A 144179-nucleotide genomic window follows, 5' to 3' on the forward strand; every position below is an offset into this window, starting at 1 on the left:
GTGGCATGTCTGTTATGGGAGAAACCAGTTGTTCTATAATTGGACTGGAGGCCTATTCTATGGGAGGGGATACATGGTTGGTACTGAAAACCTAATCAAAAGTCTATGGTGGGGGAGGTCATGAACATTATGTGTGTAATGCCTTCTCTTGTCAGGCTAAATGCATATATTATGCTCAACATACTGCCCTACAGCACCTTGTTAAATTTCATACCCATGTATTAATGCTACTTTCACTTTTAATTAAAGAAGCTTCTCTTTTCAGATGGCGGCGACCTCTGGAATGACTCAGAAGGCACCATGGTGCTGAGAAGTGACAGAGGAGTGCTCAGCACTGAAACATCTATGTCACACCTTCTAAGTCTCAGGGTCCATTGTGGAAGAGGTGGTGGAAAGAACAGAAGAGCCAAAGGAAGGGTAGGACTGCTTACAGTGCAATCGTCCAGACAAAAATTGGCCTCAATATCCATGACCTCCCAGTGACAAGCACTACCTTCACAAGGCCCTCATAATAGGAGAAAAAGATGATGACATCGAAATAAAAGAGACTAACAGAGAGAGGGAGGGGATATGATGGAGACTAGATTTGTGAAGGGGAAAGTGGGGGAGAAGAGGGAATTATCACGGTTTATTGTCTGTAAGTATAGAAGCTGTGAACAAGAAAAACAAAAGTAAAAATAGAGTTAGGATCATAGCTCAGTAAACTGCTTGCCTAGCATGTGCAAAAGGCCCTAGGTTCTGGATGGGGGAGGGGATTAACTTAAACAAACTTAATGGAGAAGTTTAAAACACCATCCTACTTCACTGCTCCCCTGAATACAGTGGGCAGCGTGGGTTTCTTAAACTTTCCCGTGGACCGCCTGCACTGAGGCGCTTGGGTCCTTCTGTATCTCCCTTTGAAGAACCGCAGGAGCGGACCGAAGCCGAGGTTTCCCAGGGTAGCTCCGCAGCGCCCTCTGCCGGCGCCCCCCGCGCGGCGCCGCCCCCGCCTCCCCGGGCCTCTGGAGCAGCGAGTGTCTCTGCTTCCCTTTCTGCTCGGCTAATTATCCTTTTAACTCGGGCTGGCGTATTTTTGCCGCGTGATCTGCCGGTTTATTTTTATCCACCTCTCCATAACGGTATCGGGGCCGTTACTCAGGGAGGCTCCGGGCGCTGAGCTGCTCCTCAATTTACAATTGCAATTATGATCTCCGACAGAAACACATGCAGCTGGCGTCAATTTTTAGCAATATTTTGATCATAATAATTAAAAAAGTAACTTATGGCGTGCACGCATTAGATAAATTAATGTTATTCCGAGGCTCTGCTAAAAGGCGTGCGAGGCAGAGTGAAAAAGGAATGGTGCCCTATCTCTCAGGAACCCGGAAATCTGTCTCCAGCCCTGCGCCCTCCCCGGACTCACAAATTAACTTTCACATTGAGTTTAATATCTGCGTGTCCTTCAAGTTGAATGCTGCCTGTCCCCCACCCTTCCCCCGACATACGCTTGAAATGGATGGTTATTAAGGTATTTGAGTATAAACAAGCACATTTTCTTGTCACTGCTCCTGAGCCGGTGTCAGGCAGCTGAAAGGATGAGCTCCTCTCTCAGGAACTTGCTGTACCAGACCCAAATGAGAGCAGGACCTGAGGGCCTGGGGGCTGGGATGAAGGGACATCCCTCCCCCCCGGCACACACAGAGCACACACATGCATATATGCAGACCTGGATCCACCCATTCATTCACACTCCAGCACCACTACACACACACACACACACACACACACACACACACACGCGCGCGCGCGCACACTCTTCTTCATCCGTGTGAAAATTCACACACCTGCACATAACATGTATACAGGTATACAGGCACACAAACAATTCTGATCTCACATAACTCAAAATCACAAACAAACCTACACACAGGAGACCAGGCATGGTAGCAAATGCCTGTAATCCCAGCACCTGAGAGAAGCAGAAAGATCGGGAGTTCAAGGTCAGCCTCATCTACACATTGAGTTCAAGGCCAGCCTAAACTACATGAGACTCTCTCAAAGAAGAAAAGAGCCAGGGGCTGGAGAGATGGCTTAGCGGTTAAGCGCTTGCCTGTGAAGCCTAAGGACCCCGGTTCGAGGCTCGGTTCCCCAGGTCCCACGTTACCCAGATGCACAAGGGCGCGCACGCGTCTGGAGTTCGTTTGCAGAGGCTGGAAGCCCTGGCGCGCCCATTCTCCCTCTCCCTCTCCCTCTATCTGTCTTTCTCTCTGTGTCTGTTGCTCTCAAATAAATAAATTTTTTAAAAAAAATTTAAAAAAAAAAAAGAGCCGGGCGTGGTGGTGCACACCTTTAATCCCAGCACTCAGGAGGCAGAGGTAGGAGGATTGCCACGAGTTCGAGCCCACCCTGAGACTCCTCAGTGAATTCTAGGTCAGCCTGGGCTAGAGTGAGACCCTACCTCAAAAAAACAAAAACAAACAAAAAACAAAACAAATCAAAGAAGAAAAGAAAAACCTAGCCTACACTGTCACACAACGAATTCGCCCATGCCCACTTGCACATATATAGCTATACTCTCTCACACATTCCACCGTCTGCAGGGGCAGGGAACCCACTTGAGAGCAGGCCAGGCTAAAAGTAGCATTAGCATCAGGAGTGTTTCCATTTTTCATCCCCAGAGCTGGATGGATGGCTGTTCCCCACAACCACGCTGTTTGTGTATACACAAACGTCTGCATGTCAGTCCAAAGACTGTGTCCTTTCTGAAATCCACCCAGGCCCCAAGCCTAAGTTCCCTGAACTGCACGTCTCTAATAAGAGAACTTGCATAATGGCTTGGTGTGAAGGGAGAAAAGAGAAGTTTCATTGGTCTCCTTGTCTTTCAGCACTGCCTGATTTTGTCTTTGTTAGTGATGGCTTTTTGTGTATGTTTTTTTTTTTTCTACAATGAGCATCATCATTTTTGGTAGACAGTAAAAATAATTTTAATACCAAAAAGGTGTTTTAATCAAATATTACTGCCCCTGGCCCACCTCATAGGCTGGCAGCCATGTGGCAGCCATTTAGCTGAGTTCACAGGCCTCAAGTTTGGGTTTAAATCCAGCCTTCATCATTCACTGACAATGACCTAAAATGAGCTGAATTTCAGTAGCCTCACCTATCTCATAGTTGTCATCAGGATGAAATGAAATCAGTAGAGCACAGAGCAGGCCAAGTATGAGTGCAGCCTGTCTCATTCACAGATTTTTAAAGATTTGTTTGTTTTTGTTTGTTTGTTTTTTGAGGTAAGGTCTTACTCTAGTCCAGGCTCAAGCCTTGAATTCATGGTGATCCTCCTACTTCTGCCTCCTGTGTGCTGGGATTAAAAGCATGCACCACCATGCTGAGCTCTCAGATATTTTCATTACTGTCATCATCTTGAACCCAGTACTTCCTGGGTTTCTTGTCTGTATTTTCATGTCTGTACCAGCAGCTACGTTCTCTTGTCACTTTGACTTCTTTTCCCTTAATTCACCTGTTTCTACACCTGGGGGTGCTCGATCCCCGAGCCCTATGCTCTGGTCCCTCTACACATAACTCAACATCATTTCTGCCACTCATTGGATGGTTTGGGCAAAAAATGAAATTTTAGTGCTTTGATTTTTTTTTTCTTTCCTTTTCTCTTTCTCTCTTTCTTTCTTCCTTCCTTTATTTCTTTCTAGGATTTCATGTAGCTCAGTCTGGTTTCCAACTCACTATGTAGCCAAGGATGTCCTAGAACGCCTGATCTTCCAACCTCTACCTCCCAAAAGCTGGGATTACAGGCAGGCACTACCACATCTAGCAAAAGATGAGGGGTTTTGTTTTGTTTTGTTTTGTTTTGCTTTGTTTTGCTTTGCTTTGCTTTGCTTTGCTTTGCTTTGCTTTGCTTTGCTTTGCTTTGCTTTGCTTTGCTTTGCTTTGCTTTGCTTTGCTGTGCTGTGCTGTGCTGTGCTTTGCTTTGCTTTGCTTTGTTTTGTTTTGTTTTATTTGAGACCAGGTCACATGTATGCTAAGCAAGATGGCCATAAACTCAATGAGGCTGAAGATAACCTTGAACTTCTGATCATCCTGCCTCCACCTCCTGAGTGCTGGGATTACAAATGGACACCACCAGGTCCAGTTTTATGTGCTGCTTGAGATTAAACCCAAGGCCTCATGAATGCTAAGCAAACATTCTACTAACTGAGCTACATCCCCAAACCCGAAAGATGAGTGTTTTGGTCATGTGCCTATAGGCTAAAATAAAGATGATCGTGCCTACCCTCCCATCTCTAAGTGAGGCTGGTTCTGAGAAAGTACTTTGAGGCTACAAAGCAAGACAAACATGTGTGTTATCACAGGAGGCTTTTTCTCACCACTGCATGTTACTAGTTTTGGGAGCCTCAGAGCTCCTCGGGGCTCTAGAAGGGGATAGGTTGGAGGTTCAGAGTTCAGACACTCAACAAGTATTTCCCAAGCCAGTGGCTCACAAGCTCTTATCTTCCAGCTGGCAAAGAAGTGGCAGGTGTAGACACATAGAAGAGTAAGTTAAGAAAAATTTATTTTAGGAAAATAAAGCAGGAAGTAACATAGAAAAGCCTCCAATATCCCCAGACCTGTTTTTCCATAAGCAACCGAGACCCGCCTGGGAAGGAGTTCCCCTTTCCTAGATAGTAAATCTGATCCTGACATTGTGGCTGGTTAAGCTCAGCCCCAGAACTTGGCGTCATGACTGGTCTCTTCTAGAACCAGCCCCTAGCCCAGCCCAGTCAGCCCTCACTCTGGCCTACCCAAGCCTGAAGGTGAACCCCGCCACCATCAGGTTGTAAGTAGACCCTCAGCAGGGGGACAAGCTCTCTTTGCTCACTCCTGAACTTCCAGGTTCTGGGCTGAGACAAGGGGAGACCGCCACCCCTATTTCCACATGGGCTCTCTACCCCCCCCCCCTTGCCCTCTGCATGGCAGGAGCTCTCCACACTTTCTTCTCTTTCCTTCTCTTAATCTAATAAAGTGTCTCTAAACCTTAGAAAGAAAGAAAGAGGGAAAGAAAGAAAGAAAGAAAGAAAGAAAGAAAGAAAGAAAGAAAGAAAGAAAGAAAGAAAGAAAGAAAGGAAGGAAGGAAGGAAGGAAGGAGGGAAGAAAGAAGAAAGGAAGGAAGGAAGGAAGGAAGGAAGGAAGGAAGGAAGGAAGGAAGGAAGGAAGGAAGGAAGAGAGAGAGAGAGAAAGGGAGGGAGGGAGAGAGGGAAGGAGGTGAAAAGAGAAGGGAAGGCCCCCAAACTGGGAGTGGTCCCAGGTGAGCTGTCCACATAGTGATTAGAATCAGGTCTTCTTATAACCTTGGAGATGTAAATTAGGCATCCTGTTGTAATGGTTGTAATGAGCTTGGTCGGCTAAATCTAAATGTATCAGTGAGAGCCAGGCGTGGTGGCACACGCCTTTAATCCCAGCACTGGGGAGGCAGAAGTAGGAAGATCGCTGTGAGTTTGAGGCCACCCTGAGACTCCATAGTGAATTCCAGGTCAGCCTGGGCCAGAGTGAGACCCTACCTCAAAAACTTAAATAAATAAAAGCATCCGCGGGACCTTGGTTGGTGGGGTGGGGGGGAGGACATCATGGACTCAGGGCCTGGAAAACTTAAAAAGAAAGAACCAGGCAGCTGTTCGTGGTCACCATCTTGGGGCAGGCTGGAGTTGCCCGCTAGCTTCTCCAGGGCATCTACGTTCTTCAGGGCCCACGTCCCTGACTACCTACCTACAAAGTGGACGAGCTTGCTCCTCATCTCTGTCATGCAGGCTTCTGGTCTTTAGAATTGTAATCTTGCCTCTCCCCCAACCCCTAGTCCTGACACTTCTGAAATACCCTGGTGCCTCACCGGGTCTCCATCCTCCTTTCCCCAGGAGTCTCTTCCACCCCAGACTCTCTTCACCCCTTTCCTGCAGTCACCAGCGTGTTCTTTGTCTACAACCTTGAAACCTTCTTTCATCCTTGTCTTCCTTCCATCCGCACTGCCAGCACCCAGTGCAACACCGAATTTTTTCAGTGACTGGCCGTCACCCAGGCGCTCCAGCCCCCAGCATTTTAGCAATGCTCTACGGGCACATGGCTTAGAGTTACGCCAGTCTACTTCGATCTGATGTTCCAAACAGAACAGAAATCTAGACCTCTCTGCCTGGCTTCCAGCCTCCTGAACAAACTGATCCATCTTCCCTGTGTGAGGGCTGGGGAGGTGGTGGCTCAGCAGTTAAAGGTCTTTGCTTGCAAAGCCTCCTGACCCAGGTTTGATTTCCCAGTACCCACATAAAGCCAGATGGACAAAATGGCCCATGCACCAGGAGTTCATCTGCAGCAGCAAGAGTCCCTGGTGTGTCCATTCCCTCTCTCTCCTTGCAAATAAACAAAGTAACTAATTAATTTAAAAAATATATTTTAAAAAGAGACATCTTCCTTGTGTCAGCAAAATTCAGTTGCCCACTTGCCAGTCAGAGCAAAGAGCATGCTAAACACCTACATGAGCTCTTGCCCCAGCCTTTTTGGGCCACCCACCTCCCCCAAAGTCTGTGCTGAAAGCTTATCTAATCTCTGCTGGGGGAACCCCTGCTCCTGGCAGCGCCAGCTTGCAGAGATCCTTCTCGGCTGAAGTCAGTCAGTCTGCATTTATTTCTTTTCTCTAAGACCCCATTATGAAAATTGCAGATATACAAATCCATATAATAATGTAACAAAAGGTATGTGCCCGACTTTTGTGCTGTTTTGCTTTTCCGATTTTAGCAATGCTCTATGGACACAGGGCTTAGAGTGATGGCAGTCTATTTCATCCGACATTACAAACAGAACAAGGGCAATCCCAGCTTTCCGCCCCCACACCAGGCAGAGGCTCAGCTCCCTAGAGGCCACACCTGCCAACGCTTCTAGCTGATTCTTTGATATTCATTTCCATGTCTCTTGAAAATGTGCTTATATTGCTACTTTGTTATTTTTCCAGTGTTTGGCTTTATCTATTGACTTTCCACTGTGTAGAATGAAAGCCTGGCTCTTCTCACCTCTTGCCTTCACACACACACACACACACACACACACACACACACACACGCACGCACACCCAAGAATAATCACCTTCACTAAACTGAAGGTGTAGAGGAGGGTGTGCGTGTGTGTGTGTGTGTGTGTGTGTGTGTGTGTGCTGGTTCATGGCAGGGAGGGGTGATTGCATGTAAATGTGTGCATATGCATGTGGAGGCCAGCTTTTTACATGGCTACTGGGTATCCAACTCAGATGACCTCAGGGCCTCATACTTGTGTGGCAAGCGCTATTGCCCACTAGCCATCTTCCCAGCCCTGTCTACCTTATTTTCCTATTTTATTTATTTTGTTTGTTTGTGTGTGCCTAGGCGTGTAATGGGTGTGTGGTGCATACACGTGCATGGGCCCGTGCAGCACACATGGGGGCTGCCAGCCAGCGGTGGCAGGAGTGAAACAGTGTGTTCCATTGCGTAGCTCTTCCTCCTGGTCTTGCTTTTGAGCCTGAGTCTCTTTTTACTGTTTCTGGAGCTTGTAGAGCTCTGTCAATGTTGGGTCTCTGCTCCCCAGCAGGACTGGGGTTACACACACGTGGCCATGCCCAGCTATTTTACCTGCGTTCTGGAGATTTGAACTTGGGCAGTCTCGGACCCCTCAGGCCCACATACTGACCACAGAAAGTGCACCTAACCACTGAACCATCTGTCCAGCTCCCCTACCCGGTATGTTTTGAGATAGGATCTCTCGCTGAACTTGGTGCTTGCTAGTCTAGCTAGCTAGCAAGCTCCAGGGATCCTGCTGGCTCCACCTCCCCAATGCTGGGGTTACAGGCGGGCCCCCACCTCCCTGGCTTTTATACGAATGCTGGGAATCCAAATGAGGTCCTTCCACTAGATTGACAAGCGCTTTACTGAAGGTCTTCCAGTCCTCAAGATGATTTTTGTTATTTCAGTGTTTACTGATTAGCATTATAAAAAAATTCCTTTTCAATGTCTGGTCCTTTGTAAAGTGACTGCTTCTCCCTCACCCACCCCTCTTCCTCTGGAAGTTGCAGATCCTTCTGTGATCCAGGTGGCTGGAATTTCAAAAAATAAGAGACAGGAAGAAAAAGATAGAAAAAGACAAATTTGGGGATTAGATATTCTTTGGAAACTCTTATTAAGTGAGAGGCATCGTTGAGGGAAAGCATAGTAGGCTGTTTAGAGAGCCTCTATCACCTGTGCCTTGAAGTCTTTCTACTTGAGCTGATCGTCTCCAGAGAAAGCCTCTCTAGTCCCTAGCCTGGCCACCAGCACTTTGGGCAGAGGGAGTAGAGACCTCCTCCACAGCCTATATGCATAAGTTCATTTGGAAGGAGCCCAGATCCCAAAAGCAGATGCAGAAAGAAATATCATCTGCATTTCCCTTATCTGATTAAAGTATAGCTTTACTCAAATCAACTGCTCCATCCCACCCCAGACTCCAAGGAGGTCGACTGACCTTGGGCACTGGGATCTTCCAAGAACACTATATTAAAAAACCGGAGAACAACTCTATCCTTTGAAGCCATAACCTGCTCTTTGTTGGCTTGGTGCATCAGCGTTCAGTGAGTTCCTCACTGCGAAGTGGTCCTGTCTGGCTGCCTCATGTCCTTGAACTTGCAGGGCCCACCGCCACTGCACAGATCCACATTGACAGAGAAAAGGGTTTCTTTCCAAGAGTTTTTCACTCCACCCTTCTCGGCAAGCCTAACGTCTTCCACCTGGCTCCCAGTGCAGAGAGCTTCAGGCATGCCACCTCCAAAAACAAACCACAGGAACGGGACCCAGAGGCACAGGCCTGGAATTCCATCTACACAGGAGGCAGAGATGGAGGGTCACAAGTTCAAGGTCTGCCTTGCTACAGAGTGAGTTCAAAGGCAGCCTGGGTAATTCAACGAGACTCTGCCTCAAAATAAAAAAAAAATACAAAAGGGGCTACGGATATAGCTTAGCGGTTGGATGCCTGATTGGCACGTATGAGGTCCTGGGTTCAATTCCCAGTGCCACAGAAAGAAACAAGTCAACAAGAACCAACCTCAGGGCTGGAGAGATGGCTTAGCTGTGGTGGCGCTTGCCTGTGAAGGCTAAGAACTCATGTTCGAATTTCTAGGTCCCACATAGTCAGACGCCCAGTGACACAAAATCGCCTGTGCACCTTGTGCGCACAAGGGGGTGAAGGTCTGGAGTTCATCTGCAGTGACTGAAAGCCCTGGCACATCCTTTTTTTTTTTCTCTCTCTCTCCCTCTCTGCCTCTTTCTTTCTTTCTCTCTCTCTTAAAATAAATTTTATAAAATATTTTTTTAGGGCTGGAGAGATGGCTTAGCGATTAAGCGCTTGCCTGTGAAGCCTAAGGACCCCGGTTCGAGGCTCGGTTCCCCAGGTCCCACGTTAGCCAGATGCACAAGGGGGCGCACGCGTCTGGAGCTCGTTTGCAGAGGCTGGAAGCCCTGGCGCGCCCATTTTCTCTCTCTCCCTCTATCTGTCTTTCTCTCTGTGTCTGTCACTCTCAAATAAATAAATAAAAATTTTTTTAAAAAAAAAATATTTTTTTAAAGAAAGAATCAACCTCAGTCTTCTGCCCTCGGGGGTAGGAGACAGCCACCAATACCGATTTGGGGAAGGGAGCAAGCTTCTTGAATATCAGCCATGTATTCTTGTCGTAGCATGCCCTGCTTCTAGCAAGACATGGTGTCATCAATGCCTGGACTCTGGAGGGATTTAGGGGCGAGACGTGTATTTTTGGGTTTCTACCTTTTCAGTGTAGGCTTCAGTCTCCCCTAGTCTGCTAAATCCACTCACGCGTTGCTTCTACTTTCCAGGTGTTGGTATTGTTTCCCCTCCCCCCACCCCACCTTCCCAATTTTGTGAGCTTCTGACTTGGAAAACAAGAAGGAAATCCCTTTACAGTCACATTAGGATTTTATTGTTTTGTTTTGCTTTGTGATAGACTCTTACTATGTATCCCTGGCTGGCCTCCAATTTATGGCAATCCTCCTGCCTCCCTGTTGCCGAGATTATAGACACCAAGGTAGGATTTCCAAGAATACAAGATTTAGACTGTAACGATGACTCCATCAGGAAAGTGTTTGTCACACAAGCACTTCCCCAGCACCCACATAAAAGCCAGGTATGGTGTATGCACCTGTAATCTCAGCACTGGGGAGGCAGAGACAAGAGGATTCCTTGGGCTTGCTGTCCACCCAGTTTAGTCAACGAGCTCCAGGTTCAAAGAGAGACTCTGTCTCAAAAAGAAAAGAAGAGAAGAAAAAGAGGGCTGGAGAGATTTCTCAGTGGTTGAAGGCACTTGCTTACAAAGCCTAAGGGCCTAAGTTTGATTCCCCAGTAACCATGTAAAGCCAGATACAAAAAGTGGAGTTAATTTGCAGTAGCAGGAGGTCTTATTGCACTTATTTTCTCTCTTTCCTTGCAAATAAATAAAACGATTTTTTTAAAAAGGGGGGTGCTGGAGAGATGGTTCAGCAGTTAAGGCATTTGCCTACAATACCTAGTGACCCAGGTTCAATTCACCAATACCTATGTAAAGCCAGTGGTGCATGTACCTGGAGTTAGTTTGCAGTGTCTACAGGCCCTATCTCTCTCTCTCTCTCTTTTTGCAAACTTTATAATAAAATATTATAAAAACAGGGCTGGAGACATGACTTAGTGGTTAAGGCACTTGCCTGCCAACCTCAATCGACCCCAGTTCAATTCCCCAGTACACACATAAGCCAGATGCACAGGTGGCACATGTGTCTGGAGTTCATTTGCAATGGCTGAAGTCCCTGGTGCACCCATTTTCTATCTCTCTATCTGCCTTTTTCTCTCCCCTACTCTCTCTCTCAAATAGTAAATTAATAAAGTATTTTAACTTTTTTTTAACAAAAGCATGGGCTGGAGAGATGGCTTAGCAGTTAAGACACTTGCCTGAAAAGCCTGAAGACCCAGGTTTGATTCCCTAGGAGCCATGTAAGCCAGATGAATAAGGTGGTGCATGTGTCTGGAATTCATTTGCAGTGGCTGGAGACCCTGGCGCACCCATTCTCTCTATATATCTGCCTTTCTCTCTCAATAAATAAATAAATAAAATACTTTCTAAAAAAAAAATAAAAATATGTTATAAAAGATAAAAAGAGAGATAAAAAAAAAAAAAGGAAAAGGGGCTGGAAAGATGGCTCCACAATTCAGCGCACTTCCTGTTCACGCATGAGGGTTTGAGGAAGCCTAAGAAACCACTTGAGTTCAATCCCCAAAACCTACATAAGCAGTGGGGTGTGGCCAAGAACAACTGTAACCACAGTCAAATGGGGAGAAGAGACTGGCAAAGCCCAGGAGCTCACAATAAAAAGGCAAGCTCCAAGGTCAGTCATGGACTCTGGCCCAGGTAAGAACAGACAGAAGAGCAATGGGCAGGGGTCACATGATGGGCACATACATGTGCACGCACATACACAGAGCACACACACAGGTGGAGAGCAACTGAGGAAGGCACCCAATGTCAACCTCTGACCTCCACCCACATGCACACACACACAAATATGCACACTCACATGTTCACACACTTAAGAACAGACACATGTGCGTCCACATACAACGAAGTACAAGATTGTGTGTGTGTTCAACCACCATATTGCCTCACAATCTCCATGTGCATGTCATCTTGGAATAACATCCCTTCACTTTTCTCTTCCATCGGTTTCCAAGAGAGTGTAAAATAATGGGTAAGCTCAACTTTCCACCATCGTATCTGGAATTGGTTTCGTTTGTGCTTTATTGAATTTTCTTCTAAAGATTAATATCTGTCTCTCCACTATCTGTAACTGTGAGCTGCTTAAAAAGAGATTTCAGGGCTGAAGAGTTGGCTTAGCAGTTAAGACACTTGCCTGCAACACCAAAGGACCCAGGTTCGATTCCCCAGGACCTATGTAAGCCAGATGCATAAGGTGGCACATGCGTCTGGAGTTTGTTTGCAGAGGCTGAAGGCCTTGGTGTGCCCATTCTCTCTCTCCCTACCTCTTTCTCTCTCTCTCTGAAATAAATAAATGTTTAAAAAAGAATTAAGGGTTAAAAAAGAGATTTCATTTATTCATTTATTTTTGCCTCAAAAGCCAGTGCAGGGCTGGAGAGATGGCTTAGTGGTTAAGCACTTGCTTGTGAAGCCTAAGGACCCAGGTTCAAGGCTCGGTTCCCCAGGTCCCACGTTAGCCAGATGCACAAGGGGGCGCACACGTCTGGAGTTCATTTGCAGAGGCTGGAAGCCCTGGCGTGCCCATTCCCTCTCTCTCCCTCTGTCTTTCTCTCTGTGTCTGTCGCTCTCAAATAAATAAATTAATTAAAAAAAAAAAAAAGCCAGTGCAATGCCTGACTGAGTAAAGTAGAAGCACCTTCATGCTGTTTAATCTAACTTCCAATCTCTAGCCTCAACATTTTGGGTGCTCAACAAAAAAAAATATTTACCAAATATTTATTAAGGATCTACTCTTGGCCAGGCAATGCCCAGGCCCCAGGCAGGCAGCACAGATCCAAGGGACTGAGTCACTGCTCACACGCTCACCCAGGACTTGCACTCGGCCCTGTGAGGAGTTCAGTGTCCCCAGGCAGCAGAAACATGGTTTCAGGGTGCTGTCACTTAGGGGTCCTGACCCCCCTGCAGAGCCTCCTCCTATGGGACAGACCTCCAGTTAACTAAAGATTCCATGTGATCTTGCCTTCCTCATTCTTTCTTCAGCCACCACTCTCCTTCCTTCCAGCAGCCCCTCCTCCCACAGTGCAGTTGCCAAACACTCATCCCACCCCCCCATTCCCTTCCCTTCTTCTCTCCATCAAGGCAAGTCTAGACCCTCTCTGTGAGTAGGAGAGTGTGATAAAATAAAAACGTATCTTTTAAATTTTCATCCCTGGTTCCTGGCACAGAGCTTCTAACTGCTTGGAATTTTCTGGATGATGGGAGTATCGTTCGTTGTTCAGAATGAGCCCCTTCCAACTACACAGGACCTTGTGTTAATGAGGTGAATCAGAGTGGACTCCCTAGAGGGCTCCTAAGGGGAGCTGGACTAGCCCTCAAGAAAACAAGGCAACAGATTTCGGGGTTGGAACTTTCTCTCTCACTTCCAGGAAAGGTATATGGGCTGGAGACTGGGTTCAGTCACGTGGCCAATGATTTCATCATTCATGCCCACACAACGAAACCTTTGAACAATGAGGCCTGAGCAGATGCATGGTTGGTGCACATACTGATACTAACATGAGATTGCCGGAGGTGGGACAGGCACCCTGACTCACAGGAACAGAAGCTCCTGAACTGGACAGTCATCCCAACCTGGCCTACGTCATCTGGCTGTTCATTCAAATCCTTGATAAAATGGTGATCACAGGTATCATGCTGCCAGTTAGTTCCATGGGCTGCTCCAGTGAATGGTCATCCCTGAGGCTGAGATGGAGGAGGTGCAGGAACTCCTGGCCAGGAGCAGTAAGTGCAGGTGCTTAGATGCTCCCAGGAGTTGGATCAGGCATCTGACGGGGGCAGTCCCGTAAGATCAGGCTGCTTTCCCTGTGGAGGCTGGGCTACCTCCAGGTAGTGGGTGTCAGAATCCAGCTGAGTTCAAGGACACACAGCTGGTATCAGTGGACTGGTGCTAGGAGATGGAAAGTGAGCCTGCTGAGATGCCCAGTGCCCCATGTCTCTCCCTCCCAGCCCAAGTGAAAAGGGCTCCATTTCTATTGCTCAATGGGATCATGTGCAAGTCAGTGCTCTCCACCACTGTAAAACAAACCTGAGGTAGCCAATTTGCACAGAGAAAAGGTTTAGTTCAGCTCATGCCCTGTCGCTCTGGGGTGTGTGGCAAAGGCAGCATGCCATGGCAGAGCACGGGACAGAGCCAGTCACTTAAGTCAAGGAAAGGGCTCAAAAGAGAGGGGAAGAGGAAGGTGTCAGGGTCAGTCCCACGATGTCCTTCAAGGGCAAGCCTCCACTAATCTAAGACTTCCCACTAAGCCACCTTGTAAAGGTACCGTCATGTCCCAGTAGCACCAAGCTGGGACCATGTCTTTAACATGGGGACTTCAGTGGATGCATTACATTCCAATTCTAGCAGGTAGGATTGCATTCGGAGGAGAGCAGCCTGCTGTCAATGCATACAAAACATATGGTCTATATCGCCTATGTGGGGGCTCAGAGAATGACACCCCTAAGGATGTTCCTTTGGCAGGCTGATAACTTTACATGACATGCACTTAGTGACTTTAAAAAGTCTTATTTGGGCTGGAGAGATGGCTTAGCGGTTAAGCACTTGCCTGTGAAGCCTAAGGACCCCGGTTCAAGGCTCGGTTCCCCAGGTCCCACGTTAGCCAGATGCACAAGGGGGCGCACGCGTCTGGAGTTCATTTGCAGAGGCTGGAAGCCCTGGCGCGCCCATTCTCTCTCTCTCCCTCTATCTGTCTTTCTCTCTGTATCTGTTTCTCTCAATTAATAAATTAAAAAAAAAGTCTTATTTATGTATGAAAGAGAAAATGGGCATGCCAGGGCCTTTTACCACTGTAAACAAAGTCCTGATAGATACATGAACCACTACATACATGAACAACTATCTTATATAGATACTGGGGAATCGAACCTGGGCTGTTAGGCTTTGCAAGCAAGCACTTTTAACTGCTGAGCCATGTCTCCAGCCCCAACACTTGGGGACTTATTTTCCTCTAAAAGCTGGATCTTCCAGAAGGAATTCCCTTGACAAGAGTCCCTTCTCCAGGTACCTTAGCATCTCGAGGAGATTGACCCATGTCACAGCAAAGATACCACGAGTTTTTTTTTTCTCACTGTTGTGATCACATACCTGTTAAGAAGCACCAGAAAAAACAAAGGGCTTATTTTGGTGAGGAAGGCATGAAACAGGATGGTGAGTGGCTGGCCACACTGTGTCCTTCTATAGTCAGGAAGTAGAAAGGGGACAGGAAGTGGGGCTGGGCTATCCAACCTCAAAGTCAGCCCCCAGAGAGACCCCCACCTCCTAAAATGTCCACAACCTTCCAAAACAGTGCCACCAGCTGGGACCGAGTTTTCAAATTTATGAGCCTATGGGGGAACATTTCATATTCAAACCACAACAGAGATCAAAGAAACCTTCTCAAGAGAAACTGGCTCAGCCTAGCAGCTGCTGTCCTGGGGCCACTATCAGAGAGTCTATCTGTGCAGGACAATCTTTGGTCACCAGGTTTTCTTCCCTGCGCCCTCCTAGGACTCATTCTCCCCTTCCCCCAGCAGCCTCGGACCCCTGTTTCTTCCCACAGCTCAGGATAGTTATATACCCTTCAGCCATCTGGCCTCTCTTTGCGTCTTCTACTTACGCTTATGCATTTCATTAGAATGAAATGCAGGCTTATTTCCTGTTAATCTCTCCACTATCAGTTTATTCCAGAGACTCAAATTATGAAAACATTAGATGGGAAGCTTCAAATTTCCCCACACTTATCTCCTTGTTTGAAGGGAAGACAACCTGATTGTTTCAATTGGATGGAAAGCCTTCAGAATTGTCTCGGGTCCAGTAAAATTTGCAGCTTGGGTATGGGCACCCAGGGGTGCTCCATGTCCACCCGTATAGATAAACCTGATGTGGACTGCCCTTTGTAGAGGTCTCCAGTCTCCTTCCTTTCTTCAGGCTCCTCTGCAAGCATCATGGGCACTCAGATGCCCTCGCCTGGTGTGGGAGCTAGAAGCCCTGTCCCACGGGGCGGCCTCCTGGTGGCTGGGAGCCAGGGACAGCATCACACTCAGTCTGTGTAGCTGGTTGTCTTGCTGTCATTTGGCCTTTACTGGGGAATCTGCACCTGCACAGGTAGGAGGTGGTTCGATGAGTGATGTGTCCTCCGAGGTAAAGCGGCCTGCCAGGTGCCCCGTTTCCTGTGGATAAGAGTAGAAATAGCAATAATATCCCACACCTGACATCACTCTGCCACAGCCCGTCCTTTCTGATACCAAGCTCGGGGAATCCTCCCCATGTGATGTTTATTTCACCATCACCCCTGTTTCACAGATGGGAAAACTGCAGCTAGACAAAAACAGGCAAACAGCCCAGCATCCCAGCACTCAGGGGCCAGAGGTGGGAGGATCGCCGTGAGTTGGAGGCCAACCCAGAGGCTACATAGGGAATTCCAGGTCAGCCTGGGCCAGAGTGAGACCCTACCTAGAAAAAGCAAAACAAACAAACAAAAACCCAGGCAAACAGCTACCAAGTGAATAGAACATTATAGATATATATACACATACATACACACACATCTCCTGTTCTTCTGTGTATATATGTTTGTTTTGAGACATAGTCTCATTCTATTGCCCACCTGCCTTGGAACTCACAAGGTAGTCCAAACTGGCTTTGAACTCAGGGTCCTCCTACATCAGCCTTCTAAATTCTAGAATTACAGGCATGCACCACCACACCTGGTCTTGACTACAGGTCTTTTGGGCTTTCTGCTCCATCATTCCTTTGTTGTTGTTTTGAAACATGATCTCATGTAGCCCAGGCTGGCCTCCAACTTACTGTGTAATGGAAGCTGGCCTTGACCTAATTCTTCCACCTCCCCTTCCCAAGGGCTGGGATTATAGTGTGTGCCACCACACCTAGCTGTCTGTCCCACCATTCTACAGACACATTGTGGGTGGGAAATGAGACATCCCTGCGTACTCCTATACTGGGGTTGGTTACAGCTGGTGGTTTGGGGAAAATTACTGGATCTGAGGGCTCTCACTGACTAAATGGATAAAGGCCCAGATGGATTCAAAACACAATGGCACTAGTGAGAGGTGGTGCGAAGTAGGAGGGAGGCCAAGCTGGAGGAAGTATCTCTTTTTCTCTGCTTCCTGTGTGCCATGAGATCAATAGACTTTGCCACATCCCCACCATGGGCAGATTGGTGGAGCCAAGAACTGTGAACGAAAACCTCTGAAACTGTGAGGAAAGTAGACCGTTCCTCCTTGAGGTTGTTCTGTCAATCATTTTGCCAAGGCAATGAAAGTCTGACTAACACAATGACCCACTTGAGGAGAATGGGGTCTTCAGTGGGTGGACAGAGAGCAGGTCACTGTCCTTCTGCACTTCTAAATCTCCCTCTAAGCCTTCCCTCCTTTGTCCTGGACTACAACCTGCAGACCCATTCATGAGGCCCTGGCAAGCACACTCAAGTTAAGGTGTGGCATGACATAGGAGAGCCAGAGGCTATGGGTGCGGGTTAACTACAACCTCAAGGAACTATAGCATTAGGCCCAGCAGGGCAGCTGCTGATACTGGCTGCAGCTAATCTTTACATCCATCATCCCTCCTCAAGCCTCTGCCTCCAAAGTTCACTCTCTAAACTCATCCAAACCAAGGAAGGCTGTGTGGAGGACAATTCGGATGAGGCAGAGAGCCAGGAGGGAACTCAGTGATCTGGAGGAGGGTGGCCCTCGGGCGAGAATCTTGGGCCTCACTCCTGAATCTTCACATGTGAGGCCAGCATCAACGTGAGGTGGCAGACATACTGAGGAAGGTCCCATAGAGACTTGGCATTGCCAGAGTCTCCACAGGACCTCTCATGATGAACATTTCTTTTCTAGTACTGCCTTCAGGGGATGACTCTGACATCCCAAGTGCTCCAGGTCTGTGGATTTCTGTGTCTTAGTTACCTTCTGGTTGCTGCGACAAAATACCTGACAAAAATCAGTTTAAAGAAGAAGGCTGGGCTGGAGAGATGACGTAGTGGTTCATGCACTTGCCTGCGAAGCTTAAGGACCCAGGTTCAATTCCCTAGGACCCACAAAGTCAGATGCACATGGTGGCACATGCATCTGGAGTTCATTTGCAGTGGCTAGAGGGCCCTGGCATGCCCTTCTCTCTTTCTCTACCTGCCTTTTTCTCTCTCACTCAAATAATTAAATAGTTTTTTTAATGAAGAGTTTATTTCAGCTTGCAGTTTGAAGTCACAGGCCACCATGGTGGGGAAGGTGCTGCAGCGGACACTTGAGGCAGCTGGTCTTATTCACCCCACAGTGAGAAGCAGAGTGATGCGTGCTGGCGTTCAGCCAGCTCTCTCTTTTATACAGTCCAGGGACCCAGCTCATGGAATGGTGCTGCAAACAGTTATGGTGGGTCTCCCCACCTCAGTTAACCTCATCCAGACAACTCCTCACAAGAGACTCCAAAGGCTCAGTTCCTGGGTGATTCTAGGTCCTGCCAAGTCAAAAATCAATATAAACCATCACATCATATCACTAGGAACTAAACCCTAATTGGGCATAAAAAGTCACAGTGCAGTGTGGTGGCACATGCCTGTAACACCACATTTGGGAGATGGAAGCAGGAAGATCAGGACTTCAAGGTCATCCTTGGCAACATAGTTATTTCAGCGCCGGTTTTTGCTACAAAAGACCCTATCTTAACAACAAAGATCACCTAAATCAAAATGCCTTTAGATAAGATGACCCAGAAACTTAACACTTCACATAAGAAGTCCCCAGATACCAGGCACAGTGGTGCACGCCTATAATCCCAGCACTTGGGAGGCAGAGGTAGGAGAATCACGAGATCGAGGCCACCCTGAGACTACATAGTGAATTCCAGGTCAGCCTGGGCTGGAGTGAAACCCTACCTCAACCCGCTCTCCCCCCGTGAAAAAAAAGTCCCCAGAAACCTTTGTGCAGGGCTAGAGATGGAACCCAGGGCCTCCAGCATGCTAGGCAGCAAGCATTCTCCCACTGAGCTACAGCCCCCCCACACCCCCCCCCCCAGGCTCTGACCTCCTAATGCAGCTAATAATGACTCGCAGAGATGCTGAAACAAGGTGACTCGCAGAGGGTGTGAGGAGGTTAAGCCCCTGCAGAGGCCACAGAAAAGGCATTCCACAGGAGGAGCTAGGAGTACTGAAGGAAGGCTGTGTCCCCACATACTTTGGTGAAAGCATTTGCTTCCGCAGGCAGTTCCACTCTCTTCTTGAGATGTGTCCAGGATCACTGGTGATGACCTCTGGATCCACACACTTCTCTAAGATCGTGGTATCAGCAGGGGAGTTGAGACAGTGTCTCATTCAACAGCCAAGCTGACCCTGAACTCATGGCGATCCACCTGCCTCAGCCTCCCAAGTGCTGGGATTATAGGCAAGTACTACCACGCCTGGCAACCTCATTTTTGAAGCCAATGGATTATGTATATGATGCTAGATAGAGATGGAAACTAGGCAATGGGCTCTCACAAGCTTGGTCAGTGCCAAGCTCCACCACCAGACTGTCAAAGGAATATGCTTAAGTGGGCAGGTGGCTTCTTCCAGCTTCCCTCCAGTTTCCTTGGTCTAGAGTCATTGCAATGTTCTGTTCCCTGTGTGACCACAGCAGGACATTTATCCACTGCTCCACGGAAGGAGGCTGGATTTGGTGGGAGAGCAGTCAGCGTCATTTCAGTGGGAACCAAACAGTACATATTGTGTGTGGGAAGGGTTGTTTATTTGTTTTGTTTTTGTGAGACAGGGACTCATCTCATAATAGCCCCAGGTTGGCCTCAAATTCAATGTTGAGGATGACTTTGAACTCCTGATCCTTCTACCTCTACCTCTCTAGGATTTCAGCCCCAGCATATCCTCAGATTTTGGTTTTTCTTTTGTTTTTGTTTGTTTTTTTTCAGTGCTCCTCTGGTGTAAACCAGAGGCTCACCTTTGGGGCACCCCTCTCTTGATGGATGCAGGTCCACACTATGGGTCCACTGAAGGTCATTTGCCCATATTCATGTTGACAGCACCCTCCCTTTCCTTTGTCAAGAACTCTGAGAGGACCAGGCAACCTCAGAAAGACTGCTCTCAGCATGACAGGCAGGTGCTCTGGGAGGCTGATGCCTCCCTGCTGCTGTTCCCACATGCTCAGGAAGATCAGGAACGCTGGCGTCAGGGAAGATGGATGCTTCCAGAAGCAGGTGTCAGGAGCCTCTCTGCTCCAGCCCTGTGGGAGTGCTAAACCCCAGATGCAGTCCGGGGCAGCTCTCCAGTGTCGCTTCATTCCCAATAGCTGAGTGGGTTTCGAGTGGAGCCACAGCCCTCCACAGTCTATGAAAGTGTGTCTCCTGATCCTCCCTAGTCCCTGGGGTCTAAATGTCCCCCTCTATGTTCTTGAGAGGCTTCCGAAGCTAGAACAGCCGGGCTGGGTGGAACTGCCCTTGTACTGCAGCTGAACTTGTGTGGTCAGAGGGCTTGCCCAAAGCACATCAATAATAGAGTCAATTCGGAGCCCTGGTCTCACCCTCCTAGGCTTCCTTCCATACTGTGCCAGAGCAGGCTGGCTCTTGACTGGTTCTGGAAGGTTGTGCCATTCCTCGGGACGGGAGTTCTGGACTGGAGCTCTAGATGGGCCTGGGGACGGGGTAGGGGGGTGGGGGGGAGGGGGCGCTGGCTCGGGGCCCTCCTGCCTCGGCCTGCAGGCTGGGCCAGCTCTGGGCCCTGCTGTGCCCTGGCAGCTGTCTGGGAAGGTGATTACCATGTTTGCAGCTCCTTTCCTTGTTTGGGAGGATCTGGAGGCAGGTAAGGCTGCAGGGAGAGCGGGAATGACAGGTTGTGATCTGCCTGCTTTCCGTACTGTGCTGGGCTAGGAGCGTCTCGGAGCTGGAGCCTGCGGCAGGCTGCGCTCCGCCTCCCCCGGCGCTCCAAGGACTAGCGGCCTCCAACTCGCGCGCGTGCGAGTGAGCGCGCGCGCGCGCGCGCGCACACACACACACACACACACACACACACACACACAGCTTCCACTCCGCAGGACCCCACAGGAGCCAGACCCCACAGGAGCCAGACCCCAGCCAGGGTCTCCCGATCCTCCCTGGGAGACACCACACCATCGTTTGTTCCCACCCTGACGTCTGACTCAATGAACACTCCTCCTCCTTCGCCCGATGGAGCTCAGGGTAGCCCTGCGGGTCCCTTCCCGCGCAATCGGGGGAGCCCACCTACAAATCAGTCACCTCGGGATTTTTCTCCGCGCCTGACCGGCAAAGAGCGAGGCACAGGGCTTTCTCTCCAACAGGATGCTAAGTGGGAGCCGAGGAGGCGGCTGTGAGGGGTGTTCTAAAGAGAGGACCAAATTAAACATCAAATCTGCCATGTCCGGTGTCATTCAACACGACGCCTTCTCCCGAGCTCCCCGCTGGGGAAGCGCGCGCGCGCGCGGACGTGGAGATGCGCTCTGCAGGGGCGCTGTTCAGCCGTGTCCTCCGCCACGCAGGACGTGGGTCCTCGCCCCACTGTCACTCAAAGAGCCAGAGCTCATTCTCCGCATCCCACCGCATCCAGACCCATCCTCACCTAGATAAGCCTTCGCCTCCTGGACCAGAAGAGAGGGATTGGAGAAGGGAGAAGCAGCCTGGGCAGAATTTTCCTTGAAACCCTGGGTGGTGGCACACAGGCCTGTAATCTCGACTACTTGGGAGGCTGAGGCAGGAAGAGAACAAATCCAAGGCAATCAAATGACCGTCACAAAATAAAGAGCAAAACAAAAGGGGGCTGAGGTTATAGTTCAGTGGTAGAGTGCTTACCTGACATATGCAAGACCCTAAATTCAATCCCCAGGATTGCAAAAAGACGAGAGAACGAGAAAAGAAAAAAAACAGAGGGGTCGGGGAGATACTGCAATAGGTAAACTTCTTACCTTGTACACATGAGGACCTGAGTTTGAACCCCCAAAACCCATATTGAGGGGTAAAAACAAGACATGGTGGCTTGCTAACCAACTTATCTTGACGACTTGGTGAATTCTAAGCCAAAGTTAGAATGCCTCAAATAATTAATCAATAAGTAAATGATGGACAGTGCCCAAGGAGTTCACACACACACACACACACACACACACACACACACACACCATACACATTTAATCCTGGGCTCCTCCTTCAGGATGATAACAAGGTTTTCCTGACTTTTGGACTCCACATGTCTCATGCTGGCTTCTAGTTAGTCCAAACTATAACACTTATTTTCTCTGTGAACCAGAAAATAGCAAGACATGCCACCCCAGGATAGGACACAGAAGACTAGAATATCCCTCCCCCAAACATGCCTCTTCAGCATAAGGATTATTTTGAGCTGATTATTTTGAGCACCAGCAGACACAAGGGAAGCTCTGAAACTGAGGAGATGTTGTGTTGCCCTTTTGTAAGGAGCATTTGCATCTATGAAGGAAATACCCACGTGTGTGTCTCTGTGTGTAGTAGAAAGAGAAAGGAAGGCTTAGTCACTAGACATGCTTATCGGTGGAGGAGGCTGTCCTTGTATACCACGATTGTCCTGGACACCTCATCATTACTGCCCTCCCCCAAGCCCTTCCTTCTTTGCTGGCTGAAGATGGGATTTTAGTCTACATTCTAAGTCATCATCTTTCCCTTGTACCCACTATAACTTGGATTTTTTTTTTTTGGTTTATTTTTATTTATTTATTTGAGAGCGACAGAGAAAGAGAGAGGGAGAATGGGCCCGCCAAGGCCTCCAGCCACTGCAAAAGAACTCCAGACATGTACACCCCTTGTGCATCTAGCTAAGGTGGGTCCTGGGGGATGGAGCCTCGAACAGGGGTCCTTAGGCTTCACAGGCAAGGGCGTAACTGTTAAGCCATCTCTCCAGCCCCTATAACTTTGAAATTTAATGTACTCTAACATGCTGAATGTGTTAAAGGCTTGACCTCCAGCATGGCAGTGTTGGGAGGTGGTGGAATCTTTGAGAGGTGGGGCTTAGTGGGAGGTTTTAGGTTTTTAGGAGCATACCCGTGCGGTGCACTGTGGGAGTCCTACCGTTTCCTTTTCTCCTTTTAGCTGCCTGGCACTGGCATGCTTGGCTCCACCCTGCCCCTCTACACAGGCCAAGAGCAACATGGCCAACCAATCATGAACTGGAACCTCCAAAACAAAACTTGTTTCTTTATAAATTGACTATCTCAAGTGTTTTGTTATAGGATGGAAAGCTGATTAACATCATGTCGATCTGTGTTGTCGCAGGGGTCCAGAGCCAATGAGCCCAGGACAACTAGGAAGGAATGACTATTCTTCCTCCTGTGCAAAATCTACAGCACGAAGCAGCCTTTCTTCCTCGGTTTCCTGTTTCTAATCAGGCAGGGAGCGGGGGAACTGACACCTGAGGGTCCTTCCAGCTTCCTGGTCTGGGACATCAGGGAAACCACGGGGACGGGGGCACCAGGACAACCCCAATTGCAAATGTAGGAGGAGAAAGAAATTCGGCTTCTACCCTCTGAAGATTTGACATTTGAATCTATGAAAATGAATGGGCAGCCAGGTGTGTGCTCACACTTGCAATTCCAGCCCTGGGGAGGTAAAAGCAGCAGGAGGACCAGGAGGAGCTCAAGGTCATTAGCTATGGTGAGGTGAGGTCAGCCTGGGTTACATGAGATCCTATACAAAATAAACTAAATAAAAGAAAACGAAGGAAGGCAGGCAGGAAAAGAAAGGACCAGTGGACACAATCAACACAGAGAATGCATACAGGAGAGCAGTAACCCCGTGAAATTTTAAAGCTTATACGCCCTCTTCACAGGAGTGAGGGAGGGAAGGGGAATAGACAATTCAGAAGGAGGGAAACTAAGTTTTCAGGAAGATGAACATGTCTGCAGAACAAGCGACAGCTTGTGAAAAGTCCATCTGGGCTCTGGGTATAGTATCAACTCTATGCTTCCTACCTATGTGGGCATCCTTCTGGGGCTCAGAAGGTGGAACCCCAAAGATTGGTGCTTTAACATGCTAAGAAGCCTCAGAACCTACGTCGGAATCCAGCTGCCCTTGTCATTCCTGCCCTGTCCTGTTTGTCCTTTCCCAATCCAAGGATCAGCTTTCCTGTAAGGTGGCCTTATCTGCCTAAAGTCCTGACTAGCCAAAGAGAAACAAAGACTTATGGTCCCACATTGAGCTTCCATTAAGTCTCTTGGTTGGGGGGGGGGGCGGGCTGGAAAGATGGCTTAGTGGTTAAGGTGTTTGCCTGTGAGTCCTAAGGAGCCAGGTTCGATTCCCCAGTACCCACATAAACCAGCTGTACAATGTGGCACATGCACCTAGAGTTTGTTTGCAGTGGCTAGAGAGCCTGGTGTGTCCATTCTCTCTCTCTCTCTCTCTCTCTCTCTCTCTCTCTCTCTCTCTCTCTCTCTCTCTCTCTGATGCATTAATACTTTTTGGTGAATTTATGTTGTCTTGATTTTTGGTGTTTCTTGTGTTATAATGTATATATTTTTTGCATCTTGGATTAAGTTAATGCTTGGATTTTCTAGTTAGCTGGGCATTATTAGATGTATCAGTCGATCTGATGTTATACATCTTCAGGGTAGGAGCTTAAGGTGTTAAGTGTGGCTCTTAAGACTCTCAGAGTATCTACAAAGGTGCTCCTAGGGGTTGAGTTTCCCTGCTATGGGAGTATTCAAGTAGGCTGAGTGGAACAAAATACAGATAGATTCTAAAATTTAACTAAACAATGTACACATTCAATGAAAAATAGCACAGAGTATTTATGCAAGAGTAGGTATTATAACAACTAGCTCCTCTATCATCAAGGAGGTTAAGATTTCTGGTCTGTTGAGGGTTCCAAGTCAGCTTGCAACCAAGTGAGACCCTTCCCTAACGTATAACAGAAGAGGAAACAAAGCCACTAGAAATCAAGAAGCAACAAATAACAAGCCAAAAATTTAGCTTATTTAAGAATGGCAAATCAGACTTAACATAATTTATCCTGATGTGGAAGGTGCAATTAGCACTTCCGGTTCAGGGCTATATACCAGGTTTATTAGGTGGGTACTGACCTGGTGTAATACCAGTTACCTTTTGGGATGATTTTGGTCTCAGTTATGCTGCTCCTGCTTGGGTCCCTCTTTGGTGCCCTGTGGGTTCAAGTAGGCTGGCTGAGTCGCTGGACCGCTGTTCTGTTTTCTGGAGCTGGGCACTGACTTTTCCTACAGCTCAAGCTGAGCCTGGCAGCCGTGGCCCCATGGACCTGGCACGGCTGCTGGAGCCACCACGGCTGGCCTGTGTGAGCTCTAGATGCTCTGGATCTTTCCTACTTCTCTGCTGCCATTTAAATTTCTAATACACCTTACTTTTTAAGCAAAAGTGTGTATTTTAGTTTTTGTTTTTGGTTTTTGTTTTTTTTTTTTTGCTTTTTCTCCCCTAGGCTGCTTTGATGTGGTTCCTATGCCACCATCTTAACCAGAAGTCTCTCTCTCTCAAAATAAATAAATAAAAATGTTTTGAATCTCTTAAGTTTTGAAACAAAATCTCACTGCGTAGCCCAGGATGGCCTCCAACTCATGGCAATCCTCCTACCTGAGCCTCAGAGTGCTGGGCTTATAAGTGTGAGCCACTATGTTGGACCCCACTAAATTTATATCACTGGAAGAAAGAGGAAAGTCTGTCAACAAAACTGGACAGAGGGATGGAGAGATGGCTTAGAGGTTAAGGCACTTGCCTGCAAAGCCAAAGGACCCAGGTTTCCCCAGGACTCACGTAAGCCAGATGCACAAGATGGCACATGCATCTGGAGTTCATTTGCAGTGGCTGGAGGCCCTGGTGTACCCATTCTCTCTCTCTATCTGCCTCTTTCACTCTCTCTCTCTTTCTCTCAAATAAATAAAAAAAACTTTTAAATAAATATCTTTTTTTAAACTGGACAGATTGTTTGGTTTGTTTCTTTGTTCATCTAGCTCCCTATCTGCTCTATCCCTTTATTTTGAGACAGATCTCATGTGGCCCAGGCTGTGTTTGAACTCACAATGCAGTCGCAAATGATCTTGAATTCCTGATCATCCTGCTTCCACTTACCAAGTGCTAGCAATACAAAGTATGCATGACTATTGCCAGATAAAACTGGACAGACTTTGTCACCTGCTCATATTGCCTTCTATTTTGGTCCCATAGAGAATCATCTACAAACCACCATCCGTTCTGTGGGCCAAACTTTGCCTCAGCTCATTGCATGTTCTCCAAGCCCATTAGATTCCCTTAAGTCATTTGACTGTCAATACTGCTCATATTTTCTTTTTTTTCTGCCCCTGTAGAAAGGGAGGGCATAAGCCAGACATGAGGGTACATGCCTGTAAGTCCAGCTACACAGGAGGCTAAAAGTGAGGGTCACAAGTTCAAGGCTAGCCTAGGCAACTTAATGAGACCATAATCTCAAAGTGAAAGCTAAGCATGGTAGTTCACTTCGACAATCTCAGCACTAAGGTAGGAGTATCACTATGAGTTCAAGGCCAGCCTGGGGCTTCAGAGAGACCCTGCCTTATAAATAGGGGGCTGGAGAAATGGCTTAGCCACTAAGGCAATTGCCTGCAAAGCCTAAGGACCCAGGTTTGATCCTCCAGGTCCCATGGTAGCCAGATGCACATATGGCGCATGCATCTGGAGTTCATTTGCAGTGGCTAGAAACCCTGGTGCTCCCATTCTTCTCTCTCCCTCCTTCTCTCTCTCTCTCTCTCTCTCTCTCTCTCTCTCTCTCTCTCTTTCTCTCTCCCTCTGTCGCTAATAAATAAATAAATAAAATGATAAATAGGCACCAGAGATGTAGCTCAGTGGTACAGAACTTGCCTAGTATATACAAGGCCCTGAGTTCAACCATGATCACTGTGAAGAATAAAAAAGGAAAAAGAAAAAACAAGGAAGGGAGGGGAAAAGAAGGAAGATGGGAAGATGTCACAGAGCTCTCTGTAGGAATGACTACCTCTCACCCCGGGCTGAACCTTTAGCACTGTCCGGCAGCAGAAGTGGCCAGGGAGAGAAGGAGCTTAATAAATGTATGCCTTTTCTCCTATTTAATCTGTCCTTGTCCATTTATTCCATCAAACCTTCAGAGGGCAGAAAGGAGATTTCCCATCACTGCTGTACATTCATCTTCTCTGGCTGAGACATTGGCAAGGCATTTTCATCAAGTGAGGATTGCAGGATTCAGCAGTTAGGCAGCTAGGGGAACTTTGCAGAAAACCTGTCTCTGCACTTCCTTCTTTCCAAGCCTTTCAGTTTGAAGTAATCAGTGCAGCAAATCTCCATGCTTCCCCCTTTAACCAAAGCTGTTCTCTCTCTTGTTGGCAAATCTGCTTTATTCTACAGATGGCAGAGAAAACAGAGGAGCACCAAGAGCCACCAATAAGACAAGAACACAGCTGTCTGCCCACCACAAGACTTGCCACCCTTACCACATCCGCCAGGACCCAGAATGAATTGTAGAGGAAGCGGTGACATGAATACTTCTCTTACTGCTCGCCTGACAACCAGTTCTAGGCAATGGTGACAATCAAACCTAAATAAAGCAGAAATCCAGAGGCAACAGAGAACTCAACACTAAATAAAACTGCCAGCAGACCTGCCACGACTGGGGGAACATTGGAGAAGAGGGGATGGAAAGATTGTAAGAGCCACAGAGTGGGTCAGAATATCCTGAGGAATGTCCCCCCGCCCCAAATGCCCCACAAGGACTGACTGAGGCCCTCATGACCACACAGTGAATACCATAACCCCACTGAAGAGGGCCCCTAGGGTAATGGGAGCAGGGGTGAAGGGATAAAAGATCATTTATAAAATTAGAGCTGGAGAGATGGCTTAACAATTAAAGCACTTGCCTGCAAAGCCTAAGGACCCATGTGCAAATCTTCAGTTCCCACTTAAGCCAGATGCACAAGGTGGTACATACATCTGGAGTTAGTTTGCAGTGGCTAAAGGCCCTGGCACTCTCATTCTCTCTTTCTGTCTCTCTCTTCCCTCAAATAAACAATGAACTATTTTTAAAAAGACATCGCAGCTCTGACATTTTCCCTTCTTACCTCCTGGTCCACTCAGACATAAGCAAGCGGTCTCCTACTTCTGCTACCCGGGTCGGGAGCCGCTACAGTTACCGCTGCCTTCCCCACATGATGGACTGCACCCTCACACCCTGGGCCAAAATAAATCTTCCCTCCCTTAAATTGTTTCTTGTCAGGTAGTTAGTTACAAAAATGAGAAAAGTAACTCGTATAGATCTGAAAGAGGTGCAAAGACACTTAAAGCTGCTAGTGGGAAATCAGTCTCAATGACAATGCACCGAGTTTCCTACTCCAGAACCAGACGATCTCCTGCAATGTCACAGAGCCATCTGTAGAAATGAATGCCTTTTGTCCTAGGCTTGGCCCTCATTATCCACCCCCAGTGTCACCAGCCCCTTCCAGTGACAGCAGTGACCAGTCACTGGGCAACCGCAGCTGAATCTGTGCTTGCAGGCAGGTTCCCAAAGAAACAATGTACAGGCCCACATGGATGGGGAGGTGTGACCCTTATACAGAAGGAGAGGTGTGACCCTTGCTAATTCTTTGTTTGCTTTGTCTGCTGCCTTTTATATATCAACCTCAAATGCAATTATCTTTATAGCTGGCAGAGTAAATCACCAGTATGTGTCAAAGGGACTTGCGCCTGTGTTTTATTACATAATATATTAGCTCTACAGTTTTAAGAGGCCATTACTTGACTAATCACACGAACAAACAGTGATGCTGGTGGGAGCTGGGGCCAAGATACCCACAGCCAGATCCTTCAGAAAAGTTCTGAATGAGGCCTGAGGAGATCATCTTGTTCACCACCCTGCCTCGGCAAAGCGCACTCAAGGCGGATGGGGCTCTGCACTTGGTGAGGGCCTTCAAACCAGGGGAAGCCAAAGCTGGGCAGGGATACACAGGTGAACCAGTGAGTCCTCTCCTGCCTATCGACCCAACAGAAATGTGTGCCACAGCCACGGAAGTAAACACTCAGCAATACTGATCATGGGGTTTAGAAGATGGCTCGGGGTAAAGTGCTTGCCATGCAAGTTTAAGGACCTGAAAGTTTCCTTTCTTTTCTTTGGTGTGTGGGGGGTGTTTTGAGGTAGGGTCTCACTCTAACCCAGGCTGACCTGGAATTCACTATGGAGTCTCAGGGTGGCCTCAAACTCATGGCGGTCCTTCTACCTCTGCCTCCCTAGTGCTGGGATTAAAGGCGTGCGCCACCACTCCTGGCTAGGACCTGAGATTTTTGTTTGTTTTGTTTTGTTCTGTCGTATTGAGGCAGGGGCTCACCCTAGCCCAGAATAACCTAGAGCTCACTCTGTAGACCAGGCTGGCCTCAATTTCACAGTGACCCATCCACATCAGTCTCCCAAATGGTGGGATTAAAGACATGAGCCCACCCCCATGTAGGAACTAAATTCTTATTCCCAGCATTCACATAAAAGCCAGGCAGAGTGGCATGCACCTGTAATGCTGGCTCTGGAAGGGAGCCTACTAGCTCCAGGTTCAATGAGAGACCCTATCTCAAAAAATAAGATGGGGACTGGAGAGATGGCTCAGCAATTAAGGCATTTGCCTGTAAAGCCTAAGGACCTGGGTTTGATTCCCCAGTACCCATGTAAGCCTGATGCACAAGGTGGCACATGCATCTGGAGATTATTTGTAGTGGCAAGAGGCTCTGAAGCACCCATTCTTTCTCTCCTTCACACACTCTCTCTCTTTCTCTCTCTCTCTCAAACAAATAAAAATAAACAAGTGTACTTTCTAAAACAGTACAATTGAAGAAGACTGCCAACATCAACCTGTGGCTTTCACACATGCGTGTCACACATGCACACACATAAGAAGAATGTTCTAGTAGCTTATTCCTAACAGTCATCCACAACAGAGTGGAGGGAATAGTGATAGATTATTATTTTATATATAGTTGTGTTTTTCTTGATAGAATGTGACTATGTAGCCCAGGCTGGCCTCAAATTCACAGCTACCCAAATGGTGACAGGCGTGAGCTGCCACACTCAGCTTAACTATGGGATGTTGTACTACCAGCAATGAAAATGAGTGAATTATTGGCAAAGGATGAATGATTGAGACATAGCGAGCCTGAGAGACCTGGCATCCTCCCCACGCTTTGGGTCACAGCAGCTGTTCCACTAGATTAGGTCACCACATTCGCCCACTGATGTGGTTCTCCCAGAGCTCCAGGAATGTCTTCCTCCTCCAGATCCAGATGCAGATGTGAATTTCTCAGGGTGACTTCTCTCCATCTTCCCCCTTCCCCTCAGCACCTCCATCAACAAACGCACCTCGTTGCTGCACCTGACACCAGTGTGGGTTTCGACCCTTTCTTCTCAAGGCTGCGGGTTCACTGAACAAAGGCAGCCCAGTGTGATATAAACAGCCAAGGTTCTACAGCAAAACCCACTTGGCTTCGAATTCCAGCACTCCCTCTTGCATTATGTCACCTTGAACACGTCACTTCAACTCACATCTGCAAAGCACAAAGAATCAGAAACACCCCCCCACCACCACCACCACCTTGCCATGCCATTGTGGGAAGTGATGAGAGACTTGAACATCTAACCTGGTACCTAACTTGTTCTTCCATGTATCAGTCATGCCATCAGTCAACAAGCCTTCACCAAACGCCTACACTGTGCCAGGCGCCAGCGAGGAGCCCACACGCATCTGTATGGTCTGTAGTGTGCACCTGCGCCCGGGGTTTTGTCTGTTCTGCACCTGACAGCCCAGCATTCTGATCTTCTTTTTGGCACCTGTTCCTCCTTCCCCTGCCCCGCAAGTGTTCAGCTATGGTGGACTCTCACCCCCACCTCCTAGCTCTGGATATTCCTTCTCTTGGTCACAGTGCTCTGGGACAGGCTCATGTGTGGTTTGGTTCCACGACAGTTGCCCTGGGATATCTGTGAAACTATGAAACAAGAGCTGCTCTTTTTCCATGTGGCCAAACAGAGCCCTGGACAGGCCGAGAAGTGTCTTCTCCTAAAAGACAATAAATAGCATGGAGAGATGAATAGGAAATGAATATTGACGCTTTTTTTAAAGAAGTTAAGATCTTTAAAAATTATTATGTCATTATTTTTTTTTTTTGAGGGTCTCACTCTAGCTCAGGGTGACCTGGAATTCACTAATGTAATCTCAGGGTGGCCTCGAACTCATGGCAGTCCTCTTACCTCGTCCTCCCAAGTGCTGGGATTAAAGGCATGTGCCACCACGCCCAGCTAAAAACTATTTTTATGTGTGTGTAGGAATGGTGTGTGCATGTTTGCGTGTGTGAGTGTGGCATGCACTAGGCCACAGTGCATATGTGGAGGCTCAAAGACAATGTCTAGAGTCAGGCCTCGACTTTCAGCTTGTTTCGGGGGCAGGGTCCCTTGTTGCTCATGGCTTCATACGCCCGGATGCTGACCCTTGCCCTCCTGGGGGCTCTCCCATTCCCATCTTACCATAGGAGGCCTGAGGTTAGAAACACTTGCTACTCTGCTCAGCTTCGTGTGACTTGGCGATCAAAACTCAGGTAAGTTCTCACCCTTGCACAGCATAGCAGACAGCTTCAGGTTCGCTGAGATGAACTTGCAGCCCAGGCACAGTTATGGAGGAAGGGGTATTTATGGGAGTTTACAGACCCATGGGAAGTTCCACAGTGGCAGAAGAAGCTGGCCTGCCTTCACAGCTCCAAGCAGAGAGAGAAGCCCCAAGCCCCAAAGCCACACAGCATACTTCAGAAAGTCCAGGCACTATGCATCTCTTTGGATTGGAATTTACCACCACACCTTAGGCCTGGACCCTAAGATCTACCCAGCGACACCTCTTCCAACCGGGTGGCTACAGATCCAAACTACAAACTAATAACACACTGAATATATTAGGGTCCATCTATTGAAACTACCACACCCAGCAAGCACTTTTCCCAGTGAGCTAGCTATCTCTCCAGCCCAGGAAGTAATTCTTTCTTTTCATTTTTAAACTTATATTCATACATGTATATAATAAATTATGATCATATTAACCCATCATTGCCTTTTTATTCCCCATTCTACATCCACTAAACTTCTTTTCAACTAGTGCCCCTCCAGAAAGCAATTGTTTTTTTACAATATATATATATTTTTTATTTCCACAAAAAGACAGAGAGAATGGATGCACTAAGGCCTCTTGCCCATACAAACTTAGTGCATCTGGCTTTACATGGTACTGGGGAATCAAACCCAGGCCAGAAGGCTTTATAAGCAAATGCCTTTAACTGCTGAGCTATCTCCTCAACCCCAGGACACAAATTTTTTGTTTAGTTTTGTTTTGTTTTTTTGTTTTTACTTATTTATTTTTTATATGTTTGTTTTTGGTTTTTCAAGGTAGGGTCTCACTCTGGCCCAGGCTGACCTGGAATTCACTATGTAGTCTCAGGGTGGCCTCGAACTCATGGCGATCCTCCTACCTCTGCCTCCAGAGTGCTGGGATTAATTAAAGGCATACGCCACCACACCCTGCTTTGTTTTTGTTTTTTGAGGTACAGTCTCACTCTAGCTCAAGATGACCTGGAATTCACTATGTAGTCTCAGGGTGGCCTCGAACTCACAGCCATCCTCCTACCTCTGCCTCCCAAGTGCTGGGATTAAAGGCGCCACCATGCCTGGCTCGGTTTGTTTGTGTTTTGAGGTAGGTTTGAGGTAGGCTACCTGGAATTCATTCTGTAGATTCAGGGTGGCCTCAAACTCATAGTGATCCTCCTACCTCTCCCTCCCAAGTGCTGGGATTAAATAGGAAGCAATTTTTTAAAAAAATATTTTATTTTTATTTATTTATTTAAAAGAGAGATACAGAAATAGGCAGAGAGAGAGAAATAATGGGTGCACCAGGGCCTCTAGCCACTGCAGACAAACTCCAGATGCTTATGCCCCCTTGTACATATGGCTTACGTGGGTCCTGGGGAATCGAACCTGGGTCCTTTGGCTTTGCTGGCAAGTGCCTTAAGTGCTAAGCCATCCCTCCAGCCCAATTTTTTTTTAATTTTTAATTTATTTATTTGAGAGCAACAGACACAGAGAGAAAGACAGATACAGGGAGAGAGAGAATGGGCACGCCAGGGCTTCCAGCCTCTGCAAACGAACTCCAGATGCGTGCGCCCCCTCGTGCATCTGGCTAACGTGGGACCTGGGGAACCAAGCCTTGAACCGGGGTCCTTAGGCTTCACAGGCAAGCGCTTAACCACTAGGCCATCTCTCCAGCCCTCCAGCCCAATTTTTTTTAATTTTTTATTTATTTATTTGAGAGCGACAGACACAGAGAGAAAGACAGAGGGAGAGAGAGAGAATGGGTGTGCCAGGGCCTCTGCAAACGAACTCCAGACGCGTGCGCCCCCTTGTGCATCTGGCTAACATGGGACCTGGGGAACCGAGCCTCGAACCAGGGTCCTTAGGCTTCACAGGCAAGCACTTAACCACTAAGCCATCTCTCCAGCCCCCAATTTTTAATAGCTGTATTTAAGGTCAGGTTAAGGACTGGGTTGGGTTGCTGATACTTGCAAATAAGATGATTCTGATCATCTATCTTTGAAGTGACTAACACTCAGTGACACTCACAGTGTGCAAGAACTGTGCCAACTGCTTTCAAGGCATTACCTCATTTAATGTCCCTCCTGATCTTGTGAGGTAGGTGTAGTAGGTTGATACAAGGTAAGTGTAATGGGGTGAGAAAATACTCTCTAAAAATTCACGTCCACCCAGAAGCTCCTAGTGCCACCTTATTTGGACTTAGGATTCACAGATGTAAATAGTTAAAATAGGCTCACACAGGATTAGCATGAACTCCACCCAATGACTGATGTCTTTGTCAGAAGAAGAGGAGAGAAAAGGCCAAGAATGGTGGCGCACGCCTTTAATCCCAGCACTTGGAAAGCAGAGGGAGGAGGATTGCCATGAGTTCCAGGCCACCCAGAGACTACATAGTGAATTCCAGGTCAGCCTGAGCTAGAGACCCTACCTTGGGGGAGGGAGGAAGGGAGAGATGGACGCAGAGAAGCACAGTGGGTCATGAGTCACGTAAAGATGGGGGCAGAGGGCTGGAGAGATGGCTTAGCGGTTAAGCGCTTGCCTGTGAAGCCTAAGGACCCCGGTTCGAGGCTCAGTTCCCCAGGTCCCACGTTAGCCAGATGCGCAAGGGGGCACACGCGTCTGGAGTTCGTTTGCAGAGGCTGGAAGCCCTGGCGCGCCCATTCTCTCTCTCTCCCTGTATCTGTCTTTCTCTCTGTGTCTGTCGCTCTCAAATAAATAAATAAATAAATATTAAAAAAAAAAAGATGGGGGCAGAGACTGGAACAATGCAGCGACAGTGCTATTCCTCCTCTTCCCCTCCTTCCTCTCGCTCCTCCCCCTCCTACCTCCTTTTATTCTTCTTCAAGACAGGGTTTCATGTAGCCCAAGCCAATCTCCTATTCACTATGTGGTCAGGGATGATCTTGAACTTCTGACGCCCCTGCCTCTACTTCCCCAGTGCTGGGATTGCAGGTGTGCACTACCACACTCCATTTATGCAGGGCTGGGAAACAAGCCTAGGACTTGGTGCATGCTAGGCAAGCTCTCTACCAACTGAGCTAAATCCTCAACCCTTTTATTTTGCGTTCCTGACTCGAGAGCTGTGAAAGGATGCATTTCTGGGTTGTGAGTTTTGAGACACGGCCTCTGAAATCAAGGCTGGCCTTGAACTCTCTATCTAGCCAAGGATAACTTTGAACTCCATCTGCCTCTATCTCCTGAGTCTGGGATCACAGGCCTTTACCACAGCACCCAGTTTATGATGTGCTGGGAATTGAACCTAGGACCTCGTGCATGCTAGGCAAGCAATCTACAAAGTGAGCTACAATCCCAGCCTGTTTCGGTTTGTGGCGATTTGCTATAGCAACTCTAGGGAGCAAATGAAAGCAGTACTAAGAAATAGGATCTTTAAAGAGGAGAAAACTTCGCTTTCTCTCTCAAATAAACAAACAAAACACAATATTTATAAAAACAAAACTTTTAAAAAATGGGCTGGAGAGATAGCTTAGCAGTTAAGACACTTGCCTGCAAAGACACAGAACCCAGGTTCGATTCCACAGGATCCATTTAAGCCAGATGTACAAGGTAGCACACATGCCTGGAGTTTATTTGCAGGACTAGAGGCCCTGACATGACCATTCTCTCTCTCTTTCTCTCTCTCTCAACCCCCTTCTTTCTTTCTCTCTCTCTCAAATAAATAAATAAATAAATATTTTTTTGGAAAAAAAAGAGGAGAGGGTTAGAGAGATGGCTTACTAGGTGCTTGCCTGCGAAGTCTGAAGACCCATGTTCAACTCTCCAGATCCCACATAAGCCAGAGGCAGAAAGGTGAGGCAAACGCAAGGTCACACATGCCAGCTGGGTGGCGCAAGGTTTGGAATTCAATTTCAGTGGCTGAGGCCCTGGTCCGCCAATATTTTTCTCTCTCTCCCTTTAAAAAAAAAAAAAAAAAAGAGGAGAAAACACTGCCTAAAGAAAAAGACTAATTTGACCAAGATCTTGTACCTGATTTAACACTACGTCAACTCCAAAGCAGCCTTTCTTAGTCATTAAACATGGACAAGGCCTAGTTTCTTTCATACAGGATTGTATTTTACTGTCTTTTACATCCCTAGTATCTGTGACCTTAAAGGTGCAGAGTAACCATTTGACGGAGGGCAGAGGGTAAGCAACACACCTCCTTTCTCTTCCAAGGGTTACATTTCATCTGGGAGATCAGATATGCCACCCCCAAACATGAAAGCAGCTATGAAGAAACAGACATGGGGGTCCTCTCTGCTCTCCCATTGGCTGCCTAGAAGGACATGCATGGACATACAGGCAAAAGTGTTCTGCCCCACCTCTCACAACAAGAACATCGGTTAACGACTGCAGGAGGCTTCAAGCCCTTGCCAGAGCAATCTACATGACCGAGCCTTCCTCTGCCAGTTGTTGGATTTCCCTCAAGTTACCACCCTAAAGACTCAAAAGACTCCTTTGTCCTTTGTCGAACTAGGGGTGTAGAACATTTGCCTAGCATGGCCAAGGCTTTGGGTTCCACCCTAGCGCTGAGGAGAAAAACCTCTTTTGTCTTGTCACTCCTCTAAAATTGGATGGTTCTTCATAGAAAAATGTTATATGTAAGCCTGTAATTCAAAGCCATTCGTTCGCTGAATATCTCCTACATATAGATGCAACATCCTAATAAACTTCTGTTTGGTTTTCTTTTGTTAATCTGTCCCAGGGATCTGCTCCAACTAAGTACCTAAAGGAGGGGCTGGGAATTAGCTTAATTGGTGGAGTGCTTGCCTAGAAGGCATGAAGCCTTGGGTTTGGCTCACCCGCATAAATTGGCAATGGTGGCACATTCTTGTAATTCCGGCACTTGGGAGGTGGAGGCCAAAGGATCTGACTTAAGATCATCCTCAGCTACACAGACAGTTCGAAGCTACATGGGTGACATTTGACCCTGTCTCACAGAAATACAGAAGGAAGGAAAGGGCCGGAGGGATGACTTAGTGGTTAAGGCATTTGTCTGCAAAGCCAAAGGACCCAGGTTCGATTCCCCAGGACCCACGTTAGCCAGATGCACAAGGGGGCACGTGAGTCTGGAGTTCGTATGCAGTGGCTGGAGGCCCTGGCACACCAATTCTCTTTCTCTCTTTCTTTCTTTCTCTCTCTCTCTCTCCCTCTTTCTCTGTTAAATAAAAAGAAAATATTCTTTAAAAAAGAAGGAAGGAAGGAAGGTAGGAAGCAAACCTAAAGCAAATTACAAATGCTCTTAGCTCTCTGACTGCAGACAGGAAAGAGGATGCTCAGCCCCAGGTGAGAAACTTGGCAATAAGCCTCAGAGGAAGGAGAGCACTAGGGATGAGCCGGAAGAGACTTTGAAGGCATGAACTGGCTCAGGATGGAAGGGGGAGGACGGTTCAAGTGAACGAATTACAGAAGGCCAGGAGTGGAAGAAAGACTTTGAAGATACATTCATGCAGTGCTCAGACCACAGAGGTACGAAATGTGCTGAAGGGGATGGGGAGGGCAAGATCATGGAAGCTGTTGGGGTTCAGGCAGTAACCTGGACTTGAAACGGTAGCTGGTTCCTACAGTAGGCTTCCGGCAAACACAGCCCTCACCTTTAGCCCTGTACTGCTAGAAACTTGATGGAGAACACCTCATCTCTGAGCCCGTTTCCTAACTGCCTGCAGCTCAACGGAGACCCTCCTGCCTGGTGCTGGCTGTGGGCCAAGGGTCCGCATGGGCTACTTCCAACTTGCTGCTTACAAACACCCGATCAGAAGCAGCTTGCGGAAGCAAAGGGGTTTGATTCAGCCTACAGTTTCAAGGAGAGGTTTCCACATGGTGGAGAAGGCATGGCAGGAAGCCTGCGTCATTACAGCACACGTTGACCCAGTTCTCACACATCAAGCCGGTCCCCAGGGACACACTTCCTCCAGCGAGGCTCCACCTCCTCTGAGGATTGCGCATTCAACCAGGTGAGCCTGCTGGGGCGTATTTTCAAACCATCATGGTCCCCCCGGATCCCATAGGCCTCACGGCCAGCTCAAAATGTAAAATGCATTCAGTCCAACTTCAACAGTCCCTCACATTGTCCCCACACTGTTCAAAAGTCCAAAAATCTCAAAGCAGTCTCTTTACCGTGAGCCTGTGAAATAAAACCACAAGTTACACACCTCCAGCATATAGAGTAAAACTTACCATTCCAAAAGGATTCTTCTTGTTACCAAAGCATCTGACAGCTGACCCTGACTAATGCAAAGTATGAGCTGCTTTTTATTTTATTTATTTATTTTTATTATTATTATTATTTTTTTTTTTTTTTTTTTTTTTGGTTTTTCGAGGTAGGGTCTCACTCTAGCCCAGGCTGACCTGGAATTGACTCTGTATTCTCAGGGTGGCCTTGAACTACAGCGATCCTCTTACCTCTGCCTCCCGAGTGCTGGGATGAAAGGCATGCACCACCACGCCTGGCTTCATGAGCTACATTGTTCAAAGGAAACTAATGGGGCTGGAGAGATGGGTTAGCGGTTAAGGCACTTGCCTGCAAAGCCTAAGAAATCATGTTCGGATCTCCAGGTCCCACATAAGCCAGATGCACAGTGACCCAAGCACACAATGTCACCCATGGGCACAAGGGGAGGTATGTGTCTGCAGTTTGTCTGCAGTGGCTAAAGGCCTTGGCACACCCGTTCTGTCTTTATCTCTCATAAATTAAAAATAAATAAATAAAACTGGGGTTGGAGAGATAGCCTGGCGGTTAAAGCATTTGCCTGCAAAGCCAAAGAATCCTGATTCGATTTTCCAGGACCCACGTTAGCCAGATGCACAAGGGGAGCATGCATCTGGAGTTCATTCTCAGGGACTGGAGGCCCCGGAGTGCCCATTCTCTCTCCCTTCCCCCCGTCTCTCAAATAGATAAATAAATTTAAAAAAAAATTAAAGGAAACTGAGGTGACTCATATGGTTAGAGGGAGAAGGGGGCAGATAGAGCTATACAGAGTAACGTGTGAGGTGGGGGAAGATAGAGTCCATGAAGACATGATAACAGTTTGTAGGTTTTCTCTCTCTCTTTCTGAGAGAGAGGCCAGACCAGGACTGGAGTCGGGATGAGGAACTGGGAAAGCACTGACTTTGGGTTTGTGGAGCTGGTGAAAAAAATCCCAAAGGAGACTCAGGGAGCAGTGGGGAGTGTAGAGCAGCCAGCAGTCAAGCACTCTGCCCTTCCTCTCTGGGCTGCCCAAGGGGCCAGCCATGGGCCTGGGGTCTCCTAGGCTGTCACGTCTTCTAATTCCAGTATCAGGCTATCTAAATGGGATTCTACGCAAGCCCGCTGGGCCGAGAAGTCTACAGAGAGACCGGCTCCTGACACTTGAAGCCACGGAAAAACAGCATCAGGTCTGTCTGCATCTATCTAAGACCGCTAGTGCCCAGATGACCCCTCCCACACAACTGCAGCCCCCAAAGTCAGAGACAGCCTGCACTGTAAGGGAGAGAGGAGGGACAGGTGAGTGATGTCTTCTTTTTTTTTTTTTTTTTAGGGTGCTAGGGGGATAGCTCAGTCAGTGAAGTACTTACTGTACAAGCATCAGAACCTGATTTTTTTTTTTTTTTTTGGTATATATATATTTTTTTTCTAGGTAGGGTCTCACTCTAGCCAAGGCTGACCTGGAATTCACTATATAGTCTCAGGTGGCCTTGAACTCATGGTGATCCCTCCTATCTCTACCTCCTGAGTGCTGGGATTAAAGGCATGCACCACCATACCCAGCTCAGAACCTGAATTTGATTCCAAGAAGCCATATTAAAAAAAAAATAGTCAGGGTGGAGAGATGGCTTAGTGGTTGCCTGCAAAGCCAACGGATCCCCTTTTGACTCTCCAAGACCCACATAAGCCAGATGCACAAGGGGCACATGCATCTGGAGCTCATTTGCAGTGATTGGAGGCTCTGGCATGCCCATTCTCTCTCTTTCTCTTTCCCTCTCTCTCTCCCTCTTTCTCTCTCTCAAATAAATAAATAAAATGTTATATTAAAAAATAAAGATAAGGGCTGGAGAGATGGCTTAGCGGTTAAGCGCTTGCCTGTGAAGCCTAAGGACCCCGGTTCGAGGCTCGGTTCCCCAGGTCCCACGTTAGCCAGATGCACAAGGGGGCGCATGCGTCTGGAGTTCATTTGCAGAGGCTGGAAGCCCTGGCACACCCATTCTCTCTCTCTCCCTCTATCTTTCTTTCTGTGTCTGTCACTCTCAAATAAATTAAAAAAAATAAAAATGACATTAGTATTTAAAAAAATAAAGATAAAATAAAAATTTTTTAAGTCAGGTACAATGTCTCTCACTTGTAATCTCAGTGTTGAGAAGGCAGAGACAGGCAGATCCTGGGGCTTAATGACCAAACCAGTCTAGCCTAAGTGTTGGGCTCCAGGCCAATGAGATTCTGTCCAAAAAAAGCAAAGATAAACAGCGCCTGAGGAATGACATCTGAGGTTGTCCTTAGGCCTCCATATGCATGCGCAGCCCCACACACATGCATACATGTGCGTGTGCATACACACACACACACACACAGCCCCTCTGCTTTAGGAGCAGGTCCTGCCCGCATAACCCTGGGGCTGTCCAAGATCCTCTCCATCACCATGTCTCTTCTTCCACCGCCTGAAGCCTTCCTCATAACACCCAGGCACTGCATTTCTTTTAAGAAAGATTTTTAATTTCTTTCTTTATTTATTTGAAAGAGAGAGGGGAGGCAGAGAGAAAAAGAGAGAAAGAGATGACAGATAGATAGATAGACAGATAGATAGATAGACAGACAGACAGACAGACAGACAGACAGACATGCCAGCATCTCAGGTCCTCTGCAAACGAACTCTAGACCCATGCTCCGCCTTGTGCATCTGGCTTATGTGGGTACTGGGGAATCGAACCTGGGTCCTTAGGCTTTGTAGGCAAGCGCCTTAACAGCTAACCCATCTCTCCAGCCCCCAGGCACTATAGTTCTTACCCTCGTTGAGGCAAGATGGGACCTTAGAGCAAGTTCTAGACAAAGTGCTATAAGCAGATTGGACTTGATGGCTGGAGCTGGAGCTGGAGCCAGAGCAGGCATCTTGGGCCATGAGGCCTAAGAAGCTGAGAGAGTAAACAGAAGCACACAGAATTATCACTCTTCCAGAACCCTAGAGCTGACCTACCAGCCCTGGGATTCCCAACTCTGAACTTCTCTGACATAATCTGCTCCTCTCTGGAGTGAACTCTGCAGTGAAGGCTGTTGGTGACAGCCAGGCAAAATCTCTAACGCTGTGGCTCTACTGGTGGCCCAGGAGTAGCTCGATGCAGGGTCCACTGCCATCTCCAAGGGACAGTCACTCGGGTGATTTGAATGAACGCCCCCAGTTGATTCAGGAGTTTATTAAAAGCTTGTAATTTGGATCTCCAGCCACCTGGCTGGAGGAGACGTCACTATGGGAGGGTCCTGGGGTTTAGCCCTGAGGTGTGGGGTGGACTTGGAATGCCAGTCTAGGGCTTGAGTTTTGCCTGGAGTTCCTGGTGTGCTTGTGTGGGTTCCTAGATTCTTGCTCTGGGGGGCCGTGGTTCCCCCGAAGGCATCCAGGCAACCGTGGGTGGGTGAGTGCATGACAAGAGAAAAACACTCCAGGGAGAAAGTTGAACAGCTCTCGCCATTTATCGTCAGTGAAATAGGTTTATAAGCATCTGAGGGTGGGGGAAGGGTTCTAAGGGGATTGGACATACCAAGTTCATTTATGATGCCTAATTAGCATATGGGGACATTCATTCTAGCACACAGGCAATGGCAGGGAAGGGTCAGGTGATCTAGGGTCTCAGGGCGATGGGCTGTGTGAAGGCTGATAAGAAGATTCCTAGGCAACTGGCCAAAAAGGTCACAGGGAAAATAGGCAGAGCCTAAGTTCAGGTGTGCCGGGCTTGGAGAGGGAGTGGACTCTTGTAGCCTGGGGGTCCTTAGCTGTGCCTGGAAGCTCAGGCCCCTCTCCTGAAGGCTCCATCCTGTGCCTGGCAGTGCCCAACGTGCTTGCTTGCTTTATGGTGGTAGTTTTCCTCCCTGCTTGATTCTGTGAAAGCAAGCCAGCTTCTCTGTCATTACAGAACTTCCCCTGGATCTGTAAGCTTCAAATAAATCCCTTCTTCCTCCCATACACTGCGTCTGCTCTGAAGGTTCATCCCGACAACCTAAAGCTGTCTGCCACAGTTACACTCACAGGAAAAGCATCTGTTGGCACTTCGGATTGGGAGAAATAATAGATTTTTTTTTTAATTTTTTTGTTTATTTATTTGAGAGCAACAGACAGAGAGAGAGAGAAAGAATGGGCACGCCAGGGTCTCCAGCCTCTGCAAACGAACTCCAGACGCGGGCGCCCCCTTGTGCATCTGGCTAACGTGGGTCCTAGAGAATCGAGCCTCGAACCGGGGTCCTTAGGCTTCACAGGCAAGCGCTTAATCGCTAAGCCATCTCTCCAGCCCTTTTTTTTTTTTTTTAATTTTTGAAATAATAGATTTTTAATAGGCCATGGGAAGATGGTCAAAATGATAATGCAGAAGTGACCAAGATCACCCTGGGGTCATAAACTAAAACACTATCATGTTAACTCATCCAAATGAAAAATGACTTAGCCAAGCCTGGTGGCACAAGTCTAAACTGCTGGCTACTCCAGAAGCTGAAGGCAGAAGGAACACAAGTTCAAGGCAAATCTAGAATAGCCAGGTGTGGTGGTGCACGCCTTTAATCCCAACACTCGGGAGGCAGAGGTAAGAGGATCGCCATGTGTTCGAGGTCACTCTGAGACTACATAGTGAATTTCAGGTCAGCCTGGGCTAGAGTGAGATCCTACCTCAAAACACATACACACACACACACACACACACACACACACACACACACACACACAAATCTAGAGTAATTCAGGGCCAATCTGGCTAACATAATGAGATGCTGTCTCAAGATACAAAGAAAAAGGGTGTCCATGATGCAGCCTCTGCCACACTGAGTGCCCGCACTCTGGGCACCGCTGTCGCAGGCCTCCTCGCTCAGCACACGCCTTGCTGCTTTGACAGCCACAATATGGACCCAGGCCAACTGCAGGCCCTTGGGCTGTTCTAAGTGCACACAGGGCCACAGGGGCCCAGCCTCCTGCCTTGTGCCTAGCTAGGACACACAGAACATCAGAGGAGACAAAGCTTCTGGTCAATTCCTGACAGATGACATTAAGGAAGAAAGGAATGTTCAGAAGCATGGGTTCCTTCCCAAGATGTCTGGACGCTGGAAGCCAACAGGACCAAAGTGAACTCCACGCAGATTCTCTGGACTGGGCCTAATGGACTTCCCTGATGACCCAGCGGATAACACTTCCACAGGAGAACTAGTGGAGCTCAGACCAGGAATACCTTTCTTGAGGACCTAAAAGTCTTGTCAGCATCCGGGAGAGCATCTAGAGATGCTGAAGGCCTCCGTTTTACTGCAAGCTTTACCCAGCAAGCAATACCCTGATGCATGACAGAGTCTCTGAAATGGCTATCTTAGTGCTGTGGCAGAAATAGCAATTTAAATCATTGCTGTTGCATTCCCATTTACTACTTATTTAGGCTTTTTTTCTGTACAGAACTATTATTTCTGCATTTTGGTATAACTTAATCAATAGTAAAATTGTCTTATCGCTTCAGAAAGAAGGGAGCAGGCTGGGCATGGTGGCGCACGCCTTTAATCCCAGCACTCAGGAGGCAGAGGTAGGAAGATCGCCATGAGTTCGAGGCCACCCTGAGACTACATAGTGAATTCCAGGTCAGCCTGGGCTAGAGTGAGACCCTCAAAAACCCCCCAAAATCAAATAAATAAAGCATAATATAAATAAATAACACAATAAAATATGCAAACTAATCCCCCTGGGCTGAAGAGATGGTGCAGCAGTTATAAAACACTTCCTGGGGGCTTGGGAGGTGGCCCAGCAGTTAAAGGTGCTTGCTTGCAAAGCCTGACATCCCAGGTTCTATTCCCCAGCATCCATGTAAAGCCAGACAAAAAAGTAGTGCTTATCAGTTGCTTATCTGGTGTTTGTTGGTTATGGCAAGAGACCCTGTTGCAAATAAATAAATTTTAAAAAATATTTTATTTTTTTTTATTTATTTAAGAGAGAGAGACTGAGAATGGGCATGCAGGGCATCCAGCCACTGCAGAGAAACTCCAAACAAATGTACCATCTTGTGCATCTGGCTTACATGGGTCATTGGGAATAGAACCTGGGTTCTTTGGCTTTGCAGGCAAGCACCTTAACCACTAAACTATCCCTCTAGCCCCTAAAATACTTTTTAGTAATTTTTTTAAATTTTATTTATTTATTTGACAGAGAAAGGGGAGAGAGAGAGAGAGAATTGGCACACCAGGGCCTCTAGCCACTGCAAGCAAACTCCAAACATGTGCACCCCCTTGTGCATCTGGCTAACATGGATCCTGGGGAATTGAACCTGGGTCCTTTGGCTTTGCAGGCAAACACCTTAACCGCTAAGCCATCCCTCCAACCCGCTTAAAATATTTTAAAAGTGCACTTCCTGTGCAAGGGGAAAAGGCAGAGGAGACCACTGGAGTTTTATCTGCAGGCCCTAGATAAACAGCCAGGTGTGGCCTCAGGTTTCTGCAACTCCAGTGGCATGGACAGCAGAGAGCCAAGAGTTGCCAAAGCTCATGAAAGAAGGCAAGCTCCAGGACAGCAAGAGACCCAAATAAGAATGGGCAGAAGAGTGATGGAGCAGAGAGCTGGCATTATTCCCCAACCACTGACAGTGAGGGCACCCACTGCAGGTGAGCACGTGAGGTATCACATGGGCATATACACATGTATGTATCTCTCTCTCTCTCACACACACACACACACACACTAGCAGAAAAAAATAGGAGGCACAGGAGAGAGGGAGGGAGGGAAGAAAACAGAAGAAGGTCTGGGGATATAGCTCAATGTTAGAGTGCTTGCCTAGCATCCATGAGTCCCAGCTACAATCTCTGATACTGAACACAAACATTTTTGTTTTGTTTTTCATAATTATTTTTATTTATGTATGTATTTGTCAGAGAAAGAGGTAGAGACAGAGATAGAGAATGGATGCACAAGGGCCTCCAGCCACTGCAAACAAACTCCAGACACGTGCATCCCCTTGTGCATCTGGCTAACATGGGTCCTGGGGAATCAAACCTGGGTCCTTTGGCTTTGCAGGCAAGTGCCTTAACCGCTCAGCAATCCCTCCAGCCCTGCTTTTTTTTTTTTTTTTTTTTATCTTAGTGGCCAAAAGTGCCTAAATCAGTCAAGATAGGGTAGACTTGCTGCAGAAAGAAAGAGGCTACAGTTTTAGTGGCATGAAGCAACAAGAAGTACTTCTTGCCCCCACGACCTATTACTCTCTTTTTTTTAGAAATAATTTACTTATTTATGGACTTATGAGGGAATGAGAATGGTAATGGGCACTTCAGGGCCCCCAACCACTGCAAATGAACTCCAGCCGCATGTGCCACCTTCTGGTTTTCGGTGGGTTCTGGGGAGTCCAGCCTGTATCCTCGGGCTTCACAGGCAAGTATAGTAACTGCTGAGCCATCTCTCCAGCCCACAACCTACTCCTCTCCTGCAGACCAGCTGAGAACGAGGGTCCATGCCACCCACACTGTCTCCTCCACGCTTCGCTCTCAGGTTGAAGGTACAAGAGGAGGACATGAGGTACGAGCATGGCAGGCTTCAGCCCAGGGTGACACGTGTGCTTCCCACACTCACCTTAACTGACCAGAGCAAGCTGCACTGCCACCCCTGGCTCAACAAGGCAGAAGGCACAACGCCTTCCCAAGGAGGGAAACTGAATGCTCGTGAACAGTAACACACAAGCAAAAAGGCTCAGCTCATCGGGGAAAACTTGAGACAATGACACTCCTATTAGACCAAGGACTAATTCCTCTAATAAATAAAAAGTACTCATAAATCGATACAGAGTGAGTTTCAGATCACCCTGGGCTACAGAGAAGCCCAGCTTCAAAAACACACACAACACGAAAGAATTCATGACTCATCAGGAGCATGATGCCAGGAAATAACACAGTCGAAAGATATGAGCAGGGCTGGGGACGTAGCTGGGTGTTAGAACGCTTGACTGATGTGCACAAGCACCAAGGCTCATTCCCCAACACCACCAAAGGAGAAAAGTCATGTAACTATCTTGCGCTGGACATAGGTAGCCCATGTCTTTAATCCCAGTACTTGGGACATGGAGGCAGAAGGCTTAGGAGGTCAAAGCTAACCTTAGCTACATAGCTAATTTGAGGCCAGCCTGGGCTACATAAGACACTCTCAAGAAACAAAAATATATATGTGAACAGAGATTTACAGAAAGAGAAACTAAAGATGCCTTAGCTCCCTCATAATGAGAATATTGCACATTCAAATTACATTGAGATACTATTTTTCACCCACAGAATTGGTGAGAGCATATTGAAGCAGGCATGTCTGTACACGGCCACTGGCCTCTAAATTGGCATAACTCTATGGAAGGCAATTAGCATTATGTGTCAAGATTTAAAGTTCAGGAGTTGGGGAGATGGCTCGGTGGATAAAGTGATTGGCATGCAGATGTACATCCTGGAGTCGGAGCCCATGCAAAAGCCAGATGCAGTGGAGGACATCTGTAATCCCAGGGCACCTACCGTGAGAAGGGAGGTGGAGGCAGGAAGATGTCCCAGCAACTCACAGGTCAGCTATATTAGCAAATGTTGGGGTGAACAGTGACAAGAACGAGAGACCCTGCAAAAACACAGTGGAAGGCAAGGACTTTGCACACACACCACGGCGTGTGCACTCACACATACTCATGCATGTGTCCACACACACACACTCCAAAAACAAAAGAGAAAATAAAGATATTTAAAATTTAAAACCAGGTGTGGTAGCCCCCATCCGTGATCCCAGCACTTGGGAGGTAAAGGCAGGAGCTTCAGGAGTTCAAGGTCATCCTCAGCTACATAACCAATTTGAGATCAGCCTGGACAACATGAGCTTCTGACTCCAAAATAAAAGAGTAGATTTAAATCCAAGTACGTTTCTAAAAATATTTAGTTGTTTATTATTTATTTATTTATTTTCAAGAAGAGAGAGAGGAGAGGGGAAAGAGAGAGACAAAATAGGCATGCCAGGGCTTTTTGCCACTGCAAGTGAACTCCAGGTGCATGTGCCATCTTTGTACATCTGCTTTTATGTAGGAACTAGAGAATTGGACCTGGGCTATCAGGCTTTGCAGGCAAGTATCTCTTAGCTGCTGAGCCATCGCTCCAGCCCCAAATTCAAACACATTTTTTAAAATTTATTTGAGAGAGAGAAAGAGGCAGAGAGAGAGAGAGAGAGAGAGAGAGAGAGAGGGAGAGCGGAGGAGCGGGATGGGTGCTCCAGAGCCCTTCAGCCACTGCAAATGAACTCCAGACATAGGTGCCACCTTGTGCATCAGGCTTACATGGGTCCTGGGAAATCGCCCTGTGGTTTTGCAAGCAAGCACCTTAACTGCTAAGCCATCCCTCCAGCCCTCAAATACATTTACAAATATTTTTATTTATGTATTTGTAAGCAGAGAGAGAGAGACAGAGAGAATGGGCACATGTCAGGGCCTCTAGCCACTATAAATAAACTCCAAATGCATATAGCATTCTCTGCATCTGGCTTTATGTAGGTACTGGGGAATCAAACCTGTGCCATTAGACTTTGCAAATAAGTGCTCACCCACTAAGCCATGTCTCCAACCCTCGAATACTTTTTGTAGAAGAAAAAAAATTTCATTTTCCAGGCATGGCGGCACACATCTTTAATTCTAGCACTCGGGAGGCAGAAGTAGGAGGATCGCCTTCAGCCCTCTCAAATACTTTTTAATAAGGTTCTCTACTTGTAGAAATGTATCTTATGAGGAATATTTTATAATGCGCTTCTGCTTCTAGAAATGTGTCTTACTCGTGTGGGAAGTGGTATTTGTTCAAGGTTTTCTCTTGCATTATTGTTTGTAATAACAAGGGATTAGAAACCATTTAATGCCTTTTAATTGAGGACTGTTTAAATTATTGAAATCATTTCCCTCTTTTCTTGAGATTACTACACAGATATGAAAGGAATGCAAAGGGCTTTTGTAATCAGATGCAGCAATCTGCAAGACTTAATGGTAAATGAAAGAAGGGAGGTAGTGTGGAGTGTGCATTGTATATCACCAACTGTGTAAAAAGAGAGGCACCTTCACTACTGTGTACACTTGCTAGAAACATCTCTCAGAAATACATTGAAGTGGGAAATATTGGTTGCCCCTGAGGAGAGAACAAAGATTTTCTCTTTTGTACCTTTTTAATTATGGGTCAGGGGAGGAAGGGTTGGAAAAGGCAGGTCAATGGAGCTGGAGCTGGAGAGGATCAAGTGCTGTGTTCCAATGCGCAGCAGGGTGGCTGTGCCCAACAATAATGACAGCCATGCAGTGTGCATTTCCAAAGAGCTGGGAGAGTGGCTGTGAATGCTTCACCGAAAAGAGAATGGTAAGAGATATGCTAATTACCCTGATTCGCTATTTCCTCCGTGTATATAAGAATGGAAACATCACATTGTACCCCTTCAATATGCATGATCGTTATGTGACAATTAAAAATGAATAAAAAAATTGTGAGACAGTATGGGGAATATCTTGTCTAATCTAACAACAAAATTAAATAGTAAAAGAGGATAAAAATGATTCCGCCATGCCATTTCTAGGTATATAGCAAAAATAAACAAATCTGAGATAGGTAAAATCCCAGCATTTGAGAGGCTGAGACAGGAGAATTGCTGTGAGTTCAAGGTTGACCTGAGCTATATGATGGGTTCTAGACTAACCTGTCTCAAAAACAAACAACCAATGCATGTACACAAATCTTGTCTAGAAATATTCAAAATAGCATTACTTGTGCTTAAATTTGAAAAGAACCAGAAACATCCATCAACTGACTGATGGCTAAATAAAATGGAATATATATTATATATAATAATTACTCAGCCATCAGTCAGAGTGTTATGACATGCTACAACCCAGATGAACCTTGAAAATATGATGCTAGGGCTGGAGAGATGGCTTGGCAGTTAAGCGCTTGCCTGTGAAGCCTAAGGACCCCGGTTCAAGGCTCAGTTCCCCAGGTCCCACGTTAGCCAGATGCACAAGGGGGCGCACGCGTCTGGAGTTCGTTTGCAGAGGCTGGAAGCCCTGGCACGCCCATTCTCTCTCTCTTCCTCTATCTGTCTTTCTCTCTGTGTCTGTCGCTCTCAAATAAATAAACAAGATTTTTTTTAAAAAATTTAAAAAATATATATATGATGCTAAGCAAGAGAAACCAGACACAAAGGCACTTATTGCATAGACTTCATTTAAGTGAAGGGTCTAAAATAAGAGAGTCCACAGCAATAGTAAGTAGATACATGATTGGCTGCCTACTCAGCTTGGGTTAAGGGGTAAATGGGGGAAGGAGGGGTCTACTAATGGGTATCAGGTTCCTTTGGGGGCAATTAAAATGTTCTAAAATTGATGGTAGAAATTGTTGCATATCTCTTATGAAACTAAAAAAAAAAAAAAAAACACTGAAACACACACCTAAAATGGGAATCCTATGGTGAGATATCTCAATAAAGCTGCTCTTTGAAAAGAGGAAAGCAGAAGAAATGGCCCAGATGTGTGTGTATGTGTGTGTAAATTACAGATCCGATCTATCCATCCATCCATCTCTCTACCTATCTACCTAGGTGTGTGTTCATGCCTAGATATATAACAGGAAGAACAAAAGAAAATCACCCCCACAGTGATTACAGTTGACCCCGCTGAGAAGGACCTCAGTGAAATGGGGGTAAAGGAGAAGGAACATAAGAGTGTGACCCACACAGAATATGACCAAGTTGCAAAATATTCATATTTTAAAGTTCTCAATTAAAGAAAAGTTTAAAAAAAAAAGAGAGAATACATCTGAACCAGGCATAATCCCAGCAATTGGGAGGTTGAGTCAAAAGGATTGCTGTAAAATACTATGAGCTCCCATGACCTAGCATCTCAGCAGATGGCCATTGACTTCATTCTGTTGGGAGAGTTCTTGAGTTCATTCATAAGGTTTAAAGTCAGGGCAGCTCTACCAGCCTAGGTATCCCCAGATACAGGCCTCTCCCCCAGGGAGTGTGTTTTGGATCCTAGGGAGTATCAGTGGTAGGAGCAGGTGGGAAGAATGAGACAGGGAAAGAGAGATGCCAGCCCAAGCTTTCCAAACTGAGCTGAGCTCCACCGTGGGCTGCTGAGGGGACCACTGAAAAGCCATGCAAAATGCACCTGGGGCAAGGAAGCAGAGTTGAGGCTGCACTGCTCAGGTTTGCTCCTCTTTGGGCTGAAGCTAGCCTGCCTGGGATTCTTTGTCCAAGGAGGGCCACCCTCAGAAATTGGCTTCTGTGGGCTGGAGGAATGGCCTAGCAGTTAAGGCACTTGCCTGTAAATACTAAGGACCCAGGTCTGATTCTCCAGGTCCCACGGAAGCCAGGTACACATGGTGGAACATGCATCTAGAGCTCGTTTGCAGTGGCTAGAGGCCCTGGAGTTCCCATTCTCTCTCTCTCCCTCTCTGTCTCTTATAAATAAATAAAAATCAAATCTTTAAAAACAAAAAATTGGCTTCTGTGATGTGATCTGGGTAGTCAATTTGACAAGATTGAGAGTCACCATGAAAACAAATCTCAGGGCATGTCGGTGAGGGATTCTCTAGAGTAGGTTATCCAAGGTGAGAAGACCCACTCCAAGTGTGTGGCACCAGCCTATGGACTGAGCACTCTAGACTGTGTAAGAAGGAGGAAGTGAGGCAAACACCGCATTGGTCACTCTCTGCCTCCTGACTGCTGACACAGTGTGACCAGCTCTGTTTCATGCTCCCGCCACCATGTCTTCCCCACCACGATGGACTGTAACCCAGAACTGTAAGCCAAATAAACTTTTCCTTAAGATACTTCTTGTCCCATATGTGGTCACAGTAACGAGTAAAGTAACTAATGCAACTGTCTAAGTCATTTCCTAGGAGAGGAGGGAACCACCAATTTGATTACAGTATTCCATCTGTTATGATAGAATTTGGAGCCACCGCCACCCCCCCACCCCTCACTCCCCACCCCCACACACAGGCATGTATTTTGGATGCTTAGTCTCCAGTTTGTAGCATTGTTTTAAAGGTTACAAAGCCTTTAGGACGTGGAAATAGGTCAGTGGCGGCGGGCATTTGAAGGTTATACCACCCCTAGATCTGGCTCAGCTTTCTCTGCTTCCTGATGCACCATGATGTGAGGACATGCCACACACTCCCACTGCCACTGACAGAGTCACTCTCCACACCAGCCCTACATGGTGAACTGAAATCCCTCTGAACCCGTGAACCAAAATGAACTTTTCCTCCTTTACAGGTGTTGTGTCAGGTGCTTTGGTCACAACAATGTAGGTGAGACAAAGATGCCATGCCTCCTAACAGACTCACCACAGCGCTCACGGCTTTCCTGCCAAGAGCATCTTTTCCAGGTTCACTGCCTTCCGTGAAGTCTCATTTCATCCTTCTGACCGCCTGATGATAGTTGCTTATATCTTCATCCCACTTACCGATGAGGAAACTGTCTCAAGCGATGAAAAACTTGCTTGTGCTAACATAGCAGTGGAGGTGTTTATAAACGACCCTATGTAAGACAGGGCTGCATAATGTACAAGCTCTCCTTCACCCCGATTCCGTGGGATAACTAATCACAGTGACTATCAGGTGTGAGCATAACCCTATAATGACAATGAGAACCTGAGAGGACTAATGGCCACACAGCTACCCAGCCAGGTGGTGACAGTCAGTGACAGAACTCAAGCCTCGTCTGACTTTGGAGTGTGCTTCTTGTTAAAAATTATTATGATTAACCTGTAGTAATTGTATGGTAATGAGAGTCAGTGTGATATTTTTATACATGCATACAGAAGGCTGATCAAATCCATCTTTCCATTTTCTACCCTCCCAAACTTCCATCTTTCTCACTCTCTAGACTGTGGGAGTATTCAGTATGTGTCTTTCTGTGTTTGGCTTATTTTATTTAGCATAATGTCCTCTACCTATTTTTTTTTGTTTGTTTTTGTTTTTGCAAAGGACAGGATTTCAGCCTTCTTCACAGCAGATTAAGACTCCATGGTGTGTGTTATATAGCTAGATGGTTGGTAGGTAGATAGATAGATAGATAGATAGATAGATAGATAGATATCATTTTATTTATCCACTCATTTGTTGACGGACATCTAAGTCACCTTAGCCATTGTGAATAGTGCTGTAGCAAACATAGCTGCTCAAAACCTCTTTGGCATGCTGAATTCATTTACTTTGGATATATACCCAGAAGCGGGAGGGCTGGGTCACATGATAAAGCTATTTTTAGGGTATTTTTTTAGATGTATGGTTCTTGTTTCATTAGCTTTCCTGACACCACCTTTGTCGCTAGACTTTGTTTGTTGCTAGAGTTAGCTCCTGCCATGAGTTGAATTGAGACCTCCCAAAAGATATGCCCACGTTCTAGCCTCTGGTACTTGAACACAACCTTGTTTGGAAATAGATTTGAGATGAAAGACACAGAAAGAGAAAGGAGACAGGGAAGGAGGTAGAAAGGGGGAAGGAGAAAGGGGAAGAGGGAATAGCTCATTCCTTGAAACGTCAGTGGGATCATAGTCCTGTGGACACTTTGATTTCTTTTCTTTATTTTTATTTTGGTTTATTTTTATTTATTTATTTGAGAGATGCAGACAGAGAGAGAAAGAGGCAGATAGAGAGAGAGAGAATGGGCACACCAGGGCCTCCAGCCACTGCAAACAAACTCCAGACACGTGCACCCCTTTGTGCATCTGGCTAACATGGGTCCTAGGGAATCGAGCCTCGAACCGGGGTCCTTAGGCTTCACAGACAAGCGCTTAACCACTAAGCCATCTCTCCAGCCCAACACTTTGATTTCTGATTCTGGACTCTGGAAGTGTGAAAGGATTTCTTTCAAGGACCCATTGTGTGGTGGTTGGCCACATCAGCCCTAAGTTACTGGTAAGGCCAGCCCCTTGATGAAGAACTCCCCGGAGAGAGAGTTCTGCTGTGAACATGGCAAGACCCAGAGGGTACAAATATTCAGAACCTCACCCCTCAGCACTGGTTCACTGATCCTGGCATTCTGGCAGGTACTGGAAAACATGCGGTCCCCAGTACCTAGATTATTCAAAGATTTTGACAAGAAGGCAAGTTAAGTAATGACACTGGTAAGTAACTTACAACAAGGAGGAAGGGGTTATGGTCAAAAGGTAAGTTTGCCTGAATGTTTTTCCAGATAAGAAAAGAGCATGAGGAGCTAGAGAGGTGGCTCAGCGGTTCAAAGCCTGACTTACAAAACCTCATGATCTGAGTTCGATTCCCCAGTACCCAGAAGCACAAAGTGGCACATGCCCATCTAAGATCATTTGCAGGGGCAGGAGGCTCTGGTGTGCCCATTTTCTCATTTTCTCTGTCTCTCTCACTCAAAAAAGAAACAAATGACACCTGGATATGGTGACGCAGGCCTTTAATCCAAGCACTCTGGAGGCAGAAGCAGGAGTTTGAGGCCAGCCAGGGACTACAAAGTGTGTTCCAGGCCAGCCTGGGCTAGAGTGAGACCCTACCTCGAAAAAAAAAAAAAAACCCCAAATAATAATAATACAAATATTTTTTTTAAAAAAAGAAAGGAACATCAAAGGAAAGCTGTGGTGCCCAGAGATACCCCTAACAGAGCTACCCCCTTTGGGGAACTCATCTTCACCCCATTGTAGGAGGAGGTTCCCCAGGTGGGGAAATCTAGCATGGTGTGTGTGGCCTGGGGCTGCTAGAACTTTCCCAGCGCACCTTGGCTCTGAGGCCCTGAGGGGATGGAGGCTGATGGTATTCCAGGCCCAGAGCCTGGGCTCTGCAGACCCTTCAGCTTCTCCAGTCTGCCCTCCTCATTGGCCTGGGGATGCCTAAGGTAGCAGCAGAATGTTCCCCATCATACTTGACCCTGACCCCTCCCCAGCTCCAAGGAGGAAACAGGAAGCAAGGGGCTTAGGCCAGAAGAAAGTATCCATCCCTGGAGAAGGCAAAGTCCTCTAGATTAGAGGAAGCAACAGAAACCCCTACCACAGCACAAGATCCCCACTTTTCAGCAACAGGGATCCGCCCGAGCCTTTGCTTCCTCTGAACCCCAACTCCTGCAGGCCTGCAGAATGGAAAGCATTCAGAAACGGGGCTGCCCTCCAGAGATAATCAGTGTTGACTTTTGGAGAGTGGACGCTGCCGGGTGTTTTATTGGTGTTAATTTGATGCATGCAGGGTAACATAGCTCCCTAAATGATTTTCTGGACTGGAGCACGTGATGGAAGGAGGGGGGTCTCCTCCCCGCTTCCCACCCTGCACTCAGCATAGAATTGGATGAAATCACTGACAAAGACAGAACTGAATTTTCAGCCCCTTGTCTCTGGGCCTGGGTGGTTGTGGGAATAGGACAAAGTGGAGTGTCATGTCCCCTCTGCTCTGCTTCTTTGACACTTCTTCCTGAGAATCATGTGTGCAAATTCTCTGACACCCTTCTCCAGCCTCCCCACCCCAATCACCACCACCCGGGTTCTAGAGGAAGCCTCTCAGAAGCCGGAGTGTGTTTTCATGTATCTAGCTCAAACGCAAGGGGAGAGCTGGGTGCTGGCTGGGACAGGGTGGGAAGGGGGGATAGCAGCACTCTGGGAGGTCAGGCAGCCCTTGGTGGCCTAGACTTCCGAGTTGTGCTACTTGTAGTTTGGGATCTTCCCTTGTCATTGACTTCCCGTCCCGCTCCCCTCTTGTTAAGACAGTGCCCTCTCCTCCCTTTGCTTAATACTTGGTGCCACCCTCATCTCAGCTACACTCCCTCCCTCTTGGAGTCACCATGTCCAAAGGCTTTGCCATGGACCACAAGCTACATCTCTCCTCTGACCATCTTCCTCCCTCCCTTCCTCCTGGATCCTCAGGGAGGACCATGCCAAGACTGCCCGGAGTTGGTCAAACTCCAGCCTCGACAACAAAGCTTTGAGCACGTGTGTGTCCGTGAGTGTGGTCAGCCAGAGCTGTGCGCATGTGTGCGATACATACTTCCACTCGTGTTTGCATCTCCGTTTTCGGAGCTGCTGGACTCTGGATCCCACAGATGGATTCTGGAACCCAGTGTTGCAGTCTGGTTCGCCTTGCTGGTAGAAATCACCCAACCAAGAGCAGCTTCTGGGAAAAAGAGGTTTGTTTTGGCTTACAGGCTCGAGGGGAAGCTCCACGATGGCAGGGGAAAACGATGGCATGAGCAGAGGGTGGACATCACCCCCTGGCCAACAGAAGGTGGACCACAGCAACAGAAGGGTGTGCCAAACACTGGCATGGGGAAACTGGCTATAAAGCCCATAAGCCCACCCCAACAATACACTCCCTCCAGGAGGCATTAATTCCCAAATCTCCATCAGCTGAGGAGCTAGCATTCACAACACCTAAGTTTATGGGGGACACCTGAATCAAACCACCACACCCAGTCATGCTGGACTGCACCCCAGTCTGTGACGTGTCTCCAGTGACACTGGAAAAGAAACACTATCAACTGGCTACAAACTGGAGCTTTACATACAGGATCTGATTTGATGCTCAAACAACACAGCAGAAAGCGAAGCAGCAGGAAGCAACTGGCCAGCCTGGGACTTGCCTCAGGTCTGTGTGAGCCCGCAGCTCATGGTCGCCCTCTCTTGTCTCAAAGGGAGCAGGCGGAGCCACATAGCACACATCAGTTTCTTCCCCTTCACACCATAGCAAACCAAGGGACTTAGAAAAAACAAAAAAAACAGACTTTTTTATTTTTTTATGAGAGAGCAAGAGAGAGAACTGACATGCCAGAGCCTCAGCCACTGCAATTGAACTCCAGATGCAAGCACCACCTCGTGTACCTGAACATGTACGCCCGAGTCACTTTGTGCATCTGGCTTACGCGGCTCTAGGGAGTTGAACCTGGGTCCTTAGCCTTCGCAGACAAGTGCCTTAACCACTAAGCTACATTCCCAGCCAAAAATGCATATGTTTCAGTGGATAATTTCAGGAAGTGGTCTCATGAACCCCCATGTGCCCATCACCCAGCTTCAAAAACTATCAACATGTTAACAATCTTGTTTCATCTCTTCTCTTCCACACACTTTTTTCTTCCCGAAGATTTTAAAGCAAGCCTCAGACATCATCTCATTCCACCTGTAAACACTTCATGATGCATCTCTGACAGATGAGGACATCTTTTCCTTTAACCTAATTACAATGCCATTACCACACCTAACAAAATGAGTAATGGCTCCTTGATGTTAGGAAATGCTCAGAGCATGTTCAGATTTCTCCAGTTACCTCAACAATGGCTTCTTTTTCTTTTTGAGACAGGGTCTCTTTTAGCTCAGGCTGGCCTAGAACTTCAATATGTATCCCAGGATGACCTTGAACTCCTGCTCTCCTACCTCCACCTCCTGAGGGCTGGGATTATAAGCATATATGTTATTATGCCTCATTTACGCAGTACTGAAGATTGAAGCCAGGAGGGCTCTATGCAGGCTAGACAAACACACTAACAATTGAGCTACATCCCCAGCCCTCAGTAATGCTATTTCTACAGTTGGTTTGTCCAAATCAAGATCCCAACAAGGTCTTCCCTTACATTTGGTTGTTGTCTCCCAAATCTTTAAAACTCCCTTGCCCCATCCTGCTTCCTCCTGCTCCCCTCACCTTCACAAACTGGTCACTTGCCCCATGGAATGAGCCACATTCTGATTGCTGGATCACATCCCCACGATATTCCTTAACATTGCCTCTAATTCCCCTCCAGATCTTTCCAAAAGCACAAAGCGGATCACTTCACTTCTTTGCTTAAAACCCTTTCCCTACATTCCTGTTGTCCTCACACCCCGCACACTTGTCCTGGCCTACCCTGTATGATCTGTCGCCTGATCCCCTCTCGAAGCCCCCTCCACACACACTTTCTGTCCCCTCACTCCAGTCCCATGGCCTCCTTTTTGTATGTTGGAATATTCAGGACTTTCTGCCTCAAGGCCAGTCAGACCAACATGGCTATTTCTGCCAGACACTGTCTCCTGTCCTGCTTGGCCACCAGCTCTTCCTTTATCCTTGGGTCTCATCTCAGTGACTCTTTCCCACAGAAAGGCCCACTGGGGCAGCCTATCCAAGTAGCTCTCCTCCCCCGTCCCAGCATCTTTCTGGTATCCACTTCACATCTCAAGATGAATGATTATTTTCACCTGCTCGTTTTTCTGATCCCTAACAGCCCCCTCTCTCCTCCCTACCAGAAAGGTAAACTTTGGAAGGACAAAATTGTGCCTTTCTGGTGTCTCTGAGGCTTAAATCAGAGCTCAAAGCATAGCAGAGACTCAAGGTGTTTTTGTTTTTGTTTTTTAATAGAGATTGTGTGTGTGTGATAGAGAGAGGGGGAGAGACTTGGCATGTCAGGACCTCAGCTACTGAAGTCAAACTCCAGACACTGGCACCACCTAGTGGGCATGTGCAACCTAGCACCTTAACTGCTAAACCAGCTCTGCAGCCCTCAAGTATTTCTTGATTAATGAATTAATGGAAGGGAGTGAGGAGATATACCTTCCAACAAGATCACAATGTGGCCTAGGAGGTAGGAAAACACAACACAAGACTTTTCCATCCATCAATATCTATTAAGCATTGACCAGTGCCCTCTACACTTTGGAGCATGGAGGGGGATATCAGGGGTATAAAGGCAATAAGTTAAAGGATTAATTGACTGGTTCTCTGTGATGCAGAGCCGGGCTGATGGCCTGGGGTGAGGGATGACTAACTGGCCTCAAGCTCTCCTGGAAGGTTTCATGGAGGAGAGATTCTGGGCTGAGCCTCCATTTGCAAACACCCTTCACCTTTCTCAGGTGTCCATGGGATGCTAGGTGGTGAGACTCCATTGGCCCAGGCCCACAGCAGTGAGGAGGTGATGGAAGTGGGAATAGTGGGTGTAACTAATCCCCAACCTTCTGGAAGAGAGAGCAGATACCAGAAGGAAGACCGTGGAAGGAAGGTGGGGACAGCACCTCGACAAGGACTAGGGGACAGAGGAAGCAGAAGCCCGGGAGTGAATGTCCTGAGATCCCTCATCTCACTGTGGCCCTGGGTGGCAAAGTCTCCATTAGATCTGTCATGCCAGAGATGGCCCCTGGGCACCTGGCTCAGGTCAGTGCCTAAGGGAGAGGCAAGGAAGCTCCTTGGCCCCAGCCTTGTCCTGCAGCCCTGAGTGACCTCCCTCTAGTGTGATCCTCTGGAAGCTTCCCACCCACACCCTCAAGCTCCCCTGCTTTAAGGCTTCTGTTCTCTTTCATTCAGACAAAGGACTTTGCTTAGCCCTTTATGGTCCACTCAGATGAGCCTCTCATCTTTTCACTCGAGCTGTCTGTTTTTACTGTTTTGATCTCTACTGTTTCATTAAGTAATCCTTTAGCTTTTAAGAAAATGTGGGATTTTATTTATTTTACTTCCTTGTTGTGATCCTTTGCTTTTAAGGGCAAGTTTGCAAAGGGAAGGCCAGCAGGTGGCTCCTGGGCTACTGAGCCTGGTCTGCACCTCCTGGGAGAGAATATAAACCAGAGAGACCCAAATGTGATCTTCCAGGGAAAAACAAAAACAAAACAAAACAAAAAAAAACCCTTCTGTTCTCATTAAAAATGACCCCTACCAACCATGTGGACACTCACCACAAATGGCTCTCACAAAGAAGATAAGATTAGTCCTCATGGCCCACAGGACTTCCCAGAGTAGGGCTTTTTAGCTCATTTGTGGGAGGTTAAGTGACATCTTCATGAAGCTGTTTTGACATTGGACACCTGATAGGGCATCATGTGCTCTTAAAGCAACCATTAAACCCTTTGTGTGCTTTCACTGCCAAGTTGCCTGCAAAACGGACTCTTCACCCCAACCCCAAGTCACAGCCCTAGTTGGAAGCAAGAATCTAGATGAAAAAAAAAAAAAAAAAAACAATTCTGGATGATAAGAAACCAGCCTAGAACATTTTGACATAGCTGCGTCTAAGCATCTCCCGTGTCGGACTCAGTGATTGAAACGCTCTTCCATTCTAGAGCATTTTTTTGTTTATTTAATTTATTTATTTGAGAGTGACAGACAGAGAGAGAAAGAAGCAAAGAGAGAGAGAGAATTGGCGCACCAGGGCCTCCAGCCACTGTAAACAAACTCCAGAGTCGTGCGCCCCCTTGTGCTTCTGGCTAACGTGAGTCCTGGGGAATGGAGCCTTGAACCAGGATCCTTAGGCTTCACAGGCAAGCGCTTAACCGCTAAGCCATCTCTCCAGCCCTGCTCTTCCATTCTAATGTTTGGGGCGTGGTTATTGACCGTATGGACAGCCTTTAAAGCATAGGATTTTGTTTTTGCATGCGTGAGTGCGTGTATGTGTGCGCGTAGTGCACATTTGTGTGCGTGTTCCCTTGCACATGGATGCATGGGTGTGTGTCTATGTAGGGCAGAGGCTGGCAGTCTTCCTCTATTGTGCTCTACCCTGTTTTGAGACAGTGTCTCCCAAGGAACCTGGAGTTCACCCATTGAGCTAGACGTTCTAACCAGGCAGCCCCAGGATCCTCCTCACTCCGCATCCCCAGTACTGAGGTGAACAGACATGCATCGCCACAACCAATATTTTACGTGGGTCCTGAGGATCCAAACTCAGGTTCTTATGTTTGTGCATCAAGCGCTTTTCCTACTGAGCTTCTCCCTAACCCCAAAGAGCATAGAATCTGTGGTCTTGAACTTTACGTAAACGGCTCCATACTATTCAGTCCAATCCGTCTCTTACAGTTCTTTTTCTTCTTTTAAAAGAAAATATTTTGTTTTTATTTATTTGAGAGAGAGAGAGAGAGAGAGAATGGGCACACCACATTCTTATTTTAAGTGTGTTAGAGATTGAGCAAGTGGGCTGGAGAGATGGCTTAGCGGTTAAGCACTTGCCTATGCAGCCTAAGGACCCGGGTTCATAGCCTGATTCCCCAGGACCCACATTAGCCAGATGCACAAGGGGGCACACACATCTGGAGTTCTATTGCAATGACTGGAAGCCCTGGTGCACCCATTCTCTCTCTCTCTCTTTCTCTTTCTCTCTCTCTCTCTCTCTCTCTCTCTCTCTCTCTCTCTCTCTCTGCCTCTTTCTCTCTCTGTCTGTTGCTCTCAAATAAATAAATAAAAATGAACAATAAAATAAAATAAAATAAATTGAGCAAGTCTTCCTATAATTATTAGCTCTTCAAATGTCTACTATGAATGGCCTCTTTCAATCATCGTTGCTTCCTACTGGGTTTTGTGGTTTTAGATTTACATGTTTTTAAAATATCTACTGTGTATTAACCTTTGTCCCTTTAAAGCTTAAAAATGGCCTGTTCCCTCTCTTTCCTGCTAGCTTTGTGCATTCAGTGTTTGTTTTCTTTCAACAGCAATCTATAAGATTGATGGGACAAAATCTGTTTATTTTGTACCTTATGGTTTGTGGGGTTTTTTGTAAAGAAAAAAAAAATCTTTTCAAAGAAATTCTACTCTGAGGCTCAGAGTTATTTTGAATACATTTTCCTTTATTTACATTTATATTTTTCTTTTTCACACTTAGGTCTTTACCTGTTTTGTGTGTGTGTGTGTGTGTGTGTTTTTTTTTTTTTTTTTTTTGAGGCAAGTTCAACAGACTGGCCTTTTTTTTTTTTTTTTTAATTTGAGAGCGACAGACAGACAAAGAGGCAGAGAGAGAGAGAGAGAGAGAATGCTTGCGCCAGGGCCTTCAGCCACTGCAAATGAACTCCAGATGCTTGCGCCCCCTTGTGCATCTGGCTAATGTGGGTCCTGGGGAAACAAGCCTTGAACAGGCGTCCTTAGGCTTCACAGGCAAGCGCTTAACCGCTAAGCCATCTCTCCAGCCCCAGACTGGCCTTTTTTAATGGGAAAGAGAGAAAGAATTGGCACTCCAGGGCCTCCAACCACTAATGGAACTCTAGATATGTGCACCATCTTGTGAGCATGTGCAATCTTGCACTCTTGTGCCACCCTGTGAGTCTGGCTTATGTGGGATCTGGAGAGTTGAACATGGGTACTTAGGCTTTGCAGGCAAGTTCCTTAGCTGCTAATCTCTCCAGCCCTTAATTTTTTTTTTAATGGAATGTTGTATTTGAATTCAACTTAATTTATTTCCAAAGGAATGGACTACTTTTCCAGAGATCCTTCTCTAAGTAATTCCTCCATCCCTCTGACTTGTAATGCATCCTCTCTCATCTGCTGAGGTCCTGTGTGGTTTTGTTTATTTAGACTTTTTTTGGTGATATTTGCTTATTCACTCATGTCTACATCTGTTTCTGGTGTGTTCCTTTAGCCTGTCTTTCTCTTCCTATGACAGCAATACTTGGCTTTGTTCTTTTGCTGTTGTCATCATTTAGCTCATCAACAGTGTAAATGTTGCTTTTTCCCTTCTTTTAAATTGGACTAGCTGTATGTGGGTCTCACTTCTAGGTACAGTTTGAAAACAATTGAGTTGCCTAAAATTAGCTGGAGTGAAATTGAATGTAGAAATTAATTTCGGGTTAATAGACATCTTTCGAAGATGGTCTCGGGCCTCCTATTTAGGTTAATCCCCAGGACTTACGTGGTTCTGTCACTATAAGGCAAGTTTGCTTTCTTTCCTCCTCAGAACTGACAGGGGCCCACAAATAAGGCACGTTAGGGAAAAATGGAAAGGCAGATTATTTTAATCACAAATGCTGAAGGCTGCTGTCTTCCCATCCCAAGTTCCCTTTCATCACACCTCCCTGGAGTGACCATAGGAAGTTGGGATCCAGCAAAGAGGAATTTGAGCTTGCGACATGTCTGAGTGGGTCTATATGATTTATGCGGTGGAGTAGTCAGCTCCATGATTCTGGGATGAACAACCAAACCAGACACAGTTAAGAGAAGGAAGAGGTTTATTTCAAGCTTACAGATCCAGGGACACTCCACCAATGGCAGAAGAAGCTGCTTCCATACAACCAATCAGAGAGCAACAACCAAACAACCAGCAAAGACTAAAAGCAGAGCTGGAGAGAGAGCTCAGAAAGGGGCTTGCCTGCAAGCCAAATGAGCACGTTCATTTCCTGAGTACTCGTATAAGCCAGATGCACACGGGGCATACATCTGGAGTGTGTTTGCAATGGCTGGAGGCACTGGTGCATCCATTTTCTCTCTCTCTCTCCAAATAATAAGATTTTTTAAATAAACAGCAAGCACAAACCAGCAGCAAGCAGTCCCCCCCAGCTCAAACCTTTCTGCATACCTTTGTGCTAGAAATTAGATCCACCCCCAAACACACCTTTGGGCTTGGCCCCCAGGATTTCCCCCCTGCCTCCCCTGCCCTGGGACACCTCCAGCAGCCAGGCAGCTGGAGATCCAAGTTACAAGTTGAATTTTACACCTGAGTCTATGAGGGTGTACATTCACACTACAACATGGGGCCTCCAATCACTCCCACGTATAGTTAAGTCATTGACAGGAATCTCAGTGTCTGCATGACTTCTAGGAAGTCCTAGAATGCTTTCTTTTAAAAAAAAATATGTGTTTATTTATTTATTTATTTATTGGAGAGAGAGAGGGAGGGAGAGAGAGAGAGGACAGCTAGAGTGAATAGGTGCATCAGGACCTCTACCCACTACAAACTCCAGATGCATATGCCACCTTGTGCATCTGGCTTACATGGGTTCTGGAGACTCAACCTGGGCTCTTAGGTTTCACAGGCAAGCACCTTAACCACTAAGCCATCTCTTCCAGCCCCCTAAAACTCCTTCTGTCTTTCCTGAACTAGACATCAGGAAACAAAGGAAGGTAAATGGGGAATTAGTTAGGGCTGGGGAGATGGCGGCATCAGCAGGTGAAGGGTTTGCCATGCCACTGTGAGGACATGAGTCAGGCATCTAGGCCTCACATAAATGTCCAGCAAATGTGATGGCCTGCTTGTAATCCCAGCATTTGGGAGGCAGAGACAGAAGATTGGTGGAGAAAGCTGGAAAGCAAGGCTAGTTGAATCAATTAATTCTGAGTTCCAGCGAGAGACCCTGTCTCACCACTTCTTAGCCTTTTGACTAAGATGAAGTGTGAGAAGCTATGTCTCAGTAAATAAGGTGGAGAGTGATCCAGGAAGATACCTGATATCAACCTCCACCATCTACCTGCCTGCACACACATGCATGTGAACCTGTACGTACATTCGTGTTTGCACACATGTAAACATGTTTATATGCACATGTACACATGCAGAAAGCTACTTTTCTGTTTGTCACATTCATTAGGCACCCATCCAAAAGCAACTAATAGGAGGAAAGTTTTCATTTGAGATAAATTAGTGATGGATGAACCCTAAGCTTTGAAAAGGGGAAACAATACATCCACGGCTACATTGCAGACTTGAACGAATGGCCTGTTCTCTCCTACCCACATTAACATGTGTGTTTACATGGGTGTCTTAGTTTAAGGTTGTCATAACACCATATCACAGGCTGGAGACTTTAAACAACAGAAATCTATTTTCTCACATGTATTAGTTACTTTTCTTAGCCACCGTGGCCAAAATACCTGTTAGAAATAACTTAAAGGAGCGAGAGAGATGGCCTAGCAGTTAAGGCACTTGTCTGCAAAACCTAAGGACTTATGTTTGACTCTCCCAGTCCCACATAAGCCAGACACACAATGCGATGCAAGCATGCAATGTCACACAGGAGCACAAGATGGCACATGCATCTGGAGTTTGGTTGCAGTGGCCATAAGCTCTGGCATGCCAATTCTCTCTCTCTTTCTCTCTCTCATTAAAATAAAACAAGAAATACAAAAAAAACTTAAAGGAGGAAAGATTTGGAATCACAGTTTTATTTTTTATTTTTTTTATTTTTTTTGTTTATTTTATTTATTTGAGAGCAACAGACAGAGAGAGAAAGAGAGAATGGGTGCACCAGGGCCTCCAGCCACTGCAAATGAACTCCAGACGTGTGCACCCGGTTAACATGGGTCCTAGGGAATCGAGCCTCCAACCGGGGTCCTTAGGTGTCACAGGCAAGCACTTAACTGCTAAGCCATCTCTCCAGCGCAGGCTCACAGTTTTAGAGTGTTCAGGTGATTGCCTGTCCTGTGGGCTTGGGCAGAACATCAGGGCACTGGGAGCCTATAGAGGAGGGTACTTCTTCACAGGACAGCAGGCAGGAAGCAGAGAAAGCAAATACAGGAAGGGCCAGAGCAAACTATAACTCCACAAACACACCTTCCAGTGACTTACTCCTTGAGCTGGGTCCCATCTCTTACTTTTCCCTACCTTCTGATAATGCTGTCATGTTATGAATCTATCAAGGGCTTAATCCATTGATTAGGTCAGAGTCCTCGGGAGCTAATCATCTCTGGAAGTGCTGCCACAGAAATATCCACATGCCTCAGGGGGTTTCTTAATCCAGTCAAATTGCCAATCAAAATCCGCCATCACATCATGGTCCAGAGGCTAGCAGTCTAGGGAAAGGTCTCCTCCTGGTGGGGTCAGGTGCGGACTGTCTGCGTGGTTCACAGACAGCTACCTCCTTGCTGCACATTCATATGACCTTTCCATGCACATGTGCACAGAGAGAGAGAGACTGGGAGAGGAGTGTAAGCCCACTGGGGTCTCTTCTCAGAAAAGCACTAATCCTGTTAGTTGAGCCCCAGCCTCATGACTTCCCAGGACCCTATACCTCCCAAGAGTCTATTTCCAAATACCACCATGGTGCAGATTGGAGCTTCAACATGACAGCTTTTGGGAGGGAGGCAAATATTCATTCTAAAGCCCAGGGCATTCATGTACAGGTGTGTGTGTGTGTGTGTGTGTGTGTGTGTGTGTGTTTGTGTACACGTCATGCCTTCCTGCCCGCTTGACAGTGCGAAGCCACACACCAAGGGAGCCATTTCCTTCAGCCTTGCCCTCCGCAGACTATTTCCTGGAAGCCCCATCCTTCCTCAGGCTCTGCCGTTCTTTCTTCTTCCCAGTCCTCTGCCCACCCTTGCCCAGCTTGCCACTCCAGTAGAGATCCTCCTCTGTCCTTGCTGCTGAAAGAGCTGTGTGGGCACCATGTGGCCAGCTGGCCCACCATGGTTGGCTCACTTGCCTCTGTGTGCTGAGCCTCTGGCCCCTGCGCCTCCCTGTCTCACCTTCTTCCACAGGAAGAACAGTTAGTCCGCCTTGGCTCTGACCTGCAGCTCTCCCAGGATCATCTTCTCTTTTCTGTCTAAATGAAACCAGATGAGCACTCATCTCCTGTTAGCCTGGATGCCATCTCACTGATACTAGAGAGAACAAGGTTCGTTCCCCTGTGCCTACAGGTCACGTTTGGGGAACCCTCGTTTTTCTCTTCCCTCCCCTGTCTTAATAGAGCCATAACCCGCGGGCCCGCAGTGAGAGAGGAATGCGGGCTGCTGCGTTGCTGTCAATTCTCCGTGGGGCTTATCTGCACCTTTCACACCATGTTCACTTGTCAAAAGAGCCAGGGGCTGTCTGTGACAACCAGGTTAAATAAACGCTGCCTCCTTCCACTCCCCCCAATTCCCTGTCCTGTTGCTGAGGACAGCAAGTGTCTCCCCAGCTTCCACGGATGCTGGCGTATTGTCACCTGTCCTTATTTGATTAGTGTCTCACTCAAAATGCCTGAGGCCATCTCGGCACAGAAAGAGAGCAGGAGAGAGGATCTGTCCCACCTTTACTGTCTGACAGCTGGTCCCTGGAAAAGAGGGGAGACAGGATTACAGGAAGCTCTGGACTGGGGGATAAGGAACAGGGCGAGACCAGGAAGGCAAAGAGGTGAGCCGGAGAAGCCAGGGACCAAAGGGTCCCCAACCCGGGGTCCTGGCTCCTGGCACCATGTCCAGGGTATCTAAGTATTTGTCTTCCGTCTATAGCAGTGACCTCTCCAAGTGCAGTACAGGAGGACGGAGGGGCTTCATGATGTCCCTTGGTAAGGAGAACGCTGACATCCAGGGCCTCAGTGCTTCTGCTGGTGTGGCTGGAGTATATGCTGGATTGCCACCCGCTGAGGGGCTCCTGAGGCTTTATGAGTGCAGATGCAGCACACCCGGTCAAGAGCCGTCATATGCATAGAGGACCCCAGGAAGAATTGCGGCTCTTTTCATGACCACCCATCTCCATGGCTCAAAAAACAGCTCAAAACTTACCACCTTCTTGGCAGAAAGAATGTAAGAGCCAAAGGAAGGGTAGGACTCCTTACAACATGTTCCTCCAGATACAAAATGGCCTGGATATCCATGACCTCACCATGCCTGACACTACCTACACAAGACCATCATAAGAGGAGGAAAAGATCATGACATCAAAATAAAAGTGAGACTGATTGAAATGGGGAGGGCATATGATGGAGAATGGAATTTCAAAGGGGAAGGTGGGGGGAGGGAAGGTATTACCATGGGATATTTTTTATAATCATGGAAAATGTTAATAAAAATTGAGGGCAAAAAAACTTACCACCTTCTTACACGGGCCGTGGGCGGCATACAATTGCCTCATTGAATATTCTCAGCAGTTTGATGACACACTTATTTTCATTGTCCAGATAAGGAAGCTGAGGAGCTAGGGAGATCACTGATCTGGCAAAGCGCTTGAACTCAGGTAGACACGTTCAGTGTGGTGGCCCAGTGCCTATAATCCCACCACTGAGGGGACAGAGACATAGGGATCTCTGGATCTTGCTGGCCAGCCAGCGTAGCCTAATTGGTGAGCTTCAGGACAGAGATCCTGTATCCAAAAAGAAGTGGACAGTGTTCCTAAGGATGACACCAAAGGTCATCCTTCACCCGAGGCCTCCACACATGTGCACACACTTTTAAAAAGAAAAAGGTCATGGGCTGAAAAGATGGCTTAATAGTTAACACATTTGCCTGGACCTAGATTCGATTCCCCAGTACCTACATAAGCCAGATGCATAAGGTGGCGCTTGCATTTGGAATTTGTTTGCAGTGGCTGGAGGCCCTGGCTCACCCATTTTCTCTCTGTCTCTCTCTCTCACTCTGTCTCATAAATAAGTAAATAACTAAATAATTTTTTTAAAGATCTTACAGATGAAAAAGGAGGAACACTGAAAGACAAATGACTTTCTGAAGGTGGTGTAACCAGCAAGTAGTAGAGCCCAGACTCTAAGCCACATTTTCTTATCACTCCAATACCACCTCCTTGCCTGGAGGAATAGCCAGTGTTTTGTTGCCCGGGTTAAACTTGCAAAGTATATCAAAAATAAAGCCACTGGGGCGGGGGGCTGTGCATGTAGCTAGCGGCAGGGCACTTGCCTGGCATGTACAAGTCCTGGGTCCCAGCCCCAGCGCCACAAGAAGAAAAGCAAAAACCACCACATTCGTAATGAAAAGGTAGATCTGGCCATGAACGGGTGTCTTTGCATCTGTTTACACTGGTAAGTGGTGGCGAGCTGTGCCAGCTGATGTTAGACATGGTCCCTGGTGAGCGATAGCGACAGCACGCACAGTCGCACGTACTCCCACAGTAGACTGACACGCGCACCCATATGCCAGAGCATGTCTGCGTTACCTTGCACACCCCTCCCCCCCCTGCATCCCCGGGGAATCCATTCAGATCTACTCAGCAGAGCAGGAGGAGAGGAGAAGCCACATCCGCACCACATTTCCCTTCTCACGAAAACAAAGTTTCACCCAGTGCTCCTGGGGCAGCGTCCAGACATGATCCCAGGAAAACACATCTTCCTCATGCCCAGAGCTCAGCACCGCCCCTCCCATGCCTGGGAGTGGCCAGAAGGGGCTGGGAACAGGCGCTGGGCCTGGCAGAGATACTTGGTAGAAAGGCTTAATTACGATTCTCAAAGCAGTGTTGTGGAGATGGTTTAAAGCCACCTAATTAGTGTAGGAACATATAGCCATAATTATCCAGAAATACGGCCTAATTAACCTGCAGAAAAACCAGGCCCACTGCTCAGGAATTCTGGGGACATTAGTAGTCTCTTCATATACCCAGTCTACTCTGGAGCGCAGCTTTGTGGGGGACATGAGGCTGGAGACAGAGGGAAAGAGAAAGATTGTGCTCAAAGAGGATGTAAGTGAACGCTCCAAGAAAGGGAAGCCAGAGTGACGCTTACTGAGCAGGTATCAGAAGCCAAACAGTGACACGCTCCACTTCTTTTTGTCTTTTAATGTTTTATTTATATATTATATTTGTTTGAGAGAGAGAGAGAGAAAGGAATGACATATATATATATATATATATATATATATATATATATATATATATATATGTATGTATATATATATTAGGGAGCAGGCAGAGAGAATGGGCTCACCAGAGCCTCCAGCCACTGCAGAGGAAATCCAGACACATGCGTCACCTTGTGCATCTGGCTTAAGGTGGGCCCTGGGAAATCGAACCTGGGCCCTTTGGCTTTGCAGGTAAGTGCTTTAACCACTAAGCCATCTCCCCAGCCCTGCACTCTATTTCTTTTTTTTTTTTAATTTAATAAAACTGTTTTAATTTTAAAGATTTTAATTTGCTTGTTTGGGGGGGATGGGGGGAGAGGGGGTCATGCCAGCGTCTCCTGTTGCTGCAAACAGATGCTGTCCACTTTGAATCTGGCTTTACATGGGCCTGTGCTCTATTTATTTTTTTTTAATTTTTTTTATTTTTTTTGGTTTTTCGAGGTAGGGTCTCACTCTAGCCCAGGCTGACCTTGGAACTCACTATGGAGTCTCAGGGTGGCCTGGAACTCATGGCAATCCTACCTCTGCCTCCTGAGTGCTGGGATTAAAGGCGTGCGTGCGCCACCACGCCCGGCTCTCTATTTCTTATCGAAGCCTTGGAATAAGCTTAGGAGATTGATAGTAACGTTCAGAGAGGTTTGTCAACCAGCCCAATCAGGCCCCTCCAAAGGCCATGCTCTTGTCACTCCACATTACCTTTGGTAGGTTTCGCAGGCTAAGGGGACAGACTTAATAGAGAAGAGTCTCTTTCAACTACAAGGAGACAGGTTTTTTCTTTTCTTTTCTTTTCTTTTTTATAACACTGGGGTCATTCAGGCTTCCAGAGCAGGCTCCAGCTGAATGTCTCACGCAGAAATTCTCCATCACATAGGCTGCAGTGTGAATGATGTCCTCGAGGGGGCGCAGTGCTCTGCCTGCACAACCCTTCACAAATCGCCAAGTCTCTTTCCCCTAGCCCTGGTTCTGAGCCCAGATTGTGGCCCAAAGCCAGAGAAGCCTCATCTGGGAAGCCACGTGAAGCAAGTTTTGTGTCCGGTCCTCCTCCTTTGGGGGCGACTCCCGCCCGGGGACATTCAGGTGCTAGGACGAGAGTTCGAAGCCCTCCAGGGGGCGCCCGCGAGCCAGCCGTGCGCTTCCGCCTCTCTGGCCAGCAGGTCCAGGAATATTCCAACAACGTCCTCATTCTTCGCTGATCAAAGGAACCGGGATTGAACCTGCTGTAATCATCCGTCGGGGAGTTTGCTTAAAATTCCCCTAATTACGGGAGAGCAGAAAATTGCTATGCCTCAGACTGAATAGAGAAATCGAAAGCGCCCTGCTCCCAGCTGCCTGGAGGAGCCGAGCCAGTCTGGGAACAGAGCAGCGAGGGGCCGGTGAGGATGGCAGCCAGGGGAGGGAGAGGGAGGCTCTGGGCCCGTGCCAGGAGTGGGAGAGGGAAGGAAAGGAGCTACTGCCATGGAGGTGCGGGGTGGGCTCAGTGGGCACCCACCTTCCCTGCAGGAAGGGAATAGGATCGAGGAGAGTGAGCACCCTACGTGGCAGAGGCCATATTTCTGAAAGACTGGCCCTGGCCCATGCCTCGGGCTTAGTGAAGGGTGCTGGCTCTACTGGCCTGTCTGCCAGGAGGAGGGGGGTGGACAAGAGCTGGTGGAGAAAGTCGGGGAGCAGCATGGCAGGGCAGGCTTGTGATGGGCACACCCACCTGGGCTTAGGCCCTGTTCCTGGCATTGGAAGGGTCTAGAGGGAAGAGGAGGCAGGATGCTGGGAGGTCTTCATCTGTGCGGGAAAGTGGGTGAGCTTTGCAGCAAGGGTGACATTCAAAGACCCCATGTATAGTGATGCCCTGTACACACTGTGGGCCTGAACTAGGGGAAGGTGTCACGGTGCACTGAACTGGGTAGAGTTAGAAGGGAGCTTGCTGAGCATAGCGGAAGAACCCAGGAGGAAGGGAGGGAACCCAGGAGGGAACCGTCCCAGCAGAGCCTGATTTTGCATGACCCATTGTCTAAGCAAGGCCCAGAGAGGTGAAACGACTTTTCCAAAGTCACACAGTTCATCAGTGGCGGTACTGGGGCACAGACTGGTTTTATATTCTTCTTTGCTGAGGTTAGAGGTTATGGAGACAGGGGAGCTGACCAGACATGAAAAACTAAGAGGAGGGCCTGGAGAGATGGCTTAGCGGTGAAGTGCTTGCCCATGAGGCCTAAGGACCCCGGTTCAAGGCTCGATTCCCCGGTACCCATGTAAGCCAGATGCACAAAGTGGCGCATGCATCTGGAGTTCGTTTGCAGTGGCTGGAGGCCCTGGCACGCCCATTCTCTCTCTCTGCCTCTTTCTTTCTTGGTCTGTCGCTCTCAAGTAAATACATAAAAATAAACAAAAAAATTTAAAAGAAAAAAGCTAAGAGGAAAGTCAAAGACACAGGCTGAAGTATTCTTCTGATTGCTAATCAACTTCCTGACAAATCGATACCAATACTGACTATAAAGACCAGCAGTGTTCTGAAAGGTCTTCCCTGCTCTGCTCACAAACTCCCTGGGCCCTCCAATGCCCACCCACATGCCCTACAGAGGAGAAGTGGACATGGTGCACCCCAATTCCCCAACCCCTGTCTCTCAAACTATTTCTCAGTTGCTCATGCGAGTCCCTGGTGGTTCCCAGCCTGGTTCTTTTGGGATCCAGCTGTACTATTGTGTTTTTCTTAGTCATTCTGTTGAGACTCCGGGCTGGCAAGTAAGAGAAACCCAATCCAAATAGCACTTAAACAATAAAGGCAATTTACTTAAAGGACACAGGAATGTCTCATGGCACCCAAGGGCAGAAGGGTGGCCTAGGCACTGGGAGGGTTGATATTCAGAAAAGCTACCAAGCAAAGCTTCCAGCTTGTCACAGGTCCCTTCTGCCACTCTGCACACATCAGCCTTGTTTCATTCTCTGGACAATATCAAGGCTCCAGATGAGTGTGTGAGCACAAAGGACTTCAAGACGGGGCTGGGGGCTGGAGAGCTGGCTAATGGATGAAGCTCGCAAGCTGGAGTATCCGAGTTTGATCCCCAGAGGGAAGTCATGGCAGGCTTCTGCAATCCCAGCATGCATCAGCAAGACTAGAGGCAGAGACAGGAGCATTTCCCGGAAACTCATGGCGCAGCAAAGAACAGCAGAGTGAGAATCCAGAGCAAGAACTCCTGCCTCAAATGAGGTGGACGGTGAGGACAACCCGCGAGTTGTCCTCTAACTGCCAGGCCCACGCACACACATGCTCACACACACACAAACAAAAAACAGGAGATCTTTTGTTGTTGTTGTTTTTATTTTTATTTATTTATTTGAAAGCAACAGACAGAGAGAAAGAGGCAGATAAATAGAGAATGGGCGCGCCAGGCCTCCAGCCTCTGCAAACGAACTCCAGACACATGCACCACCTTGTGCAACTGGCTTACGTGGGTCCTGGGGAATTGAGCCTCAAACCGGAGTCCTTAGGCTTCACAAGCAAGCATTTAACTGCTAAGCCATCTCTCCAGCCCCCAATAAATCATTTTTTAAAATTTTATTATGTTTTTGAGGTAGGGTCTCACTCTGGCCCAGGATGACTTGAAATTCACTATGTAGTCTCAAGGTGGCCTTGAACGCATGGTGATCCTCCTACCTATGCCTCCCGAATGCTAGGATTAAAGGCGTGTGCCACCACACCTGGCCCAATAACTCATTTTTTTTAATATTGTATTATTCATTTGCCTAAGAAAGAATGAGACCGGTGCACCAGAACCTCTTGCTACTGCAGGCATGTGCCACTTTGTGCATCTGGCTTTTTACATAGGTATTAGGGAATCAAACCCAAGCTTGTAGGCTTTGCAGGCAAGCACTTTTAACCTCTGAGCCATCTCCCCAACCCAATTAATTAAAAAAAAAAATTGCATGCAGAGACTGTCCTTAGGCCAAACCAACACGCCTACACTGGGAATCTTCTCAACCAGCGTAGCTCAACTCCGTGGAATCTGATCGCTCTGGACAGGGGGGTGGCTCATACTGGCCACCTGATTATCATAGGCCTGTGTGAGCAGGACAGATAACGGGCCAGGAGGCAAAATCCCAGCAACAGTGGTGAAGATACAACCAGGTGAGGGTTTGCTGTGTGCCAGGCACCACAGCACAAGTGGCCAGCAGTGACCAAATCATCCCTTCACCTAGAAAGCCAGACCAGAGGGGCTGAGGCTCCCTCCCAACTGTAGCCCTTGCAGAGCTGAGCTGGGCAGCAACATGCAGGTCTGAGAAAGGCTAGTCTTGGCCCAGGACGTATAGGGGAGGCAGGCCAGCCTCCTGGCTCCAGGGTGATTATGCCAGGCTGGGAAACCTGTACTTTAGGAACTTGACTATTTGCATGCTGTTTGTATTTTCTGTAATTACTTCCCTTTTGTTCTCAGTATTTATGGAAGCCCTTTGTGAAAATGCCAACGGATCCCAGCAGGGCTGAGAGGAACCAACAAAGCGCTTTGTGTCTCCCCCTGGACTCGAGGTAGAAGACCCAAGCCTTGACGCCCAGGGCTTGAGGAGGCCAGGAGGGCTGGGGAGACAACCCCCCAGGGCCTGTCTTTGACCTGGCTCCCCTCTCCCTCCTGGCTCTGGGCTCCCTTAGACAGTCTGTTGCTCTGAACCTGGCTGGCCCATTTCTGAGGCTCTATTGTAGGGACAGTCCAAGCCTCCCACTGACCCAGGCTGAGTTGCAACTCCAAAGGAAACTGTATGCCCTCAGGTTCTGAAGACTGGAATGGAAGAGGGTCTGGTCAGATCGTCACAGGGACTGACCAGGCAGGGGCACTACCCTAGGACCAGGGCATGGGAATGCCTGGGCCAGTTTTTCCCTCAGCCCTGGTCTCTCTTCAAGTTTTTTTTCAGCTTTGCACTACCTTAAAAACACAGCCTCAGAAACAAGCCAGCAGGGACTTTGGCTTCCCAAGGGTTCAGGGCATTACTGTGCAGAGAATGGAGTGCCTAGAAGATTCTGTCCCCAAGATGAGAGGTACCTTGGAGGTTTGGGGGAGGGAGGGATGTGAGTTCAAAGTGATAGAAAGGATCTGGGCTGGAGAGACGGCTTAGCGGTTAAGCGCTTGCCTGTGAAGCCTAAGGTTCGGTTCCCCAGGTCCCACGTTAGCCAGATGCACAAGGGGGTGCACGCGTCTGGAGTTCGTTTGCAGAGGCTGGAAGCCCTGGCGCGCCCATTCTCTCTCTCTCCCTCTATCTGTCTTTCTCTCTGTGTCTGTTGCTCTCAAATAAATAAATAAATAAATAATTTAAAAAAAAAAAAGAAAGAAAGGATCTGTACTAGACTCCCAGTCTTTCTGATTAAGTTATTTGTAAGCCACCTTCATATCCCTGAAGGTCTTGCCCTATCCCCTACTGTGGCCATTCCTAGCCAGATGGAGTTGCCCTGGGTGGCTGAGCAGCTCCAAGGAGGAACGAGGTGTCTGCAGACAGAACCAGCAATGACATGGGACATTAGGTGCTGATGGCTTTGTGGAGCAAGAGAATCGCAATTAAGAACATGATAGGCCCCCTCAGGGGGGCTGTCAGACAAGGATCAGGAACGAGGGTCAGCAAGCAGGGGGCTTGTACACAGCTGGAGGATGGAGTTGGCAGGGGAGCCAGGACGGGTGGGCTGCATGCCTGTACCCATGAGCCTCCTCTCAGCAAGTCTGTCCATAGCCACAGAGTCACTGCTGTCACCCAAGTGGAACACACCCCACTCCCAGTGTAGTGGTCACCTGCCTCACAATGGGGTGTGCGAACTGGGAGTTGGAAGTTAAGTGACTTGGCTCAGCCCCTAAGGCAATGGAGATGAAACTCAGGCCCAGAAGCATCCTCTTAAAGACTCAGGGCTGCCGACTGTGGCACCCTTTTCCCAGATGAGCTCTTTGCATACCAAGAGAACCAGGTCAGCACCACCCAGCCTGGACTGATGGAAGCCCTGGAGGATCCAAAGCACACCCCAATGCCCCACCAGCCATCTGGAGGACACCACTCTACCCTACCCTGGTGTGGGGAAGGCGGGACATGTGAGGCCTTCCCAGAGCAAGGGGCAGACTCAAGAAGGTGGGAGGGAGTCCCAGGGGTGCATGCGTCACCACGGCACCCAGGTCCAAGCACCTCATCTTGCTCAAACCTCCCACCGTGGGAACTCCTCCAGTCCAGCTCTGCTTTGGGCTTTGTCTTTGTCATTAAGAAACATATCCCCGGTGCTCACTTCGGCAGCACGTATACTTGACCAAGTAGGCTTTATCCCAGAGATCCAGGGATGGTTCAATATACGCAAATCTATAAACGTAATACATTATATAAATGGGATGAAGGACAAAAATCACATGATTATCTCATTAGACACAGAGAAAGCATTTGACAAAATCCAACATCCCTTCATGATAAAAGTCCTACAGAGACTGGGAATAAAAGGAACATATCTCAATATAATAAAAGCTATTTATGACAAGCCTACAGCCAACATATTACTAAATGGGGAAAAAAATGGAAGCTTTTCCACTAAAATCAGGAACAAGACAAGGGTGTCCCTGTCCCCACTTTTATTTAATATAGTACTGGAAGTCTTAGCCATAGCAATAAGGCAAGAGACACACATAAAAGGGATACAAATTGGAAAGGAAGAGATTATTTGCAGATGACATGATTCTATACATAAAGGACCCTAAAGACTCTATTAGCAAACTGTTAGAGCTGATCAAAACCTACAGCCATGTAGCAGGATACAAAATAAATACACAGAAATCAGTAGCCTTCATATATGCTAACAACAAACACACAGAGGATGAAATCAGAGAATCACTCCCATTCACAATTGCATAAAAAAAAAAAATAAAGTACCTGGGAATAAACCTAACCAAGGAAGTAAAGAATCTCTACAATGAGAACTTTAAAACACTCAAGCGAGAAATTGCAGAAGACACTAGAAAGTGGAGAAACATTCCTTATTCCTGGATTGGAAGAATCAATATTGTGAAAATGGCAATCTTACCAAAAGCAATCTACACATTTAATGCAATCCCTATCAAAATTCCAAAGGCATTCTTCATGGAAATAGAAAAAACAATCCAAAAATTCATTTGGAATCACAAAAAAACTAGAATATAAATAATACTAAGCAACAAAAATAAGGCTGGTGGTATCACCATACCTGATTTTAACCTATACTACGGAGCCATAGTAACAAAAACAGTGTGGTACTGGTATAAAAACAGACATGTAGATCAGTGGAACAGAATAGAGGACCCAGATGTAAGTCCAGGTAGCTATAGCCACCTGATATTCGATAAAAATGCCAAAAATACTCATTGGAGAAAAGACAGCCTCTTCAGCAAATGGTGTTGGGAAAACTGGGATATATATCTGCAGAAAGATGAAAATAGATTCTTCTCTCTTGCCATGCACAAGAATTAAGTCCAGATGGATTAAAGACCTTAACATCAGACCTGAAACTCTGAAACTGCTAGAGGAAAAAGTAGAGGAAACCCTTCAACATATTGGTCTTGGCAAAGACTTTCTGAATACAACCCCAATTGCTCAGGCAATAAAACCACAGATTAATCACTGGGACCTCATGAAATTACAAAGATTTTGCACTGCAAATGACACAGTGAAAAAAGCAAAGAGGATTCCTGCAGAATGGGAAAAAATCTTCACCAGCTATATATCTGATAGAGGATTAATATCTAGGATATACAAAGAACTCAAAAAGTTAAATAATAAGGAATCAAACAAGCCAATCAAAAGATGGGCTATGGGGCTGGGAAGATGGCTTAGCGCTTAAGCGCTTGCCTGTGAAGCCTCAGGACCCCGGTTCGAGGCTCGTTTCCCCAGGACCCACGTTAGCCAGATGCACAAGGGGGAGCACGCGTCTGGAGTTCATTTACAGTGGCTGGAGGCCCTGGCGTGCCCATTCTCTCTCAGTCTCTCTCTGCCTCTTTCTCTGTCTATCTCTTTCAAATAAATAAATAAATAAATAAATATAAAACAAAAATATTTAAAAAAAAAAGATGGGCTATGGAGCTAAATAGAGCATTCTCAAAGGAAGAAATACGAATATAAGCATGTAAAAAAGTGTTCTACATACTAGTTATCAGGGGAATGCAGATTAAAACTACATTGAGATTCCATCTCACTCCTGTCAGATTGGCCACCATCATGAAAACAAATGATCATAAATGTTGGCAGGGATGTGGAAAAAGAGGAACCCTTGTACACTGCTGATGGGAATGCAATCTGGTCCAGCCATTGTGGAAATCAGTGTGGAGGTTCCTAAAACAGCTAAAGATTCATCTACCATATGACCCAGCTATAGCACTCCTAGGAATATATCCTAAGGACTCATCTCATGTCCTTAAAAGTACGTGCTCAACCATGTTTATTGCTGCTCAATTTATAATAGCTGGGAAATGGAACCAGCCTAGATGTCCCTCAACTGATGAGTGGATAATGAAGATTTGGCACGTTTATACAATGGAGTTCTACTCAGTGGTAAAGAAAAATGAAAGTTATGAAATGTGCAGAAAAATGGATGGACCTGGAAAGGATTATACTAAGCGAGGTAACCCAGGGTCAGAAAGCCAAGTGCCACATGTTCTCCCTCATATGTGGATCCTAGCTACAGATGATTGGGCTTCTGCGTGAGAAGGAAAACACTTAGTAGCAGAGACCAGTAAGTTAAAAAGGAGATATAAAGGGAAGAGAAAGGAAGGGAGGAGGGTACTTAATAGGTTGGTATTGTATATATGTAAGTAGAATGATTGAGATGGGGAGGTAATATGATGGAGAATGGAATTTCAAAGGGGAAAGTGCCGGGGGGGGGGTAGGGAGGGTATTACTATGGGATATTTCTCATAATCATGGAAAATGTTAATAAAAATTGTGAAAAGAAAAAAATAAAATTAAAATTAAAAAGGAAAGAAACATATTCCTGGGCTGGAGAAATGGCTCAGTGGTTAAGGTGCTTGTTTGCAAAGCTGGAGGACCCAGGTTTGATTCCCCAGGATCCACATAAAGCAGACACACAAGGCAGTGCATCATTTGCAGCAGCTGAAGGCTCTGGAGTGTCCATTCTCTCATTCTCTCTCTCTCTCTCCCTCCCTCCTCTTTTCTCTCAAATAAATAAATAAAAATAAAATAAAATATTAGGAAACTTATCCTTATCTGTCCAAATCACAACTTCTGGCTTCCTTCCCAGCCCTGCTCATTCACATACTTCTACCATGCACCAGAGCCATCCCAAAAAGTCAGTTGACATGGGGAAGCACCCTGTACTACCTCGACCCTGGTCACACTGCACCCAGAATGACCTGTGGAGAGAGGAGGGATGCACAGATGAGGTAGGAAGTAAACTGTCGGGACCCATCTGTGGCAGGTAGTGTTGGCCCTGGCAGACAAGGGACTTTCAGAAAGAGGAGAACTCATGGGGAAAGCCTAAGTGACAAAGGAAGACTAGAAGTTAGGAAGTTCATGACTAAGTCCAGTTTGTCCCCGAATGGCTCAAATCCCTTCATTCTCACAGTCCAGACCTCAGCCATCTCAAACCTCAGCACAAATCTCGCCTCTTCCATGAAGATCTCTCAGATTTCCAACGGGGTTGTTCTTTCTCCCTTGGCCTTTATCCACACAGATTTCATGAAACTGTGCAAAGCTGGCCGGGCCTGGGCCAGGTCTTACTCAGCATCCATTGTAAGAGTCTTGTGATGGTCAATCTTCACTGTCAACTCAATTTAGGGTCACCATGGAAACATGCATCTGGGTATGTGTATATAAGTGTTTCCAGAAAGGTTTAACTGAGCGGGGAGGTCCACCATGAATGCTGGCAGCACCATCTCATGAGCTGGCATCCAGGGCTGAATAGAAAAGGCAAGCAGGGGCTGGAGAGAGGGCTTAGCAGTTAAGGCATATGCCTGTGAAGCCTAAGGACCCAGGTTCAATTCCCCAGGACCCACATAAGCCAGATGCACAAGGGGCACATGTGCTTGAAGTTCGTTTGCAGTGGCTAAAGGCCATGGCATGTCCAGTCTTTCTTTCTCTCTCCTCTTCTTGCAAATAAATAAATAAAAATAAAATTATTTTTAAAAAAGCAAGCAAGTTGAGTACCAGCATCCACTGCTCTGCTTCCTGAATATAGATGCAATGTGAACAGCTGCTTCATGCTTCTGATGCCAAGACATACCCCATAATAGACTACACCCTCAAACTGTAAGCCAAAATAAAACCTTTCCTTCCTTAAGTTGTTCCATGTCGCTTTGTCTTAGCAACAAGGACAGTAACTAATACAGGATCCATAAGTAATTATGGGAGGATGGGAGACTTATGAAGGGAAGCTCATGATGGAGAGGGACAGAGGGACATGGCTCCCATCAGGGGACGTGAGGGGACTGGGAAAACACCAGGTGAAGGGAGTATCCAGAGAGCTGGTGCCTGGCACCCGAAGTGAAGACTATGTCTCCTTCTCCAGAGTCCTGACCAATGAAGAAAGCAAAGACGGTCACCTCAGTAGCCTCTGGGCAGGCGGAGCAGCAGTACTGGCTACTGAGAGAGTAAATCTCGGGGTGCCCCTGCACCCCCGTGTGGTTTTAGTAGCCTCAGCAGCAGAAACAACTATTTTTTTTTTTGTTCATAGTATTTTTTATTTCAGATGTTCTATTTTCATCTTTATAAATTCTGTTTTTCTTAATATTCTATTTATCTCATTTTCATATTTTCCCTGCAGTTTTGAGCATATGGAGTATATTTATAATTGCTTTTGTATCCTTGCCTGCTAGTTCCATCACTTTTCTCCTTTTGCTTCTTTTTCTGGTGATTGATGTTTCTTGTAGTTGTCAGTCATATTTTTCTGCTTCTTTGCCTACCTATTAATTTTTATTAGATGATAGAGATTGCAAACTTTACAGAGTGAAGTTTTGGATTTTGTTGTATTTCTTTAAAGAGTGTTGAACTTTGAGCTGGGCATGGCGGCGCACACCTTTAATCCCAGCACTCTGGAAGCAGAGGTAGGAGGATCACCATGAGTTCGAGGCCACCCTGAAACTACATAATGAATTCCAGGTCAGCTTGGACTAGAGTGAAACCCTACCTGAAATAAAAGGGGGAAAAAAGCTTTTTTCACCACTAGGCATAGTGGTACACGCCTTTAATCCCAGCACTCTGGAAGCAGAGGTAGGAGGATCACTATGAGTTCAAGGCCATCGTGAGACTACATAGTGAATTCCAGGTCAGCCTGGAGACCCTACCTGGGGGGGGGGAGGGGGAGGAGAGGGTTGGCCTTTGTTCTTTTTTTATTTATTTATTTGTTAATTACTTAGTTTTGTACTCAGTGAATACAGTCAAATTGGTACCATTGTTAGGTTCGTCCATGTGCCCTGCCCCCTCCCCCTGTGTTGGCCTTTGTTCTGATTCACAGCTCTTTGGAAGAACTTTGACTTGTTTGAGACAAGTTCTCCGTGTGTGTGTGTGTGTGTGTGTGTGTGTGTGTGTATTCACATGTATGTTGGCATGGATGTGTATAGACGTGCATGCACATGTGTCTCATGAGGGTGAAGATCGGTATTAAGGATTCTTCAGTTGCTCTCCACCTTTTTTTTTTTTTTTTTTTGTCAAGCACAGAGCTTTTATTTTACATATTATTTCCAAAGAGGACGCTTTAAGTGAGCAGCCAACAATTTATATGAGAAAGTGTCAGCAAAGGTAACTGGCTCAAGTCCCTCTGTGTTGCCATATCTGAGCACCTTGGGTTTCCGGCTTAAGTAAAGGTAAGGCAGTAAGGATTGTGCAAACAAATCTGCGTTCTGTGATTGGGATTGGCTAATACATGCATCATACAAACGTGCAATCTGCAATGCTTTGATCTGCAACTGAAGCTTACTCAAGCAAAGTTGTGTGTGGACAGTGACAAACACATACAGAGCAACTTGGGCAGAGAGAATGGATAGACAGCGAAGTTAGCGCCCTGATCCAGAGCCCCACACATGAGCCATCCCGGGGGCAGAGCAGGCGAGGGAAGCAGCAGCCGTCTCCAGCCACCTCAAGTTCCTTCCTGCCTTCTCTCTAGGTTGAGCAGCTCCACGTCCAAGGTGAGGGTGGCATTGGGAGGGATGACACCAGGGTGGCCCGTGGCTCCATGTGCCACATCAGGGGTGCAGGTCAGCTTCGCCCTCTGCCCCAAACTCATCTGGGCAGCACCCTCTTCAAAACCTTTGATGACCTCCTGCTTGCCAATTCTGAACTTGAAAGGTTTGCTTCTGTCTCCGGATGAATCAAATTTCTTCCCATTTTGTAGCATCCCTGTATAGTGCACCACACATGTGTGACCCTTCTTGGGAAATGTCCTTCCGTCTCCCGGGGAGATGGTCTCCATCTCCTCGCCCATGTCGCGGTCCCCGCCGACCGCATTGGGGGTCCCGCAGGCGCTCGGGCCGCTCCTGTTGCCAGGGCAGCGCACCGAGCCCAGCGGCGGGAGCCGGGACCTGCGCCCCGCAGCGCCCGCCGGGCCTCCACCTTATTTTGCATCTCAGTTCAACTAGACTAGCTAGCCAGCAATCCATAGGGATCTTCCTGAGACGGGTCTTGCTATCTTTCTAGGTAGCGTAGGCTGGCCTCAAACTCATGGTCCCCTTGCCTCTACCTGCAGAGTGCTGGGATTACAGCCATATTCCACCAACTCAGCTTTACTGTAGTTCCTTTAAGATTTACATTTGAGCCCTTTTGAGGTAGATCTAGGGCAACATTTATTCTGGGGCTCAGGTAACATATTTCTGAGGACACGCTAATGTATTATATATGACAAGGTTTCTCTGCTTGCTGCTGGAAATTTAGGACTTTGAACCAGTCTTTTCCCTGTACAAACTCCAGAAATTATCCAACCCACTGCTTTTTGTTAGATAGTTTCTTTAATATTATTTAATTATTTATTTGAGAGGGTATGAGAGAGAGAGAGAGAATGGGCAAAACAGGGCCTCTGGCCACTGCAAATGAACTCCAGATGCATGCATCAGCTTGTACATCTGGCTTTATGTGGGTACTGGGGAATCAAACCTGGGTCCTCAGGCTTTGCAGGCAAGTGTCTGGACTGCTGAGCCATCTCACCAGCCCTGAGATATTTTTCTTGATGTGTGCCATATCTTCCAAATGTATAGCAATCTGTTTTCAGCCAAAGTTTTAAGGATCTTTCCATAGATTTGTGGGACTCTTTGTACGCGGGTCCTTCCTCTCCAGTATTCTCCTGAAAAATCCTAGCCTCCCAGAGAACCAATCTGTCTCAACAACTCTGCCGCACTCTGGAGTACAGCTCCTCTGCTATGCCCAGGATGTTGGCTAATCCTGGGTTGTCAACTTGATAAGATTTAGAATCCCCATGTTTGGTAGTTTGACTAGATGGCCCCCAATATTTTCAGTGTTTAATTAGTTAGTAGTTTGCATCTGCTGCCACCTGGCTGGAGGCTGTGTCACTGGGCAGATCTTAAGGTGTGATGACGGGGTTGCTATTTCAATCTAAAGATATACAAAGTGTGCCTAGCTGGAGTTCCTGAAGTGTGCTGTGCTGTGTGGCTTTTGGCTTTTAGGCTTGTGTTTCTCTGTCTGCTTGGACCTGTGAAGGCAGGCCAGCTTCTTCTGCCATTATGGAACTTCTCCTGGATCTATAAGCATCAATAAATATCCCTTCCTCCATAACTGTGCCTGGTCTGGAAGTTTATCTCAGCAAAGCTGTTTGCTACACCATGGAAATAAATTTCTGGTCATGTCTATGAGGGATTTCATTACACTTGTTGAGGTAGGAGGACCCACTGTAACTGTGGACAGCCCCATTCCATGGGCTAGATTCCTGGACTGTATAAGTGTGAGAAAGCTGGGCTGAGCATTCAGCGTTTATGGCTGTCCACCTCCACACTGTGGATGACCATGACCAGCTACCTCAAGATCCTGCCACCATTCCTCCTCTTTATGATGGACTGTGGCTTGGAACTGTGAGCTGAAATGAACCCTTTCTTCCTTGCACTGATTTTTGTTCCAGCAATGAGATATTAACTGATATACCCAGGAACTTCTTCTAGGCAGTAAACCAAGGCAATTCCACAACTATGTCAGCTATGTCCCTTCCAGGGGGAAGGGCACTGTTCTACTCTAGCTATTACCCACCATCGGAAAGGAGTTTGTTTCATACACCAGTCTGTCCAGGCTTTGATTTTCTCTAGGTGAGAATTCCCACAGCCATTAATCCACAGACAGAATGGGCGGCCTCCTGTCTGATGCATATTTCTTAAGGAAGTCTATGGCATGTCCGGGTGTGCCCTGCAATAATGCTGGCCCTCCTGCTGTAATTCAAGGGGACAGAACCTCTGCTCTCAGCAGCTGGTTTTCCAGTGGGTCAGAGCAGACAACAACAATAATGGCAAGCAAGGTAAGCAAGGTGCATTGTGGGTGATGGTTTGATCCAGGCATCCTCCATAAACTCATGCGCTCTAAATGCTTGTCGCCAGCTGGTGAAAATTTGGGAGGTAGAACCTTGCTGCAGGAGGTGTGTTTGCTGGGGGTAGGTTTTGGGGTGTTATAGCCCAGCTCCCCCTGGCCAGAATTTAGCTCCCTCTCCCTGCTGCTGTTTTCCACCTGTTGTGGTAAGGAGTGATATGCAGCCTCTGCTCTACCATCTCTCCCTGCCTTCATGACAGACTGGAAGCCGAAATAAACTGTTTCCTCCCATCGGCTGCTTTTGGTCAGGTGTTTTGTGCCAGAATACGAACAACATCATGTTAGAAAATGAAGAGTGCTATGGGAAAACTAGAGCAGAGTGAGGAAGAAGGAAAAGGCCATGCAGCACAGTGTCTCATGCTTATAACCTCAGCACTCATACTTGAGAAGCCAGAAGAGAAGAATCACTGTGAGTCCAAGGCTAGCATAGGCTACAGAGTGAGGTTAACCTGGAAGGAAGCGGGGACCCCTGAAGAGAGTCCTGCCTGGTGATACCCAGGAGTGCCCCAAGAGTTCCTTGAGCGCTAACCCTCCCACACAGAGCCTTCACCCCCCCCCCCCGCCCCAGGAGCTCATAACTGAGCCAAGCCTTTCAGAGGAGAGAGATAGTCCTTCTCTCCTCATTCCAAAAAAAATAAATAAAGTAGGAGACTACCTGCTGAATCGACCTTAGTTTTAACAGATTGTTTAAAGAGAAACAGGGAGGTAAGCTTCCTATTCCAACAGTGAGGGACCCAGGAAGGAAGGGAGGCATCACCACTCACACACATCACTCCAGGAGCCTCAAGAAGCTACATCAATGACTGTCCCCCCCCCCCGACACCAACCATGGCTAGCTCATTACTGAACACCCCGGTTCTCACTCACGACCCTGAACAAGGACATCTGCTTCCCGTGGCTCTGGATGGCTCTCTTGCCACCCTGCTATTGACATATTATCTCCCTTATTTTACCTTGCTCCTGCACACCAGGATACTGTCCTGTCTCCCAAGTCTTGCCTGGCACATTTATAGTGCCAGCCTCTTTCCACTGTGCCTCACAGCTGGCCTACAGCTCAGAGGAGTATTCCCCCCGCCCTAGACAGAAGACCCAAAAGACCTACTTAGAAAACAAGGAGCTACCTGCACGCACACTGCTGGTGTCCCAAGTCCTTTCCACTCTCACCAGAATGCTCACTCTTTCTCCTGCTCACAGTTTCCGTAGTTTTGTCCTTTGGTATTTTCCCCCACCCCTCACTCAGTTTTTCGTTGCAGGCAATTAGCCTTGGGGAGTTGTGATGAGACATGCAATGGCTCTGGGAAGGTCCTTTCTTGACCTGAGGGAGAGCAGAAATGACAGAGTCCTCCTGACCACACAGCTCCCTTGTCCTGAAACACCTTCCCCTGCTCCTTCACCCCTCGGCACTTGCTGCACCCTGTTTTCCTCACATGGTCCTGATGCCCTGCAGAAGGGACTAGGCGGGATGCTGGTCCCTTGGGAGATAAGCATTTCACTTCTACTGTCACACCTCCTGGCCCTGCCTGTGCTCCTTAAGTGATGCTCAGAGCAGTGACCAACTGATCCATAGCTCCTTTTTCTTCTGCTGCTGCAGTAAAATATGGACAGTGGGAACCACAAGAGAAATGAGGCATGAAAATTAATCTGCTTTACAATCCTCATGAATATTTAAAAGCTGATGAATATGTAACTACATTTCTTTTCTCCTCCATTAGTGTCTGCTTTTGAGTTACTCTGTAGTTCTCTTGGGTTCCTTTGGGGGTTGGTTGGCTAGACTGATTTTTAAATTGGTTTTACAGGTGCCTGTGGCTCCTGTGTTCCTTCCACCCCCAATCCTGTCAGAGAAGCTGTCCCTTTAAAAATACTCAGAAAGGAGGCTAGAGAGATGGCTCAGCGGTTAAAGTGCTTGCCTGCAGAGCCTAACGACCCAGGTATGATTGCCCAGTGCCACATAAAGCCAGATGCACAAAGTGACACATGCATCTGGAGTTCATTTGCAGTGACCACAGGCCCTGACATCTGACATGCCCATTTTCATTCTGTCTCTCTCTCTCTCTCTCTCTCTCTCTGTGTGTGTGTGTGTTTCTGTCTGTCTCTCTGTGATTGCAAATAAATAAATAAAAATTAAAGGCATAGAAAGATGATTTAGGAGTTAAGGCGCTTGCCTGTGATACCAAAAGACCCAGGTTCAACTCCACAGAACCCATGTAAGCCAAATGCACATGGTGGTTCCTTTTTATGTTTATTATTATTATTGTTAATAACATATTTTACATGGATACATCATGTGTTGGTACCCTCTTTTCCCTCATCTCTGCCCCCATTCCGTTGGGGACGCTCCACAGTGGGGTTGCAGGTATTCCCCATGGGCTTGTGGTTTATGTGTTGTGGGAGCAGCAGTCAGTTATTTTGCAGGGAGAGGAAATGCCTCTGGGCATGATGTCTCAACCTGTGGCTCTTACAATCTTTCCACCCCCGTCTTCCACAAAATTCCCTGCACCATGGTGGGTGAGTTTGCTTCTGGAGTTCATTTGCAGTGGCTAGAGACCCTGGTGCACCCATTGTCTCTCTCTTCCTCATAAATAAATAATTAATAAATAAATAAGAGCCATGTATGAAAAAAATTTAATTCAAAAATAAAATAAAATTTAAAAAAAGCGCCGGGCGTGGTGGCACACGCCTTTAATCCCAGCACTCAGGAGGCAGAGGTAGGAGGATTGCTGTGAATTCGAGGCCATCCTGAGACTACATAGTGAATTACAGGTCAGCCTGGGCTAGAGTGAGACTCTACCTCAAAAAACCAAAAAATAAAAATAAATAAATAAATAAACTCAAGAAGGCCTGACAGAGGGACACAGAGGGAAGAGGTAGGTAACCCTCCTATCCCAACACCGATAGTCCTAAGGCAAAGGGAGGTGTCTGATAATGGCATACACACCCTTTCTAGAACCCACTGGGCATGGTGGTGAGCCTACAGCCCCAGCCTCTCAGGAGGCAGGGCAGGAAAATGGCTTGAGCCCAGAAGTTCAAGACTAATGTGGAAACATACGTGATACTGTCTCAAACAGAAGAAACAAAAAAGAATAAGAACCCATTTCCCTTCTACCCTGAGCTGTGATTTCCCCTTGAAGACAGTAGCAAGCCCTGCTGCTTACTCAGCATGCACCTTTTGGGGTTCTGCTCTAGGGAAGACTTGAAAAGCCAAGAAATTAAGCAGTAAAATATTACCTTCTAGCCCGCCACAGTAGCACCAGCATATAATCTCAGCACTCAGGAGGCTGAGGAAGGAGAATCTCAAGTTCGAAGCCAGCCTGAGTCATATGGTGAGTTCCATGGCCTAGGCAACAAAGACCTTGTCTCAGAAATAAAGATGGGGCTGGAGAGATGGCTTAGCGGTTAAGCGCTTGCCTGTGAAGCCTAAGGACCCCCGTTCGAGGCTCGGTTCCCCAGGTCCCACGTTAGCCAGATGCACAAGGGGGCGCACGCGTCTGGAGTTCGTTTGCAGAGGCTGGAAGCCCTGGCGCACCCATTCTCTCTCTCTCCCTCTATCTGTCTTTCTCCCTATGTCTGTCGCTCTCAAATAAATAAATAAATAATGAACAAAAAAAATTTTTTAAAAAGATGGCTCAGTGGTTAAAGTCACTTGCTTGCAAAGTCTGATGGCCAGTGTTTGATTCACATAAAGCCAGATGCACAAAGTAGCACATGTATGTGGTATTAGCAGTGGCAAGAGGCCCTGGTGTGCTCATGCACACACTCTTCCTCTCTCGCTCGCTCTCGCTCTCTCTCAGAGATAAATATATAATAAAAATATAAAATAAATAAAAGCAAAAAGTGCTGGGGCTGGTCATGGTGGCACACACCTTTAATCCCAGCACTTGGGAGGCAGAGATAGGAGGATCACAGTGAGTTCGAGGCCACCCTGAGACTCCAGAGTGAATTACAGGTCAACCCAGCTTACAGTGAGACCCTACCTTGAAAAAAAAAAAAAACAAAGAAAAGGGGGCTGGGCATGCAGCTCAATGGTAAAATTCTTACCTAATATATAAGGCCCTGGGTTCCATCCCCAGCACAGGAGGGAAGGAAGAAGGGAGGGAAGGAAGAGAGCAAGATTTCCCACTTAGAAGAATCTGTTATTAAGATGATTATAGGAACGGGGGAGATGGCTCAGCAGCTACAGGATGGGTGTCAATTCCCCATTCCCTTTGCTTGCAAAGCCTTACATCCAGACTGGCATTAACTTATACCAGCAAAAGACTCTGCCATACACACACACACACACACACACACACACACACACACACACATACACATATGCATGTGTGTGTGCAAATAAATAACTTTTTAACAAACAAAAATAGATAATTGGGGCTGGAGAGATTACTTAGTGGTTAGGGTACTTGCCTACAAAGCTAAAGGACCCAGGTTCAATTCCCCACATAACCTAGATGCACAGGGTGGCACATGCGTCTGGAGTTCATTCGTTTGCAGTAGCTAGAAGCCCTGGTGTACCCATTCTTTCTCATTCTCTTTCTCTCTCTTTCTCTTTCAAATAAATAAATAAATAAAATTATAAATATAAAAAATAAATAATCACACAGTATCCTGTAACCATCCCCTTGCTCTGAAGGCAGACGTTATACCTAGAGCCTCCCTTTGGAATACCTAGGCTCTTTCCCTGGCCTGAGTCCTTTAGCTATTTATTGACTAACTAGATCTACCTCTGATCCAGTTAGATTGCTCTTGATTGGATCAATCCCTGAGTAGATGCACCATTGACTGAATCAAGTCTTGATTAGATAAACACTTGACAATCTTTGATTAGTCAGCTTTTGATTGGACAAAGCACCAATTAGATTAGCCAATGACTGGATCAGCCGCAGATTATACCAGGCACTGACTGAATCAACAAACAATTAGATTGGATGAGCTGTTGGCTAGATGGGACACTGACTAGATTAGCCACAGATTGGGTTTGTCCCTAATTGGATTGTCCTCTGATTGGCTCACCTGCTGATGAAGTTATCTGGTGTGACTCCTGTCCAAGGACTAAGGTCTTAGCCAGATAGAATTCCCATTAACAGTGAGGCTGCACGCTTCTGCCTGGCTAGTTTCACAAAAACCTCCTCTTCGGGCCAGTGTCCTCAGCACATTCCGTCATGTCAGCGGAGGTCTCCAGCACAGAGGTCCACAATGCATCAGCTGGGGTTAATCTGATTCAGTTCTCACTGAGGGAAATGCACTCTTCTGAGACTCCACTGGTGCAATGTGATGGTCAGAATCCCTTCCTGAGATTCCACAGAGCCTGGGGAAACAAAGGTATCCAAGTGGATGCACTTAGGATAAGTAACCAAGCTCCATAGTGAGAGGGTTCCCCCAGGGAGGGGGTGCTGTCGCCTTCAGCCCCTGGCCTCTCAGCTCAATCCCCCCCCCCCCCCGCCCAGCTACCCTGTTGGCAGGAACAAGCAAATATGTATCTTGTTAGACAAGCCCACATCTCCCTAGAACATGCAATGAGCATAATTACCCTCCCGGGAAGCGTGCAGGCTCCACCCTCTTCCCAAGCTACTGCTGGGTTTAACTGTCACTGCTTCTGCTGTAAGGCCTGGGCTTCCCTGAGCCAGGCTAAGCAGGACCAGATGGGGCCTCACAAAGCCAGCCCCGGGCCCAGAGAACTCAAATAGACACAGACCCCCACTTCTTTCCTCCCTCTCTTCCCCCACCGGTAGCCACCATTCTGAGGTCCCCTCTGTCTAGCAGTTGCCCCCACTCCGGACTCCCTGTCCTTGCTCGGACTCCTCTGCTTTGGCACCTAAGTGGGCCCTCAATGGGCCCCTCTGCTTCCAGCGGTTGACTTAAGTTGCATCTGTGCCTTGCTGTCTCACCAGAACAACCTGGGTGTGTGGCAGCGCTCGGAGATGCAAACAAAGGATGGGTCCCTTCCCCCAGGCAGGTGCAGAGCAAGAGACCTGTCACCGCCCACACACCCCCATGCCCACCTGCCTCTCAGAGAAACCTCTCCCAAACATCCCGTAGGTAAGGTGCATTTTCCTGCCCCCTCTTGTCTCACCAGGCCACCATCACCATGGTCCTCACACCACCAATGCCACCCCCCACCTCCAGAGTCTTTCCCACAGGGAAAAAGCCCACACCCCAGGAGTTCCACAGAGCTTTGTCTCCTCCGTCCGTTGTCGGTCCGCCAGACATAGCTATTTCAAGAGAGAGAGGGAGGGAGGGGAGAGAGAGAGAGACTGGAAAAGTGAACCCTGGGCCAGGAACTCCACTCCCTTACCTCATCTGCTGGTGGGACATGAGCCATAGGCTGTGACCGAAGCTGAAGATGTTTGGAGAACCCCCGAGGTACCTTCTCCTAGCTGGCCTGTCCACCCTAAGCTGCTCAGCTCTGTGTCCTTCAAGGAGTCTGCTCATGGAGAGGGTTCTGCTCCCCCTCTCACTGTGGAGGAGGGAAACCCAGTAACTCCCCTCCCAGCTCAAGGCACCTCCTCCAACCCAGGGCCTTGCCAGAATAGGTCCCCAGGCAGGACCTCTAACGGTCACACTGTCTCCTAGTGAGTCAGCCTGGGTCCTTCCACATAGTTCAAAGCGTGTTATGGGACCAGATTCTTACCCCCACTTCCCCCGCCCCCAGATTCCCTGGCCTCCCAGGGGCCTGTGGCCAAAGTCTAACTTCAGATAAGAGTCAAGCCAGATGCATTCTGCCCAGGATCTGAGGACCTCTGTATGTAGGGCAGAATCCTACAGCTCATTGCAGCCTCCCCACACAAAGCTCAGCTCTGGAGAGTGACAGCTAGAGTGGGCAGGCGGCATTGAGACAAACGGAGCTGTGATTAGGCAGCCATCAATATCTCTTAAAAGCCCATTCCCTCTAGAGCTGGCAGTTCCCTCCAGTTCCCCGCCCTCTCTGTGCAAAGCGAAGACCTCCCTTGGCAGCTCTGGGTTCTGACTTTTCCTTCCCACCCCGCTCCAGTCATACCAGCCAGATGGATTATGTCTTATTTCTCTTGGATTTGGCTGCAGGAACCAAACAGCATTTAAGGCCATTGATTGTTCAAAAGGCCAAGTGTATAATGTACCAGAAAATTAGTTTGGAATGCCCGGCAGGGGAGTCGCACTGCTCTGAGCCCAGATTTACTCTGCACTGCCTGGGCCAGGATGTGGAGAAGGGTGGAAGGAGTGGATCCGAGTCCTGGGAAGTCTTGCTCTCCACCCGGTCAAGCTAGTGTACACAGGGGAGCAAATATCATCCCTCCTTCCTACCGGTCCCCACCCACTCACCCTCCACCACACCAAAGTCTGAAGTGCCTGTGAGACAGCATGGCATGCCACACACACACACCTATGCATCTTTGAGTCACTCAGAGTCCAGATCAAGGGATTTCCCTTGGCCTGAGGAAACTGGTTCCTAGAAGCTGCCTGGCTCAGGATTGTGCAATCAGTTCATTCGTCTTGGTTGAATGGACACAGGGCCATAGACACGCCCACCCACCTCTTCTCTTTCCCCAGCGTCAGCTAGGTCACCTGACCAAAACCAGCCCCAGCCCACAGACAGCTGGAGTCATTCATAAGTTGATAATCAAAATGACTGTGGACCTCATGCTACTGCAAACAAACTCCAGACACATGCATCACTTTGTGCATCTACTTTATGGGGGTACTAGGAAATCGAACCCAGGCCATCAGCCTTTCCAAGCAAGTGCCTTAAACCACTGAGTCATCTCCCCAGGCCATGGATGTCATCTTTTTTTATGTGAGAGAGTGAGAGTGGGAGCAAGTAGTGTGAGTGTGTGAATGAGAGAGAGAGAGATGGAATTGGCACACCAGGGCTTCCAGCCACTGCTCTCAAACTCATGCACCACCTAGTGCACATGTGTGATCTTGCACACTTGCATCACCTTGCGTCTGGCTTACGTGAGACCTGGAGAGTCGAACCTGGGTACTTATACTTTACGGGCAAGTGCCTTAAGTGCTAAGCCATCTCTCCAGGCCAGCTGCCATTGTTGAATGTCTATTGTGCACTGGTTATGAGCCAACCCTGGTCTGAATCATCTCACCTGGTCTTCATGGTCTCACAGGAAGACATTATTGTTCCCACTCTACAGATGATAAGACTGAGGTTCACAAAGGTGAGCACTGTCTTAAATAACAGAGGCTCTACTTCTGGAATCTGAAGATCAAGGTCAAATATAGCTAAAGTCATGGGAATCTGCAAAGAGGACACTTGAGCAGCAGTGTGGCAGAGGGGAAAATGTCAAAGCCCGGTTATGATGCAGAGTTACCGGGTTTAAGGACAGGAGAGCAGGACATTGCCAGAAACACTCACTCTCCTGCTCTCTTTCTCCTCCCTCCCTGGGACTAGTGAAAAATACCAAAGAAGGTAAAAGACTCGGTTCATGGACAGAAACAAGGAATGGTAATAATGACAGTAAAAAGCAAAGAGCCCAACTCCCAGAAGGAAGCAGAAAATGGTTTTGCAAAAGGCTGCAGCCATCCTTGTTGTAACGGATTGAAGAGAGAGTTTCCACCTAGCAGACTTCAGCTGAAGCCAGGTCTTGCCTTGTAGGAGGATAAGCCTTGGGCCACCGAGGCCCCAGCTGCCCTGGGGTCAGAGACCACCCTCTGCCAAGGGAAGTCCAACTCTCCACACCCTAAAGCAGCTTGGCACATGAAAAAGATTATGAACCTCACTATCCCTCCCCCACATCCACTTGCCAATCAGGCATCATGTCACCTGTCAAGATTCTGAAACTCTTCAGAAATCTGCATAGTACAGAGCTGGGACCCCTGGTACAGAGACTATCCCATACTTCATTGAGAGTTTGTTTGTTTGTTTGTTTGTTTTTCGAGGTAGGATCTCACTCTAGCTCAGGCTGTCCTGCAATTCACTATGTAGTTTCAGGATGGCCTAGAACTCATGGTGAGCCTCCGACCTCTGAGTGCTGAGATTAAAGGCGTGTGCCACCATGCCCAGCTCGAGGAATATTTTTAAAGGGTTTTTGAATGGGTGAAAGGAGGTTGAGACAGAGTATTTTTATGTAGCCCAGGCTGGCCTTGAACTTGAAATCCCCCTGCCTCCCTGTGGTAGTTTGAATAGATGGCCCCCAATATATTCAGTGTTTCATTAGTTTGTAGTTTGCATCTGCAGCCACCTGGCTGGAGGCTGTGTCACTGGGAGGATTTTAAGGTGTGGTGGTGGGGTTGAGATTTCAATATAAAGATATACAAAGTGTGCCTAGCTGGAGTTCCTGAAGTGTGCTGTGCTGTGCTGTGTGGCTTTTGGCTTTAGGCTTGTACTTTTCTCTCTCTGCTTGGACCTGTGAAAGCAGGCCAGCTTCTTCTGGCATTATGGAACTTCCCCTGGATCTGTAAGCTTCAATAAATCCCTTCCTCCATTACTGTGCCTGGTCTGGAAGTTCTCAGCGAACCTGAAGCTGTCTGCAACACCCCCTCCCTAATGCTGGGATTACAGGCATCCATGCACACCACACCTAGCTTGAAAAGATTTTGTTGTGTGTGGTTGTGGTTCAGGGGTGGTTTTGCTTTTAGCCATGACCAAATCTCCTATTTTGGTGACTCTCCTCATTCTCCAGACTTGAATTCCAATGCCTTTGGGGATTTCCCAAAGAGAAGGTACACCCTGAAGGCATCAACACGTGCCAGAATTCAAAACCCTGTGCCACTGATTTGCCAAGGGATGTTCTCAAAATGCTTTCCTAACATGACAAGACTGTATAGGTACCAAGCTGCCCAAGTGGACCACACTGAAAGGACGTGCTTCCTTTGATGGGAAAGTTTACTTTCTTACTTTAATGTGATAAAACAACTGCCCAGTGTCACATCAGCTGCTAGCCGCTCATAGTGGATCACGGCGTGCTTTCTCGTGGGTCATTATTTGAAAGGGGAGGACAGACAGAGATGGTTAAAGCCAGGAGACTGGGGCTCAAGTCTGACTTTGCCCCTTACTGCCTCTGTGAACAGAGACCTGAACCATTTTGAGGATGCTTTATGTTCATGTATGAAGTGGGAGCAGTGACTATCTCGACCTGCTTGGACCAGCATTCTGGCTAAGAATGCCACAGAGACTTTGCCCAGTGCAAAGTGTCTTCGTGTTTTGTTATTGTTTTCTTTTGATTTTGCAGTACTAGAGACTAAGCCCAGGATGTTAGGCAAGTGAGTTCCACTGAGCTATTCCTCCAGTCTTTTTATATTTTCTTTTGTGACAAGATCTTCCTAAGTTATCTAGGCTAGGTTTCTTTTTGTTTGTTTGTTTTGTGGGGGTTTTTTTAGTATTTTATTTATTTAATTGAGCCAGAAATAGAAAGAGAGATTGAGAATGGGTGCACCAGAGCAAAGAGAGAGGGGGGGAGAAAGATAAAGGGGGGTCATACCAGGGCAGCCACTGCAAACAAACTCCAGACACATGAGCCACCTTGTGCATCTGGCTTTATGTGGGTACTGGAGAGTCAAACCTGGGTCCTTTGGCTTTGTAGGCAAGCGCCTTAACTACTAAGCCATCTGTCCAGCCCCAGGCTTGTTTTTGAACATTCTATCTTCCTGCCTCAGCCTTCTGAGTAGTTGGAATCACCAGCCTCTACCAACAGGCCTGGCTTTCTTTTTCTTCCATACAAAATCTATACATGTTATTTGATTCTCCTGGTGGGGGGAAGAGGTGCTGATAAAGGCCTGGGCATTGTTCTCAAGCCTTAGGATGAAGGTGGGCTTTGATGAAATAGAAGTGAAGGACATGCACAGGGGACAGGGAATGAACAGAAGGGATGGACTGACCCTCAGAGATCACCTTGTTATAGTTGAATCTTACCATACAGAAAGGAGGCAGGGTGACAGCGTTGATCCAAATTAACTGAGGAGCTGAATTCAGCAGGTAAAAGAAAGCCAAGTACTCTTAGATTTCCTGAAGGAGTTCAGCAAAGGGTGAGGGAGGCCAAAAGAAAGTATTAGGAGGGGATCAAACTACATTATGTGAATGCATGAAAATTGTTAATAAAAGATTAAGAAAGATAGGGGCTAGAGAGATGGCTCCATGGCTAAAAACACTTGCCTGCAAAGCCTGACAACCCAGGCTCAACTTCCCAGTGCCCGTGTAAAGCCAGATACACAAAGTGGTACCTGGAGTTTGTCTGCTAAATAGGCTTACCGCAAATGAAACAGTTAGATAAAAAGAAGATCTTCCATGCAGGGTCCACCAAGTTCTTAAATAGCCTAGAGCAGAAGACGCTGGACATGCTCAAAAGTAAAGGAGACAAGCAGAGTGTGGAGGGGGTGGGTGGGTGGATGAGATAACTACTTCCTTCATCCCAGAGACACAGCGTACCAGATCTATCTTAAGAGCACTCTCCAGCATCTGGAGAGAGCTCCGCAAAGCCCCAGGAAAAACACCAGTGTGGCAATTTAGTGGTGAGCAGCAACGCTAATGAGTGCCAAGAATAACAGTGGCTTCTTAATGGAGCCCTTAATGAAGACTCATTTCAGCTTTTATTAACGCAGAGAGAAAGCACACAATATTCCCCCACGCCATGCTCTTGGAAAATGGGGAGGAACAAAGAAGAGTCCCAAACACAGGCTGAACCCATTTCCTGGATCCTGTTTAAGATGCAGCATGGACTCTGGGAAGCAGAAGAGGAAGGGCAGGCTCAGAGCCCTTAACCTCTCCGGGGCTCTCTGGACTCCTCCATCCCCCTGATCTTAGGGGGAGATTTCTAGCGAGGCTTAGCTCTACAACTTACATGCAAAGGAGGCCCATCCCCAATGCGGTGGCAGGGATTTAAACAGGCAGATACCTCCCATTAAATGTTTAATTAGAATGCAATCCTGTTAACACTCTCTCCCTATGAGAGTCTAACACACAATACAGCCCTCCAACTAGAAGGTGGGGCGTGTCAGCGCACCCAAAGGTGCCCCCCATCACCAAGGACATTGTTGGCTTCAAACGCAGCAAAAATAATTGAGATTAGACCTACCAAAAGATCTAAAGTCCTAGAATTACAGAACTTTAGGGTGTGGCGATGGCTTTGGCCTTCTGATGGAATCCCTCATTTTAAAAGAAGTTCAAAAATGAGACAGGGGGCTGGAGAGATGACTTAGTGGTTAAGGCTCTTGCCTACAAAGCCTAAGGACCCAGGTTCAATCCCCCACTCCCCACCACATAAGCCAGATGCACAAGGTGGTGCATGCATCTGGAGTTTGTTTGCAGTGGCTGGAGGCCCTGGGATGTTCTCTCAAATAAATAAATAAACAGACAGGTAGTATAGTTGTGCAATAGTCCAGGATTTGCTGAGTATTACTCCGACTTGATCCTACCTCTTGCCCTTTGTTGGACTCCCTCAGCAGGGTCTAGAAAACCTGGCTTATTGACCACAAAAACAGGAAGTGGGGATACAAAACTGTAATCCCAGCACTTAGAAGGTGGAGGCAGAAAGATCAAGGGTATTTCTTGGCTACATAGTCATTTCAATGCCAGCCTGGGATATATGAGATCTTGTTTCAAAAAAAAATTTTTTAAGACAAGGGAACCTATGGACATGGATAATGGTGCACCCAGAAGCCATCATTGGATATTAGAAAAATGTCAGTGCCAGGCATGGGATACCTTCCAGAGATTGTTGCCCAGGGAGGCTCCTGATGCCCTGAAAATATTACAGGCCATTGCCAAGGCTCCTGGTTACCACCAGATGGTAAGACCCTACTGCTGAAGACTCCACATGCTTGGGCTTCAGGTCCCTGAGAAATCAAACTGCAGCTGGGCTGAAAAACTCAGCTGTCAGAAGCGCTTATGTTTATGACCATATATTAGTGCGACAGAAGCTTCTCTTTTCAGATGGCCACTAGGGTGACTCCAAACTCACCATAGTGCTGAGAAAGAGCTTTGCAGCATGCAGCCTTTGGGGAGAGAGAAGTCATCAACAGCGTTACACAGCAATGGACTCGGCAAGCCTTTCCACTGGTCAGTCAAGTATGCCAACTGATGCAATGGTGGCATGTCTGTTATGGGGAAACCAACAGCTCTCTAATTGGACTGGAGGCCAGCTCCATGGGAGGAAATGCATACCTGGTAATGAAAACATAGTCAAAAGCTGACAGCTTTGGTGGTCATAAGCCCTAGGGAAGTAATGACCCTATGGCTAAATGTATATATTGTACCCACTGTGGTGGTTTGAATAGACGGCCCCCAGTATATTCAGTTGTTTGTTTGTAGATTGCATCTGCAGTCACCTGGTTGGAGGCAATGTCACTTGGGTGGATCTTAAGGTGTGGTGGTGGGTTTCAGATTTCAATCGAAAGATATGCAAAGTGTGCCCAGCTGGAGTTCCTGAAGTGTGCTGTGGCTTTTGACTTTTAAGCTTGTGCTTCTCTCTCTCTGCTTGGTCCTGTGATGGCAGGCCAGCTTCTTCTGCCATTTATGGAACTTCCCCTGGATCTGTAAGCTTCAATAAATATCCCTTCCTCTGCAACTGTGCCTGGTCTGGAAGTTCATCTCAGTGAACCTGAAGCTGTGTGCTACACCCACCAAAATGCCCTTTAAGCACTTATGTTTATGACCATATATTAATGTTAATCTCACTTTTGGTTAGAGAAGCTTTTCTTTTCAGATGGCAGTGACCACTGGGGTGACTCAAAACTCACCACAGTGCTGAGAAGAAGTGACAGTGGAGTGTTTAGCACGGAGACATCTCTATGACAGTTCCAACGCTTAGGAACCATTGTGGAAGAGGCGGCAGCAAGAATGTAAGAACCAAAGGAAGGGGAGGAGGGCTTACAGTGCTGTCATCCAGACACAAAGTAGCCTTGATATTCATGACCTCACAGTGGCTGATGCTACCTACACAAGACCTGCATAACATGAGAGGGGAAATGATGGCATCAACATAGAAGAGAGCGGGGCTGGAGAGATGGCTTAGAGATCAAGCACTTGCCTGTGAACCCTAAGGACCCTAATTCAAGGCTCAATTCCCCAGGACCCATGTTAGCCAGATGCACAAGGGGGTGCATGAGTCTGGAGTTCATTTGCAGTGTCTGGAGGCCCTGGTGTGCCTGTTCTCTCTCTCTCTCTCTCTCTGTCTCTCTCTCTCTCTCTCTCTCTCTCTCTCTCTCTGTCGCTCTCAAATAAATAAAAATAAAACAAAAAAAAATAGAAGAGAGGTGCTGAAGAAATGGCTTAGAAGTTCAGGCATTTGCAAAGCCAAAGGACCCAGGTTCCATTCCCCAAGACCCATGTAAGCCAGATGCACAAGGTGGCACATATGTCTGGAATTTGTTTGCAGCAGCTGGAGGGCCCTGGCATGCCCATTCTCTCCCTTTCTCACTTGCTCTCTCTTTCTCTCTCTCCCCCTAAATATCTCTCTCACTCAAATAAATAAATAAAGATAAAATAATTTTTTAAAAAATAGAAGAGAGACTAATTGAAAAGAAAAAGGGATTCAGTGGAGGGGAGGTTAAGAAGGAGGAAAGTGAGGATGGTAATGGGGGATTATGATCGTGGTATATTGTCTGTATTTATGCAAGTTGTCAATAAATAGTTAAAAAGAAAGGAGAGTGCAGGTGCTGAGCGAACTCTGTGTGCCCTGCATCCCAGACAGAAGAGAGCACAACACAGATGGAGTGAGACACAAGCATCTCAGGTCAATTGCCCATGATCACACAGTAAGAAACTGATGGGGCCAGGTGAGGAAGAAGGTCTGCCCATCCTGCTCCATCCAGTCACAGAGGGCACCTGTCCACCGCACACCATGGTGCCTAGAGGCCTCCAAACTTTCGGACAGTCAGAGCAAGCTGTGAGTTCCGGAAGGACCCCCAAGCGAGTTTCCCTGGGACTTTGGAGAAAGGTGAGGGGTAGCTGAGAGACTCATTAAGAAATACGACCATGGCTGGAGAGATGGATTAGTGGTAAAGGTGCTTGCCTGTAAAGCTGCTTGCCTGCAAAGCCAAAAGACCCAGGTTCAATTCCCCAGGGCCCAAGTAAACCAGATGCACAAAGTAGCACAAGTGTCTGGAGTTTGTTTGCAGTGGCTCTATGCCCTAGCATGCCCATTCTCTCTCTCTCTCCTTCTCTCTCCCTCACTCTTTCTCTCTCTCTTTCAAATAAATAAATAAAAATTAAAAAGTGCTACCAGCTAGCAAAGAAGCTGGCATTGAGTCAGCGTCTGTTGTGTACCAAGCTCAATGCCATGCTCACTCCACAATCTCATTAATTCTCAGATCTTCTGAGGTCAGCATTACCATCTAAAGGCTCAGGTTCAGAGAGAGCAAGTGGCTTTCTCAATGTCACACAGCCAGCAAATGGTAGACTGGAGATCTGGTAGACAGGAGAGAGAAGACAAACCACTGGTTGATGAAGGTGGAGGAGATGCTTGGGACAGGCTAGAAAATAGCTCAGAGGGCACAACTAGAGTTCTCTCTTTCCTCTTCAGAGGATTTTTTCAGGGGGGCTTCAAAAAGGCAAAAGGAAATGAGGTGTGCCTGGCCATAGACATTTTCTCCCTGCTAGATTGGCTCCTCATCCCCCAGGAGGGCCCATGAAGATGGCAAGAGAAGAGAGTACCACTCGTCCACTGCTCTGAGAATTCCCTGTCCCTCCCTCTGCTTTGGGCACACACAGCCCTGGAGGCCTGAAGGGCAGGTCTGGCTGCCTCTGGATCCGCAGTACCCAGCGTGGAGCCTGGCAAGTCACAGGTTCTAGGGAACAGCACCGAGAAACGCAAACCTTCCGGTGGTGGTACCAGAAGGTGAGTCTATGACCATGGTAAAAACAGCACAGATAACCCAGGCAGTACCTTTGGCAAGGGTTTATAACTATTATATATTTATATATATGGTCCCAGTGACGTGACTTCTGGGAAAAGGAAAACTTGAGGCCCTTTTCCCTTCTTTATAGAAACTCTTTTTTTTTTAATTTTTTTTTGTTTGTTTTTATTTGTTTATTTGAGAGTGACAGACAGAGAGAATGGGCGTGCCAGGGCTTCCAGCCACTGCAAACAAACTCCAGACGCGTGTGCCCCCTTGTGCATCTGGCTAACATGGGTCCTGGGGAATCAAGCCTCGAACCAGGGTCCTTAGGCTTCACAGGCAAGCGCTTAACCGCTAAGCCATCTCTCCAGCCCTTTATAAAAACTCTTAAAGGCACCTCACCTTCATATCGCCCCGCCTCCTTCCAGCCAATCCCAATGCAAGCACGTGCTTGCGTAAGGAACTCCCTCCTGGCAGCCTGCACCCCTGCCCACCTCCTGTGCCCGCATTGTAGCATGAATGTAATTAGGTTTTCTCAGGATGGCACCCCTTCTGCACAGTTGGGCTGCCCGTCCAACAGGGATAATTTATGGAAATGGGTAAAGGTGTTTTAAATTATTCAATTTAAATGTAAATAGGGGAGATGGTTTCTCGAATAAATTGTCTTATTTACGTTCCACCCAGCTCCCCTCCCAGGAAAATGTGGAACAGTTTGGAGCCCTCTGGAGCACAGGATTTCCCCCCTCCTTCTCTTTAAATAATGTGGCATGATCCACACCTTCAGCCAACAGCTGAAGAAATGCTTCGACCAGCCACCGTTTCACTTGGGGTCACAGACATGCCAGGGCTCACTGGTGGTGATTACCCTACCCTACCTCAGGGATGGTGGCCTGTCAGGACAAGCATATAGAGTACAGTTCCCCCACCTTTGTTTGCTGGGGAGTGACAATGGTTTTCCACCCTTCTCCCATTCTATCTGATGTCTCCTTCCATCTGAGCCCCAAGTAGAGTTGGTGGCCAGCTTCGCATCTACCCCAAAATGTCCGTGTTCTGAGATGTGAACTGGGTGTAGACCACCTATTGTTAGAGCAGGTCTATCCTAACAGGGTCACCTAGACATAGGGTCACCTAGGAAGAAAAGCCCCTTCTCCATGTCCTGTGGACAACTGTCCATGGGTGAGCTTCTGAGGCCAACTCATTATGTAGCCCCTTCAGTACCAGCCTGGCCTTGGGTCAAGCCTTGCATGTCGCTGTTTTGGGTATATGGGAACAAAGGACAATCCAACAGCTATGGAGACCTGCTGAGCAGGGAGGAGGGGCTCACAGAAGTCAGGACCAGGGTGGTCTGGGAACCTGGCTGTGCAGCCCCGTTTCTTTTGTGTGTATGTGTAATTCTATGACTAGAACTGGAAATGGCTGGAGTAGGCAGGGGCCTAGACCTATCTAACAGCGTTCAGAGAAAACGTGCCAACAGCATCTCTAAGAGTTTTCTGAAGGTGTGAAGAAGTCTTCCTCCAACGCACCATAAATTGCATCATGCTTGTCCATTCTTGACCAATCGCTGACCAGGACAGGGGATAGCTTAGATTAGTTAGCCCAGGTGCTGGGGATGGGCCCTGGCATCCTGAGGAGGTATAACAAGATGTAGAGGAGCCAGTGAGGTCAGGACACGGGGTGAGCAGTCTCCACTGTAGCAACCAGTTAGCCAGTATATGGAGATTGGTGAATTCAAAGCATCTTTTTTTATTATTTTTCTTTTAGAGAGAGCAAGCAAGAGAAGCAGAGAGAGAGAACTGGCATGCCTCAACCACTGCAACCAAACTCCAGATGCTTGCCCCACCTAGTAGGCATGGGTGACCTTGCACTTGCCCCGCCTTTGTGAGTCTGCCTAACGTGGGATCTGAAGAGTAGAACATGGCTCCTGAGACTTCACAGGCAAGTGCCTGAACCGCTAAGCCATCTCTCCAGCCCTCAAAGCACCTTTTAATCATTAACCATATTGGTTTCAACCATCCTCTCTGAAACTGGGTCAATTCCTTTCCACCTAATTCTAAGAGCCACACCATCCACCTCCCTCCCAAAGAACAGAGAATCAGACTGAAGGCCCAGACTGCAGAGGATGTGGCAAGACTGGTCCACATAAGATACGAAGAGCTGTCCAGAGATGTCAAAGCCTTCCAGGGAGAAATATAAATAGAAAGACTGAAGCCAAGCCCCACCATCATCACAACCCTTGCTCATTCATTCTACAGTACTGACCAACTGTCAATGTGTGCCAGGCATGGCTAGATGCAGGAAGCTCACTGGCTGGGAGAGATGGAAGGGAGGGAGCAGGGAGGGGAGTGACACCCATTTCCTCTCTGTGGACTCAGCATCCTTACAGAAGACTTGACAGTGCTTGCTGTCAGTTACTTGGCCAGCTTTGGGAGCTTCTACCATATGAGTCACACCTTCCCAAGGTGGAAAGCCACCTCTTGACTCTACAGCTTCCTTTGCAGCTAGAGCCCAGACACGTGACCAGTCTCAGAGTGATCAGATTGACTCATCCTAGAGCTGGCTCCAGAAGGAAGGAATGTAAGGAGACAATGCCCAGAATCAGGCATGCTTGGCAGGGCTAGTAATGGAAGTTTCTGGCTGATGGGCTAGAAGAGATGGCAAGCTTAAGCTCCTGGCCCAGAAAATCAGTCAGCAGGGTAAAGTGACAGCAGAGACAGAGAGGCTCCTCTGGCCTCCGCTAGAGGGACAGCAGCAGCAATTGGGAGCTCCCTGTGGTCTGACTGTGTTCGGTGGGCATGGTGCCCGCAGGCGGAGGCTGCAGGCTGGGTCTCCAGACCTGCCCGGGACTGTGTTACACGTCCACCATTCATCTACTACAGTCCTTTCTTCTGTGCTATTCAGGCAGCTCCTAATGGCATGGCTTCAAACTCTGGGTTCGCTAGGGCTGCCACAACATAGATGAGGTACTTATAAACAAGAGATTTCTTTCTCACAGTCTGGAGCCTGGGAAGTTCAAGATCAAGGCCCAGCAGATTTGGTATCTGGAAAGGGTTCTGAGGTTCATAATGGTACCTTTTACTTCACATAGTAGAAGGTGCAAGGGGTCTCCCCTGGGCATCTTTTAAAAAATATTTTATTTATTTATTGATGAGAAAGAAGCAGAGAGAGAATGGGCCCACCAGGGCCTTCAGCCACTGCCAATGAACTCCAGATGCATGCACTACCTTGTGCATCTGGCTTATATGGGTAGTGGGGCATCGAACTTGGGTCCTTTGGCTTTGCAGGCAAGCATCTTAAGAGTTAAGCCATCTCTCCAGCCCCCTTGGACATCTTTTATAAAGGCACTCATCTCATTCATGAGACCCCTGCCTTCATGACCTAATCATGGCTCTAAGACACTACAAAGACCATCATCTTGGGGCTTTGGGTTTCAACATAGAAGCTTGAAGAGAAAAACATTCAGAGCATGACATTGTGTGTGGAGGGGGGTGTAGCTGGAGAGAGGCTCGGTGGTGGTGAAAAGTGCTTGCTTGCAAAGCCTGAAGGCCCAGATTCAATTCCTTAGTACCCAAGTAAAGCCATATTCACAAAGAGGCACAAGCTTCTAGAGTCATTTGCATTGGCAAGAGGCCCTGGCATGCCCATTCTCTCCTCTCCACTCCTCTCTCTCTGTTTCTCTGTCTGTCTTTCATAAGTAAATAAATAAATAAATAAATAAATAAATAAATAAATAAAAAGGAACATAACACTGACTAATACAGAAGGTCGTCCCATTCTTAGCAAAGTCTCACCCTGAAGACGCAGCCTGGTGGCCCCTGCCTTGACTGCCCATGCCAGCCTTGAGCCCAGGCACTTTGCACCTTTTTCTATTTTGGAAGTCTTCATAGAGACATGAATTTGTGTGCAGATCTCCAGCACCTCTCCTCCAACACACTCACACACACACACACACACACACACACACACACACACATACTCACACGCAGACTACACACTCAGCTCCTTGAGACCCCGTCCCATCGTTTCCACTATGACATCTCAGGTCGAGCCCAGCGTGACAGTAACCCACTCAGCACTTGCTGCTGATGATCATCACCGCTGTCTTCTTTTTTTTTAATTTTATTTATTTGAGAGCGACAGACACAGAGAGAAAGACAGATAGAGGGAGAGAGAGAGAATGGGCACGCCAGGGCTTCCAGCCTTTGCAAACGAACTCCAGACGCGTGCGCCCCCTTGTGCATCTGGCTAACGTGGGACCTGGGGAACCGAGCCTCGAACCGGGGTCCTTAGGCTTCACAGGTAAGCGCTTAACCACTAAGCCATCTCTCCAGCCCCACCACTGTCTTCTTTATAGGACAACAAAAGAGTCCAAGCCAGGTGCGGTAACACATGCCTGTAATTCCAAAAATTCAAGGGCATCCTAGGCTATATCAAGTCTGGGTTACATGAGACCCTGTCTCAAGTTTAAAAATAAATTACTAAAGGCCAATTGCTGCTGGTCTGGTCCCTGAGATGGCTGTCGGACATAGGCAGGGCCCTGGGTCAAAGCAAACCTAAGCTGTCTCACAAATTGCCCCTGGTGACTCTGAAAGGAGCAGCATCCATGGAGAATGGCTGATGATGTGTCCCATCTTCTCCAGCCACAGCAGCTAAGTTCAAACTCATTGTCTCCAGGCACTGCAAGCCCCGTGAGAATTTCCCAGAAACTCCCTCAGGCATGCCCTCTGACCCCCTCCCAGATCCCAACTCCTCCCTCACAGAAAGCCTTGAACCACCTGCTTCCAGAAAGCTGGTCTGTTATGATTTGAATGTGAAATGTTTCCCACAGGCTCCTGTGTTTGAGCATGGGTCCCCAGCTGGTGCGGCTGTCTGGGGAGGTTGTGGAAGTCTGAGCGGGTGGAGCCGAGCTGGAAGACTGGGAGGGTCACTGCAGAGCCGGCCTGGAGGGTTCTAGTTGGTCCCACTTCCTGCCAGCTTTTTGCTTCCTGCTTCCTGGTCCACCCAGAGATGACCAAGTTCCCACAGCCACAGTTGTGAGGCACTCCCCCTGCCATTTCTTCCTCAACAAGATGAGCTAAAATAGATCCAAAACAGAGAACTTGCTTCTCTCAGATATTTTATCATAGAGATTAAAAAATTTTTAAAAAAGCAATGAAGCCGGGTGTGGTGGCGCACGCCTTTAATCCCAGCACTCGGGAGGCAGAGGTATGAGGATCACCGTGAGTTCGAGGCCACCCTGAGACTCCATAGTGAATTCCAGGTCAGCCTGGGCTGGAGTAAGACCCTACCTTGAAAAACCAAAAAAAAAAAAAAGCAATGAATACCTGATCCATCTTAAGTCTTCTCACCAACTCTCAGCCCTAGGAGGCCCTGGACAAGGTCTACATCCTTGGATACACAGACAATGTTCCCAAGCTCCCTTGAAAGAAGTACCCATATGGATATGTGGACAACCCAAGCATGGCCCTCATCTTGGCCAGCTGTACACATACCCACACTCTGCACTCTCTACAGGAAGACCGGGAGGAGATGACATGCTTTCTAGAATCAGTTTCACTCCCTGGGGCATGATAAGCAACCAAGCAGAGAGCAGCCCCACAAGGGAGCTAATGGCTTTGGGTATCTGAAGGATGCACCACTCCCTGAGAAGGGCAGCCTCTGCCCACACCCTTCTCCCTGTGTTCAGCAGTACCTTCCCGGGCATGACCAGGCCCATGCCCTTCCCCTCCTCCTGGCAACACACAGCCTCATGCTGGCAGAGGGGCCTGGGCACAGCCTAGGGCAGAAGGTGTTTGGCCATGGCCTTAGCAATGCCAGACCTCAGACAGAGGCCATTCAAACCCAGCTCCTTTTCTGTTGCCTGCGCAGCACTGACCGCACAAGGTTGTTGTGTGGACTATACTAGATACTATTTGCAAACAAGCTTTATCAGCGGGCGTGGTGGCACATGCCTTTAATTCCAGCACTCGGGAGGCAGAGGTAGGTGGATCGCTGTGAGTTCGAGGCCACCCTGAAACTATAGAGTGAATTCCAGGTCACCATGAGCTAGAGTGAGACCCTACCTCAAAAACCAAACAAACAAAAGCTTTAGTAATGTTGGATGCAATGCTGACGATGATGAAAGCAAAACCCTGCCCCCCCCCCAACTCAAACAAACAAACGAATTCAATGGTGGTAATGGCAAGTCAGTTCCAAGGCTAGGCCTCAAGAGCCCTTGCACCCTTCCATTCTCTCTGTAGCCCTGTAATGCCATGGGACCCGGCAAGTTAGCCTGCTAAAAGATGAGAGAACAAGTGGAGAAGGCCTCGTTGGGTCAGGTGAAGCCACCCTGAATCAGCCTGCGACCAGCTAATCCACAAAACCAAGAACTCAGACTGGAGAGATGGCTTAGCGGTTAAGGATCTTGCCTGTGAAACCCAAGGACCCAGGTTCGATTACCCGATACCCGCATAAGTCAGCTGCACAAGGTTATGTATGCATCTGGAGTTGATTTTCAGTACCTAGAGGCCCTGGAGTACCCATTCATTTTCTCTCTCTCTCTCTCTCCCTCCCTCCCTCAAATAAATAAAATGCATCTTTTTTTAAAAGCTGAGAACTCATCCTAGATCAACACAGGTGCCCCCTCAATCCACAGCCCACCAGTTATGTGACGGATCCCAGCCAAGAACCAGAGGGCCACTCAGCTCACCATAGACACTGGAGAAATCATGGCCCTTGTAGTCATAGGTCCCTAAGTAGCTTCAGGACACTGTCCAAGCCCTGAGGAAAGTAGCACTAACTTCTTCAGGGCAACCAAGCTGGCTGAGGTGGGACACACCTTTAACCCCAGCACTCGGGAAGCTGAGGTAGGATGGCTCTGAGTTTGAGGCCAGGCTGGGGCTACAGAGTAAGTTTCAGGCCAGGCTGGGCTAAGGTGAGATTCCCCCCCCACCACCGCCCTCCTTCCCTCTGTCTCCCTCCCCCTCTCTCTCTCTCTCTCTCTCTCTCTCTCTCTCTCTCTCTCTCTCTCTCTCTCACACACACACACACACACACACACACACACAGGGATGGTAAGAAAAGGTCTCCAGTCAGAGCCTTCGAGAAAGACAGGCCTGTGCTCCTGTAGGGCCTTGAAATGGAAAGACTCTTTCACAGAGCTGAATTGAGACTCAACCTCTGCAGTGCAGCCTGTGGCCATGAGACCAGCTCTAGCCACCGCCTGGCTTTTCGCCCTCCTTGGCAGCTGCTGTGCCCGCCTCTTGGTGGTTCCTTGGCTAGGAAAGGCCAAGCTGTGTTTGGGGAGAGCCCCACACAGGGCCTGTCCCCAGCCAGAAAGAGTTCACTTTGCAGACAAAGCCCTGGGTGGGATCTCCACACAGAGAAGCCAATGCCCCCATGCCTCCAGGGGCAGCAATCAGCCCAGGAGCCACAGCAAGGCCGCTTGACATTTGATGGGAGTCATTATCACACACTTACTCCCAATCAGACCTCAAGTGCCTCTGAGGGCCCCTCTCCTGCAGAAGCGCCTGCCTCATTCCATCCAGGAAGCGGGGCTGGGAGGAGGAAGGCCGGGCCTCGAAGGCTGGACAGAAGTTCTCAGGACACTCTTCTCCCCTGCTGAGGTCCCTGGGGACAGACTTACTTGAGGATACAATATGGTGGTTTCAGAGACAGCAGGCCTCAGCTCATGGGTCTTCAATAAGGTTGCTCAAAGCAACCTGCCTGGGTGGCAACTCAGACACCTACTGGGCCCAAGGAGGACTCTGCTCCCAGGCTCATAACCGGGAGTTCCTACTCACCCCTTTGCAGCCTCCTTCTCCCTTCCCACCTCTCCCCCTGCAGAAGTCTTGGTTTAGAAGGCTGAAGGCCTGGGCTCTTCTCACCTCCCAGAAGGTAGTGGACAAGGTATCTCACCTCTCTTGCTCTGAAAGAGAACAGTAAGCCTCCTCCCGCAGCCACAGCCCTGCTCTGCCTGAGGCTGCTGACAAAATCCCACTCTTTAATGTTTGGAAGAGCACTTGATCAGGTGAGTGCTGGGTACAGGCATCCCCAGCCAGATAACCACAGTACAGGTGCATTCAGGAGGTGCATGCGTGCAGATGCATGCAGGTACCCAGGTCTGTATCACATCTCGCTTTGTGCCTCAGCAATCCAATACCAGTATTTCCTTGTTTAGAGTTACCTGGGGTCTTCATCATCTCTGTCTCTAAAAAGCCAGTGAATCAGCCTTATTGGTGGGTTTCAGCCTGGATACAAAGACGTGTTTTTTTGTTTTGTTTTGTTTTGTTTTGTTATAGAGAAACACAGGGAGAGAATTGCATGCCAGGGCCTCAGCAACTGCAATTGAACCCCAGACACTTGTGCCACCTAGTGGGCATGTGTGACCTTGAGCTTGCCTCACCTTTGTGTATCTGGCTAATGTGGGATCTGGAGAGTGGAACATGGTTCCTTAGGCTTGGCAGGCAAGCGCCTTAACCACTAAGTCATCTCTCCAGCCCTGTTTTGTTTTTTGTGTTTCGAGGTAGGGTCTGGCTCTAGCCCAGGCTGACCTGGAATTCACTATGTGGTTCAGGCTGGCCTCAAACTCAAAGCAATCCTCCTACATCAGCCTCCCAAGAGCTTGGATTAAAGGTGTGTACCACCATGCTGGCTCAAAGGCAGTTTTGAGCTTACAGCAGAAGAAGAATACAAAAAGCCTTGTCCAGCGTTGTGGCTCAATGGTAGAGCACTTGTCTAGCATGTGTAAGACCCTGAGTTTAACCTCCAGCACTGCATAAAGAAAATAAATTAATTAATCATCCTGGCATGATTAAAATCAAATCAAAATTTAAATCAAACACAGACAAAAATCAAAGAATGTATGGGCTCAAACAACCAACTATTCAATACAGAGAAAGTAGAGGGTGGAAGGTCATGGAACATTGGACCCTGGGAGATCATTCCAGAAGGCTTCCTGGAGGAAGAAGTAAAGTCCAAGCCAAGTTTTGGTGGGAAGTCTTGGCATGTTAGCAGCAGGAGACATGCTGGGAGGGGGGTTTGTAGGTCACAAATGATGGTAATTCTACTTTACCCTTGTAGAGTAGTTTGGGATTGACAAGGCTTTTCCATGTATATTTTCACATTTGAATTTCATGATTGTCACTTAAAAGCGTCAAGTCCATTTTCATGATCCCCATTTTATAAATGAGGATGCTCCCAATACCTGCAAGCACATGGTCAGTGGAAGTCTCTGGACTGGGGCTGGAGAGATGGCTCAGAGGTCAAAAATGTTTGTCTGAAAGTCTCTGGACTGCTGATTGCCCCAGCCTAGTGTCCTTGTGCACAGGAGTCTCTAAAGCCCCTCCCCCCAGCATGTAACCCCCACCCACAGTATACCTGGGCATGTTTGAGACCTGAAGTGGGCAGGCACTATGTTTGGGTAATACACTCTGGGCATTATGTGGGTAGCTAGTCCTTAGGGGGATGTGAGAGAGAGAGAGAGAACTGAGGTCAAAATCTGGCTCTATCATTTTCCTTAACTTTGGTTCATTTATCACTATGTGAACCTCAGTTTCCCCACATGGAGAATAGATTATTGTGAAAATTAGAAGAATGACTTTGAGGCACTTAGCATAATATCTGGCATGTAGTATTTGCTCATTTAGTGGTAACTTGTCTCCCTAACCACCAAGATTTATAGCAACTCTGTCTCTAAGGATAAATGTGTCCTTCAACACCCACACCATGTCCTTCCGGTGCTATTCTGACAGCTGGTTCTACCTGTGACATGATGCAGCCCAGACCTCACGTCCTGATGGGGACCTGGGACAGTCCTCTACCAACAGGCTTGTGTCCAGCCCGACCCCTGCCCTCCAGTGACCTGTTGAAATCCATTTCAGTTGCCAGAGCGCTCTCATTTTATTAAAATTCCATTTGCCAAGAAAGCAGAAAGGTAATTACGAGTCCTACTCTTAAATCACTCCGCCGCTGAATTATTAAAGGAAAGAATTAAAAATAATCAGGCTTTTTCATTATACTTCATAGCGGGGAAATTAAAGGTGTAAGAATGTATTTTTTGCCTCGAATTTAAGTATTCATTTTGGAGATTTATAGGGGACTTGAAATGATTCCCTGCGTGCCTGGTTCTCCTCTTTATAAAAGGGGGAGAAGGGAAAAAAAAACCTTGTAAAATTAAAAGGGAGATAGAGTGAAGAAGGGATTTAACATAAAGAAGTACAACTGAGTGTTTTGCATTTTAATACATTTCTTTTCTGCACAATTACACCACTGAGTGATATGGCAGAGAGAGATTAGGCCACTAATTTCCGATGCTGTGTGGTGAGGTAGCGAGGCACACAGGGTGTCAGGGCCCCAGATCTCAGGGCCCTGGGAGCAAACACTGTTCTGGGCCACTTGGCTTCTGACACCCTCTTTTCTTTGGGAGCCAACAGGATAAGTTGCTGGCTCCTTGCACAAAGAGAAAAAAAAAGTCCAGGGCACGGAAGGTAGGAGGAGCCAATGCCCTGGGAACCATCAGAAAAGATTAAGAGAACTTCCCAGTTTGTTGTCAGATTTGCAAGAAGGTGGAAGGAGGGAGGATGAACTGACTGTCCATCAACAATCACCCCTCACCTGCCCCTCTCTGCCAAGGATGTCTGCTGCACACTGGACTGTAGAATTAGAGGAGAGACCGGAAGACGCTGGAAGATTCCTCAGAACAGAGGCCCAAGTTTCCAGATGGATGGATAAGACATTGGACCTGCCTAACCTAGTACCAGCCCAAAGAGGGATTGTAAAGCAGGTGCCCTGACTCACGTGACACACTGCCTCCTCTCCCCGGAATAGGATACAGAAAGGAGGAAGCTCTGGCTGGAGTGAGCATTGGCATGGGATGGGTCCAATGTGGGGACGGCAGGGAGCTCAAAGTCTGCAGCTGAAGAGACCCACCCCCCGCACCTCAGTTCTTCCTGTGCTTTGGGGGCCTGCGGTGCTCTCTACCTTCTGGAGACATAACAGGGACAAACCAAAACACACAAGCATGACTGGCAACAAACAGCTGGGTGACCCCCAAATCAGACCCAGGGAAGGGCCACTAAGAGAAGGTCCGACCCATCCAGATGTGTTCCAGCAGCTGGCCCGTCTCTCTTGGAGATGCCAGGCTGAAGCACCTCTGCCCTGTCTCTCTTCTACCCACACTGAAGCTCTGGATCAGGGGTGGGGGAAGGAACAGCCCCGCCCCTATGGAGCTGAGCCCCTGCCCCTCCCCTTGGTAATGAATTACAGGAAAACGCTGCTGAGAGGTGTCGGAACAATTTCTATTAAACATAATTTCCTAATGAAAAGGTTACGAGGGAGCCCAGTGGAGCTAATCAGGATAGGATGCTCATTCCAACCACTCTCAGGGAGGGGGCTGGAGGCCTGGGTCTTGGTTCCACCCGGTCTGGACGAGAAAGCAGATGTCCAAACAGTTTCTGGGTGCATTCCTGTCTCAATCTTGTACATGCTGTTATTGGTGGCTTGCAGGTGCCAGACGCTGGAACCAGGTGCTCCACAAAATCAAAAATCAATAACCCCATCTTCAAGATGAGCAAACTGAGGCTCTGGAACCATTCACAACCTGCCTGAGGTCGCACTCAGAAACCAAGAAGCAAAGCAAAGACAGGTCCCAACCTGAATCTGTTTGACTGTAAGCTGGGTGCTTTGCCACCCTTCCTTTCACTGCCCAATCGTGGGTACAAAGTCCCTTGAAGGACAAGTGCATCCTGAACATGGGGGCAGAGACAGGGCAGCTCGGGGCAAGCATCTGTGTGACTCCACCTGAAATTCTTTCTGCACAAAACCCCTGTGTGCCCAGTCTGTCAGGGAATTTGAACTCTGGTAAGAAAACCTCAGCCCCCCATCCAAATGGTTCTGTGACACCTTGGATTGGTATTGACCCTGTTAAGCCTGGAAGTTTGTCACTGAAGCCCTCTCAGGGTACAGAGAGTCCTTCATAGCTGGTGACCACATGTTTGGGAACACACCCTAAACTAACATTGTCTCTGAGCAGGGACCCAGCTTTCTTCCCACGCCCCATCACCCTGGATCTCAGATGCTAAATTTATCACTGAGAATGAAGCCCACATGCCTAAAACTAAGAGAGATAAGAGGACTGCATGAGAATGCTCATATTCCTCCAAGTCCTTTTGAGCTCTTTCCAAATGTCCTTGGGCCTGAGGTGGGGGTGGAGATGGAACAGGAAGGGGCCACCAGGAGCAGATATATACCTGAATAGTAATGAGTTCTGTCCTCCTGCCATTCAAAGACTCCTGATGTCACCAGAGCCCAGCTCAAGGCAACTTCATGAACCTGGGGACTTCTGTTGTTCCAGAAGCTTCTAGAGATTTTATGATGATTCGTTGGACATAAGTAGACCCTTAGAGGCAGTGTCATAAACCTCTGGACATCTCACCATCACCCCTCCATACGGGGGAGGAGAAGATGAAAAACTGTGACAGGAGAGCCCACACTGTAGAGTCTCCCCATCCGCCACCTGTCCCCATCCTCACCTCCCCTGACACCCTGCTCCTCCTAGCCCTCCATTCCTCCTGTGTGACCCTCACTCTGCCTACCACCACAGCAGAGAACATCTCTCCGCTGGCCTGTCATTAGGATGAAGCTGTCACGCACGGCCACTTGCCTGCCTTCCCACTCCCCAGGGCCTTCAAAGCTAGGAGCAGCATGAGATATGCAGCCACCTTCCCAGCTCCTACACCCCACCTCAGCACCCACTCTCCACTGGCTCATGCAAATCCAACTTGGATGTGGCAACCCTAGTTAAGAGCATCCAGTGCTTGCCCTCCCCAGGATGGGAGGGGCTCACTTCCTGGGTATCTGGAGCGCTGTTCTCCACCCCCAGCCTCTGGAATCAGGCCGTTCCACTCGGCCCTCTTACCCTGGAAGGGCAATCAAGGCCTCTGATGAGTTCAGCAGTGGTTCTCAAAGCATGATCCCTGGGCCAGCAGCACCCATATCACCTGAGAACTTACGAGCCATGCCAACTCTCAGGCCCTAGCACATCTGGATTGAATCTGAAACCAGAGGTGGAACCTAGTTATGCGGGGTTTAATAAGCCCAGAAGGCAACTCTGATACATGCTTAGATTTCAGAACCACTGAACTGAAGATGGTTCTCGGAACATGGAATAAATATGATGGTGCTCCCCTGGGTGCTAAGACTGGCAGGGAAGAAAGATACCACATCCCCTGAATAGGACTGGCTGACTGTGCCTGGCATGCGGAAGAAGTGATAAACACCAGGCGATAGGCTCAGCCTGAGAACGCTGGAGGCTACAGGACTGGGGAGCTGAACCCAGCAGGGAGAAAAGGAAGGGGGAGAAAAGGAAGGGGAGCCACAATCTGAGCAAGAAAAGGGGCCAATCACTGCAGTGAGCCTCACCATGTGCTCTTTGGGAGGGTAGAGGAGCCGGAGCAGTAGTTCCTCTTACAGTGAAAGGAGACGCCTGGCCAGGCTCTCAGGACAGGAAGAAGAAAGCTGAGCTCCTCTGTTGCCCATGTCAGAACCAGGAGCCCTAGGATTACAGGAGGCTAATATGGTAAGATGATAAGGGGAAGCCCTGGGCATGGGCATATCCTGGTGCCTGGTGCCTGGTGCCCATGTAGATTCTCATTTGTAGCTCTCACTCCCTTTTGACCACACTTCCAAGAAACCCACAGGGCCAAGGAGGAGGGCAGGGTAGAGTGTGGCAGGAACAAGGATGCACTGGGGAGAACAGTCCTCATGAGGACCTCAGGAAGGTCCCTGTGCTTGTGGCAGAGGGACCAAAGGACGAATGCCAGGATGGGAGGTGTAAGGAGAAAAGAAGGGGGGTATGTGAGAGTCACGTGTTTTAGCAGGCATGAGAGTCTCTCTGGGGCCCCTCCAGGAATAGCACATATTTTCTGACGACTGGTCTGCACCTTCCCTTTTCTCCATCTCATAGGAAAGCAGGCCCGTGGTGGTGGATGACTCCCAGGAGGGAAGACCTGAAACTCCCCTTTGCTAGTTCTCGTTCCCCTTTTCCCCGCAGTGCAGCCCACAGGGGCATGGCTGTCACGTGTGAGTTTCTGTCTCTCTCCTCCTCCTCCCACCTTAGGCCCAAGTCATGGTTCAATTTCCAGCTCTTCCACATGTGTGATCTGAGGCAAATCACCTGGTTTCTCTGGACCTTCAACTTTCCCAGCCTCACTCAGTGAGTGTTGTCAAGGCTTGCAACACATGCTCAGTGCTTGACAGTGCTAGTGATTTCAGAACTTCTCAGCATTTACAGCTGAACAAAAGGACTGTTCCCCTTTTCCTCCCACCCATGCCAGCGTGTTTAATGGGCCAGAGGCCCCAGGAGGTAGAAAAGAGTCACACAGCAGATGGAGAAGAGTGGGCAGAATCCCCCATGGACACACTTGATGGTCATACCCTATCCTTGGCCTCTGGGAAATGATGGCATTGCCTTCTCCAAAGACTTTCCCTCCTGGGAAAATGTTTTCCATGCTAGCTTAGCGAGCAGGAACATTTAGGCAAGATGCACCTGTCCACACCCAGCGCCTGCCACAGCTGCTCACCCCCAGATCTTAGGGCTCAAGTATAGTCTGAGGTTAGGGTGGGGAGGAAGTTCAGATCAATACTAGGGTTGAAGTTGGAAAAGATCATCATGGTTAAGGAAGGCATGAGGCTTTGGCTTCAAGACTCAGCTCTGCTTACAATCCTGGATGAGGCGAGCCCTAAGACACAGGCTGGCGGGCTACCATTAGCATTAAGGCCTCATCTTAGCTTCGGGTACGTTGAAAAGTGTCAGAGCTTGCAACAGGAGTCAGTGCTGTGGCCTGTGGTGGAAGCTGTCTAGGTAGATAACAACCCAGGCAGTCAAGGGGCTGCAGGGCAGCTATAATGCCTGGCAGTGCTTGATAGATTAGATTGGATGCCAGCACCATGGACAGCTCCAGGGGCCCAGCTTCAGCAAGTTGCTTTGCCCATGCCAGACTTCTTCCTTGACATCACAGTGCTGATCTCAGTCACCCAAGACTGACTCCCGAGATGATCAAGATGGTGGGCTCTCATCTTGGACACCGGTTGAGAAGTCTCAGTTTGGACCTTCACAAGATAGGTACCAGTCACCTATCTCATCATGTATCTATGTCATTGTATAGTGAACACCTAGATCACTTACAATATACCAGGCTTTGTCAGCACTATCTCATCAAATTTCCAAATCCGCTCAAAGTGGTATGTGAGATTATCCTGCTTAACATGAAGAGACTGAGGCCCAAAGAGACTGATAATCTGTACATGACACCTCAGTGGCAAACAGCGGCCCGGAACTTGAGCCCAGGACTATTTGACCATCAATCTGTTGGGCCGAACCCATTTTTCTCCCAATCCATGCACTCTAAGGCATTGGCAGTCGCCAGTTTGGGCCTGGATCTTAGTCTCCTGATCACGCTAAAGGCTGGGAAGAGGAGCTTTGCCATGGCCTAGAGTGACCTCCCTCTTTAGGACCAAAAGTTCAAGTGAGCTGCCTCCTAGTGGTCCCTGTGACCTGACGGTCAGGCCACCAGCTTGGAGGTTTCTGAGCCCTTCCCCCAGCAATGCGACATTTCCAGAGACACAGCTATATGTAGCACGGTCCAGCTTGGAATGACTCTCCTGGGAAAGAAAGGGACACAGGTCCCAGAGCCCTAGAATCTAGCCCTGGGTTTCTGTCCAACTCATTCCTCAGAAATCACCTGAGTAGGGGACAAAAGCGAGGCTAGGGGCACAGGATGGCACCAGTCTGGGGAGGCCAGGGTCTAGCTCTCCTCCTGTCCCTCCGTAGTAGTTAAGGGGCCTTTGTTCCTGTCCCTGAGCTCGTCTGGCAGAGCCTTAATCGTCCCCTTCCCTGCAATGAGCAGCCTTCTCATTAGGGCCTTAAGAACCTCTATTATAAACATGTAAATGGAACTCAACGAGGAGGGAAATATTTGACTGCTCCGATTTCCTTTGTGCCTCTGCCAGCTCTGGGCTGCGCACGCCCCGTGATTTCACTGCTCAGCAGCCTGGCGCCAGCTTGGCCCCCACCACCCCATCACCAGCCACTCCATCTTCTCCTATCGGAATTTAATTACTTTCGCTGGGAAATGTTGGAAGAACCTTTCTCCATCAATTGATTCTGAAGTCAGATTTTTTTTTTTAATCCCAAGATGTTTAATGGTGCTTGAGCCATTGACGGGAACTTGGGAGCAGACAGATGCGGGCCATGGGGGACCCTTTAACAAAATCAGGCAGGGTCATCACTGTTATGCCCCGGCCTCTGAGCAGGTCAATATTTCATCAAACCCAAACCTATGTGAATCTCTTCCTTTAGGTCCCCAGAGAACTGGATCTCTGAGCCTCCTACTGGTCTGGATTGGAAGCTCTTTCTGGTGTCTGCCTGATGCTGGGCAAGTCTTGTTGTTAATATTCCACTTTAGTCCCTGATGGAAAAAAGAGGGATGCACTATCTAGAAACTGCCAACCATCTGAAGAAGAAGCTGGTGGGATGGGATTGCACGTTGTAACAACACGGACACTCGCTCCCTGCAGGCCCCAGGTGGCTCATGTGGCATGCTCCCCCAACTCAATAAGCTCTCCGCATGCATGTCTTCCTGTTTCTGAGTCCTCACTGACGCCAGGGATCCCAGAGATACTTGGCCCCCTGTCTCCCCTTTCTAACAGGCTGCAGTGATCCTCACACTGCCAACTTCAGAGCGTGCTGTCTGCCCTCTGTGTGCCAGGTTCTTGTGAACTCACAACTGGTCACTGGCATAGTTCATACATGGTCACTTTGCCTGCTTACTTTTTTGTTGTTGTTGTTGTTGTTTGTTTGTTTTTTGTTCCAGTGATGAAGATGGAAGCCAGGGCCCTGCTCATACTAAGCAAATATTCTATCATTGACATTGAAAAATGTCATCATGGCCCATGCTGTATACTTTTTATTCATTTATATTTTTATTATTGACAACATCCATAATTATAGACAATAACCCATGATTAATTCCCTCCCCCCTCACAGCTCCATTCTCAGTCTCTCTCTTTTTAAAATTTTTTATTTATTTATTAGAGAGAAAGAGGGAGAGAGAGAAAGGGCACTCCAGGGCCTCCAGCCACTGCAAACAAACTCCAGACACATGTACCACCTTGTGCATTAGGCTTACGTGAGTTCTGGAGAATCAAACCTGAGTCCTTTGGCTTTTCAGGCAAGCACCTTTACCACTAATTCATCTCTCCAGCTCCCAGGCTCTTTTATTTTGATGTCATTATATGTTACTCCTGTTATGATGGTCTTGGTAGGTAGTTTCAAGCACTGTGAGTATACAAGCCATTTTGTGTCTGGAGGAGCACGTTGTAAGGAGTCCTACCCTTCCTCTGGCTCTTACATTCTTTCCACCATCTCTTCCACAATGGACCCTGAGCCTTGAAAGGTGTGATAGAGATGTTTCAGTGCCGAGCACTCCTCTGCCACTTCTCAGCCGTATGGTAGCTTTTAGTCATCCCAGAGGTCACTGCCATCTGAAAAAGAAACTTGTCTAACCAAAAGTGAGAGTAGCATTAATATATCGGTATGAACATTAAGAGAGGTGCTTACTGAGCAGTTTAATGAGCATAATATGTGCATTTAGTGAGACACCAGCAGGTGTTTCACCCCCTAGGAATCATGACTTCCCCTGTCACAGATTTTCAGGATCAGGCATGTGTTCCTTCCAATGGAGCAGACCTCTAGTCTAGTGAGTGGTTGATTTTCCCTATAAGAGACATGCCACTATTGCACCCATTGGTTCATTTGACCAGGCTGGCCAAATTTAAGGCTTACAGTGTCCACTGTTGTTTGTCTCCAGTGATGACTTTTCTCTCTCTCCCATGGAGCTACATGCAGCATAGCTTTTTCCAGCCCTCTGTCTGCTGGTCTGCATGGAGGAGGTTTTCAGCTCAGTTCCAGCAGGATTTCTCAGTGATCTTGCAGCCCAAGCATGTGGAGTCTTCAGCAATAGGGTCTTATCATATATTCCTGGTGGGAAACCAAGAGACTCAGAAATGACCTGTAATGTTTTGGGGGCATCAGGGACCTCTTGAGCCAACAACTCACTGGAAGGTATCCCATCCCTGGCACTGAACATTTTCTAATAACAATCTATGGCTGTGGGATGTTCCATTGTCCAAAAATGTAGGTTTCCATATAACTTATTCATACCCTCTTAGATTTTGATTCACCTTCCCCTACCCTTCCTTTACTCAATCTCTTCCCCTGACCTCACTCAGGCCTCTCCATCCCCATTAATCTGTTCTTCTACTTGCATACCATACTTTTTAATAGACAAATCCTGATGGGCTCCTCAGGGTGAATCCCAGCCTTACACTGTTAGGTCCCTTGGTTGCTCTGAACACAGGGCATGGAACAGGCTCACATCTGAAAACCCTGCTTGCTGGAATGGCTGGCGGGTGAGGATAGGCTGGTTGGAGAGGGGAGTTCAAGCAAGCAATTGGCTTGTTACTTGATAGCTGGATGACAGGCAGGCAAGCAATTGGCTTGCTGGTGGCTGAACTGGTGTGATGGATAGAGGCTGCCAGTGGGGTTGGAGGTGGCAGGGAATGGGCATGCCACTCAGTGACCATACTCCACCTCCACTCTTCATTGTCTGATGAGTGAATTTTGAGGGAGCTGGGCCTTCAACATTTCTTCTTTACCACCTGGCTCTCAGTTCCGCTATGTAAAGAAACACTGCAGGACTCCCCTCACAGGCACCAGCCGCACAAAGCTTCCAGCACCCCAGAAGGCACACTGCCCTCTCCCACCGATGGCACCTGGGCAAATGCCAGCCATCCAGGTGGCTGGCTGGCTGCCTGTTCCTTCTCTGACAAAGCTCCCATCCTAGTCTTAAGTATGCTGGGGGTGGGAGCAGGTGCTTCCGGATTTGGTCTTGCCTTGAGCGCTGTGTCAGCCCTAACCTCCCACATACTAGGCAAATACTCCACCACTGAGCCCCAGCCCAGCCTCACCTCAGTGCCCATGAGAATGTGCACAGTCCCTTATAGTAGGAAATGGCCCGTGTTGATGACTAGCTCTTTACATTGGACCTTTTCGGTTACCATGGCTAAGTAGTGTCTAGCTCCTAATTGATAGTGGAGTGATAGGGTAGTGGGTTGGCAGAGGGGTTAGCTGATTGGCTAGCTAGGGTGGTAAGATGGTGGAGAGCTAGGTGGGCTAGCAGAAGGGTTGGTGCGTGGGCTGGTGGGCTAGTTAGTTAGGGCTAGGGTGGTAGAGGGATAAATAGGCTAGTAGATTAGTGGGCAAGTTATCTGGTTGTAAGTAGGTTGGTTTGTGACCTAGAAGGTATTGTAGGTTGGTAGCATGGCAGACGGTAGGTCATCGGGCTGGTTGGTGAGGCGGATTGGTTAGCGGGGGTGGTGACTTGGCTGGTGGAGTGGAGGACATGGCCGGTGGTGAGTTAGCTGGGAGATGGGTGACACGTTGGTGCCTCCAGCCATGAGGTCTGCATAGTCAGAGGAGAGGCCGGTGAGTATCAATTCCCATTCCTGTTGATCCAGGGGGCCCCTGGGGCTTCCCGTGCTGGGCCCAGGTAGTCATACCACGCAGCTGGGAGGAGAGCAGCGCTGCACTGCAGAGGTACCCTGGGGAACTCAGATAGCGACTCCACGCACAGCAGCCTGAGTCCCTCTGCCCCGCCATGCCAGGCCCCTGACTGGCCAGCACCCAGAGGACTTTCCTTTCCAGCAGAGTGACCTGACAAGGCTTAGCAAGCTTTGCGCTACCTGAGACAGACTCCAGAGCAAGGGTCTCCGGCAGGTGTGAGCCTCCCGTTCCAGCCAGGTTGGGAACCCACCTCAGATGCTCCCTTCAGTCTACCAGGATCCAGAGCCCCCTCCTGCCTCTGTTCATCAACCCCCAGGCTGCCGCCCAAACCTCAGCTCTCCTGCCTCCTCCACAGCCTCTCTCGCCCCATTGCTCCCTTCCACCCCTCCTGAGGCAGGGGCTGAAGCCTGAGTCACTGGTCTAAATCTGCTCACCCCAACACTGCCTTGTAGGTGGTCTAGTCCACACTCCAGCCAGGGCCACCGGGACATTAGCAAATTGCATCTTCTGGGAATCTGAAAAAGAGATTTCAGGAGGAAATTGCTTTCTGCCCTGCTCAGTCCAGATGGGGTTATTTCTCACTCGCCCATCTTTTCCTGTTCCTTGCAATCTCAGTGAAAAATGAGAACATGTCTAAAGCTTAGTCCCTTGTTTAGGCCGGACTTTATCTTTTCTGGGTCTGCAGAGGCCTGAAGACATGCAAAAAGGCCATGACCAAGGGACTAGGATAATATCCAAGTGCTCCTCCTACAGACAAGCTCTGCCCACAGCTCCTGAGCACACATGCCAGCTGGGCAAGGGGCTGCAGCTGGAGAAAACAGGGCCAGCCAGGGCAAATCTGGGCACAGCAGGGGTACTCCACTTTGTCCCCAGATGGACAAGGTTGTCTTTCCTAGGAAAGCTCTCTCCCCTCCAGGTGTTCCCATGTCTCCGGAGCAAAGCGCCTATAACCCACCTTAGTGGCAGCTATCTATGCCAGCCCTCTGGGGCCACCCCTAGAGAGACTGAGACAACTTCTATCCCTGCCAAGAAGCCCCTTCTCCACTTCAGCCTTATCTCCTGAAAAGTATGTGATGGGCCCTGCGTCACCCCACAGTGAGGCCAGTATCCAACATGTGGGCAGTGCTCTGAGAAGTAGGTTCTTTTGTTGTTGATGATGATGATGATTTTTATTTATTTATTTGAGAGCAACAGACAGAGAGAGAGAGGGGGGCAGAGAGAGAGAGAGAAAGAGAATGGGCGCGCCAGGGCTTCCAGCCACTGCAAACAAACTCCAGACGCGTGCGCCCCCTTGTGCATCTGGCTAACGTGGGTCCTGGAGAATTGAGCCTCAAACTAGGGTCCTTAGGCTTCACAGGCAAGCGCTTAACTGCTAAGCCATCTCTCCAGCCCAAAAGTAGGTTCTTGTTTGCTCACCACTCATGCTATGCCACACACAGTGCCAAGAACTTCAAACATGTGGTCTTGTTCTGTCTTCCCAGGAATCTTATGGGTAGATCTATGATTATCTAAAGAAAAAGAAAACCTAGGGCCTTGTGGTTCATGCCTATAATCCCAACACTTGGAATGCTGAGGCATGAGGATTGCTAAGATTTTGAGGCCAGCTTGGGTTAGATGGTGAGTTACAAATTGACCTCAGCTACAAAGTGAGACACTGTCTTTAAAAGTAGGAGATGGCTAGAGAGATTGTTCAGTGGTCAAGGTGCTTACCTGCAAAGCCTAATAATGACCTGGGTTTGATTCCCCAGTACCCATGTAAAGCCAGATGTACAAAGTGGCACATGCATCTGGAGTTCATTCGCAGTGGCTAGAGGCCCATCCTCCAGATCCTCCGGATCCAGTGCATTCATTCTCTGTCTCTCTTCTCTTCTCTTCTCTTCTCTCTCTCTCTCTCTCTATCTCTCATTGCAATCAATCAATCAATCAATAAATAAATAATATTTTTTAATGGTAAATCACACATTTGACCAGACTTCAAATCCCTCTTCTTAACCCTCATACTACGTTACCAGGTGCTGGTCCATGCCTTTTAAAGGAGTCTGGAGTCTGAAGAGATGGTTTAGTGAGTAAAGTACTTGCCACAGAAGCATGAGAACCTGAGTGCAAACCCTCAGTGCTCATGCAAAAGCCAGGCATGGCAATGTGCGCCTATTGTCCCAGTGCGGGGAGGCAGAAGCAAGATCTCCAGGGCATGCTGGCTAGCTAGCAGACTCAGTGTGCTCTAGATCAAGGAAAGACCCTGCCTCAAAAAATAAACCGAAGCTGGACATGGTGGCGCACGCCTTCAATCCCAGCACATAGGAGGCAGAGGTAGGAGGACTGCTGTGAGTTTGAGGACATCCTGAGACTCCATGGTAAATTCCAGGTCAGTCTAGGCTATAGCAAAACCCTTTCTCCAAAAAAAACTCAAATTAATAATAATAATAATGATGAGCTGATGTTGGGAGTGTAGCTCAGATGGTGCTGGGATGTGCGCCACTGCACCCAGCTGTCTTATTGTTTCTTGAGATAGAGTCTTACTAGGTAGCCCAAGATGACCTCAAGCTTGCCATGCTCCCAACTGCTGAGGTCATAGCAGTGTGTCACCACACCCAGCTGAAAGAGGAATTTCAGATTGTTTAGGTGAGGAGGAGTTGAAGGGGAAAGGAGGAGTTCTAGAATACTTCAAATGGTAATCAAAGTGGCTAGCCCTTATAGAGTGCTGGCTCTATGCAAGAGCTCTGAGGAATTCCTTATCATATTAATTCATTTAATCCTTCTGAGCTAGACCCTGTTACCCTGCCCAATATGCAATGGCAAAGCTTCTGTCCTTATCACTATACTCTTTCTCACCTAATAATGTAGTCCACAGTGTTTAAGGATGTGGTGCCAACGAGAAAGGCATTCCACTCGAGAATGCCCACAGCCCATGATTGCTTGGCTATTAGTCTGCCTGGCTCCACTCAGCACCCCATCAGTGTGCTTCTCGCTCTCTCCCTCTGCCCCTCTGTGCCACTGCTGCTGCCACCCTGGCCCTTCCCACCTGAGGGTGATGCCAGCCATGACATACCTTTCAGGAGATGAGGCGGACATGGAGAGGGAGCTTCTGAGCAGAGATGGAACACCAAACTTCAGATGACAGTTTCTGTGATAGTAACAGGGAACCAAGGGTAAAACCAGGAAGTCCAAACCTGACTGGGTGAGGCTGGAAAGGGAGGGACAGACAAGTCAAGAGGTGGCAGGTTGGTGTGGCAAGAGGAGACCTCCACCAAGCCATCTCCAGGCTAAGGCTAATCAAGGCACACTGGCTTTCCCCAGGGGGGCCGTCAGAAGGGGTAAGAGCAAGGGACCGTCCCCTCCTATGCAAAATGTGTGTCACCTTCATCTTCCTCTCCAGCAAGTCTTCTACCTATCCCTGGTTGCACTCTTCAGAACCAGCCCCACCACACATGTGCACACACACATGTGCATACACATGTATATATACATATATATGTATGTATATATATACATGCACAAGCATTTATCTACAACAGGAATAATGTGTACATTTTGCTATCAAAAGTTTCAAAATTTTTTAAAAGAATGCATACAAGCCAGGCATGGTGGCTTTAATGCCTTTAATCCCAGCACTCGGGAGGCAGGGGTAGGAGGATCTCCATGAGTTCAAGGCCACCCGAGACTACATAGTGAATTCCAGGTCAGCCTGGACTAGAGTGAAACTACCACAAAAAAAAAAAAAAGAGTGCATACAATACTGTACATGCGAACATGCACATGGTTGATTTTGTCAAAGCAACAGCCTCGTGAGTAGGAAAGCAGATCCACCAGCAACAGACTCAGAGACAGAGGAGGGGCTCAGAGAGTGGCCAAGCATGATTCCAGGGAGAGATTGTGGGAGCTGCCATCCCCGGCAACTCATTGGAGTCCAGGGCCTGGCCACTAGACACTGCACACTCCGGTAATGAATGTCTCTTACCTGCTAAAACCAATCAAGACCATGAGAAAGAAAGTGAGATAATGAGGTGAAGTCAGAGGGGAGGTCTTCATACTCAGAAAAATTCACTAAATTAGCTCTGGGCATGAGGGCAGCCGAAGCAGAAAGAAAGGCAGGACAAGGGCCCAGGACCCACAAGATAGATACCCGTCATTAGAAAACAAGCAGTCTCGTTCATCAGTCTCCACAGGACCCAGGACAGTGCCCAATGCATAGTGGAAAAAAAATCTGTCCAATGAATGAATGAGTACACAAATACACACATGCATACATGCCCATTCTTCAACGCAAGCTAAAGATTTTCAAGGCCCTAGGCTTGAGGAAAACTATCAGCCCATGGGCCTTTGAGGAATGTGCTAAGCAATTCATTCATTCATTCATTCATTCCCTATTTGCTCCACAATACTTAGTGTATTTTGCAATGATCGCCACTACAGATGAATTGATGAACATGACATGGGCTGGAGAGATGGCTTGGCGGTTAAGACGTCTGCCTGCAAAGCCAAAAGGATCCCGGTTCGACTCTCCAGGACCCACGTTAGCCAGATGCACAAGGGGCGCATGCATTTGGAGTTCGCTTGCTGTGGCTGGAGGCCCTGGCGCACCCATTCTCTCTCTCTCTCTCTCTAATTAATTAATTAATTTTTTTTAAAGTTCCCATCCTCAGGGAACATTCATTGTGCTGGCAAGAAATAACCAGTGTGCAATAAACCCAGGCGACTGCTGAGCATGTGTGTTAAAAGACCCTGCATGCTGTAAAGGGAAATAGCAGGCGCAGAGTCAGGGTGGGACTGGGCCTCAAACAGGAGGTGACATGTCAGCAGTGACCTGAAGGGGGCCAAGGAGCGAGCCTCACAGACATCTGGAGGAGGAAAAGATGCCGTGGCCCCAGGTGTGGCCGTCTGGGAGGGGAGGCAGGTGCACCTGGGCTAGGCTGGGGCAGTGGAGGAGAAGGCAGGTCCGGCTGAACGTCTGTGAGAGCCAGGCTGTCCTTGGAGCAGCCAGGGTGCTGAACACAGACTGTAGGCTTCATGAACAGGCTTTCCTGAGGGGTTGGGTACAAGCTGGGAGGGGAGAGGCAGGTAGATGCTTCATAGCACCCTCCTGAAGCTTCCACACCCACATGGGGTGGATAGGGCCAGGCAGCCTCCCATCCTGGCCATCAGCATATCTAGAGCTAGAGAATGAACACACCTCCTCGGACCACAGGCCTAATGCACAGAGGTCTCCCAGCCCAGCAAGGGTGCTGACACCCTTGATTGAAGGTTACTCCTTCAATCCAAGCCAAGCAGCCCAGTCTTCCCCAATGTCTCCAACACAGGCCCACAGCGACAGCAGTCTCCACGGTGCCACCAGTGCCCACTGAAGGCTGTGGCTAGCAAACACTGGCCTGCCACCCACTGATAGACACACACACATTTTCATACTTATATACCCATAATGCCCATATGTGCACCCCACACATACACACCAGTGGCTCCTTGGACTGGTCACCCCATTGATTTGCTCTTCCAAGAATATCATGGTTGGCAACTTCATTAACCCTGAGGACAGATCACTTAAAGTCAGGGGACCTCCCCAACACCCAAATGTCAGATCTCTCCCTCTCTCTCTCTCTCTCTCTCTCATACACACACATCACACAAAACATTTACTCTAATACTCGTACCCTCCAGAAAGTCTCTGGGGACCCAGGTGGCAAGCTCTGAGACCTTGTAGATCTGAAGCCTGCCCCTGAGTATCCACTGGGGAAGCCTTGGAAACTAGGGAAGAGAGGAGGTCCAAATGTCCGCGGCCCTGCCTGCAGCTCTCCACTTGTTCCTTTCAGCACTGCTTAAGTCCAAGCATGAGAAAAAGGAGTAAGAAACCTGGCCGAAGGGGGCACTTACTCCATGCCAAGGCCTGTGCCAAGTATGTTGTAACCCTCATCTCAGCTCCTCACAGCTTGGCACAGACGTGCTGATGCTAGTCACACCTGCCACCAGTGACTCCCAGGCACCTCCAGACCCTGCACCCTGCTTCCCCTGTCTCTCTGACTCACTTACCCATAAAGGTGACCGCGTGGAGCTCTGCTCTGCCAGTGCTGGTATGGAGGATAGATTAGTGACCCAAGAAGGCAGCCTGGCATCTAATGACTCCAGGTTGGCCGGTGTGCCTAGCCCTCTGGGTCCTAGAGGCAGCGGGAAGCAGTGGGGGAGGGATCTGGGAGATGGCAAGCTAAGGTAAATGAAATATTGATGCCCGTGTCCTGGTAAAGCGGAGAACGCTCCTTGTCCATGAATAAAAGATAAGTTGGAGGAGCAGACTGGGCAGTAGATTAATTAACCTGAATGAGCATTCTCTCTGTGCTGTGGGGGAGGGACGCGGTGGAGCAGACACACTGTCCCAGCCTGAGGATCCCCCAAGGGACCAGCAGCGATCCCCTAATGCCAGGTAGACAGCTGGGTAGGTCAGCAGTGCCAAGGCTAGCCGGGCAGAAAGCGAAGCAGACGTAGTCAGGGGAGCACTGCGCTAGGCGGGGAGGGCCATCCAAGATGGCAGCTTCCCTGGCAGATGGAGGCGACAGAGGACAGCTGCTACTGCCACGAGCATGGCCAGAGTACAGTCTCTGCGCTCCTGGGATGCCAGGTCCTTTCCTGCCGCCTCAAGCACTTCTCCAGGGAGTCTGAGAGAACCAGAGTAAGAGAGGAGTGTGGGTTAAAGCTAAGACTGACGTGGAAAGTTGGCCATCCCGGGCATAGGTCTGACTATGAGAGGGCTCCAAGATGGGCAAGTGCAGGAGAGAAGTGCCCAGACCTTCGGGAAGTGACAATGGCTGTCTCAGCAGGAGACAGCTTACAACCTCAGTGTCCATTTGTCATCCACCAGCTGTGTCAGCTTTCACAAGCTCTTGGCAGTTTTATGTTACCCAAAGGTGACATTAGGACAGGGTGACAATGTCCCTCATCAGGCTCCTCCTCTGCGGGATCCTGCTGGAGGGCATCAGCTCCAGGCCCTGTAGTGTCCTAAGGGGCCTCTGGGGTCAGCACTGGTGATACTAACCCTTCCTCCCAACCATCCTTGATGGGATCTGGGTCCCCTCTGCTCATGACATCATCCTGTTCTGCCCTGGGTCTCTGACACAGAACCATTTTTGCAGCTGTTCTCTGGGCAAGGGCCGGGTCAGAGTTCAGGTGGCTTCAGCCGATGCCAGCCACAGCCCCAGGCAAGTGGCACAGCACCCCAACCTCTTCTCCAGCCTGAACCACAGATCACAGTCGGAAACAACTTCTGGAATCCATCCCAAAACCAGCCGTGGGGACTGTCAGGGTCAGAGGTACGCAGCTGGCATTAATTCAGGCTGGTTCCTTCCACAGCCACAACTATGGTCTCCCCCCGCCTGCCCCAGCCCGCCATGACCTCCCTGGCTCCCCCAGCCCTGCTCCTCTGGCTGGCTCGCATCATTTCCCATCCCTTGTGCTCGGTGGGCCATTCATCACTAGCAGCCTGCTGACATCTTCTGCACTTTATCTCATATTTGTTATTTAACTTTGTTTCATGCGGGCTTGAGACTGTCTCTTCCATTAATTCTTGGCTTCTTGAATGTAAGAGCAAGGTCATTTTGGTTCCCTCCAGGTCCCCAAAGCCCTGCACGGCATCGAGCTTGTGGAGAACACAGTGCACTGATGTTTGCTTAGGTGCACGAACAAAGCATGCTCACAGGGCCTGTCGCCGTGACAAGAGCTACCGCTTTCTCAAGGAACCAGATGGGACAGTGTCTCACCTTCTCTTGGCCACATGACCAAACTGGGGCTCACATTTGACCAAGCTGGTGAGCAGCAGAACCCTAATCTGGGCCAATTGTGGCTGGTGCCTCCACCTGCAGATGGCCAGCAGGGTCCCTAGCATGCCTCACCTCCTGAGGAGGAGCAGAAAGGCCTCCTGAGGACTGAGAATGAGCAGAGCTGAACCTAGGCTGAGGGGTCTGGGCAGCTCAGAGACAGCCAAGCTGCAAACACAGGTGGCCAGCTCGACTTCCAGAGATGCTTTGGCCTCCCCTCCCAGAGGCAGGCTGACACCTCACTCTCACCTAAGGCCTGGAGCCAGGTAGGAGGTAGGGATGGAGGCCCTCAGCAGACCAGAAGCAATGGTGGGTGCTCAGGAGTCCTGAGGAGGTGAGAAACACGCAGAAGGCTGCCCTGGGAGGCGCATTCATTGACGGGCTCACATCCCAGCGTGTTATCTCAGAAGCCAGGGCCCTTGTTGAGAAAAGCCACTCAGAAGCCATGGGTTACCATCTCTGTAATCACAGCGCCACCAGCTGGTCACTTGTGGCATAGCCATGGGACTAGTCCACAGCAGAATCCAGGCATCAAAAAGAATGCCCAGGCCCAGCCGCGGGCTGGTGGCAGAGGTGGAAGTTCAAGGCCACCCTGAGACTACATAGTGAATTCCCCCAGGTCAGCCTGGACAAGAGTGAGATCCTACCTCAAAAAAAAAAAAATGGAGTTGAAGGTCTAGGGAGATGGCTCAGTGGTTAAAGAAAGCCCTTATACAAAACCAGGTGTGGTGGTGCATGCCTTTAATCCCATGTAAACCAGACCCACAAGGTGACTCATGCACAAGGTCACACATGTGCGCAAGGTGACACACACATCTGGAATTCGATTTCAGTGGCTGGGGGCCCTGGCATGCCAATTCTCTCTCAATAAAAAAAAGAAAGTCCAACTATTAGTTAGCATGGATTCTGCTCCTCTGTACAAACACACTGTAGGCAACTCTCTGGGGCCGACAGACCACCGTCCTGGCCTTTATGGAGCTAGCCCTCGAATGGGAGAAAGTGACATATACAGGACCAATATGTGTGTACCACACACCTCAGGGGCATCGGGTGTGTGAGCGGCGAGGCGGAAGATAGAGCAGGAAGCAGGCGGGAAGTGCCCAGGGAACCGCAATGGCACGTGGGAGGCCAGGCCTGACCTCACAGAGGCAGTGACATCAAGGAAAGTGGAAGGAGATTGAGAAGAGTCTGGTGGGTTTTTCAGAGGTGAGGAGGGGCAGATCCTGAAGGCTGACTTCCAAAGGCCATATTAAGACCTTTGCCTCTGTGCGGGGGGCCTTGTTGCTGCGCTCTGCGAGGAAGACCAGCATAACGGAGGGGGTTTCACTTCTTCATTAGTGCCATACTGAGGACCGAACCCAGGGACTCCTGCGTGTCAGGCAAGCGCTCTCCTCTGTACAGCCCCAACTCTGTGCTGCTCAATGGTGGAGCGGACGCCCATTCACAGAGTGGCACATGGTCTGGAGTTAGTCTGCAGTAGCAAGAGGCCCTGCTATTCCCATATTCACTCATTCATTCATTCATTCATTCATTCATTCTCTCTCTCTCTCTCTCTCTCCCTTTCTCTCTCTTTCTCTCTGTCTGTCTGGAGAGATTGCTTAGTGGTTAAGGCACTTGCCTACAAAGTCTAAGGTCTCAGGTTTGAGTCCCCAGTACATACATAAAGCCGGATGCATACAGTGGCACATGTGTCTGGAGTTCGTTTGCAGTGGTTGGAAGCTCTGGTGTGCCCATTCTCTCTCTCTATCTGCCTCTTTCTCTCACTCTGTCTCAAATAAATAATAAATAAAATATTTTTTTTAACTTTAAAAATAAAGAGGCCAGTATTAACAAATGTCCCTGAGGACTGGGAGACATTGGACCTCTCTTACTCTGCTCTGGAATATGAAAGAGGTAACCACTTTGGAGAACCGCTTGGTAATTCCTCATAAAGTTAAAAATGAGGTGCAAACTGTGACCCAGCAATTCCACTCGTAGGTGTAAGTCCAAGAAAAATAAAAGCATACATTCACCCAAGGCCTGAAGATAGCCATCTGTTCTTCAGTCCTGAATCACCCCTTCTAGACTTCCTCTTTACTCTCTTCCCTGAATTCACGTGACTCCCGCAACTATCCTCAACCTGACCTTTGGAGAGGCATATTCGAGATAGGCCTCCCATCTCCCCTTTCTTAGCTGCCTTTTTCTCTTCTGTAAAACTTTCTGTGCTTGTTATATGGTGCAATGTATTTAGTAGCAAAACTTATAGACAACTATCCACTGTAGCATTGTTTCCTGTGGCCAAAAGATGGAAACAGCTTATTCTCCATCAAGCCAGGTGTGATGACACGGGCCTTTAGTCCCAGCACTTAGGAGGCAGAGATAGGACAGCCAAGAGCTTGAGGCCACCCTGAGACTACAGAATGAATTCCAGGTCAACCTGGACTAGAGTGAGACTCTACCTTGAAAAAAAACAGTGACTGGATAAACAAAATGCAGTATATTCATATAAGGGAATATGATTCCACCATAAAAAAGAATGAAATAAGGATGGCAAGATATCTTAGTGGTTAAGGCACTTGCCTGTGAAGCCTGAGAATCCAAGTTTGATTTCCCAGTGCCCACATAAGCCAGATGCACAAAGTGGAGCATGCATCTGGAGTTTGTTTGACCTGGCACGCCCATTCTTTCTATCTGCCTCTTTCTCCCCCCCACCAAAAATTAAAATTAAAATTAAAAAATGATCTGGGTGTGGTGGCACATTAACACCAGCACTTGGGAGGCAGAAGTAGGAGGATCACTGTGAGTTCAAGGCCACCCTGAGACACCACAGTGAATTCCAGGTCAGCCTGGGCTAGAGTGAAATCCTACCTCAAAAAAACAAAAATAATAGTAATAATGATAATAAATGGTTAAAAAGGACATGAAGATGCTGGAGACATGGCTTAGTGGTTAAGGTGTTCGCCTGCAAAGCCAAAGAACCATGGTTTGATTCCCCAGGACCCACATAAGCTAGATGCACAAGGTGACGCAAGCATAAGGCCAATCATGCACGCAAGGTGGTGTATGCATCTGGAGGCCCTGGCACCACGCCCATTCTCCCTCTCTCTCTCTCTCTCTCTCTCTCTGTCTCTCTCATAAATAAATAAATAAATAAATAGGGAATGAAATGCTGATTCAAGCTATAATATGGATGAATATTGAAAACATAGTCCAAGAGAAAGAAGCTAGTCACAATAGACCACATCCTATGTTATTCCATTGATAAGAAGTGTCCAAAAGACATGAACCTATAGGTGTTGGGCCTCTCCACAGAGCAGATTTGAGGTCACCGGGGTTTAGGATGAGGAAGAGTGTGGTGGGTTACTGCTATGGGGTACAAGTTTTCATATCAGAGTGTTGAAAATGGTCTGGGATTAGGGAGTGCCAAGGGTTGCACAACTGCAAAAATACCAAAAACTGCTGCACGTGTAAAGGTGATATTATGGAGTAGAAGGCCTATATTTTTATAAATGATTTTTAAGGGTTTGGTTGCATGAAACAGGGGGGTGAGCTCAGCATAAATAAGTAGGAGACAGAGGACATAGGCAGTGGTGCAGGTGGGGATGGGTAGGGTGGGGGGACATGGACATTCTCTTCTAGTGGCTCCTGTGTCTTTAGCAAGACAGGAAGTGAGATCATTAGCTGAAAGTGAGGACAGGGCCTCAAAACAATTGTCTCGGGCTGGAGAGATGGCTTAGCAGTCAAGGTACTTTGTTTTCATAGCCGACCCAGGTTCAACTTCCCTGAACCCACATAAGACAGATTCACAAGGTCATGCATGCACATAAGATGGTGCACATGACTGGAGTTTGATTACAGTGGCTAGGGGCCCTGACACACCAATTCTCTGTCTCCTTCTCTCTCTTGTGCATGGTCATTCTCTCTTTCTCTCTCTCTCCCACTCTCTCTCTCAAAGGAAGGAAGGAGGGAATGAGGACAGGGCAGGGCAGGGCAGAGCAGAGCAGACTGAAGCAAGAACTGAAGAGAAGAGAAGAGAAGAGAAGAGAAGAGAAGAGAAGAGAAGAGAAGAGAGGGGAGAAGAGAGGAGGGGAGGGGAGGGGAGGAGAGGGAGGGCAGGAGAGGGGAGGGCAGGGGAGGGGAGGGCAGGGGAGGGGAGGAGAGAAGAGTGTGGTCATGTGAAGGAGCGCTGAGTGCACACCATGTGGCTCCTGCCACCTTGAGACAATGGGGCTCCAGGACCCAGGGCCTGTGCTCCACAAAGCATGCATCACCTGCTCCCTGTATATACAGGCACACACACGGAAGCTTACATCAAGAAGTTAAAACTGTGCCTACACGTCACCCACCACCCTTTCAAGTGCACACTCCCTTGCCCTCTGGTTTCCCTCATGGAAGTTAGCATCACTGACACTTTAATGTGCACAAGTGTGTGTACAAGGATGCTCATGGATGCATGAATGTAGCAAAATGATGGAAACCATTCAAATGTCTAATGCTGGACAACGGTTTGAAAAGCAAAACTGATGTTGGTAAAATGCTTGCCTACTATTCACAAAGCCTGGGTTCAATCCCCAGCACTACACAGTCCCAGTACTCAGGAGGTAAAGGCAGAAAGATCAGAATTTCAAATTCATCCTTAGCTACATAGTGAGTTTGAGGCATGAAACCCTACCTCATAAATAAATAAATAAATAAAAGCTGGGTGTGGTGGCACACGCCTTTAATCCCAGCACTCTGGAGGCAGAGGAAGGAGGATCACCATGAGTTCAAGGCCACCCTAAGACTACATAGTGAATTCCAGGTCAGCCTGGGCTACAGTGAGACCCTACCTCATGAAACCAAACAAACAAAAAAGAATAAAGTCTATCCATACAGTGGGATAGTCTGTTGCAGTTCATATGCAGGGACGTAGGAGAATTTCCACATGAATTTTCGGAGGTGGACAATCATGATACAGACTGGTGTGGGCAAGAGTACATAATTTTCCTTCCTCTTATCAAAAAATTTGTGGGCTGGAGAGATGGCTTAGCGGTTAAGCGCTTGCCTGTGAAGCCTAAGGACCCCGGTTCGAGGCTCGGTTCCCCAGGTCCCACGTTAGCCAGATGCACAAGGGGGCGCACGCGTCTGGAGTTCGTTTGCAGAGGCTGGAAGCCCTGGCACGCCCATTCTCTCTCTCTCCCTCTATCTGTCTTTCTCTCTGTGTCTGTCGCTCTCAAATAAATAAATAAATAAATTTTTTTAAATACATTTATAAAAAAAATATGTGTGTGCTGATTAATTTTGATTGACAATCTAATGGATTAAAAGACTTCTAGGACATTAATCAGACACGCATATACACACGTCCATGATGGCTTTTCTAGACACAATTGACTGAGAACACCTGCCCTGAAAGCAGGTGGCACCATCCCAGGGGCTGGATCCCAGACTGACTAAAAAGAAAAGAGACAAATGCCAGATGAGTCAACTTGCCCCTGTTTCTGCTTCCTGACCTTCTGTGATGTGAGCAAGCAGCCTCACCCTCCAGCTGTCACATCACCACTTGCGACCACACCTTCACTGCTACAGTGGACTATATCCCCTAAAACCATGAGCCAAAATAAATTCTTCCTCCCTTGAGTTGCATTTTTAGGCATTTTGGTCACAGCATTGATAAGGTAACTAATACAATATACGTGTGCTTGATTGGAGTATTCAAATATCATTGTGTAAAAAGGCCTAGAAAGGATGCAGTATAAATTATTAATGGTTTCATAGGAGGGGTTGAGGTAGGCTGAAGGGGTAGGGATTTAGAAGGAACTTCAACTAATAGTTTTGTTTTGTTTTGGGACCTGGAGAGTCAAACATGAGTCCTTGGGTTTCACAGGCAAGCTCCATATCTCCAGCCTATTATATTTTTATTGATTGATTTATTTCACAGACAGAAAGCAGCAGGTAAAAGACAGAGGGAGAGAATGGGCACACCAGGGCCTCCAGCCCCTACAAATGAACTCCAGATGCATGTACACCTTGTGCATCTGGCTTACATAGCTACTGGGGAATTGAACCTGAGTCCTTAAGTTTCACAGGCAAACGCCTTAACCACTGAGCCATCTCTCCAGCCCCAACTTATGTTTTATGTATGCTTCTGTATTTTTAAGCTTGTAGTGTGGAGCAGATATGTTTATATAATTTGTAAAGGCAATAGTTTGCTGTGCCTTCCTTGGCTCCACTCCTCCCATAGGCAGGGAGCCTTGGTGGGCAGCATCTTTCCTATCCCAGACAGTGCTGCTCTGCATGATGTGGCTTGCCCAGAGGGGAGAGGAAGGCAGCGGAGGTCCCAAGCAGTGTCCCCTGGACTCTTCATGGCTAGACCAGGCAGAAGGTAGTCCTCCTTCAGTCCTTGTTTGCCCAGCCTGGAGAGTGGCAGGTCATCTGGGGACAAAGAAAAAAGTGGGAGGACAGAGGGGGAGAGAGGGGCCAAGCACTGCCACGTGCCAAGCAGCTCCACACATGGGCTCCCTGATCCCCAGAAGGAAGCAGACAGCATGGTCATCCCCCTTCTTCACAGATGAGGAGCCTAACAGAGGACAGCAGCAGGGTCAGGGCCTGACCTCCCTCCCCAAGCCCACGCTTCTCCCCACACTCACCATTGCTTGGAGAGTGAGGATTCAAAGCTGGGGTTCAAAGAGGACCCCAGACCCCTCATCCACTACCCCCGGGCTCCCCAGGTCAGCCTCAGGTATGTGACCCCAAGGGTCCTGGACTGTACCCTCTGATAGGCTCTTCTCCAGCTCCAGAGAGTCCACTGGCATACGCTCTCCCAGCTCTTTCACACCATGGTTCCCTCCGCCTTCCCTGGAGCACTTCTGGAGATTATATGTTGTGAGCACCAGGCTCTGAGCCCCCAACCAAGCTCTAGGAAGTCTCATAGTCTCTGAATAGCTTCTGTTGGCCAACAGGCCCCAAACCACCTGAAAGTCTACAGAAGGCCACCCCTTCTTCAGTCCCTGGAGACACATTCACTTCCCACAGCCAAAGAGGACTCATGTAGAAAGTGCCCCCACCTAGACATTGTACTTACATATGGGTCACCAAAATGGGACATATAAATGATGGCCAGATTCAGGGACCAAGAAAACTTGCAAAGGAAGTAGCAACATGAACACTGCTCTTCCCTACTAGCCTGACAACCACCTCTAGGGTGATGGTGACAGACATGGTGATCAATCAAAGCCCATCAATGCAGAAATCCAGAGGCTACAGAGAACTGTAAACTAAATCAGACTGCCAATAGGTCTGCCATGGCTCAGGGAACTTTGTGGAAGAGGGGGAAGAAAGATTGTTAGGGCCACAGAATGGGTAGGAGTTCTCTGAGGCATGGTTCCCCCTCTCCCCCCGCTACCCCACAGGGACTGACCAAGACCTTTATGACCCCACAGTAAATACCATAACTCCACTGAGGAGGGCCCCAGGAAAACATGAGCAGGGCAAGGAAATAAAGGAATATAACCTATCATAATATCTATAAAATAAAACAATTTTTTCGGGTTTTTCAAGGTAGGGACTTTCTATAGCCTAAGCTGACCTGGAATTCACTATGTAGTCTCAGGGTGACCTTAAACTCACCGTGATCCTCCTACCTCTGCCTCCCAAGTGCTGGGATTAAAGGTGTGCACCACCACACCCAGCAAATAAAATAAATTTTTCAAAATGATGAGCAGACAGCCCATTATCGCCTCTCTCCACATGTCCTGGGGCCTGTCCCTACACCAAAGCCCAGGGGGGAGGGGAATTTTTTTAGGAACTTTTGAGGCTCCTGACATGAAGATGTTGCAAAACCAAGTTAAAGAAATAACCGAAAAGGAACAGGTGGGACAAGTGTGGTTGAGGAGACGTGTTGCCTGACCCATGTCCATCACTCCCCACTACCCCTGCACATGACAGCTCCCACCCACCCAGACTCCTTTTTTTTGTTTTGTTTTGGTTTTTGTTGCTGTTGTTGTTTTGAGGTCTCACTCTAGCTCAGGCTGACCTGGAATTCACCATGTAGTCTCAGGGTGGCCTCAAACTCGTGGTGATCCTCCTACCTCTGCCTTCTGAGTGCTGGGATTAAAGGTGTGTGCCACCAAGACTGGCGAGAACCCGCAGACTCCCTTGAAGCTCCCCGACCCAGAGGCCTGACTCAGTGCTGGCCCTCAGAGCTCCAGGGCCCACCGCAGGTAAGCTGGCCTCTCAGCTCTGTAGCATTCCTGGGCCCTCAAGCCTGCTGGACGCTGTCTGGACTCTTCACCTGGGCATGGCACACATAGAATATAGCATCCCCGGCTCTTTCCTGTCTCCTTGACATCACTGGTCAACAATGTCACAGGTTAGCCAAGGAGCACTAATGGTTTTGAGGAAGAGGCTCATGTACCTGTATCTGTGTTTGTGTGTGTATCTGTGTCTGTGAATGCCTCTGAGCCTGAGCACATGTGCTTCCATAGATGTGTGTTTAAACATGTGAGTGTCTATGACAGAATATGCAAATGTGTGTTAGCGTTTATGCATATGCGTGTGGGTGTGAGTGTGTTTGCATGTGTGAGGATGGGTATATATATATATAGTGGGCCCGAGCAGCCAGCCACACTTTCTCTGCCCGAGCTGGGCAGATTGCTCTTTCCTTTATGCCATCCTAACCAGGCAGGACAAAGTTGCCCAGAAGCCTTCCAAGGAAGCAGCCCCCAGTGACAGGACGGAGGCCATTGCTCGGCTCCTGCTTCCTCTGCACCAGGCCCTGCTCTAACCATGGCTACCTTGGCTGTCCAGGCCCAGCTCTAGGAAGGCTGTGCTCAGGCTGTTCCCAGGCCTGCCTCCACTCCTTTCTGTCCTGGGTTGGGCTGGATATTAAGCTTTTGGCTGCCCTATCCCTCTCCCAGTATGTTGGCCCCCTCTTGGGGATCAAGTCTTCTCTGTAGAGGAGAAGGGCCCAGGAGCATCTCCCTGTAGCCTGAAAAGGGGACCCTTCCTGTAGCTTACTGCCAACCATTTTGGCAACTTTCAGCCTGTGACACAGCTGAGCTGCACAGCCCCAAATTGTGAGGTCTCCAAGGCTGGCCCTTCATCATCTTACCTGCAGAGACCCCAAGTACTTATGTCCTCAGTCACTTGATAGCCACTCACTACATATATATAATCTATCCATTCAACTATATGACCATCAGTGTATCCATTCATCTATCAGTATATGTATTCATCCAGCCATACAAAATACACATAATTTTCCCATCTACCCAACCCTATTGCCATCTATACATTCATCCATCATCCAGACATACATCCATATTACATATATAACCCATCTATCCATCCATCCAACCGTATAGCCACCCATATATTCATCCAGCCATTCAGACATATATCCATCCATGTCCATCCATATGCTCACCTGTAGCAGTTACTTTCTCACTGTTCAGACAAAACACCCAACCAGAAGCAGCTCATGGGAGGGAAGAGTTTATTTTAACTTACAGCTTTGAGGGGAAGTTTCATCATGGCAGAGAGCAGGAATCTGGTTCACACCTTGTCACGTCAGCTGGGTGGTAGCAACAAGCGTAAGTGAGCTAGCAAGTGAAGTAATAAACTGGAGTAATAAATCTCAAGGTCTGTCCCCAGTGACATACCTCCTCCAGCAAGACTCCACCTCTGACAGGGTTCACCAGCTGAGCATCAAGAATGAAGATCAGGCTGGAGAGATGCCTTAGTGGTTTAGGCACTTTCTTAAGCCACACACACGAAGGTGAGGCAAGCGCAAGGTCGCACATATCCACTCGCTGGCGCAAGCGTCTGGAGTTCAATTGCAGTGACTGAGGCCCTGGCGTGCCAATTCTATCTCTCTCTGCCTCGATCTCTTTCTCATCTCTAAAATTAAAAATAAAAATAAATTTAAAAAGAATGAAGGGGCTGGGGAGATGGCTTAGTGGTTAACAAGCTTGTCTGCTAAGCCTGAGGACCTAGGTTTGAATCCCCAGTACCCAAGAGAGTCAGGTACACAAGGTGGCACATGCATCTGGACTTTGTTTGCAGTGGCTAGAGGCCCTGGTACACCCATTTCCCCCTCTCTCTGTCTGTTCTCTCTCTCTCTCTCTCTCTCTCTCTCTCTCTCTCTCTCTTAAACAAAATAAAAAATCTTTATAAAAGAAAAAGTGAATATTAATTACAAATACATGTGGCTGTGAAGGACATTTTATATTCAAACCATACCACCCATCCTTCTTCACATAAATATGCCTGTATATGTATGTATGTGTATATATATATAATATATATATACATATATATAATATATATACACACACACATATATACCCATATAGTCATCCATATGTGAACCTATACATACATGCATGCATACATCATCCACCGAGCCATCCAACAAGTATACTACCAGACATATTGGACCCCAGGGATTCTGAGACAGACACATCCTGCTCTTATCCTCCTCTCTCCAAGGGTGAGAAAGAATCTGAGGACTTGGGTGTTTTCTGAAGCTTATTCCAGGACAGTGCTGACTAATGGAACTTCCTGTGATGAAGCCAGTGTTCTGCACCTGCTCTGTCCCCTAGGCCCAGTCATCACTGGTCACATGTGGGTATCAGAGCATCTGAAATGCGGCTAGTTCCACTGAGGAGCTGAGTTGCCTATCCTGTGGAGTTGTAATGAACTTGATGTAAGCCATCACACATGAACAAGTCACCCTGGTACTGGGCCTCATGGTCAGAAGAGCACCATAGGTCCACCCGCACATCCAGACAGAATGCACACATCCAGAGAAGGAAGGCAGGCTTCAGGGAGGAGGTGACATCTGGTGGGAGCATGTGGAGCTCTAGGACATTCTTTCAGCAAGTGTTTGTTGAGGGCCAGGAAGGGCCAGACCTTGGTGGTGCAACAATACACACAGGTATAGGGAAGTCGGGACCTTGACCAGGTGATGTGAGCCAGTTGGCAGCCTCAGGACAGAAGAAGCCCATCTCAGATGCTGTAAATCAGAGCAGACTTCTCAATCCCACTAGGTAGTCGAGGATGACTTTGACCTTTTGGACTTCTAATCTCCCTGCCTCCACCTCCAGATTCTACACACATGCCACCACACTTAATCCATGGGGTGCTGGAGCTCTGAGCACGATAGGCAAGCTCTGTACCAACTGACCACATCCCAGCCCAGAGGAAGTGACTGCTAAAGTGAGGCATCACACAGAACCTTCAGGAAAGAGTCTGTGCAAAGGGCCTCAGATGACAGAAGTCTCAATGAGGACTGAGGAGGATAGGAAGTCTCCGCACACAAACAAGGGCAGTTCAGCCCTGCCCAGAGAGTGTCACAGCTGGGCCCTCCCCGGAGAAGGCAGGACAGGCGCAATGGCCCACGGCCCAGTACCCTGCTGGCCACTGGCAGACTCCCTCATTCTTCTCCTCTGATGTGCACTGGAATGCCTCCACCTGCCCCATAAACAGAATTTGGAAAAATCTCTTGTCACAGTGCGCAGCTCAGCAGGCTCCTCTGCCCTTGTGCACCCTCTGAGGTCATCGCTGGGTGGGAACTAAGCCCTCATTCCTCCAGGAGATCCTGACTCATTCTAGAGCAAACAGCATCCCCCCCACCACCACTCCCCGCTTTCCCAAGAACCAGCTCCAACTGGAGGAGAGCAAGCATAACTCCAGCTCAGGGACACAGACACAAGCAAGCTGAGCAGGGAATGTGAGAGACAGACAGAAAGGAAAACTCACAGCCAAGCAAAGACAGGCGGCAAGAGACAGGAGAAAGCCCAGCCAACAATGCAGACAGAAAGGTCACCATGTGTCTGACTCAAATCAGAAACATGGAGACATCCAAGGGCTAGAAAACAGATGGACCAAAAGGCACACAGCGCCTCCTCTGGCACATCCAGTCTGTACTTACGGAGACCACACGAGGGCAGTGTTGCCCCGAGAACGCTAGTGGCACCTGAACAAGATGGTCAAACCAGATTCCAGGTCCTGAGCAGCAGACCCATCTAACTGAAAGGTATAGACGGATTGGGTAGGGAGCCAAGGGCATCCACACCCCAGCCTAGAGAATCCCGCTATCCTCATCCAAGGATCTCCTAGAATTGGCTCCTTCCTTCCACCTTTCCATTCACAGTCTTGCACTCTTTAACACGGGCCAGGGATCCCAGCACAATAAGGGCACAACCTAGGGGTGCCCACTATTTTCCGTACTTAAAAATATATACTTTAAGCTGGGCGTGGTGGCGCACACCTTTAATCCCAGCACTCGGGAGGCAGAGGCAGGAGGATCACTGAAGGTTCAAGGCCACCCTGAGACTACCAAGTGAATTCCAGGTCAGCCTGAGCTAGAGTGAAACCCTACCTTGAAAAAAAATTAAAAAAAATATATACACACACACACACACACACACACACACACACACACATATATATATATATATATATATATACTTTATTGATTTATTTTCAAGGAGAGAGACAGGGGCATGGAGAGAGGGAGGAAGGAAGGAAGGAAGGAAGAGAGAGAGGGAGGAGGGGGAAGGAGCAAGAGAGAGAGGGAGAAAGAGGAGGGCTTCCTGCCACTGTAAAACTCCAGATGCATGCACCACTTTGTGTGTCTGGCTTTACGTGAGTACTCAGGTCGTTAGGCATGGCAGATGAGAGCCTTAACCGCTGAGCCATCCCTCCAGCTACGTTTTTCCAACTTTTGCCTCAAAGGAGGACACACAGATCCTAGATCTGAGATGTGCCCTCAGCCCCTAGAGCAGGGCCCAATCCCCTCCTCATGGGCTCTGGAGTTCACAGCATGTCTCCCATAGGTCCAGGGGTCCGAGGGACCCCCGTAACGGCTGTCTACAAGTGCCACCTGTGGCTGCATTGGCAGAACCAAGTGTCTGGTTGTAGGATACACCAGTAAGGAAGCCCTGACCTGTGGCCACATCTTTGAGGTGTTAATAAACCATCAGAACACGGGAGGAAGAGCCCTGAGGAAACTCATGGTAGTCACAGAAGGGGCGCAGCAACCTGTGTCATATGCTTTGCTCGTCATAAGCCTTATGGCAGCTTGTATAATCACACCCACTTTACAGATGAGAAAGCTTGACCAGACTCCTCTTCTAATGACCTTCCTGGAAGCGTGGGCATTTTTCCAGCTTCAGTTTCAGCCTCTTCTCCCTGAGCCACAGCCATGCCCATGGCCTAGCCTTAATTCCCACAGTATTACCAGCCTTTCTCCTGGCTTCCAGACTGGCCCATTCACCTGCCTGCTGATGTTGTTTTTCAGTGCTAGAGATGGAATCCAGGGCCTTGCGCATCTAGGCAAGCCCCCCACCCTCCACCACCACCACCGACGTGCATCCCCAACCTCTTCTGATTTCAGTGTCTTCAGTCATCTAAAGATCTATGTGTGTCCACCGGGCGTGGTGGCGCACACCTTTAATTCCAGCACTTGGGAGGCAGAGGTAGGAGAATCGCCATGAGTTCGAGGCCACCCTGAGACTACAGAGTAAATTCCAGGTCAGCCTGGGCTAGAGTGAGACCCTACCTCAAAGAAAAAAAACAAAGCAAAAAATAAATAAATAAGATCTACGTGTCCAATGCCGGTTCCTGATCTTGCCACCAAGATATGTGCAGGGCATGGCCAGGGCATGGCCAGCAGCCTCAGCCAGCCTTGGCCACTCTCGACCCATGAAGTACCCTCATCCTTCCCCCTCTGCCCACCCCCATGAATCTTGCCTCCCAGCCCTGTTCTGCAGCCCATAACTCCCCCCCCCCCCGTCCCCCAGGCCACTATCGGCCTTCACCTCTACCTCACTGCTCCCTGCTGCTGCTGGTGCTCCGGATACTACAAGCAGAGCCGTCTCTCCAAGACAGAAATCTAACTGGGTCATTTGTCTGACTAAACCCTTCCAGTGGCTTCGTGTTGCTCTGGGAGCACAGTTAAAGCTCCTCACCGTGGTCTGTGTGGCCCTGAAAAAGCAGGCTTCTGTTTCGCTGCCTTTAGTGTTGGGGCTGCACACCACTCCAGTCACCCCAACCTCCTCTGCAGACTAGTCACCCCAACCTCCTCTACAGGCTGCTCCTTCTGCTGCAATGAGTTCTCTGGGGATCTGGAGCCCATCTTCTGGCTCGTCCTCAAGCCCCAGCTGGGGTTCAACAGAGCCCTCTAGGGACCACACTAAATAATGGCGTGACTGGCCTGATGTCTGCCACCTTCTGCCCAGGTAACCTCCTAAGGGGTCAGGACCTTAACTATCATGGTCACTACCACAGCCCCTAAATGGAGCCTGCCCAAGGTTGGCACTCAGTCCACATCTATTGGTGAATAGACAATTACACTCCCTTGCAGGGGGCGCCCTGCCTGCTGGGGATCTGTCTGTCCCTGGCAGATTTGAATGCTGGCCCCTTCTTCCTCCCATTATACTCAGTGATTTTCCTTTAGATTTCCAGTGGAGGGCTGGTCCAAGTTTCTTCTGAGGCCTGTATCCCTGGCCTGTGGGTGGCTGCCTTCCCCCTGTGCCTTCAGGGTCTCTCCTCTGGGTGTGTGTGTCCAAATCATCTTTTTGTTGTTGTTTCGTTTTGTTTTTTCGAGGTAGGGTCTCACTCTAGCCCAGGCTGACCTGGAACTCACTAGGTAATCTCAGGGTGGCCTCAAACGCATGGCAATCCTCTTACCTCTGCCTCCCGAGTGCTGGGATTAAAGGCGTGTGCCATTGTGCCCAGCTTTTTTTTTTTCTTTCTTTTTTCTTTTTTTTTTTTTTTTTTTTTGGTTTTTCGAGGTAGGGCCCGGCTTGCAAATCATTTTTTAAAGACACCACCTTCAGCATCTGACAAGAGACAGTACTACCATTCCCGAGCTGGGTGTCTGACATCTTTGGCCCTAAAGTTTTGACTACTCTGAAATTTCCAGTAGCCAGGGCCTATAGTTCCTCTTCTCCGGTTTTTACAGCCTTCTGTCCTTCTTCAGCCTCAGCTGTCCGCCCTCTGCCCTGGCTCTCATCCTGGCCACTCTCTCGAAGTGGTCCATGGGCTCTTGCTGCTGTGGCTGCTGGCACAGTTGCAACCACTGCAGCTTTTGCGCCGCTGCTGCCCATCTTTTCTGCAGCCGTCATTTCTGCAGCTTGGAGTGTCAGCTGCGACAATGTCTCTGCTGCTTCTTCCTTCCTGTTCCTGAAAGCAGGCAATAGACCTCTAGAGAGAAGGCTTTTATGTGACCTATGTTGCAACACCTGGGAGGAACATGGGCTGACTCTCCAAGCGATCTGAACAGTCTGCTTCCAGAGAGAAGGGCTGCTTACACCACAGCACACCTCTCTTGCAAGCAAAGGTTTGGGTTCGTACCAATCAGTATTGTGCTCTTGCATTGTGTTGTTTGAGACAGGGTCTTAAAACGTAGCGCAGGTTAGCCTTGAACTCACAGCAATCCTCCTACGTGCTGGGATTACATGCATGCAGCACCATACCCTGCTACAGCAATCCCTCAGGGGAAGTGTGGCCCCCTGTGGCCTGGGTGGAAATGGTTGTAGGATCACTGAGGCTGGTGACAGGAAAAAGACTGTCCAAACTGTTTGCTGCCCTGGCTGTGTCCGCAGCTTTAGAATTAGCAGCTGCAGTTTCCTCAGGGTGTCGTGGAGCGCTGGCAGAAAGGTAGTCCAGCTGGCCTTGTGACTGACTCCTTTTGCTCAGGCAGCCAGGGCAGCAAGGGGGAATCCAGCAGCTGACAGCTGAGGCAGATTGTCCCAGCCCTTTGCTTATTTACAAGAAAAGTAAGAAGGAGTGCTTACAAGAAGAACTTAAAGAATTATCACTAACACTAATAGTGGTTTCAATGGTGCTGAACATTTGCCCAGTGCCCTAGGTTGAAAGAAAGGCCCTTCCATCTATCTTGGAAGGAAGCGTCAATCACGGCCCTGCCAAGAAACGTCTTTAAAAATACATCAGTGCCCTGTCATCCCAGCACCTCTAAGGTAGCGGGAGTAGGAATTCAAGGCTGGCTTCAGCTACATAGTGAGTGCAAAGCCAGAACAGACAACCTGAGGCTATGTCAAAAAAAGAAAAAGAAAAAGAATGAAAGTCCCAGGGAGCTGGGCGTACGGCTCAGTGATATACAATGCCCGCCCAGCGAGTAGGCCAGGGGAGGGGAGGGGAGGGGAGGGGAGGGGAGGGGAGGGGAGGGGAGGGGAGGGGAGGGGAGGAGAGGAGAGGAAGAGAAAGGGGGAGGGGAGGGGAGGGGAGGGGAGGGGAGGGGAGGGGAGGGGAGGGGAGGGGAGGGGAGGGGAGGGGAGGGGAGGGGAGGGGAGGGGAGGGGAGGGGAGGGGAGGGGAGGGGAGGGGAGGGGAGGGGAGGGGAGGGGAGGGGAGGGGAGGAGAGGAGAGGAGAGGAGAGGAGAGGAGAGGAGAGGAGAGGAGAGGAGAGGAGAGGAGAGGAGAGGAGAGGAGAGGAGAGGAGAGGAGAGGAGAGGAGAGGAGAGGAGAGGAGAGGAGAGGAGAGGAGAGGAGAGGAGAGGAAGAGAAAGGTAACCTTTGTCACAGTTTGAAGGGCCTAGAGTCCAGCTGGAGAGGAAGTCCTATCCTTGGACCTGACAAACAGCAAACAAGTGGGTTTCAAGTTACTTTCTGTGTCTATTTCCCCTTTATCAACCCTGAACATACTTTGTTAAAATTCTTCACTCTTGAGTCAGCTGTGTTTAGGAAAAGCAAGACAGTGACTCCAGTGGCCACAAAGTGGCCACAAAGCACTTTCATGAGGACGCCCAGGGAAGCAGAGTCCCATCTGGAACTGGAAGCGTGCCCTACCTACCACACAGTTCCAAGAACCAGAATCTGAACTGCTCCCAGGTCGGCCAGCTCCTGGGAGTGGGGGGGGGGGGGAGTTTCCAGGACTTCCCATATGCATCCTGGTTCACCCTGCCCCCCCCCCCCACACACACACAGCATTCCACACCAGGCGGCTCCCAAAGGCCAGTGGCTCCGATCCTTCTCCCATTCCATCCTCCAGGGTGGAGAGAGGAACCCCACACCCTCCCGCATTCCAGGTCTTTCCATGAAAATCCTCCCTCCCTCCTTCCTGCTCAGCTGTGCTTTTAGAAGATCCAGCCTGCAGCCCTCCACTCACGGTCATAGGTGAATCTCACCGACACAGTTACATATTGAACAGGCGGTGGATGCCTGCTGAGATGTGTGTCTCTCAAGACAGAAAGGCAGGCTCTGGCAGGGGGGAAAAAGGAAGTGAGGCTCCATGGAGATCTCATTATCCCAGGATGTGGTTTAAATTCCATCCTTCCCTCACAGCCTCTCCCCATGCCCCCTTAGTTAAGGGCACCAAATTTAAAGAGATATAATTGACACATGGCGACCCGGCTCGGTCTCCAGAGATTGCTGGGGGTGGGACGGGGGTAAAACACAGACTGCATATCCAGGAGGAAAGAAGCACTGTCAGCACCCTTGGGGACCACTCCTGCCCTGTCACCTCAAGCCACGCCCCTCCACCCACCGCCCAGTTCCTCTCCTCCCAGAGGAATGGGATGATGGGATCTGGCCGCGCAAGTGTGTTCCTCCATCAAGGCGATCACATCCTGCCTGCCCAGCCATCTTGCATGTCAGCCAAAGGTTTCCCTCCACACTTTGTGCCTGCCACTCCCCACTCATCCTAATGTGATGCTTCGCCTCCTTCAGAGAGCATCAGGGCCCTCAGAGTGGTCCCATGAAGCCCCTGCCCAACCCCACTCACAATGCAGTCTGCGGATCCTCGCTCCTCTCCTCCCTCCCCACATAGAAGCAGCTCTCGGGCCCAAAGTTCCTTCCTTTTTTCTTTTTATCATTTTATTTATTTACTTATTAGATACAGAGGGAGAGCGAGAGAACGGGTGCACCAGGGCCTCTAGCCCCTGCAAACAAACTCCAGATGCATGAGCCACGATGTGCATCTGGCTAACGTGGGACCTCGAGAATCAAACCTGGGTCCTTGGTCTTCGCAGGCAAGTGCCTTAACCGCTAAGCCTGCAGCTTAACCTCCAGCCCACGGCGCCTTCCCATTCACACGGAGCCTGTGCATAGCTCCTTCGTCCACAACCTTGAATCTGCTCAGCAAGCTTCCCTATGATTTCCAGGTCCTGCCTTATGAAAAGCACCTTGACCTTGTGGTGTCTGGCTCACTAATCACTCACTGTCTGCAGGATCCCAGGCCACCCTACTTTCATGCAGTGGACTCAGGTTGTCCTTGAAGATGTCTCTTGCCACAGCCCATCCTGATTGTCCTCCAGAAATTTGACCTCCACCCAGGCGTGGTAGGACACGCCTTTAATCCCAGCACTTGGGAGACAGAGGTAGGAGGATCACTGTGAGTTCAAGGCCACCCTGAGACTACATAGTAAATTCCAGGTCAGCTTGGGCTAGAGTGAGACCCTACCTCAGGAAAAAAAAAAAAAAAAAATTTGACCTCAAACCCCCTCTCTGGCCATATCACCAAGGTCTCCAGGGGTGGTTCCCACTATCACTTATTTGTTAGGTGCTCCAAACCTGGCTGATATACCAGTCTTCCCCACCATGCCCCCAAGCCACCACTCCCCAAACCCTCCCTTCACTACACACTCCAGACCTAGGAAGACAGCCTTGTGCCAGCTGTAGCTCACAAACACTGCCCTTTGCTCCCTCACCTGCCCACCAGCTGCCAGTCATATAGCTAAGGAATCAGGAGGTTGTTATTTTAAGGAGACACAAATCACTAGGAACCAAGTATTGGGCAAAGAACTTTCTCATGTGCTATCTTATTTCCAGTGACTTTGTATGTTACAGTCATACCCATTTAGCTGTTTGTTTGTGAGAGTAACCCAGGCTAGCCTTAAACT

At 48.3% G+C, this 144179-nt stretch overlaps 1 protein-coding gene and 1 long non-coding RNA gene across 5 annotated transcripts; both read right to left on the reverse strand.

The window, feature by feature from the left end:
• Positions 1-15707: 15707 nt before the first annotated feature.
• Positions 15708-88758, reverse strand: LOC101601944 (peptidyl-prolyl cis-trans isomerase FKBP1B-like). Of its 4 annotated transcripts, none has more exons than XR_006636305.1 (3): positions 88494-88758; positions 87212-87506; positions 15708-15910 (listed from the first exon to the last, which is right to left on the reverse strand). XR_006636305.1 is itself a non-coding variant. In XM_045146212.1 (3 exons), exon 3 carries the CDS (start codon positions 80019-80021, stop codon positions 79764-79766), a length of 258 nt encoding a protein of 85 aa, XP_045002147.1. In that variant the 5' UTR covers positions 80022-80023; positions 87212-87506; positions 88494-88758; the 3' UTR covers positions 79431-79763. The 4 variants fall into 4 exon arrangements, 2 of the variants coding, with proteins under 2 accessions (XP_045002147.1, XP_045002146.1); XM_045146212.1 differs by lacking the exon at positions 15708-15910 and adding an exon at positions 79431-80023; XR_006636306.1 differs by lacking the exons at positions 87212-87506; positions 88494-88758 and adding an exon at positions 54515-54619.
• A 27184-nt stretch (positions 88759-115942) lies between these two features.
• On the reverse strand, positions 115943-120697 carry LOC123459265. The gene is made up of 3 exons (XR_006636165.1): positions 120607-120697; positions 117992-118072; positions 115943-115973 (listed from the first exon to the last, which is right to left on the reverse strand). It is a non-coding gene; the product is annotated as an uncharacterized LOC123459265 (long non-coding RNA).
• Between the last annotated feature and the right edge of the window lie 23482 nt (positions 120698-144179).

The sequence above is a fragment of the Jaculus jaculus genome, chromosome 3, assembly GCF_020740685.1.
Source record: "Jaculus jaculus isolate mJacJac1 chromosome 3, mJacJac1.mat.Y.cur, whole genome shotgun sequence".
In the NCBI taxonomy this organism is placed as follows: domain Eukaryota; kingdom Metazoa; phylum Chordata; class Mammalia; order Rodentia; family Dipodidae; genus Jaculus; species Jaculus jaculus.

Excerpts from the sequence above, each read along its gene's own strand:
- LOC101601944 (XM_045146211.1), bottom strand. The coding sequence starts at position 80,108 with ATGGGCGAGGAGATGGAGACCATCTCCCCGGGAGACGGAAGGACATTT.